General features: G+C 50.1%; 6 protein-coding genes across 8 annotated transcripts; 5 read left to right on the top strand and 1 right to left on the bottom strand.

The window, feature by feature from the left end:
• The first annotated feature begins 6,958 nt into the window (after positions 1–6,958).
• LOC117026684 (40S ribosomal protein S3a-like) lies at positions 6,959–7,753 on the top strand. The gene is made up of 2 exons (XM_033113646.1): positions 6,959–7,199; positions 7,449–7,753. The coding sequence occupies exons 1-2, from the start codon at positions 6,959–6,961 to the stop codon at positions 7,751–7,753; spliced, it is 546 nt and encodes a 181-aa protein (XP_032969537.1).
• Positions 7,754–13,459: 5,706 nt separating this feature from the next.
• On the top strand, positions 13,460–20,327 carry MOB3C (MOB kinase activator 3C). 2 transcript variants are annotated; one of them, XM_033113644.1, is made up of 4 exons: positions 13,460–13,638; positions 16,986–17,454; positions 19,565–19,767; positions 20,084–20,327. In XM_033113644.1, exons 2-4 carry the CDS (start codon positions 17,037–17,039, stop codon positions 20,111–20,113), a joined length of 651 nt encoding a protein of 216 aa, XP_032969535.1. In that variant the 5' UTR covers positions 13,460–13,638; positions 16,986–17,036; the 3' UTR covers positions 20,114–20,327. The 2 variants fall into 2 exon arrangements, with proteins under 2 accessions (XP_032969535.1, XP_032969536.1); XM_033113645.1 differs by lacking the exon at positions 13,460–13,638 and adding an exon at positions 13,643–13,755.
• Positions 20,328–24,350: 4,023 nt separating this feature from the next.
• MKNK1 (MAPK interacting serine/threonine kinase 1) lies at positions 24,351–62,601 on the top strand. Its single transcript, XM_033113643.1, has 13 exons — positions 24,351–24,471; positions 32,669–32,851; positions 40,309–40,410; positions 42,618–42,715; positions 45,459–45,538; positions 47,122–47,195; positions 49,553–49,657; positions 52,724–52,779; positions 55,850–55,945; positions 57,461–57,655; positions 58,343–58,507; positions 59,660–59,703; positions 61,211–62,601. Exons 3-13 carry the CDS (start codon positions 40,311–40,313, stop codon positions 61,443–61,445), a joined length of 1,248 nt encoding a protein of 415 aa, XP_032969534.1. The 5' UTR covers positions 24,351–24,471; positions 32,669–32,851; positions 40,309–40,310; the 3' UTR covers positions 61,446–62,601.
• Positions 62,602–67,977: 5,376 nt separating this feature from the next.
• KNCN (kinocilin) lies at positions 67,978–73,832 on the top strand. The gene is made up of 4 exons (XM_033114759.1): positions 67,978–68,556; positions 69,593–69,661; positions 70,361–70,435; positions 71,270–73,832. Exons 1-4 carry the CDS (start codon positions 68,406–68,408, stop codon positions 71,347–71,349), a joined length of 375 nt encoding a protein of 124 aa, XP_032970650.1. The 5' UTR covers positions 67,978–68,405; the 3' UTR covers positions 71,350–73,832.
• An 838-nt stretch (positions 73,833–74,670) lies between these two features.
• Positions 74,671–85,605, top strand: TMEM275 (transmembrane protein 275). Its single transcript, XM_033114944.1, is given in 3 exon segments — positions 74,671–74,908; positions 84,298–84,427; positions 84,430–85,605. Coding segments are annotated over 2 exon segments (534 nt in total). The 5' UTR covers positions 74,671–74,908; positions 84,298–84,385; the 3' UTR covers positions 84,922–85,605.
• An 18,154-nt stretch (positions 85,606–103,759) lies between these two features.
• Positions 103,760–108,999, bottom strand: DMBX1 (diencephalon/mesencephalon homeobox 1). 2 transcript variants are annotated; one of them, XM_033115479.1, is made up of 4 exons: positions 108,837–108,999; positions 105,644–105,822; positions 105,017–105,365; positions 103,760–104,214 (listed from the first exon to the last, which is right to left on the bottom strand). In XM_033115479.1, the coding sequence occupies exons 1-4, from the start codon at positions 108,988–108,990 to the stop codon at positions 103,760–103,762; spliced, it is 1,137 nt and encodes a 378-aa protein (XP_032971370.1). In that variant the 5' UTR covers positions 108,991–108,999. The 2 variants fall into 2 exon arrangements, with proteins under 2 accessions (XP_032971370.1, XP_032971369.1); XM_033115478.1 differs by having other exon boundaries at positions 105,644–105,839; positions 108,839–108,990.
• Positions 109,000–125,599: the final 16,600 nt, after the last annotated feature.

Genomic DNA, 125,599 nt, shown 5'->3' with positions numbered 1-125,599 from the left:
TCTGCTAAAGAAGAGACTTGGTGCATAAAAAGGGAAGAGGTGGCTTGAAGGTCGCTGCCTGCATCAGGAGCCAAGCCAGGAATAGAAGGCGACCGTCCATGCTCCAGACTTAATGTAGTTTGTAAAGTCTACTGAGCAGGCTCATCCCTCCCATTCACAGGCTGCTACTGAGCTCTTCAGACCTCAGGAACTAGAAGAGTTACAAGAGAAATTGGTTTAAACCAGTTACGAATCATCCCTGGCTCCCCAGAGTATTCAGAAGAAAGGCCCTTTGAATCAGCTCACTGGAGCTTCAGGATCTGGTCCCCGTGACTTCTCCAGGCTCATATCTTGCTTGGCCCCCACCCACTCCTTGGCTCCAGTCACTCTGGATGACTGGCAGTTCCCTGAATGCACTGTGCTCGTCTTACCTCTGTTCAGATCTTTTTAAATACTTTTGCCTACCTACCGTGTTTCCCCGAAAACAAGACCTAGCTGGACAATCAGCTCTAATGCGTCTTTTGGAGCAAAAATTAATATAAGATCCAGTCTTATTTTACTATAAGACCAGGCGATATAAAATATAATATATAATATAATAATAATATAATATAATATAAGACCAGGTCTTACATTAATTTTTGCTCCAAAAGACTCATTAGAGCTGATTGTCCAGCTAGGTCTTATTTTCAGGGAAACACGGTACCTCAAATGTCCATGCACCCTTCATCAAGTTAATTATTTGTCTTTCAAAGCTCCAGTGAAACATCTCTACAGAGCCTTCCTTTACGCCCCATCCATGCTGTCCCCACCCCGTCATGCTCCTCTGTGCTTCCCCAGCATTTTGTGCTCCACCTTTATGAGGCTCTCTCCCACAGACTAGACACTCCTCAGAGACAGAGGTCATATCTTATTGGACATTATATTCCCAGTGCCCATCAGAGGAGGCAGTCAGGTCTGGGGGTTGTAAACAGAAAGAACTGGGAGAATGAACGATCTTGGAGCAAGACAATTATTTTAAAGAACCAGCCTGGCACATTTAAGCTCCTCTTTTGACTTACCGAGTCTTAACATTAAAAAGGACCTTAGAGACTGTCCAGTCACTAGTTTTCAACTGTGCTTGAAGAATTCCCAGCATTTCCTTAGAAGAGCGGACCCTGGGAGCCTGGTCCTTACCCCTAACTCAAACAGAGAAGCAGTGTTTCATGTGCTCGCTTCCCGCAATCTGTCATTTGAAGAAACAGTTTCCAAGAAAGACTGAAAAAATCCTGATCTAGTTTAACCTCCCACCCATCACTGCAGCCTTCCCTTGAGCACCCCCAAGCCATTGGGCAACTGTTTGAAAATTTCCAGGCCTGGGAGCTCTCTACCCTGCCAACTGACCTGCTCCAAGACAGCTTTGAGTGACAGGAAGTTCTTCCCCACCCTGCACTGAAATCTACCACCTCTCACTCCCCTCCCTGGACTTCATTCTGCCCGCCATTGCTAGAGCTTCCTGGAAAGGTCTGTTCACTTTTCTACCTTCTACAGATGTGGGAAGATAGTTCTCAAGTTGCCTTGAAGTCTTGTTAGATCAAACAACCTTCTGTCTTTCCTTATATGACCCAAAACCCCGGCCTCTGCTTCTGGATAGGCTAACACCAGTGTCTGCCTCACAATAGGGGCCTGGAGTTGAGCCCAAGATAGCCTTGTGGGTGACCAGAGTGTACTTAGGATGGCAGCCTTTTGGGAGTTGGCATGACCCACTCCGCAATAATCTCCCCACATTGCCATTCACTAAGGCCACCTTACGGATTCCTCCACCTGCCCTTTCCTCACTCTCATCCCCACTCCTACTCTCAGTCTTCTCATCACCCGCTATCAAACATGGCTCTTCCTACCTTGAATTCTTGACTTTGGAGCCTCTACATATATCCTTATTTCTTCTGGCTGGTTTCACCCTAGTCTTCTCATCATCACTTGAATCTTGACTCTGTTGCCCAGAACCTGTGTCCCTCCCAATAGAGGTGATACTTGTCTTGGTTCATGTGTATCAGCCACGGAAGTGATCAGAGGTAAGTGGTATTCCCTCAAGCGTCTCACTTACCATCAACCCCCCACACACACACACAAATCCTTGCCTTGATTTGAAACATCACGACTGGACTTTTGGCCCCTGTGATCCCCAGATGATCATTGTTGATCATTGTTGTTCCAATATTCATGATTTGGCATGAATCCCCACCTTGCCTTCTTATTTCTTCAACCCACATTTATCCTCCCCTTTTGGCCTTGCCTTTGGTCAGACAGGAAGTAGCTGACAGAGCTAATATTTTGACACTGGTTTTGCAGGAGAAGGAAGGGAGCAGAGAGGTATTTTGCTGAGCCTCACTTGGTGCATGACTCCCACCACACTCTGAGATGTCTGCTTCCACTACTTAAGATTCTTCCCTTTGATCTTTCCCAATAATACTACGGGAACATCACTCTCATTTTACAAAGGAAGGTACTGGGGAGACAGCATTGCAGACGTTAAGAGTAAGGTCTAAATTAGAATCCCCGCTCCGCCTTTGGACAAGTTACTCAATCTCTCTCAGCCTTTGTGTTCTCATCTGTAAATAAAAAAATAATAGTTCTATCTAAAATAGTCCTATAAAAAAATAAAAGTTAAGAAAAGGATTAAATGACATAGTAGATGTGCTTAGCCCTATGCTTCACACATGATAAAAGTGCAAAGCAGTACTGTAAGGTTAAGTTCTGTACCTTTTCAAGGCACAGTCCTGCAAGAGGAGGTGGGACCTTCTGCTTTTAGAAAATAGAGATCTTCTACTTCTAGAGCACAAGTTTCTATTGTGCTGTTTTTCCTGCACTAAGTTGCCATTTTCAGAAATTCTTTCCCAAGAATTTAAAGAGGCTTGTGCAATAGCCATCATGCCAGAGAACACGGCACTAGGAATTTGGGAATCTCAATGCTGGATTCACAAACTGGTGGGTAGCAGCAAGGTGGGGAAGGCGGGGGTAAGCCCAGACCAGAATATACACGTTGGAGTGACCATTCTCCCTCCTTAGTCGCCATGTGGGGACAGAGCCAGGAGTGCAGTTTCCAGGCTCTTGGCCTCACGTGGAAAGGTACTCACTCAGGTAGTAAACGGCCATCAACTGTGATTGGATGGCCATTAACTGTAGCTAGTTGGCCATCAGCTGTAACCAGTGAGCCATTGGCCACTAATATAACTGCCGGGCTATGCTAACAGCGGATTGTGGCTGGCAAGCGCGGATTGCAGTTAGCACAGAGGATTACAGTTAGTACGGCGGATTGAGTGGACGGAAGGTTGCAGATCGTGTGGATCCTGTTTCCTGTGTCTCCAACCCAGCTGCTAGTGAGACTATAGTGGTATGACTCCCCTATCTATGGCTCCGTGGGTGTTCCTTTTTGGCCTCACCGTATCTTGCGTTCTTATGCGGGATTGAAGGACAGAGACCCCGCATGACACCCTGCATGACAGGCCAGCTGGCTGGATCCAGTGCTTACACCTGGGCAAGGGAAGGGAGGAGTGAGAGCAGGCAACTAGGCAGAGCCAGAGCCTGGCAGCTGACATCTGGGGTCAGGAGCCAGGTGACACTTGGAGTTCCAGGCCAAAGTGCAGGGCCTGCCTGATTATTTGTGGATGGCTTATCTGAGACCAAGTTACTCCTGATTACAGAGCTTTACTTATTAAATTCTTTATCAACTCATTAAATATAAGAGTGTACAGCTTAGAAAGACCAAAGCCTATAATATTCCTACCTGGCTAGACATCAGAAACACCTGAAGAACTTGTCAACGATGTCGATTCTTGGGCCCTACCCCTGAAATGTGGATTCCTTTGGCCTAGGGTGGGACCTGGGAAACTTTATTTAAAAAACTTTTCTCTGGGTACTTCTGAGGCTTAGCCTGGCTTGGGAACCCCTGCAATAAGTTAGTGATTTTATACCTGAGGAAAAAGGCCCCAAAACAGGTGAAATGACTTCCTCAAAGTCCCGCAAGGTGTTGGTAGCAACATTCCTCCTACTTATTTGTGGCAAATTTTCTCTGCACATTGGTCCCAGACAACCCAACTGAAAAATATCTGAAAAGCAAAGATTTGATTATTGTCTGCTTCTAGGAAATATTTCTGGGATGAGACTAGCTGTTTTTAGCATGTCTCGGGTGAGGACCTGGAGGGGCAAGAGAGGAAAGCAGGGCCTTCCCAGACTCTTGGAGTCCAGATGGCTTCCTTGTTGGATTGTGAGAGCTGAGAATTCCCCAGGCTGATGACCCCTGGGGCCAAATGCTGTATTATCTGTGCCCTGAAGCTTCACGGAGAATTGCCTGTTGCCTGTGCAGCTGAAGCTCTCCAGCCATCCTGTGTGCTTTTGCTCTTGACTCGTGGTGAGGAGGAGAAGGGGATGATGTATGGAGAGTGGGGAAGGCAGCAGGGGGAGGATGGATGGGAACTCAGCTGCAGAGCTTGGCCGAGAGACTCACACCCCATTGGAACTGGGATTGATTGGCAGACCTTTCTTGTCAGTCTCCGTTTGCCTTAGCCAGCAGTCTGCATTGTGTCCTCTGGACGTCCCTGTGAATTACTGTCAAGGTAGGGATGCTCTGAGTATCTCAGTGGTGATCTACCATATGCTTTCTTCCCAGAGTGACCACTTTAGAAACCAAGTGACCCTCAGACAGCCTCCTGTTTCCTGACGCTTCTCCTCTCTACACTTGGTCTATCTCTTCCTCCTTTTCTACCTTCAGCTCACGCTAAAGGACTTTATCTCTTGGGTGCTATCTATACAAAGTGTGGAATATGATCTGCCCCAGCAGATTTTGCAAGTGTATCAAAAGAGTGAGCAAAAAAAATCTAAGGTGGTGTTAAGGTTACTGAGTATGGTCAGTGAACACAATCCTGTTACTTGCTTTAATGTGGATCCAGGCACAAATGTCTGTGTTATTATCTGCTTTCCCAGGAGAACATTTTTAGAAACGTGTCTAGCCCTCTTTCAAACTGATTTGTTCTCCTTTCCGTCATTTACCAGGTGAGTCATATGAGATAGCTCTTAAACAGTACATCTGCTAAGCGCATAGGCAATGTGGGGAAGGGGGTGGACCTATGATTAGAGTCATGAGGCCTGGGTTTGAGTCCCAATTCTGACACTATCAGGCTATGCTTCTTGGCCAAGTCATTTCACCTTATGAAGCCAATAGTCACCTCCCAGGTTGTTGCAGGGCTCAAAAATGATCAAAGTTAGGCGGCCGAATGGCTCAGCTGGTTAAAGTGCGAGCTCTCAACAAGGTTGCCGGTTCAATTCCCGCATGGGATGGTGGACTGCGCCCCCTGCAACTAAAGATTGAAACCGGTGACTGGACTTAGAGATGAGCTGCCCCCTCCACAACTAGATTGAAGGACAACGACTTGGAGCTGATGGGCCCTGGAGAAACACAGGGGTGGGGGGCTGTTCCCCAATATTCCCTAATAAAGTTAAAAAGAAAAAAAATGACAAAAAAGGTGAAAGCACTTTGTAAACCAGAAAGTTCCTTACAACTGTCAGTTGTTGCTACAGTGTCCCATGGGAGGAGGTAAAATAAACAATAGCCCATTTTTCAGGGTTTATAGTCCAAAGGGGAAGACAAAATCTCATGAGCTTAACCAAGGAGCATATCTGCAAAGCATTAAGAACTTTCTGTGCCAAGGGCTCCCCCCTGAGGAGGGTTGGTTCCAGGCAGCTGATGTAAATGCAGGAAGACTTCTTGAAAGAGAAGAGCACACCCTTAGTTCTCTTAGCCTTGGACAAAGCTACGTTCCTAGCGCTGCTTCTTGAAAAAGCCCTATGGCAAGCTGGATAACAAGTGTGGGAAGTTCCAGGCTATACTTGCTGTGGAATCCAGACTCCTGGAATACAGTGTGAATCTCCAAGACGGGGACCCCATCCACACCCAAATTAATGCTTCCTGGCTGTGGGAGACACAATTTTCCCACCAACAGGAAACAAAGAGGAGGAATCTAGACGTTCTCCCAGAAGAACTGCGGGGCAGAGTTTGAGGTGTCATCCTAACATGTCCAGTGCCTTCTTCTCCTTTAGGGGAACTGTCTTTCTCTCTTTCCTACCCCTCCAACCTCCCTCTGGAGGGAAGGACAACTTCACAGCTCTAGAAAGACAAACCTTCCTCCCTCCCGGGATTGATAAGAGGAAAAAATGAGAAAATACATCTAAAGCACAGATATATAGACAGCTTTACACCATCTATGAAAGGATTTTATTATCATTACTTATCTTTGGGCTTATCCTTTCACTCTCTATGCTTTAGTTTTCCCCTGTACTTTGAGATTAGACTGATAGCCAAGGGCCCTTCCCTTTAAGAGCCACCCCTCTCTGACCTGTTGTTCTTTAATGATCTTCTGCAGCCTCAGCCTAATTAGCTATGAAGTGAGACACCTAGGCCTGGTGGAAATTCCTCAAAAGATTGAGACCATTGTCATTACCCACAAAGCAAGGGCAAAGTCTGCACCTGGCCCACATATAGAGCCCTCAATTAATACTTATGGAATGAATGAATGAACAAATGAATGAAACGTGCTGTTTCCACCTCACCATGCTGTCTCTAAAATGTTAAATCTATACTAATTTACTACTGCTACTATTAATAGAAGACATCACCCCAGCTTTCTGGGAGGTCCCCTATTTTTACTTCATCCCACAAGTAATGTGAGAACCAGGAAGAAGTTTTCTTAGTCTATTCAAGTAGCTATAACAGAATATCATAGCTAGGGTGGCTTATAAACAACAGAAGTTTATTTCTCACAGTTCTGGAGGCTGGGAAATCCAAGACCAAGGCACCTAAAGAGTCAGTGTCTGGTGAAGACCCGCTTCCTGATGCATAGATGGCCATCCTCTCTGTGTCCTCACATGGTAGAAAGGGAGAGGAGCTCTCCATGGTCTCTTTTATAAGAACACTAGTCCCTTTTTCGGCTCTCTGAGCAGCACCATGGCGGTCGGCAATAATAAGCACCTTACAAAAGGTGGTAAGAACGGAGCCAAGAAAAAAGTGATTGACCCATTTTCTAAGAAAGATTTGTATGATGTGAAAACACCAGCTATGTTCAATATAAGAAATATTGGGAAAATACTAGTCACAAGAACTCAAGGAACCAAAATTACATCTGATGGTCTCAAGGGTCGTGTTTTTGAAGTGAGCCTAGCTGATCTGCAGAATGATGAAGTTGCATTTAGGAAATTCAAGTTAATTACTGAGGATGTGCAGGGCAAAAACTGCCTGCTAATTTCCACGGCATGGATCTTACCCGTGACAAAATGTGCTCCATGGTCAAAAAATGGCAGACCGTGATTGAAGCTCATGTCGATGTCAAGACTATCGATGGTTTTTTGCTTCGTCTGTTCTGTGTTGCTTTTACTAAAAAAACGCAACAATCAGATTTAGAAGACTTCTTATGCTAAGCATCAACAGGTCTGCCAAATCCGGAAAAAGATGATGGAAATCATGACCCGAGAGGTGCAGACAAATGACTTGAAAGAAGTGGTCAATAAATTGATTCCCGAGAGCACTGGAAAAGACATTGAAAAGGCTTGCCAGTCAATGTATCCTCTCCATGAAGTCTTTGTTAGAAAAGTCAAAATGCTGAAGAAGCCCAAGTTTGAATTGGGAAAACTCATGAAGCTTCATGGTGAAAGCAGCAGCTCTGGAAAAGCTACTGGGGAGGAGACAGATGCTAAAGTTGAACAAGCTGATGGATATGAGCCCCTAGTCCAAGAATCTGTTTAAAAATCTGACTTTTCATGGTGACAAATAAAACCTGTTGCTGATGGGAAAAAAAAAGAACACTAGTCCCATCATGAGGGGTCCACCATGGTGACCTCATCACTTCCTAAAAGTCCCACCTCCAAATACCATCACATTGGGGATTAAGTTTCACCATATGATTTTGGGGGGGGACACAAACATTCCATCTACAGCAGAGATTCCCAAACCTTAGTCTTCTATATATATATATATCACTGGGGACCTTGCTAAACAGTTTCCTGCACCTACCCCAGAGATTACTGAAACAAAATCTCTATAAGAAAGGCCTTGCTTCTTGTGTGTCTCCTTTTTTAAACTTTTTATTGTTGAAATTTTCATACATACACAAAAGTAGAGCTAATGGTATAATGAACCCCAATTCCCTATCACCCAACATGAAAAGTTTTCAACACATGACAATCTGGTTTCTTTTAAACCCCCACCCAGTTTCCCTCCAAATCCCGGACCTCATTTTTTTTCATCCATGTATACTTCTGCTTATATTTCTAAAAGACAAGTACTTTAAAAAAAATTCCTAAATTAATTAACAATAATTCCTTAATATTATAAAATGTGAAGTCATATTCCAATTTCCCCAGTTGTCTCATAACTTTTTTTTACAGTTGATTTGTTCAAATCAGGATCTAAACAAGATCCACACCTTGGAACTAAATATAACTTTTAAGTCAGTTTAAAAAATAATATTTTTACATAGTTTTAGGCTCGCATAGAAGTTTCAGAAATCATACAGAGAGTTCCCATGTACCCGTCATGCAGCTTCTCCCAGTGGTAACATCTTACATAACAATAGTATAATTATCAAAACCAGGAAATTGACAGTAGTACAATAACATTCAAACTACAGACTTTATTTGGATTTCACCAGTTTTTGTATATACTCATTTTTCATTTTTTTCCTTTTGCTTATAGTCCTCGGACAGTTTATTACATGGATAGGTTTGTAGACCCATAATCAGGATACAGAACTGTCACCCAGAGAAAGTCACGTGTGCTATGTAATCAAACCCTCCTCCTAATCAAACCCCTAACTCCCGGCAACCATTGATCTGCTCCCCATTACTACAATTTTGTCATTATGAGAACATATATAGTGAAATCATATAGTATTGTAACCTTTTAAGATTGAATTTTTTTCGCTGAACATAATGCCTTTGAAATCCAGGCAAGTTATTGCAAGTGCCAATAGCTGGTTTGCTTTATTGCTGAGTAGTATTCCGTATTAAGTCACTTCTACCTTATAGGTATCCATTCATCTCTTTAGTTTTCTTGCCATTTACTTGTTCAGAATCTGCCCTACAGAATTTTTCTCATCCTGAATTTTGCTGATTTCATCTCCATGGTTCCATTTACTTGTTGCTCTATTCCCAGTCATGCCTGTAACTGATAGTTAGATCTCCAGAATCAGATGGTCTTCTGGAAGGAACCCCCATCCCCATTGGCAACTCTGAGGCAAGTGTTACTGTAGAGGAAGGAAATACCACGGGGCCTGGGACAGTCTGAGGAGGCCTCCTATAGGAGAAGGATTTGAACTGGGGTAGTGCTCCAGACAGCAGCCCCAGAGGCTGTGTCCGGCCAGAATGTCCTGTGCAGGCTTTGTAATGGGTTTTGTGGAAGGCTGAGCTTAGGACACTGGTGAAACTGCATCTGCCTCCCGGACACTCCAGCCACTCACCAACTAGTACCTCCATTCCTGAAACACCCCTAAGCTTGGAACTAACCCAGGTGGTTGGAGGACAGGCACCTGAATGGGGGCAATGCCTACCAGGGCCATGTTGGAGGTCAAATGAGGTGGGTCCATGAAATTGTCCTAAGGGTCTATGCACACCAGTCTTCCACCACAGCCTCCAGAGACTTCCTTCCCAACATGGAAGACCTGAAACCTGGAGAGGTGAGGGCTACGCCTCCAACTCAAGGGGTGGGCAGGGAGCCGGGACAGAAGACCGACCTTGGAGTGTAGAACACTTGCGTCTTAGGTTTTCAGAGTCAAGAGGTCCCTCCTGCTCTTCTGAGGGGCTGAAACCCTCTGAAGCCCATGTCACAGGGCACTGTGCCACCTTTGCTTGCACATTCCCCTCCCCTCTACCCTGCACCCCAAAAGTGAGTACAGCTATCCAGGCTACATGGTTGGACAGCTCTGAAGCATCGAGTGTCCCCTCATTATGCTGGCTCTCTGCCCCATCTTCAAGGACCGTAGGAACAAGTGCAATCCCTCTTCTACACAAAAACCTGCTGGGTGCTTGAAGGCAGCACCCCAAACAGACTGGCCACGGCCTACTGTTTACAAGGACTATCACATCTGATCCTTACGGCTCTTCTGTGGGGCATATATTGTTGTTGTTGTTGTTGTTGTTTCCACTTTACAGAAGGGGTAATAGGCTCAGAGAAAATAAATGTCTTGTCCAAGGTCACACCACACAAAATTTTAATGTATATCCTTTTCGACCTTGTCTTTTTCAAATTAAAGGAAGTCTAACCTCAATTCCTCTTACTGCAATGAGGGTATCCTTTGCTTTTTCATCAATGTGCCAGGATGAAAGACACTGCCTTCTGAGCAGAAAGGGACAGAAGCTAAAAATAGAAACTTTTTCTTGGGAAATTGAGAAGGTGGGTCTCATCAGGCTACAGGAGTGTCCAGAAACCTGGTGGGATGAGCTGGGGGTGCAGTAGCTCATTCTGAGAGGAGTATGGGAATGTGGAAACTTGCTTGGCATAAGAAGGGCTGGAGAGAGCCAGGGAGAGGCTACTCTATATCAGTGGAGTCACTGGGTATAGGTCCACAGGGACAAGAGCCAGAAGCTGGTCCTGAGAAGGCACTTGGAATGGTATGGCTAGAAGATGCTTTGTAATGCAGATGGAGAAAGTTGAAGCCCAAAGAGGGGCAGAAGCTTTCCCAGAGACACAGCAGGGCGGGAGCCCAGGTCTGGATACCACCCCACTGCACTTGGAGCTCCCATCAAGGAGTCGTGTTCCCGGACTGTGCAGTGGAGAAGGGTCCAACCTCAACTAAGTTCTCAGTGGCTCCCACCAAGCTTCAGAGACAGGGCCATATTTGAGCCATTTATCATACTCAGGACACAGTGGGAGGGAACAGTGCCTGCCCTGTGTAGGTTTGCAGTGCTGTAGGGTCACAGTGTGCCATCAGAGAAGACGGGTAACCCAAGGTCACACAGCTACTATGTGGGAAAGCCAGGAAGACCTTGTTCTCCAAGGTCTGGGTCTTCTCAGCCCCAGCAGAGCCTCCTGGAACAGTATCTCTAGCCCAGACTGAGAGCCACAGGAAGAGGATCCAGGTGTTTAAGGGATCTGGGCTATCTCTGGCTTCTCCCAACCCTTCAATCTGTCAGCTGGTATTGTGGCAGACACCCAGGGCTCCTTGGGTGAGCTGGAAACTTCTGAAGTTCCTTCCAAATGGATCAGCTATATTTCCCACAGTGTAAGATTCTGTGCTTTTCACTCTTCCCAGGCAAACTCCTGCCCATCCTATAAAACCCAGCTCGAGGTACAGCAAATGACTATGTACAAAGCCACAGAGGGAGTCACATCACATTCCAAAGAATCTTACAGACCATGAGCTCCAACCACAATGCAATATAATTAGAAGTCAACAAGAAAAACATAAACCTCCCATAGGCTGAGAAACTAAAAAAACACGCTTCTAAATCATCCATGGGTTAAAGAGGAAATGACAATGAAATTATGAAATATTTAGAACTGAATGATAAGGAAAGCACAAGCAGTTTTTCTTTCCTCTGTAAGCCAAAGTCCCTGAGCCCACTTGCCAAGAACCTTCCATTGTCCCCACCAGATGCACTCTCCACCCTCCTCCACCCAACTCTAGGTCCCAGGAGCTCAACCTCTGTGTGTGTTTTATCAAGAGGTTCCCTGTCCTTGGCTGGAAGAGTAGAAGTTGGCCAATGGGGAAACCTGGCCAGAGATCAGAGGGAGGGAAGAGAGGGAGGCCCCTTTAGACCCCCAGTCCTTCACAGAATGATTGCTGTGGGCTAGATATGCCCCGCAAGCTTAGGGCACAGCTTCGTTTGGTAGCCCCCTCCTCATCGCTCCCACTCTGCCCACTCCGTCTCAGCACCCCTGCAGCTAGGGGTGACAGCTTCAGCCTAGGGTAGACAATGAAGGGATGCACTTCCTAGCCCTTTGATGATACGCCATCTGTGTGGTTGCCCTGTAGCCTGACTACACCTCTAAAGAGTACCTTCTTTAAACTCCCCTCAAAGTGCCCAATTTGGGTGTTCCACATGTTTCCTACAGTTAACCCCACTCTCACAAAGGGTTCCCCATCAGTCCGTAGCCATGTTCTCACTTCTGGATGACTGAGCTCCGACCTTGTGTTATCTGTGTGTGCTGACCTGTTGTCAACTGAGGTCAGGGATTGGGGCCACTTCATCATCTGCGATCCTGCTCTCAGTGCACAGGGTCAGGCCTAATAATGGACATTGATTAGGATACCAAACAAATAAAGGACTAGACATGAATTCCTTCTGCATATACTAGAGCGTACAAATGATTATAGAGGATTTGAAGCAGAGTTAAGACCCACACAGCAGGGTGGGGAGAACTTTAGACTGGGGCAAAAACAAGTACTCAACAAAAGAATCCTCAGTTCTGAGTTGGGATTCTTCAGGATCCCCCTTGTTCTCATGCCATTCGAGCAAGCAGAAGAGCCAGACGCAAGGAGCCCAGGGAGCATCTGTGCCAGAGTAAATGCCCTCCTCCAGCCTCCAGCTCTCCCCTACTCATGCCTGCTCACCTCCCGTACCCCTCCAGGGTGACTTCTGCAGCCCATCCGGCTGCCTTGGCCCTCCTACCCTAGAAGGGCCAAACTTTCCTCCCTTCCCAGGACAGATCCAGCCACCTGGTCCCTGGGCCTGGGGCCCACAGTGTGCATTAGGTGCTGGTGTGGGATATCTGTCTGCCCTCGGGAAGAACCCAAGTAGAAGAGTAAGGAGAGCAGATCAGGTCTTGAAGGGTTTGGATTTGGTTGGAAGAAAGGAGGGAAGGAAGATATTCCAAAGGGGGAACAGCTGGAACAAATGTCTGCCAGTGGGAAATGGGGTGTCTTCAGGTGAGGAGCAAGGAGAATCAGCCCAGTCTGAGCAAGAACTTCAGCCCTGGCAGCAGAGGTGAAAGTCTGTGGTTTGAGCACTGGTCAGGGCTAGTCCTTTCAGTGCTGGGGTGAGGGACTCACTCATGAGTCCCAGGGCATGCATGGAAGCATTTATTCATTCATTCATTCAGCAAATGGGTATGAAGTACCTGTTATGTGCCAGGCACTATGCCAGGAGCTAAGGGTATGGAAGTACATAGGACAGACCTGATCTCTTACTGAGCTCAGGCACAAGTGAGACACACATGATTCTGGGAGGGCAAGAAAACCACCATTTCTAACAGATCTTTTGTTTCTGCTCCAGACAGAAGCTGAGCTTGTCCCCATTTTACAGTTGAGAAAGCTGAGGCTGCCTCCTTGGTAGGAGCCCAAACAAACACTGAAAGGACCAGCTAGTCCTTTGCCCAACGGGAAGTTAGGAGCACAGTATAGACTTTCCGGAAAGGCGACAGTCACTGTATCTGTGTATTCGTGTGTGGGTGGGGGTCGCCATTCCCCGCCCCCTCCCCGCCCTCTGGCAGCGTCGTGGCGGAGCCCGGGAGGGCGGGGGCGGAGCTGGCGTCGCCCGGGGGCGGGAGGGCCACCGCAGCCCGACAGGGCAGGCAGGCGGACAGGCTAGAGAACCCGCAGAGCAAGAGGACCAGCAAAAGGAGGCGGCCCAGCAAGCTGGGGATGTGACCCGCAGCCAAACGAGGACTCGCGCTCACCCACCGAGGCAGACCCCGTGAGTGAGCGCCGCGCCCCACGCGTCCCCGCCGCGCAAACGATTCAGCCTTGCTTCCACTTTCATTTCTTCGGCTGTCCCGGCGTGGCACCATCCGGAAGCGACCTCTGCCTGAAGGCAGGCTGACCAGTCCTCGGTCTGGGGTCCCGGGCTCAGAGAGGCAAAAGTCGGGGTTGGGGGGTGGCGGTGTTTGGGGGGGGCGTGTCTTCGGGAGCGGAAATGTCAGCCCTGCTCTCTGTCCTACCACGGGGCTGTCACGGCAGCTGGGCTGAAGGGGGGGGGATGACCAAGGGGTGAGTTTGGGGGGCCGAGTATTGGGGGGTGGGCGCAGTCGGAGTTCAAGGCATTGAGTCCCCCAACTCTACTTTTCTCTTGGATCTCTGCCCTGCAGGGCGCCCCCACGTCACACAGTCCTAGGCTGGATTCTGGGTTCACACTGGGGTCAGCCTCTGGCAGAGCTTCTGGGCCAGGCCTGGAGGATGGCAGGTGTGGCGCTGACGGGGGACAAAGCGTCAGAAGCTGGCAGGGTCACTCTGTGGTCTTCATTTGGGAAGCCCAGATGCCCACCCATGGTGTGAGCCATCACTGGCCACTTGAGGTGTAAAAGGACACCCAGAGTTAGGAAACAGGCTAAGAGGGGGAATGACCATAGTTCAGGGAGGGAACAAACGTTCTGTGAGGGATAGAAACTCAGGAAGGGCAGGGGAGTGGGAAATGAAGAGGGACATGTGACATGGATAGAAGGGCACCTTTCGACCACCCCCACCACACTCCCACCCCCCTCCCCAAACTTACATTTTCCTGGGAAAAGACCTAGGCCTTGAAATTCTATAGCAGGAAGGTGGGACTATAGCTCACTGGTCAGGACACCCAAGTTGCTGCGGGTGCAATGGGGGAGGCTCAGCATGCTGGAAGAACAGAAATTAGGTTGGTCTAATTGGAGGGAAGATGCTTCCCCTCTCCTTCTTTTCTCCTTATCTCCACCGGTCCAGCCACCAGCCAGAGCAGGAAGATGGTCCTTTACTTTTCTCATGGGCTGAGCCCTATCTTATCCCAGTTCCCAGTTATACCATTGGAGATACCATGCAAGTAACTTGTTATGTGAATGCAAGCTCTTCAAGTTCCCTTTCTGGGCCTCAGTTTCCCCATCTGTACAAGTGGATTGGGGCAATTGATTTCTCGCAGCTATTTCAACCCTAAGATTCTGGATTCTAAGCTTACCTTAAAGTCTGAGCATCCACTATGCCAGGCCCTGATCTAGGCTGGGGGATGGGGTGAGTGGAAACACCAATGGCCAAAGAGCAGCCTCCACCCAAGGAAAAAGAGAGGGGGCTGTGGGAGGAGGTGGCATTCAACCTGACCATGTGTCGTCAAGCAAAGGGACCAGTGTAAGAAAACACACAGACCGGAAACGGGGCGGGGGGATGTTGTCCAGGGATCAGCAAGAAGCCCAGGGTGGTTGATGTCGGGAAGGGGGGCAGGAAAGGTAGGGTGAGGTGTTGAATAGCAGGGTGATGGTCTGTTGGTAACTGTCAGGAAAGGGGGCTGCAAGAAGGTGCAGAGCCAGGAGCCCCACCTAATTGCAATGTGAATAATTCTGAAAGCACCTCCCCCAAGCAGAGTTTAGAATGCAGACAGCAAATGAAGTGTGGAAGTCTCCTCCTCTTGGGTCAGGAAGCTCGGGTCCCATACTGGGGACTCTTTTGGGTGAGAAGGCAAGGGGCAGGGGATGGATGAGATGACCGGCCATATCTTTGAGGTTTTTTTTCAAGAAGGTAAGATCTTGCTGGGAGACCTGCCTCTACTCTCCAGACTCCTCTCATTTTACTTGATTGTCCCCCCTCCTGACCTGCCTCTTGTGGGTACAAAGAAGAACCCCTGTCCCGAACTTCTTCACTAGGTTCTATTACTGTCTGACGTAATACTTCCCCCAACCCGTAGGTACTGTGCCTTTGGTTACACCCAGTTGTCTCCTTGTTCCCATTCTCCTTCCCCAATCCTGTCCCAGCATTACTACAAACAAGAGAAAGGAAAATGCTCCAGTGTCAGCTCTGAGGTCAATGTCAGGCTTTGTGGCTATATTCAAGCCTCAGTCTAGGGCTGGAGTCAGGACTCCCACTGACCAGGTCAGGGTCAGGTCAGAATTCAGCCTGGAGCCAGCGCTCAGTGCTTAGCCTATATTCAGCCTTAGTGCTCAATCTGGGGTCAGAGTCAGTGCTTGGTTTGTAGCTAAATTCCAGTCTTAGCAGATACCTGGGTCTTCATTTCCCAAGACCTCACACACTCACAGGGGAGATGAGATGACTACCCTGAGAGTCCCAGAAACCTGGCCCATATCAGTATGACCCAGGAAGTTACATGGGCCTGCTACAGGAGCCACCCAGCCATGGTGGAGCTGGGTCTAGAACCCAGGACTCCTGCTTTAAGCCTATGGTTCTGATTGCTGTCCCCAAAGTCTGTTCTGAGTCTGGGATCCTTTAGCCCTAAGAGGCAAAGCAAATTCATCTGAATTCTAGGTGGGCCCAGCTGGGTGGATCTGACTACATTCTCCTACGTCCCAGTACTAGGCAAATAGTGGGTGCTCTAGGAATGTCTACTGAGTGTCAGGTGCAAGGGAAGGGAGCAGTGGCTTGTTGGGGTTTAGGGGTGAAGGAGGCTATCTTGGGGGGAAGAATTTTCAGCCACTGTTGAAGGAAGTGGCACCCTTCTAGACCTGCCACCTCCCCCTTTCCTCCAGCGCCTGCAGCCACACTCAGAGGCCGCCCAGCTGGCCATATGAGGGCCCTTTCCTCTTTCAGAGTAATAAAAGGAAAGGACATTTTTGGTAGAAAAGTCCCTTCTGCTCCCTGGGAATCCCCGGTGGCCGGATGGACTACGGGATATCCCAGAGGAAGCTGAAGGCAGGGGCCCTCCCACTACCCCTAGCACAATGCAGCCAGGCTCTCCCACGCCACAGCAGCTGGCCTCTGGGGCCCCAGGGGTCATCTCATCCAGGCCCGTGCCTCCTGAAGGGACTGCAGGAAGCTTCTGCCACCTCTCTGCTGGTCAACAGCAAGTCTAAGGAGCTGTTTGGAGCCAAGGCCCAGCCCTCTGTGAGATGCAATGAATGTAGAGTGGCAGGGGGAACAATAAGGGAGGGCTGTGGTGCTTGGCAGGGGGAACTAGGGCAGCCTGAAAAGAGGGCAGGGGCGCTGGACCCAGGGGATCTTGGAGGATTTAGAATCCAGGCAGAGGCTGTAGAGTTGGGTCAAAAGCTGAAAGATGAGAGGGAAATAATGTGTTGGAAGTCAAAGCCCATTTGGTAAGGAGCTGATCACCATGTTCCCCCATGCCCTTGGCCCTGGCAGGGCATCCTCAGGTCTTGCCCCTGGACACTTGGCCCTCAGCCCAGCCTGGCCATGGCGTTGTGCCTGAAGCAGGTGTTTGCTAAAGACAAGACATTCCGGCCACGGAAGCGCTTCGAGCCGGGCACACAGCGCTTTGAGCTGTATAAGAAGGCACAGGCATCACTCAAGTCGGGCCTGGACCTGCGCAGTGTAGTGAGGCTGCCGCAGGGCGAGAACATTGACGATTGGATCGCCGTGCACGTGGTGGACTTCTTCAACCGTATCAACCTCATCTACGGCACCATGGCCGAGCGCTGCAGCGAGACCAGCTGCCCGGTGATGGCTGGAGGGTCACGCTATGAGTACCGCTGGCAGGACGAGCGCCAGTACCGGCGGCCAGCCAAGCTGTCGGCACCACGCTACATGGCCTTGCTCATGGACTGGATTGAGGGCCTCATCAACGATGAGGATGTATTTCCCACACGCGTTGGTGAGTGCCACGTGGCAGGCAGGTCAGGCCTGGCCAGGGAGGGAGGGCATCACCAGGGCCATTTCACAGATGAGACATTTAGTTTGATATGGCAATTCTGTTGAGGGGGGGTGGTAATTTTCATCCCCATTTTGTAGAAGAGGAAACTGAGGCTCAGAGAGGTTTATTGTCTGCTCAAGATCAGGCATCTCAAGATAGGACTGCCTGAATCCCAGTTTGGGGCTCTTCTTATCTGAAGCTTGAATGCCCCTCCAGGAACCACCCTGGCAAAACCACTGTGATTCTCAGAACCTTCCAGAAGAGGTGCCTCAAGGTGCTCCTAGCAGGTCCCTGCTTGGGCTAATCTGACTTGTGGCCTCCTGGGAGTCCCCTCTGACTCCTGGCCCTGGAAAGGGAACGGGGTAGGGATTGGGCCAGATGATACCTACACCTCATGGGACTCTGAGGGCAGGATTCTCCCTTGTCAGGCGCAAGCCATGGAGCCTTTTCTTATCTTAGCTGGACAGCCTGGGCGGGTGAGGATGGGGAGGGGAGATGAGTGATGTCACCCTGGCCCTGCTTCCCCACCCAAGGGCAGAAAGAGGGGTGTTGGCCCAGGAGCTGAGCGGGCATGGCACTATGTTTGTCACAGTAGACCCACCCCCACATGGCCTCCTGTTCATTCCTGTTAAGACATTGGAAATCAGAGATGGGTGGGGCAGGATGGTGAAGCCCAGAGGGCAGAAGTCTGAATGCTGAGGGAAACTGCGCACTGAGTCACAATTCAATGCCCATGGCCTCTCCCCAGCTGATGGCCTGCCATGTACTGCACTGTCTTGCCCAACAATGGGTATCTTCATTTAACATGGGAGGAAACTAAGGCCAAGAGAGGGACAGTGCACTGAATCAGGAGGGATTCAGAACTACAGCTCAGATCTCGTGGGGCCGGGGCCCCAAGTCTAGATGGGCAGGACAAGTCTGAGGGACCTGGGCTGGGCCTGGAAGGGCTCACAGGGAGGCAGGGCTCCACCCTACCTGAGAGCAGTGAGGAAGGGGAAGGGCTCTATGGAGAGGGGTGGGCCTGTGTCTGGGCTCTATTTCCTTCTAGCCTAATCCCCAGGCCTGTGAGACCCCAGGTGTCTGTGCCTTGACCCTGGGATGGCTCTGCCACAGCAGAGAAGAGGACATGCCCACCAAGACCTCCACTCTGAGCACGGGAGACTGAGCGAAATTGTGCCATTTTCACAGATCCTGGAGCTTCTCTCGTGCAGGGTCTGTGGCATCTATCTCAGAGGGGCTCTATAGGGCAGAGCAAAGAGGGCTTGAATCCTGCCTCCAGTCTGTACTAATTAATAGTTCTGTGGCCTTGAGCAAGTGGCTCCACCTTTATGCACCTCCATTTTATCACTTCTAGAATGGCTGTCATACCCATTATCATACGAGGCTAAAGGTACAAAGGGCCCAGCACAGGACCTCGCTCAAAGATGGAAGTGCGCTATTGAATATTTGAAGGAATGAGAGATATCGGAACTAGTTCTTGAAGACTTAGTAATTCTCAGGATTGGGGGGGTGGGGTGGGTCTGGGGCCTGCTGTGTGAATGTTGCAAAGAGGAAGGAATTGGGGTGGACTGGAGAGGGATGTCAGGATCATGAAAGGCCTTGAGCAGGCACCATACTGGGAAGTCAGGACTTAATCACAAAGGCCCATGGTTTTAAAAATGAACCTCAGATGTCGATGAACTCCCCTTGGAATTGTATCCAGGGGTGTCATATGAGAGCACCTTCGGATGCCCATATTTCTGGGGAGAGTTTGGGCATCACTTTCATCATAGTCTAAGAACGGTTGGTCAGTGACCCCAACCAGGTGGCAGAGTCTTGCTCAGGATGATGGGAAAATATAGAAGGTGATTTGTATTTCAGTAGGGGAGAGGCACAGTCAGATTTGTGCTTCATTAGAAAGGGAAGTATGGGGGAAAGCAAACCACAATCTCTCCCTGTCTCCCACAGGCAAGTGTGCAAGGCCAGAGGCCTTTCTGGGTGAAGGCTGCCTGTGTGTGGGAGGACAAGGTTGGGCAGAGTTTCATACCAGGATGCTGATTCTCCCCACTTCTGCCCATCCCTGCCTCCCTAGGAGTCCCCTTTCCCAAGAATTTCCAGCAGGTCTGCACCAAGATCCTGACCCGCCTATTCCGTGTCTTTGTCCACGTCTACATCCACCACTTCGACAGCATCCTCAGCATGGGGGCTGAGGCACATGTCAACACCTGCTACAAGCACTTCTACTACTTCATCCAAGAGTTCAGCCTGGTGGACCAGCGGGAGCTGGAGCCATTGGTGAGGCCAAGCCCCCACTGCCTTCCCCACCAGGGCTAGCGTCTGAGTTTTCGGATCCAAAGCCTACCTGCTTTAAGAAAATCCAATTAGGGGAAGGCAATTCATTTAACAATGATTCTATATTCTAATAGAGAATTCATTCAAGTGTCAAATTATAAACCCAGATCTGCAGCCTGGATTTGGGGGTGGAGGTGGGGGAGGGGAGGGATGGAGGGGCCAGGTTCAGGCAGGAGAGCAGCCAGTCTGTATGTTTTGGAAAGGGGCCACCGGGCAGGTTGAGCTCCGACTGACCCCTCCCCGTCTTGTGTCTCTGCAGAGGGAGATGACAGAGCGGATCTGTCACTGAGCCCAGACCTGGACATTGTTGCCCATCAGATGGACCATCTGAACACTGAACACAGAGTGGCTAGGGGAGGGGACACTTAGTGGCAGAGGAACTTGACGGCCTTGGGACCCCTCCACATACCCAAAGTCCCTGGACTTCTGGTTCTCAGTAGTCTTGCCCATGTGTCCCCTGACTGCTTGTGAATGGAGACGGGGAGAATTTAAAGGTGGGCAAATAGATGGGAAGGAAGAACTAAATCTCCAACATGAAGTCTGGGGGTGGGGTAGGCTAGAGGGTTTTACTCTCATACTTGACCCTTCCATGGTGGTTCCCCAGCCTATGTGGGGAATTGTGGATGTGGTGGAGGTGATGGCAAGAAAGGTACAAGAGAGTGAGCAGCCTGTGTGTGAGTGAGCACAAATGATTCTGTGTGTGTGTGTGTGTGTGTGTGTGTGTGTGTGTGATTTGACTGTGGAGTGTGTCTGTGAGGGCTTGCTGCCTTAGACCCTCCCTGGCACATAGTAGGCCCTCATAAATGTTAGGTAAATGGATGGGTGGATGGAACATTGAGGACCACATGGCTAGTGAATGGACTCTTCCAGGCTTGGAGAGCCCCCATCCTGCAAGTACCTGCCTCCTTCCAAACCATCCCTGAGACATTCCAGCTGGTTGGCTCTCAGAGCATAGCTATCCACAGAGACACTGGATGTTCATTCAGCACTCCGTTACTCAGCACCCCCATGCCCAGCCCTGTACCCTGACCCACAAGTGGGGGAACTGAGGCAGGGACAGGCCCTCCCAGAGCCTCCACACTTGGGAGGCCAGAATGAAGAGCCAGAAAGGACCTGAGGATCATCTAGAGTCACTCACAGAATCCTCCATGTACATAGGAGGAAACTGAAGCCAGGAGGAGAGGAGGGAGAAACTGTCCTCACAGCAAGGTGTTAGTGGAGCTAGAGTAGAAACCAGGGGTCCTGATTGCCATCCAGGGCCTTTGGATTACTACCTAAGGAGATGAGAAGCATGTGGAAAGAGGGTTTGACAGCCCCTCTCCAGAACACAACTGTTTCTGCTTTGAGCAAGGATTTCTAGCCTGATGCCAGAGTGCCCCACCTTCCCTCAGGTCTGAGGTTATCTGCTGAGCCAGGCCTCCAAAATCATGACCCTTTTCATGGTCCAGCAGCTGCCTGATCTCTGGGGAAGCAGATGGGGCTCCTGGAGCCTGCCAGCTGGACCTGGGACTGCAGCCTCCGGAGAAGTTCCCAAGGGAACACACTGGCCCAGCAGCTTTGCCAGAGGCCCGGGATGGGGTGGGCGGTGGGGGTGTCAAAGATTCCCCCAGGGAGGACTGTGGATTGGAAGATGGATTCTAGGCTATGGCCAGTGCTGATTGCAGACATGGGTGGGAGGGGGGAATCTATTTTTGTGAAACAGAGGGAAGACTTTATTGTTATTTTTTGTAAAATAAAGGAGGCAAACTAAAGCTGCACTGGTGGGAAACTGTGGTCTGGGTGCCACATGGCTCCTGGGCACGCTGTGGAAGGCATTGGGCCAAAATGGGTCAGCGAAGGCTTTTTGTCCTGAGATCCTGGGCCATATGGAGAGCTGTTGGATGTGGTCATATCTGGCCTAGCTCTCCAGGGTGGAGACACCAAGGTTTCCCCAGGGCTCTGAGAATTCTTAACCCAGAATTCCTGGACTAGGTAGGCTACAACCCTAGGAGTGGGGAGGGCTGGCCCTTGCTTTCAGGGAACTCGGTCTCTTGAGAGAGTCTTTCCATGTTTCAGTTCAGATCACCTGACACTGGCTATTCTCACCCCATTCCTTTAATCTGGGTGGTTTATTGGAGCCAATGGATTAAGGAACAGGGCAGAAACACTGTTCTAACCCTAAGCATAGCAGAGGAAGACCTTCTCAAGAAAAGGCTGTTTGTTGGGTACCAGCTAGAACTCAAAGTGGGCGTGGCAGGACATGGGGCTAACTCTTCAGCTTATTCCCCAGGAGATACTCGAGTCTCTTAGCTCAGGTCTTTCTCATTCCACTGCTCCTTACCTTCAAGCTGCCCAGACAAGTTGAAAAACAGCTTGGTTCTAAAGAGTCAGCAAAGGCCTACTTAGAGCTCTCCCCTCTACCTGAGGAGACAGCCTAACTTTGTTCAGTGGTTCTCCTGGGAGGCAGAGGCCTAGGGGCCAGTACAAGCCCAGCCCCTGCAGTTCTATGGTAGGCCCCTTACCCCTCCATACCTCAATTTCCCCCATCTGTTTCATGACCAGGAGTTGGCGTAAGGAAATGATTGATTCAAAGCTCCTTCAATACAGTCTGTGGATCATTCACAATAATAACAGTAGCTAATGCTACATATGTGTCAGGTACAATTCTAAATGCATGAATCAAGTCAGTCTTTAGCTAGCTACCTGGCTACCTGCTTGACTCCCAGTATCTGTCCTTTCACTGTTCTAGGATCTGTAAGGCCTCCATTCTGCTGCCCCTTCTTTTGACTCATCAGAGGAGACCCCAGTCCAGCATTCGAAAAGGTGGTTCTGCTTGTACACTTCCTATGACAGGTCACTCACTCCCCCTTCAGTTATTGGACAGCTCAGACTCAGAAAATTAGGCTCTGGGCTCATAGTTGTTTTGCAATACACCATGGCGGTGAGGGTAGATTTTTCTCAGAACTGTAGTCAAGATCTGCACCTTACAAACTGTTATAAAATGGCTTTGAAAAATTCAAAGAGGAACGCTTAGAGAAGACTAGACAGAGGTAGAGAGAAAGGTGGAGACAGAAGAGAGAGCTGGGGCCTCAGCAACACAAGAGAAAAGAGCCCCCATAGGGCAAAACTTGGCAGGAGAGGTTCCTGGGAGAGACAGTGTATCGGGTAAAAAGACGGTTTGTTTGGGCAGCCAGGCTGTGGAAGGCTTTGTTTTCTTTTTGGCTCAAGATCTATAAAAATATTTGGAGCAGGGAGTAAGGAAGTGAGCCATTCTCCCACCTTGGGGCGCAGCATCCACCGATAAAGGCTGCCCCACCACATTTGGCCCTCATGGATGCTGAAGCCTCTTTTCTGAGCGTTCCTGCGGCCACTCGCTCTCCCCAGCACCGGGGAGTTGAGTGTAGTGTGCAGTGAAGGAGCCATATGCATGGCTGGAGTCCCACCTGATTTGGCAGAACCCTTCTTGAGCCCTTCCTCCTCCGAGTTCCCTAGAGCCCTCATCTCTGGTGTTAACTGAACTTGGTTGTCATAGGGGGGCCATAGCAGTTTTGAGAATCTGGATTGGAACATAGGCCTGAGTGACTCAGAAGCAGCTGGCTGTTGAGACATTCAGGGAAGAAAGGGGAACGTGGACTCTGAGGACATGAAGTTTGGATGGGCCTGGAAGGTAAAAGTGGGAAGAGGTCAGAATATACAAGGGCCTTTGAATTGGACTGAAGGATTCTGGAAGTGACTGAATATAGAAGCTTGGTAGAAGACCGCCCCCCACCCCTCCAGCCTTCACCCAGGCTGGGAAATCTAGCAAAGCCCTGAATGTCTCCTATATGTTCCAGACCTCCTTCCATCATATAGATGAGGAGACTGAGCCCAGAAGGGGGGAACAAATGTTTGTCAGGTAGATGATGGAAAAGAAGTTCGAGAGACTCTTTAGCATTGCTCACCAAACCCTCAAACAGGCGGGGAAGGGATATTGACTTAAATTTCACAATGGAGGAAATACATTTAAGAGTCAGGACCTGAATCAGCACTCTCATTACCTCATCACACTTGGCATCCTGGGAGAGAGGACAGGGACTGGTTCAAATATTAATTTATTTGCAGTTGATTTTCTCTACCAAATGAACTTTTAAGTTTTTTTTTATGTTGAACTAGTGGGGGTAATGCTTTACTCAAGGAGAAACTCTCATAGTGAAATTATAGACACCCAAACCTTTTAAGAAATTTTACAGAAGTAGCTCTTATTTTAGAAAAGACTGGCACCATTTCCCCATATGTAAAAGGCATTTAAAAAATTCTTTCCTGGCATTCCGAAGCTTCGGTAAATGTTAATTACACCTGCCGCTTACAGGGCTCCACCCTTCTGGCGCTTCCCTGGCTTCCCGACCTTCACCCGGAAGATAGCCTCCAAGGAGCCAAGCCCCACCCACTACTCAGCAAGCTCCCCGCCCCTCTCACGCCTGCGCAATTTACTTAGCTCGCCCCCACCGTCTCCCTGGGCGTAGCCATCAGGGCGCAGGCGCAGATCCGCCCCCTCACGCCCCTTCGGTCGGTCCCGCCCCCTCGGGTCTAGTACCGCCTTTTCCGCGTTCTCGGCGTGGCGACCTGCTGGCAGGGGGACGCGCGACCGTTCCCGCGTCGAGTCAGCTGAGGCAAAGGCGAGACAGCGAGGTATCCCTGCAAGTGAAGTGTGACGGGCGGGGGGCGGTCTCTGAGTGAGTCCGGTGCCCCGGACAGAGAAGTCGGGACCTTCAGAACGGCCCGAGGTCACGACGCGATTCTGCTGCGGGGGGACAGCCGCAGGGGACGCTTCTTTAGGACTCACTTCAGAGTTCCGTCTGTTACGAGCTCAGGGCGCAGCGTGTGTCCCCTGTCGGGGCTCGGCCTGTGCCTAGGGTCGTGGCTTGGGTTGTGACAGGTGTCCGAGTTCGGAGCTCAGTCTGGGACCAGTTTGAGACTCATTTCCTCTGTGGCTGGGCTCAAGGCTCAGAGCAGCCCGATATCTTGAATAGTTTTTCATGTGAGGATTTTCTAATATCTGTGTACTACATTATTTTAAAGTTAACTGTTTTCGTTCGGGTCGCTGTACAGTGAGGAGAGAGAATAGTGTCAGGTGCAGTCTCTCTCCGTAGGGAGTTTCTAGGCCAGCAGATGGTCGGTAGCAGATCAGAGCAGGCTTCGGGGAGCTGAGTGAAGTATTGGCAGTGCTCCGCTTTGGGTCAGCCCTGGATTCATATCTCACCTCTGCCACTTCCTGTTTGTGTGTCCTTGGGCAAGTTATTTCCCCTCTCAGAGCTTTAGTTTCTTCTGTATAAAAAAGGTATAGTAGGGTCATTGTGAAAGTTAAATAGGATTACATGTGTCACCTAGTATGGCACCTGGCATGAAATGGGTTGCTGAATACTTGGTGCATGCAATGGGTGTAATTTATATGAACTACGTCGTTTTAGACTAGGGGACTTTAGCAAGGCCCGGGGAGAAGAATTGTTGTGACCTAGGTCCTGAAGCTTCAGTGGGACTTACAGATGGAACTGACCTTGCAGGAGGGAAGGGAACTAATGCTTATTGAACAGTGCCCATATGCCAAGTGCCATGCTGGGCAATTGATACATATTGTCTCACTGGATCCTCAGCTACCAGCCAAGTGCTTTCTGCCCCACTACCCTTAGCTCCAGCCCCTCTAAAGAAGGCGAGGCTGGAAGAGACCCTGGGTTGGGTTTTTATATGGAGCTGGGCCAGCTAAAGATTTTGGTGCCCCACTCTCCAACTTCTCCCACGCCAGCTCTTCCCTTTCTGTGATCCAGAAGAATAATGGGTTCTTGACTTTGTCTGGGAGGCCTATTACTATAGTGCTGTAGAAGATTTTGATTGTTAGAGGACCTGGCAAGTGAGCATCTCTTAAAGTCAGATTGCATGAACTTGGGCTATTACAGAGAGAAGCCCTACGAACAGGAGTGGTTGGATTTCTGCACATTGGATTTCCAAAGTGCATGTGGTTTCTTGTTATGTGGTCCCATAGTAATCTAGTAACTTGATTCCTTTGACATCCTCTTCATGGGTGCCCATATTATCTTCCTGAGATAGTGTTCTCATCATGTTATATCTCTGCTCAGAAACCTTAGCAGGCTTCATTGCCTACTATATAGATTTTGGACTCCTTAGCCTCATAGACACGTTCCTCCATAATCTGTTCCCAAACCTCTCTCCTGTGCTGTTTCCCTTTGTTCTCCCAAACCTGCACCCTGTGCTCCAGTCAAAACAAACTACTTTTTGTTACTCAAACACTCCCTGCGTTTTGCTTTGCTTGTATTCCCTTCCCCTGGACTTCTGTCCTCCTCCTTATCTTTCAAGGCCCATATCTCATGTGAAACTTCTCTGATCCCCCTGCTAGATTAGTTGCCCCCCGTCCCATCCTCTGTAGCAGAGGCCGCACGTCTAACATAGCTCCGACCGCAGTCTGCCTTGGAGTATATCAATCCATATGTACTGTGAGTACATTGGTGGCAAAGGGCCATGTCTGTTTCGTCCTTCCTCTGCCTGGCACGTAGTAGGCCTCTGCAGTGTTTGCAGTTGAATGAGTCAGTGACATTTTTTTATTTACGCGCTTTGGTTTTTGTTTTATGAGCTTTCAGGTTCAGAATGGGCCTTTGTGTTTTTCCTTCTCTTTGTGCCTAAGGAGAGCCCTAGTGCAGATTGATCATGCCCTGATTACAAGCATCAAAGGCGAGAAAGTGAAGGAGTTCTGCAAGGCAGGATTCTTCATTGCTGCTCTTGTTTTCAGGCTCATGTCTTGCCTTTGCTGTGAGTTTTGTTGGAAGGGAGGTGGCACTCTGTTCAGGGACCTGCACTGAGTGTGATATAGTTCACAAAGGGGAAAGCGCACAGGTGGTTTACTAATCAATTGTCCTGCCCTTGGCCTTGGCCCCTCGCATCTGGGAACCAGCAACTACACATTCACATTTTTCCTTGCCAACAGTTTCAGCATATGGAACAGAAAGCTCTTTGCTGATCATAGGAAAACATACATCACTGGAGGTAGAAGGAACTTGGGAACCATCTGGTTCTACCTCTTTAGTTTTACAGATGGGGAAAGGCCCAGAGGGGAAAAGATTTGAACAAGATTGCACAAGGAATCAGTCAGTGGTAGAACTACTACAGGAAGTGAAAAGTGCTGGCTCTGAGTTTTTTTCCTAGTCTACTACATTGTTAACATAATATCTAACATTTATTGAGCACTTACTATGTGGCAGATAACTGTTTTAAGTGCTTAATATGTATTCAAAACTGTTTTATAGACCTGGAAACAGATAAGAAGAAATCATTCAGATCTACTTTAAGATCCCACAACTCTGGTTTTTAATATGGTTTTAATAGCAGTCATTTCCTAACCAATAGGATGGTACAGTTCTCCCAAGAACTTGCTCCCAGGTCACCCTACCTCTGTGAGTGAGAGACATCCTCCCAGCTTTGTCTCCCTATATCCTGGAGAGGTGTCTTGAGAGGAATCCAGAGTGAGTTGAAAGAATGATTGGAGGAATAAAGCAAGCCAACATGGGTATTAGTGGATCTTTAAAAACTGCATGTTTGTCAAGTCAGACGGTAAATGCAGAGTTTTAGAATAAACTCAGTCCAGGATCTTTCTGTAAAGATTCCCTAGTCAAGGGTGGCCAGAGTCAACTCAGTAAACACATATCGAGCTCTTGCTATGTACAAGACACTAGTACTGAGAAATACACACAGGAAAACTCCACATTTCCTGCCCTCCTATAAGTAATTGTCTTCTCTGAGCCTTCTCCCTGCAGTGTAGTTGGGAAGGTAGAAAAGTACATAAATAACTGAAATCAGACTGACTATGGTAAATGTAATAAAGAATGTAAAAAAAAGTGGGACTTTGGGAGAAGGAGAAATCAATCCCAACACGACTAAAGGGGGTCTAGAGGAGGATTCGTGGAGGTTGAAAATTTATGCTGGGCCTTGGAGGAAGTTAATTCCTGTGAGAAGGAGCATCTTGACCAGTGGTCTAGAGGTGGAAATGAGCAGGGTGTGTGTGTGTGTGTGTGTGTGTGTGTGTGTGTGTGTGTGTGTGTGTGTGTGTGTTGGAGGAGAGGAATGGAGTTGGTGAGGAGGGAAAATAAGCTGAAATGGTAGATCGTGGCCAAAATGTAGAGAAGGGAGTGGGGAGAAGAACACTAACATTTATCGAGTGTCTGCTCTGCTTTGTGGCTTGCAATATGTTAGATGCTTTATGTACTATAATTTAGTTAATCCTCACAATCCTGTAATATGGGGCTATTTATCCCCAATTTAAAGATGAAGAAACGAGACCTCAGAAAGATTAAATGACTTGCCCAAGGTCAGGTTACTAGTAAGTGGCAGAGCTTGGTCCAAACCTATGAGTGGTGGAGTCAAAGACCCATGTTCTTTCCATTGTGTGGCAAGGCTCCAAATGCACTGACTAGTGGCTGCAGAATGGAGGCTAGACTGGAGCAAAGAAGGTTCCAGAATAGGGACATCGATGAGGAGGCTGTTGGAATAGTCCAGTTCAGGCTTCAACTGTGAACCACTGACTGACTTTGGAAACTGCTCGCTCTAAATCTGTTTGATTGGTTTATTATGTTAGCATTATGGCAGCTCGTGTAACACCATACATCAGTGTACGGCCATTCTTAGTTAGTAGAATCTTAGAATCAGTTTACAGGGGCTTCTGGCGCTCCTCTGTTTCAGGCGAAGGTTCTCGTGTAAGATTAGCAGTTCATTACAAGTGTCGAGGGAGGAGACCCATTTGGCACATACTCTTCCTTCTTTTTCTTACCCTCAAATTCAACAAGAATCTTTAATGGAGGAAAGAGGACTGCACGTGGAGTCAAGAGGCAGGCGTTCAAGTCCTGTTTCTGCTCATTATCATCCGTGAGTCTTCCATCTCAACTTCTTTCCTGTAATATAGGGGGTATTTTTCATTCACTTCTGAGATCTCTTGCTAATGTCATGTATTGCCTTGCTCTTTCTGCCTTGCGGCAGTATTAGGAAGTAGCTAAGAATATGAACCTGGATTCAGAGAGACTGGGGTTTAAATTTGAGCTTCTCATCCTTCTTATACGAGACAGTAATGAGATGTATAGACTCTAGACGTGGACTGCCTGGGTTTGAGTCCTGGCTCTATCACTTGCTAGCTGTGTGACTTGGGCAAGTTATTTAACCTTCCTAGGTCTCAGTTTCATCATCTATAAAATGGGGATAGAAATACTACCTATCTCATGGGGTTATGAGGATTGAGATAACTTATGTTAAACACTTAGCACAGTGCTTGGTACATTGTAGATGTTCAGTGAATGTCAGCTTTAATAGTAATAATATTAACAATTATTAATGTCCAGTTAGGTATTGTTTTTGTAGAAAATACATTTATTAAGGCCATTTCCCCTACTGTCTTATTCAGACACTGTTGTCTTCTCTTTCTTTCCATTGCTCCATCAGGAAACTTTGAAATACTAGATTGTTTCATCACAGGGTTGCAAAGCATAACATGAAAGAAAGTGCCTGTAGGAAAAGGGCCAATAAAAAGTCATGGGCTCATTAGAAAAATCTTACCTGACTTGTATTTTCACCCACCTCTCTCCATAGTAAACAGGAACAGAGCAATGTATTTATTCCCTTTTGCACAGCCTTCAGCAAAAATGCTAAGCAAGACCCTTCCAACTCACCAAAAAGTACAATAATAGTATCTCTGGAAAAGTGGTGCCTAATTTGGTTCTTCTTTCTCTCCACATTAAACCCCTCTGGCGTTGACTTAAGCCATTTCTTCTTGTTCCATTTTCCATTAATATGGAAAAGTTCCTTCAGATTATAAAGGGAAGATGAGATCAAGATTTTCTCATGAGAACCTTTTGTGTACTTAAAGCCAGAATTGAGTTAGGCGTCATCTTCTCTTCTCCCGGCTAAACAGCCTTGGTTTCTTTTGCCTCACTCTTAAAACCTATTTTCCGTTGCTTGGATCTCATTGGTCATGCTTCTTTTCTTTCTCTTTGGTTTTTCTACTTCTTGGCAGTGACCCAGACTGTGCTTAGTCTGCTAATAAGAGTCCAACTAAAACGGTTTAAGGGAAGAATAACTTCAAATGTTTCCATTCATTCATTAACATTTATTGAGTGTTTGCCTCGTGCCAGGCCCTGTGCTAGCATAGGGGACCCAGAGATGAATCAGACACAGTCTCTGCCCTGTCCCTAGCTCACAGTCTAGGGGCAGATGTGCAATAAAATGTTACAGGTGCTGTAACTGAATTACACAAGTGTGGGAAGCTGGAAATTGTTTAAAACAATTCAGTAGAAGCAGTCTTTTTTTGCCTGGACTGTAGGTCAAGACTTCTGTAGAGGAGTGGTTAGACACAATGCGGGACAAGTGGTCTGGGGCAAGTCTGTGGAGGCCCTGAGTGACAGCACAGGAGATTGGTTATTCCAGAAGCAGTGGAGACTCACTGAAGGTGTTGGAGCAAGGAAGTGACAGGCTTAAATCTGGCTTTCAGTCTTACCTGCCCACCACTGATGTTTTCTATCTTGAAATCCAACCATATGATGGATCTCTTGATGTCTACTTGGGGGTTTTATGCTCTAAAACTTGTATGGAAAAAGCTCTGGGAAATTTTCATTTCCTTTACAGCAAGAAATTGATGAAGAATTGAGAGAGAATTGGGCGCCCATCCTATACAAGACCCAGTGGCAGGCCAATCTGTGTAGGTGTAGTCTGGCCACATTCCCCCTTCCCTAGCGCTATACCAAGAAGGGACGAAGGAATGAGGAGAGGATTTGACGGCTCATCTGGGTATTCAGTAAGATTCAGGCACTGCAAGAGTCAGTTCTTGATGAAGAGGAAAAGAGACCCAGAGAAATTTGGAATGGTGCCAGAAGGAATCAGGGCTAACCAGGCACTCAGAATCCTGTTATGTATCTGAAAACCTCTTACTTCACTAACAGTTTATTCTCTCCTGCTGCCCAGTTGAAGTTCAAAGGTGTTCATGGTTGTCTCCTGACGAGTTGTGGCCTTAAGGAGCAAGAGTATAACCTGAGTTTCTTTGGGCCCCGGAAATACCGTATTTCCCCGAAAATAAGACCTAGCCAGACAGTCAGCTTTAATGCGTCTTTTGGAGCAAAAATTAATATAAGACCTGGTATTATATCATAATATATTATATTATGTTATATTATTATATTATAAAGTTTAATTATATTTTATAATAATAAATATTATATTATAGTAAAATAAGACTGGGTCTAATACTAATTTTTGCTCCAAAAAACACCTTAGAGCTGATTGTCCAGCTAGGTCTTATTTTCAGGGAAACACAGTAGTTCCTTTGAGCCACAGACATTTGTTTGGGAATAAAAAGCACAATAGAAGGGTTTATTCTATGTGCTAACATTCTCTCTTAGACAATAAAGACATATTTTTGTGGATGAAATAATTCATTCAGATATTTACTGGAGTCTTTTTTTGTGCCAGATGCTATGTTAGATGCTGGAAATACATAGATGAAAAGATGTGTGCCTGCCTTTGAAGAGCTTATGGCCCAGTGGGAAAGCCACAGATGCATGTGTATCGCCAGCTCGAAGTATTATAATAGTAAACTGTGGGTTCAAGTAAGTGCTGGATGAAGTAGAAAAAAAGAGTCAGGGACTGCTTCTGTAGTTTGTGGGACTACTTTCAGTGATTTGTGATGGGCCTTGAAGGAAGAATAGGTGTTTTGTTTCTTTTTTTTTTAATTGGTAAATGAAAGAGATATTTACATTTTAAAAAAAAATTTTATTGGGGAACAGTGTGTTTTTCCAGGACCCATCAGCTCCAAGTCAAATCGTTTTCAATCTAGTTGTGGGGGGCGCAGCTCCCTGGCCCATGTGGAAATCCAACCGGCGACATTGGTGTTAATGAACATTGCGCTCTAACCAACTGAGCCAACTGGCTGCCCGAATAGGTGTTATTTTTCAAGAAGCTACGTTACAGGCTGAGGGAAAGCCTGACAGTATGAGTATTTGAAGCTTATGAGATTGGAGGAGAAAGAGAAATTAGAAATGATTTAAAGATTCTGTTGCTGGATAACTGGTAGGATGATATAATCTGATAGAGAAGAAGGGAAAGGAGGAAAGAAGCAGTGAATGGGGGTTGGGGATGAGTCCAGTTTGGGACACGTGATTTGAGGAAATGGTGTAACACATCTGACTTCCAGTTAGAAAACTAGAAAACTCTTTGGAAATTTTGGCACAAGGGTCCAGAATTCATATTTAAACTGCATTTTTAGTGCTTTTCCACTGGGAAGAGGGGGAGTACACATTCATCTTGTAGAGAAAGTCACAAATCAATTTTGACACACGACAGCTAGAGCCACAAGATTAAAAATAGCAGTGGGCAGATAGAAAACTAGCAATAATTATGCATTTGGCATAAAACCTTGTTCCCATTCATGCCACCTGCTACTGTCAGCATCTACTTTATTTTTCTGTCTCTGTTGTCTCTTGCCTGTGCGACTTGGACAACAGAGAAGTGTCAGCTTTTACTTTCTACATGAGACTCCTCAGCAAACAGAGGAGTCCATATCTTCCTCCACGTCCAGTTATGTCTTTTTGGTTCTGGAATCCTACAGTGAAAACAGAATCTGAAAACTTTTACTCAGACCCTTGTTAAATCATCAAATGCTCAGTATCAACACTTTCAAATGCTCAAATGTCTGACTTTAAAGATTGGAAATCTGTGATTGCCTTGTGTATATCTACTTAGTAATGTAATACGTAGGTTTGGGGAACACTTAGGTTGATCTTTATTTTCTCTGGTTCTTTTAAAGAAGTCAGCATTTTTATATTGTTTCTGTTTCTGCTTTTTGAAGCTTTTCATGCCAGATACGATGAAGCCGAGGCCAATGGAGAACTGAAGGATGTCTGCTACATACAGAGACCATTGAAACACTTCTTATGACTGGAAGACAGCAACCCCCTGGCAGAAGCATTATTTCACTTGGAATTTCAAGTTTATAGAGGATTCGCTTTCCAAAAGTTGGACAAAGCTTTAGGTAAGATTGGATATATATTTACTTAGCCTTTTTGATTGCTTCAGGTTGAAATTACCTATTTCCAGAGAAAGGGGTGGGTTAGAGATTTCAGTATTCAGTTGGGCAGCTAGGATTAGCTGGGCTGCCTGGCACGCCTAAAACAGTTACTTAATAAGGAGGAGTACGTTTCTACCATAATAAAATGGCAGAGAGGCTCATAAGGAAAAACATGCAGTAAGTAAAATGTATTTATTTACTTTTAATTATAAAAGTAAAACAACCATATTGTAATAAAACAAAATCAAATACACCAGCAGTATAAAAAGTAAAATTTTATACACACCCAATTTGGTCCTCCCAAATAACCATTGTTAATAATGGTTTGAGATGTGTTTTCAGGTTTTCTTTAAACTTAAAAATATGTGACATATACGATGCTATTTTGAAGTATTCTGTGTGACACTCCAACCTAAGGCTGTGTCATGCCTGGCAGGTTATAAATAATGCCTCATTTGTAGATTGGGTCAGATGAAGCCTAGGTGAGAATGATTTTTAGCCTGATCTGCGAGTTTTCGTACTTGGCTGCTGCGTCGTCTTTCTTCATCTGAAGCTTCCCAGCAGCACACTGTCTTCTCCGGCTCTCCGTCCCCAACCACCTTCCCTTCCTGGATTCTCCCCGTCTTTGATGGTACTACTGCTCTTATGGCTACTTGACTTTGGTTAGTAAACATCTACTGAGGTCTTCCTGTGTGCCTGGTTCTGTGCTAGGCAGTGGACAGAGAGAGCAGGCACAGAGGGTGGTCGTCTTTGACTCGTCCACCATCTCCAGTCGTTTGTCAGGAAAAGGACCAGTTCTGCCTCTGTTGCTTCATTCTCACACCTCTTTGTCTTCCTTTCTGTCCCCACCTCAGTTACAGGCCTTCCTTGCCTTGTTGCAGCAGCCTCACTGCATTCTTCGGTTGCTCTCCGGCCACCAGTTGTGGCCGCACATCACAGCCAGTTCGATGTCCCTAAAACACACTCTACTTGTACACAGCCCGCCCCCACTGCCTGGAACGTGGTTCACCAGTGTGCTCTGTGAAAGCCTTCCAGAGTACCGACAGTCAGACTGTTTTCATCATGGTACCCAGATGTTACCTGTCGTTGGAAAGCAGCAGCAGGCAACATCGCTGCTGCCCCACGCGCCTCAAGGCAGCGGCACCAACGTGTACTGGCGGTCACTGTGTCCTCCACTCCTGCCACTCAGAGGTTTTCCAAAATGCCGTTTTCACTCGAGAATATCCTGGATGAAGCAGTACAAATTATTAATTTTATGGACTCTCAACCCTTGAGTGTACATCTTTTTAATATTCTGTGTGACAAAATGGGAGTGCTCGTGAAGCTTTTCTGCTGCCTACCAAAGTACAGTGGCCGCCGGAAGGAGACGCGCTGGTGGGATGTTTGAACTGCCAGCTGCACTGGCCACTGTTTTCATTTTTACTTGCAAGAATGGCTGCCCATTGGTTAGTGAGGCTGGAAAGTAGATAGGGACCAGACACGAGGGCCTTGTCAGCCATAAGCTGGGGTGACCTGACCTCAGCTTGCCTTTTTCAGCTTTTTATACTGTGCTGCTCACACACACCCAATCCTTTGCTCCTTTATTTCTGCTTGCTATTTTGTTTTAAATTGAGGTATAATTGACATACAACATTATATTAGTTTCAGGTGTACAACAATAATCATTCAGTATTGGCATATATTACAAAATGATTACAGTAAGTCTAGTTAACATCTGTCACCATACATGGTTACAGAATTATTTTTTTCTTGTGATGAGCCCTTTTTAAGATCTACTGTCTTAGCAACTTTCAAATATACAATACAGTATTACTAACTATAGCTGGCATGCTGTACATTACATCCCCATGACTTACTTATTTTATAACTGGAAGTTTGTACCTTTTGACTCCCTTCACCCATTTTACTGACTCCCCACCTCTGGCAACCACCAGTCTGTTCTCTGTATCTATGAGCTTAGTTTTATTTTTTTGTTCTGTTTTTGCTTTAGATTCCACATGTGAGGTCATATAGTATTTGCTTTTCTCTGTCTGACTTATTTCACTTAGCATAATACCCTCTAGGTCCATCTGTGCTGTTGCAAATGGCAAGATTTCATTCTTTTCATGACTTAATATTCCATTGTGTGTGTGTACACACACACACACACACACACACACACACACACACACACATTTTCTTTATCCATTCATTCATTGATGGACATTTAGGTTGTTTCCATATCTTGGCTAGTGTAATAATGTAACTATTATAGTGAACATGGGGGTACATATATCTTTCAAGTTAGTGTTTTTGTTTTCTTCAGACAAATACCCAGAAGTGGAATTGCTAGATCATATGGTAGTTCTGTTTTCCTGCTTGCCATTTCTTAAACACACATTTCCTTTACCCCTTCTGCCCTTCCTCTTGTCATTCCTTCCACCAGGAGATGCAGCAACAGGTCTGAAGGCTGCTGATGATCCCAGAATCAAAACAGAGGAGGAAGATGGGCCTGAATCTAGACCTTTTACCTCTAAGAATCTTACTATCCCAACTCTGTTTGAAGCCTGTTGTGAATCACTACCCTGCTGGCACCTTCGTGGGCCTCACTTCCTTTACTGTAGTCGAGTGAGACACTGCAATCTGCATAATGCTGCCCAGACTTGCTACACACACTCTTGGGAAAAGCCTGTGAACTATCTTAGCCCTTGGAGTCACACTTACAGACTGTCCTTTGATTGAGCTGATTTCACAGGTGGCTCCTTTTGTCCATCACGTGTTAAATTTGACAAGCCTCTGTTTGAGTATACCCTTTCCTTGGCCTTCTCCCCTTCATATCATATGATATCATCGGAAACCAAATCAACCAACTAATAGGTCTGTCAGAGGAAGAATGTAGCCTCGTACCCGATACTAGAACTGCCATGAAATAAGGTGGTTGGACCGGTTTGTAGCTCATCCTACATTATATGCCAAAACACAAAATACAAAGCTATCTCAGAGCAAGAAGAAACTTCTGATAAATTAGGTTTCAGATTAATACAGTAAGGATAAGGTGATAATAAAGCCCTTGCATTTATGTAAGCTAGAGCAGTGTTGCCCAACCTTTTTGACATCATAGTACACATAGAAAATGATATTGTTCAGCCTGATGAGAGGATCAATATCTCATTCACAGCACATCAGTAGGGAAGCTCTGTGCTAAGGTTTCCAAATAGAAGCATTCTTGTTGGTGTCTGGCTAACACTGACTGGCTACCCCCTTCTGCCTTTCATCATTAGTGTTTAAATATAGTGTAATAGTTTAAATCTTGAATTCTGAGCCAGACTACCTAGATGTAAATCCTAGCTCTGCCACTTACTAGCTACGTGACCATGGGCCGATTATGTAGTCTCTTTGTACCTCAGTTTCTTCATCTGTAAAACGTGGATAATAATTATACTTACCTCATAGAGTTGTGAAGATTAAATAAGTTAGTATATGTAAAATGTTGTACCTGGAAAGTACTTAACACATTGCCTGGCATTTGGTAAGCACCATATAAGCATGTGTGTACTCTAACTACTATTGTACGACTTCAGAGAAGCAAATGTTCTGGGTTCAGTCTCCCCAGGTTCCTCCTGACTGCCTCCTCCTCTGTCTCACACTTCTTCGTCTTGGCCTCTTCCTTAAGAGTGTCCATCTCCCTTCCTTTCGTTGCCTCAGTTTCCTTTCATTTTCTCAGTTCTCCATTTGTTTGGGGGCCCTCAGCCAGCTGAGGACTGAAAAAGCAGCTGAATTGGTAATTATACTCATCAGCTTGCTCTTTCTTTCTAGAAAGCTCTGTGACTAAAGGAAATAAGTCCTACAGGTTGAACTTATAGAAAAGTGAATCATAGAAAAGAACTCTAGAGTGCTTAGGAGAGGAGCATGAGTTGAGTTAGGAACTGAGTTAGCCAGCAAGGTCTTGTTCTTAGTGGGGAAAATGATCGATCATCTCTGGTATCACGTACCGGACGTAGGAGCTAGTTAGTTCTCTGTAAGCTCTACCAAAATATGGAGAACAGAGCTGGTGACTTTGGGGCCATTGTAGCTCATAAGACTTCATGGAGAAATGACAGTTCTTTCAGGAGGTGCCTTGGGGTCAGCTTGGGCAGAGAATGGTGGATCGGTACTTGCATGTCAGGAATATCTGTTCCCACTGGGTGAGACTCCTCAGCCCCTCCTCATCTGCTCTGTGGGCTCTCTGGGGCCCTCTCTCTATGCAGGAGCCAGGTGGGTGGTTGGATCACTTCCTTCTCTGAAGGGACATATTGCCCAATCCTATAGCAAGGACCAGGCTTCTTGCTAGAAAGTTTAAAACCTTCTGGGTCATAGGGCTTTTTTTGAGAGGAAGTTGGGACTTCATAAAACTGAATAGCTTTCCTTTGCATTGTCTGGTGGGGCAAAGGTGTACCCATATTTCTTTCAGTGTGTTCACTTTGTACTTAAAGGGCCTGGGTGACATTCACTGAATCTGCATCATTTCATATCAGTTTCATTTCTGTGCACATTTTCTGATGGCTGATATTTGACTGACACAGGAGATGCAGAGATGAGCCGGCAAGAGTCCTGGCCTTTAGGAGCATTGAGGAGAGCTCAAGGCCACATAAAATCAGTGCTCTAATAGAGTTGCCAGCAGGGTGTTTGGGAGCAGAGGGTGGAGCACTGACTTCTAGTACTGGTTAGTAATTCCATCTATTTGCAGAGTGCCTAACAGTGTTTGCACAAACCTTAATTCCTGCAAAGGGAAGGTGACTTTTGAGATGGGTTGTTTGTTTTGTTTGTTTTTTTTAAGGAGGGCACAGCTCACAGAAGCCCATGCTGGGATCGAACCAGCAGCCTTGGTGTTATTAGCACCATGCTCTAACCAACTGAGCTAACCGGCCACCCCTTGAAATGGGTTTTGATGGCCAAGAATTCTTAGGCCAAGGGAAGGAGGCAAGCTAAGGACCAGTTTGATTGTGAAACCTTGCATTCTGGAGAAGTTTATATCAAATGATTGCATACATAATAAATTAAGGACCCACAGACCCTGCTAGTGATAAAATAGAGTATGGACAGGCTCCCGAGGGGGAGCTATCAAGCCCTTGGTAAGATTGTGACATTTCTCCCTTCCCCCTCCCCCTGTACAAACAAGGGAAGTTAAGCATTTTTTTTCACTTCACTGTCTTCCTACATTTTTTTCTTCCTAGTTTCAAAAACAACTCTCCTTCAACAAGTTCAGTTTCCAAGGAAAGTCTTAACCATTTGTCCCTTCTGGCATACCCTCTTCCAATGAAATCCATGCAGAATAGACCAGGTACTCTATCTTTTTGCGTGTGAAACCGTAAAATCTAATACTGAGTGTGCGGCGGTGCTTAGGGGTATGCTTCTTCCACAAGAGGCTCTCTCAGCCCTGCTGTGGTGAAAACCAAGTATAAATTGCGGCTAGCAGGGTTTTCTAGCTGGAGTCGTAAGTATATCTGAGCATCCCCTGGGAGTTATCATGCCGCCAGCCCTCTTGCTGCTTCTCTCCATTGCCTGCCTATTGGCTGTTTTGCTTGTCCTTAGGCCCTCTGTCAGAGTATGGGCAGGGGAAGGAGAAAGAGAAGTGAATCTAAAATCTGTCTACTCTGCATTTAGCTTGCAGTGCTGGTGAGAAAAAAATGGGATGAGGGTTGACACTGGACTGCACACAGGGTAGGGCAAGAGGGATAGTGGTCCCTCTTTGGCCTGCTGTCCCAATGGCCAATGCTCTCACCCTAAGCTCCTGAAGATGAGTGACCCTGTATTTTATTTCTGTGGAATTTCTCACTATGTTGAACATCTTTTTTCCTGTTAATATACCTTGGTGAAGGTGGATACTTGGGTGCTGATATTTAAGTTTAATTCTTTGACTTCATAGCATGTTACAGTCCCCAGATATATCTTGTGCTTGAAGCTGCTGGCTAGAGTAATATTTTGAGAGCCTCTGTGGACTACTTTTATCCATGTGTTTATCTGTTCTGTAAAGTATAATTGAAAATCTGTCATCAGATCCTAAAAATGAAAGGAAGAATGCACCTAAATTGAGCTGTCAGCTACTTGGCTGCCTGACCATGCTTTCTGGATTGTGGTGTTGAAAAGGACCGTGGTGCTGTGTGCTTTCTCCTAATGGCTGTTGTGTGCTTGCTTCTGAGAACAGTATGTAGAAGACGTGCAGCAGCTCTAATCAATCTTCCTGAGCAGACTTGCCATTTCTCTGGTTGTGTTCAGCTGGGGTCCTCTGAGAAGAGAGTGGGCCTTTTCCCTCAATGGGCAAAGAGCCAGCTTCCATTTCAAAATCTCTCAGGGAAAAAAAAATCCAACAACCCAGAGCCTGTGTTTACTGAAGGTTGGTCTAAAAGTCTCTCACACTATATGCCCCATCAGCACTCGAGTGCCTCTATTTTAGGAGGATGTTAAGGTTTAATCACCCTGGTGGGGATTTAGACCCAGAGACTTCAGAGAAATCTTATTATTTCTAACTGCAGGCAAAGAGTATTAAGGTTCCATCTGGATCAGGGGCATGACATGTTTTATAAGTAATTTATCTTTAACAGGGGAAGGCCCTTACTAGAGTGTCTCAGAAACAGTACTATGATTGGGCGCTAGCTCATTGTTCCTCTTTTTCTTTTTCCCCCTCTCAGTTTCCTGCTTATTCTTTCTGTCCCTACTTTATCCTGCCCAATCTGCCCAATGTCCGAACATCTGCCTCCCAAATCCTCCGTTTGACAAGGGAGGTGCTTGCCAGTGAGTGATAACGTTTTGCAGTAAATGACCTCATCCAGTAGCATATGGTATAGACCTGTCAACCGTGGACTTCTGAGTGGGCCCTACCTGCATCTTCTCAAATAAGGAGCCAAGGAGGCACTCAGGTCTGTGCTCTTAGACATGAAGTACTCTAGGGCCATCCTCAAACCCATTCCTACCCTATCGTACCTTCCCAGAGGCGATCTCCGTCTGCTGAAGGCCTTTTGAATCCCATGCACATCCACACAGGGAGGTTACTGAGCATATGATTTCATTTGCAATCATATGCTTAGCTCCTTGGGTCCTGCCTTTCTGGTGCTGAGGCTGGAGGATGTCACAGGTGGGATTCTGCCTATGAATTCATTGTTCCGTTTGGGGACTATAGTTTGGTGGCAGATCTAAATCCATGTGCTAATGAGCTTGGTTAAAGCAGGCTTCTGCTATACTCTTTTAATCTAGCCTCTCTGTCTGAGTTCTTTGCACAATTAATGATCTCCTATAATGGTTTTGCCTTTAGTTTTGCCTCTTGGGTCAAAACAAATCAATAGTCCTCACAGATATTCAAAAACCGTCAGTGTAAAGCTCCTGGGTCCCCCCAGGGCTTTATATAGGTGAACTTATAGCTTGATCGGTACCGTGATATTTCCCTTACATCTCCTCTTTTCTCCCAGAGATGGGCAGCAGTGAACCCCTTCCCATTGCAGAAAGTGACAAGAGAAAGAAGAAGAAGCGGAAGGCCCGGACCACTGACTCCTTGCCAGGAAAGTTTGAAGGTCGGTTACACAACTCTCTTAGGTCAGGGCGTGTGGCTCCCCAAGACGGGAGGAGCATCCTGGAAGCCCACCGGTTAGATCATAGGGTCTGCGTCATCTTAGAGGTAGCTCAGGGTTATGTGTGTGGTAGGGATGAAAGATAGGGGTGAGAGAGTTTACACAAAGGAGTGACAGAGAGAGAGAGAGAGAGAGAGAGAGAGAGAGAGAGAGAGAGAGAGAGAGAGAGAGAGAGAGAGAGAGAGAGAGAGCCCCTGGATGATGCACAGGCCTCCTCTGAATGTTTCAGCACTTTGTCGGGGGACAGAAAGGCCAGTCTATCATAGTTATACATGAAAGGAAATTGCCGGGTGTGTTTCAGCTCCTTTTCAGATGTGATCTTTCTCTCAGCTCTTCCTAGAGGGGCTGCTGAGAGTTAGAATAACCATGAATGAGGAACAGAGAGCACTAAGGACCATGGCTGCAAATGAAACTTCAATCTTCTAGAAGCAAAGAACTTGACTCCTAGAGATTGCAGCTACTTTGCTGTATGAGTTTGACTCCATTTTAAGAGGGAATGTTGTGTTCAGGTGCCACAATATTGGGTCATCAGACAGTTTGAACACACTCTGCGTGTGAGGCACCAAGCTCAGGGCTGGTCCTGTTACCCATGGGCACATGATAGGATGAAATGACTCACTGGACACTTCTGCAAAGGACTGAAAGGATCGGTAGCTACTCCTAGGAGTGACATGCCCCCTTCATCTATGTTATTCCTTTCACGTGAGACCTGAAATAGTTTCCCCTCCTGGTCCCTCTTTGCAATATTGCAGATACACTAATGAATTGATTATTTTGTAGAGTGGTTCTAATCACAAGCCCTTTCTGAGTCAGGAATATTGGCCCTCCAACCACCAACCTATCCTGACGTGTAAAAGGCTAATACCAAAGGTTAATACCATTGTGAATGAAGCATGTCATTTAAAATACTTACAACAGTGTGTATTCTCATAAACAGCTGCAAGACCAAACCGTGATGAAACCAAGAAGGTACTTAGTGCAGGGTTTTGTCTGTTTGTTTGTCTTTAACTCAAACAGTAGATGTGTGTGTGGGGTGGGATCTGGGGGTGGGGGTGCATAGTAAGGAGAGGAAGGATAGACAAAAGTCCCAAGTTTTGTAGAATAGTTTCCAAATCAACAGGCCTTACTCTTTCGATGAACATGAGAATATTTCCTGTTATTCAAGGATGGCTTGTGCAATTATAGGGTGTCTCATGACTCAGAGTGATAAAATCTAATTTCATGGTTAAAAAGTATTCTGTTCAGTCTGTGGGTTTAAGTGCTAGGCTGCCTTGAGAGGAAAGAGCTGAGGAATGGAGACCAAGGGAGGAGGAAGTCAGCTTGGCAGAGGCCGTGATGGAGGTGTGGCTTTCTTTGGAAGGGGCTCAAAGAGCTGGTGCTATTTATGAGCTTGGGCAGGTCACCTAAATGTTTTTTAAACCCAGGCCTATTACCCTGTTAGAACCGCTCTGACTCAGCATCCTAAAAACCTCGAGGCATCTATTTGCATCTACATCTGTCTCCTGTTTCCTGTGGGTGACTTCTGGAAACTTCTCAAAAACCTCCAATGACTTCCTTTGTGTGTGGTATAAAATAAAACAGTGCTTTATTCTCCTTTGTATCACCAATCCCTAGCACAGAGCTGGGCACATAGTAGGTGCTCAGCAAATGAGTAAAGAAATGATCACACTCCTTCTATAAGATCCCCCAGATTCCCTGAACAGACATAACCTTTCCCTTCCTGGAACTCCTTTTTACTGTGTCTTGTCTCTCTGTAATAGTACTTCCCACTGCCTGGTTTATTCTGAGGTCACTGTGTAAATGGACTGTGCCCCTCAAAGGGCAGGGACTATATTTTATTCCTCACTCTATCCCTATTATGAGTCTCATATGCTGTCTGGCACATAGTAGTTTCTCAGGAAATATGTGCCAAATTCAATCTCTTTCACTGACCTCATCTCTAAAATGGGGAACGGGATGCGTTCGCTGTGGTCTGGTTACTGAGAACCTGAATCCAGAGACTGCCGGGAAAGCTAATGGTCTTCCTCGTCACTGTGGAGTGATCATTCGCCTCTGTTGTCAGATTGGGGAAGCTGAGTGACAAGCTCTTCTTTCCATCTTAGCTTGCAAAAGCTGACTCATCTTATTCCTCTCATCCATTTCACCCCTAGATGTGTACAAGTTGACCTCCGAATTGCTTGGAGAAGGAGCCTATGCCAAAGTTCAAGGTGCCGTGAGCCTGCAGAATGGCAAAGAGTATGCTGTCAAAGTGAGTGTCTCATCTGGATGCCAGGCTTTACTTTGCAAATACTCAGTCCTAAACCAAATAAATTTCATGTTCCCCAAAATGGTGGCTCAATAAGAATCGGGGCACTGAAGCTGTATTTGTTGGATGCAAATGTTGGTTTTTCTACTTATTTGCTGTGTAACATTGGACAAGTTATATAACCTTTCTGTCCTTCAGTTTCCTCATCTGTAAAATGGAAGCAATAATAGAACCTATATAGTATTGTTGTGAGGATTAAATAAGTCAATATGTGTAAAGTGCTTAGAACAAAGCCTGGCTCATAGTAAGCTGCAGCTTATTATTCTGACAAATGCAGTTAGCTCAGGGAGTAGACAACCAGATTTGGAATTAGAAGGCCTACGTGAATCTCTGTTTTGACAAACTATAACTATTTGACTTTGGGCAAGTCACTGAACCTCCTTGAGCCTAAGTTCCCATGTCTCTCAAATGAAGGTAACAATATCTACCCTTCCTGTTTCATGGAGTGGTTATGACGATGATTATGAAAAAGGACTGGTGGAAGTAGAAACACTTTACAAATTACAGAATGCTATGCCAGTGATGTAGACTGTCATGATAATGAGCCAGACCACTCAGGTCTGTGGCAGGAGAGGCTGCTTCTAGCTGCGTGACCTTGGAGAGGCTCACTCCACCCTCTGCGCTCCATCTGCTGACGTCCCATGGAAGAACGGATGGATCTAGAGCAGTGTTTCTCAAAGTGTGCTTCCTGCACCAGGGCCGTTGTAGGTTTACCAAGTTCCCCAGGTGATTCTGATACTCACCAAAGTTTGAAAACCACTGATCTGGAAACAAGGTCTTATTAAATCCAAGGGGGTAATTCAAGCTGATTTCAAGACATCCACCAGAAGCACTAAGTCTAAGCACTGTCTCGTGTGGGGAAACCCGGCCACATTGACTCCTGAAAGAAATGTTTCTTCTTTTAGCCAATTGGCCATAGTCCCAGCTGTGGGTTTATAACGGAGAACTCTTCTGCTAAGCCATGTTCCTTTTTGCTGGAATGTTGCTTCACATGGTAACAAAAGTACTACTTTAATTCCTTTTTGGAAACAGATCAGGATACACTAAAAGTGATTTTTTAAAAAATTTGCCTAAGCATAGTAAAAAGAACAAGTGTAAATTGATTGACAAAGGTCTGAATACGTTCGTGGATGACAGACCTATTTCTTCAAGGTTGGATCACAAGAGGAAAACCTGGCCCTTCCTCCATATACCCTGGCATCTTTGGGCAAACCCTGGACCCTGGCTTGGCAATTCTTGGATTTCAGCAGTTCTTCCCATGTCTCTCTAGTCTTTGAAAGCTCCCTAGAAATGGGCTACTTGTCCCAGCATGGCTCCACAATACTTGGTTTTATTAGGTCTTTTCCTACTGGCATCCAACTGATAAATACCCGAGTCTCATGGTGGGAATGGAATTTCAAGATAATCTAGTCCTGAACTTCCTGTATAACTCCTCAAATAGCTGTCCATGTCATGCTCCCCCACCTCATAATTTCCTCCTCAGAGAAAATTATGCTATTGCTGGATAGCTTGCCTGCTAGAAAGTTCTTCCTGACTTTGATCCGAAATGCTTGGTGAAGGAACGAGTTGAATAGTTTCTGTGCCCCAGCACTGCACCTCACTGACTGCTCAGGAAACGGGCCCAGTGGTTTATTAACAGATACAGACTTATTTAGAAAATTACATTGGTCCTGGATGTGTGTGCTACGATGTATTGGAGAAGTTTGAAGTATTCTACACTGCATTCTTGGAGTGAAGGAACAGGATGTCACCATCTGCTGCCCGTTCTGCACATGGGACTATAAAGCGGAGCCAGTTCTGCAGAAGACTTGCCCACAGGCTCTGCTTGCAATGGTTTGGGCTCTGGATGGGTTTGAGAGATGTTCAGAGTCAGCGAGTCCCTGCGTAAACCACCTGCTCATCTGTTGGCTCACCCATTTCTTCAGTCAGTACTTGTCAAGCATCTCCACATTTGGGTGTGGAGGGGGCGCAGCCCACAGTATTGTAGGAGTGACAAGGCCTCTAGGTTCTCTGAGAGAAACTACGTAGGATGTAGGCATGTATAGGATAGCAAGGGCTTCAGAGGCAGCTCTGGGCTTGAATTCCAGCCCTGCCACCTTTCAGAACTATGGGCAAAATATTTTACCTCTTCCTGGCTTTTGGGATTGTGTTGTAAGGATTAACTGAGATTATGTACCTAAAGACTTAATACGGTGCCTGCCAAAGGGTAAATTCTCAGAAGAACTGCAGAGGTGGCGTCTGAGCTGGGCCTTGGAGCTTTGGTTCCTCTCCACTGTATCCTTCATCCCCCTTGCTCTTCCTCCAGCACCAGAAGATCCTTCAGTAGAGCTTGTAAATTCTTACCCTAAAGGCAGAATGAGATTCCCTCAGAGTAGGAGCTGGGAGGAGATGGCTCTTTGTCTTGCTGGCTGCCTCATCTCCCCTGGGTAGCTGGGGACAGCAACCTCAGCAGCTTCCGAGGTATTGTGCTTGGCCAGAGTCAAATACCCAGCCATGCTGGAAAGCCTTCAGGCCAGTCTGTTGCTTTCCTGACAGAGCCAGTGCCTGTGTCACCAAGGCCTAGTCCAGACTTAGGCTTGAAAGTGATTTGGGGCTGAATTTGGCCTTTTGTTCTCCCTGAGGCCACCTGCTGAGGGGTGTTCTGAGGTCAGATGGGTATAGATGACAGATTTTATTCTTCCCACAGATCATTGAAAAACAAGCAGGGCACAGTCGCAGTAGGGTATTTCGAGAGGTGGAGACGCTCTATCAGTGTCAAGGAAACAAGTGAGTATAGTGGCGGGTTCCTTGCTGCTTCTCTTGGGGGATGCTTGGCAGCAGAGAAGGAGGCGATTTCTTACCATCTCCTGACCCCAGGTTTAGCTCTCACTCCTTCCCCCACAACTGTGTGTAACTCCTTCCATCTTTCAATGTTTAAAAAAAGATAGGAGAAAAACAGCAGCAGCAAAGAAGCTGTCTCCCATTTAGGCTGAAATACTATAAATATCAGCAATTCAGGCAAATTAGAAGAGTAAGTGATCTGAATTAGTGCCTGGGAAAAAGTGGGGTTTTGTTTCTTTCAAATGCCTGTGGAAACTCGGCTGACTGAGGATTGCCTAGTGGAAACCTGTAGGGACCTACTGTAATGAATAGGTGAGGATGATGAGAACTATTAAGAATATTTGCTGCTGTGTCCTGTTCCTAGGGTAGTCAGTCACATGTGTGCAGCTCCACTGAGGCTCCTGAGATGTGGTCTAACCCTCTGTGCTCGGTTAACTGGGCCAAGGTGCTCTCTAGCCCTGTCTTAGTCTGCTCACCACCAGCTCCAAACGAGTGGTGCTCCCGCTGTGGCTTTAAATCAGGGTCACCTCTAAGACTCTGCTTCCCCCTCTCTTTCCCTCCATGGCAGGGTCAGCAGGGAGCCAGTGGCCCGGTATTGATGGCTTTGTCATTAAGCTTGGAGGATGGGGGCTGCTGTTGATTTAACTCCAGGCACTGCCTCTACAATCTTCTTTCAAATTAGGCCATTTTGGCCATCTTATTTGGACGCCTTCACACTAGTAAAAGCCTGGTGTCTCCCAAAGTGGTCAGCATTTTTTTTATGAGGGACAGATTTTTATTTTCAGCCTGGCAGCTTCTGAGTTCAGCATTAGAGACTCTACTTGGTTTATTTCGTTCTTTAAAAGGAAAAAAGCCCCCAACACCTCTGATATCCAGGCTGGTGGCTTCCCTACTGAGTTACAAGACGACCTTGTTGGCAGAGCACCATAATGCTCAGGCAGACAGAGAGTGCTCACCGGGGAAGGCCACAAGTGCTATGGTGGCCGGGAACGCGGCCGTTTCATTAAGCAGCGCTTAGCAGTTAGGGTCTAGCGGTGCCCACGTTAGGCCCCAAGTCTATTTGACAGATGTTTCCATTTTCTCCAGGCAATGTAAATACTGCCCCGTGATTTATGGGCAAGAGGGAGGGCAAGTAATTATTTGCTGCTTGCCTCCAGGACACACACCTACTATTCAGTGTTATTAGCCGCAATTGCTTCCAGTCGGCTGCAGATTTTATTCAGTTTAATGTGACCGGGACTTTTTTATAACTCTACCTAGTGGGTTTTAGGGTTGGGGTTTGACAGCACAGACTTGGTGAAAACACCAGAGACTAAACATTATGGAAAGATAAGGTGACCTGAATCTTGCTAACACCATTGGCTACTTCTCAAACATGGGTCTTTAATAAGCATTCTGATTTCAAGTTGATTTCTGCCCTGCTACAGGGCATTGCATGTATATTTTTTCATTGTATATTTGTAAATGGACTTTAATATATAATACCATTTCCCCTTTTTTCTCTTTCTTCCTATTTTTCCCTATTTAAGGAACATTTTGGAGCTGATTGAGTTCTTTGAAGATGACACAAGGTTTTACTTGGTCTTTGAGAAATTGCAAGGAGGTACTTACTGTTGAGTATGTGTTTGGACTTCTGATTAAGACCCAGGGTGGTGATCATCCATCATGACTCCCAGAGACTTCTAAAACGAGTCAAGCTAATAAAAAGGATGAAGGACTTAAAACTGCCCTTGATTTGGGAGAAGGGAGGCCGGAGGGAAGGATGATAATTAGCATTTTGCAGAGCTTAGAATGTCACCTGTGTGGGCATTCTATAAATGCCTCCTCATTATAATAGGACTCATAGATAGATAGATAGATAAGATAGATTAGATAGATAGATAGATAGATAGATAGATAGATAGATAGATAGATAGATACATGTAGTCATCAATTCATCAATCCATTGTTTTGACACTTTCACTATTTAACTAAATTAATTGTGGGGTGGGAGCACTTGCATACATTGTGAAGCCCAGAAAAGCTCATGCAGGAGAGAGGAGGGTCCTTTTATTTAGGACACAGCCCTAGGATAGAGAGGAGGCCTGAGAATGTGCTATCCTTCAGATGGAAAAATGCCATTCTTGACCATCACCAGCACATGTAGTCACTGGCACGTATATTGAGGTTGCTTTTCTGACAAAGAGAAGAGGCTAGAGAAGCCCTTGTCCTCCCCATCACTCACCCAAACCTAGGACACATGTGCAAGGGGAAGGTTAGGGAAGATGTCTGGAGCTGAGTGAAGGGTTACATGGAGGGGCTTGGTGGTTAGGAGTGCATGCTTTAGAAACCGACAAAGCTAAGTTAAGTCTAGCTCCATCACTTTATAGCTGTGTGACCTTGGGCAAGTCACTTAACATTTCCAAACAGTATTCTCTCATCTGTAAAATAGGATAATGACAGCACCTAGTTGCTTGGGATCCTGTGAAGATAATTCATGTGAAATGCTTAGCACAGTGCCCAGTAGGCACTAAGGGTTCAATAAATGTCAACTGTTAATATTACTAAAACAATTGGGTATGCTGGGGGCTATCTTAGACGTATGTAGACTATCGCTCTCCACCTTCCCTTTTAACAAATTTGAAAACAAGAGACTCACTATAGTAGAGCAAGACTGAGACCTAGCCAGAAGCCGATTTTCTGGGAATGTTCCCTAGCGTGTTGGGATCCCTTGATTGTTTAATCTGGCAAGTGAAAGATCTTTCATCTCCTCTCCATGCCAAAACCCAAAGATAATAAGTAAACGTGCCATTTTTAGGACACAGGGATGACACCTTTTGTCCAGAAATGTCAGCTTCCTGTAGTGAGCATACAATACATGGAGCCAAGCCATATGTTCATGCCTGTGCCTGCCCTGCCCCGCCCAACAGCCCTAGGACTGTGAATTACATGTTTGAAATGCTAGATGCCGCTGGGGTCATCTGTAACAGTAGCGCTCAGCGTGCAGCTCTACTGAGGCCAGACCCAGTGGGTAAAGAAGGTGTGGTTAGCTCAGGGCAAACCCGTCCCCCCAGCATTCGGGCCACAAGTCCTGCTGAGGGGAAGTCTGCGCAGGTTCTGAAGCCAGACTTATTGGGCTTAAGTCCTGATGCCACCCCTTACTGGTGGGTGACCTTGAGCAAGCTGCTTGACCATTCTTGGCTTCAGGTTCTCCATGTATAAAATGGGGGTAACTGTATTTTGTACATTTGGTACAGTTGTGGTGAGGCTAGGGTAATCAATTTAGAGAATATTACACAGTGCTTGGCACATAGTAACTACGCAATAAATGTTAGCCAACACAATTTACTTGGTCTTTGAAAAACTGAAAGGAGGGACTTAACTGCTAAGTATGTGTTTGGACTTCTGATTAAGGCCCCGTGTGAATCCTGGGATTCATCCGTCATGAATCCCAGACACTTCTAAAACAAGTTACCAACAAATAATAATAATAATAATAATAATAATAATAATAATAATAATAATGAAAGTTCAGAGGGAAAAGCAGTTTTTTTCTCTTGTTCTAGACCTTTACATATCTGGTGAGGATGTGGCATTTCTGTTTGAAAGCTTGTTCTTTTGTTTGAATCTCAGACCAGCTACAGAGAAGGAAAAGTTCCTACAGAGAGGCCCCCAATCCTATATAGATTCACTTTAGCTCTTTCTAATTTCAAAAGCCCCAATGGCATTCATATTTTCTGGTGATTTAAATAGTTGCCCTCACTCTTTTCTGTACTCATCATAAACAGGTATAGGAGACAGCAGTTCCGTTCCGTCCAGTTTTGTGCTGGTACCTCCTCTGTACCAGGAACCACCCTTGGTGCTGGACATTTCGTGATGAATAAGCCTATGTCCCCACCTCAAACTTGTGGAAAGGCTTCTGAGAAGTTATACCTAGCAGAGGCTGGAAAAGCATTCCTGTGTGTCCCCTCTGCTCCCCAGGCTCCATCCTGGCCCACATCCAGAAGCGGAAGCACTTCAATGAGCGAGAAGCCAGCCGAGTGGTGCGGGATGTTGCCGCTGCCCTTGACTTCCTGCACACCAAAGGTGAACCAAGCCTTTGCCTTGGCGGGTGGGTTGGGCTGGCCAGCCTCTGGGGACCAACGGGGTGGGGCAGTTCAGGCAGAGGGCTGGGCCAGGGGCTGGTGCTGCTGGTAGGCCCACCCATGGGGGCGAGAGGGCTCCCAGGCTTCTGATGTGGATGTGGGTAGAGGTGGAGCTATTAAGAAGGATAAGGATATAGAAGAACGAAAAGAGCAGGGGGGAAAAACAATAAATTTCATGTTGCACAAGGTATGTGTGAGTGTGTGAATATGAATGATTTCTTTTCCTAATAAAGAATGCAAAACATGCATACTAATATGACCATTCTAGTATAAATATTTGTGTGGTAGTCCTTCTAGTCTTTTAAAATACATCACCTGTCTCTCCTTTTCAAAATTTGCATGATATTATATATGTAGTTTGATATCTTATTCACAATAAATGGAAAATGCATCATTTTTCTATTAACACGGTAAATTCAAGGTATCCACCGAACATCACAGTGGCAAATGGCAGGTTGCTATTGTTTGAATTACACTTCGGTTTACAGTCCTTATCTAGGACTGATTATTTAACAACTTGTAGTAAATTAAATCTGCTTGCAAATCTGGTGTTCTTGCATTTCCATAAATATATTTTCTACCTACATTTTTTTTTTAATTTGCCAAATAGCAGTGCCATGGAAAAAATGAATACTGGCTTTACTTTTTTAGTAGCTATGTGCTCCCTCAGTAATAATGCCTACCCCACAAAGTTATGGTGAGAATTAAGAGAGAATTATATCATCAACAATAGTTAACACTTATATAACACTTATTATGTGCTAGGCACTATTCTAAGCCTTTCTTCTATACTAAATGGCTTGCATGATTATGTGTGTCCTATGTATGTATTATATATGTATAACAGAGCAGAGTACCTGGCACATAGTACATAGTTCTTCAGTAATGTTATTTCCTCCACCCTTATCCCTCACCAGGCAGAAGGCATTTTTATTCCTAATATGAATTACCTTAAAGTAAAGCATTCTGCCTGGTGGGAGCTGGGGGTGGAGCCAATACTTGTGACTTAGCTCTGCTCCCTTCACTTTTGTGGGTATTGGCCAGCCCCCTGGGTTCTGAGTGCTCAGGACCACCTGGAGGCATGCTGTTCACACACCCTACCTTGTGCTGGCAAAACAGTGCACACCGGTGTGGCCTGTGTTCGGGACGCTCAGGTTCACTGATTCCACCGCGTTTCCCCCAGTGGCTGCAGAGAGAGCTGCAAACTGACAGTGCCCATGTTGGAGGCGTGGTTTGCACGTGGCATGAAAATTCCTAGAAGGGGGTGTCTGTATTTTCCACAGCATGATGAATAGCAGTATTTCTGTTTCTGAAAGCTGGGATGCATGTAGGTAACACCGCCTGACAAAGATTTACAACTGCTCCCCAAGCTGCCTCCACAGATTGCAAAACTGGGTCATGCTTTTTACAAGATCCATCCCTTAGAGGAGGGGTAAAGGCGGTTTTCTTTTTTTTTCATTTTTTAATTTTTTTTACAAGAACGCACTAAAGGGAACAGAGACTGGTGGCGTCTTAGGAGTTCTGAAGTGCTTGTTAACATCGAACTGGGCAGCTGCCCATGTACCTAGAAGTTGGAGGGGATGAAAAACGATTTCCAGCTGAACTTGGCTGTTGTCTAAATAACTTCACACTGGGAAGATGAATTGGGCAAGAATGGGTCAGCCCGGAAACAAGTTCCATACTTTTAAATACTGGACACACTGAAGCTTAACCCCTGGGAAATGAACAGGAGCAGCTCGATGGCTGGTGTGCTCACAGAGGCAGGCCCATTATTACACATGGCTCTCAGCTCTCAGGCTGGGGGATGACTGGGCCATCGGCACCTATTTGGAGAACAAGGCTCCATGTGTGGCTCGTGATCCTTCTGTGGGAGCACTTGCTGTAATGGAAAATATCTTTCACTTTTAGTGCGGCGAGCTGTAGCCCGACTCAATTTGTGCAGCCTGGACTGAGTTGCTCTGGGTTCTCATTCAATTAGGTGACTGATGAAGTCACTGAGCCTGCTGGAGCTCAGGTTTTTCCTCGCTAGTGAGGGGCCCCCAGTGGCTGAGCCTCTGCCTCCTACCAGGGAGTCAGAGGGCTGCCTGAGAAGTTGATCATCAGGGGAGTTTGCGTGAAGCAGATTCTGCTTTTCCCCGTTACCCCAAGAATCCTCTGCTGCTTTCCAGTACTTCCCAGCAGTAGCTGTTTGGCTTTTGCTCAGCTCTGCACCACACATTCTGCAGGAGGAAAGAGGAATGGGAGGTTTCTGTGTCCGTGGCCCTATGAGTTGGTTCTTTGTCCCTGTCTTTGGTTCAAACGTGGTTTTCCCCCAGGTGCCTTCTTGGCCTGGTCAGCAGCTTTTAAGCCCTCATGGGGTCAGCTGCTATCTGCAGTCTCCTTTAGGAGGGCTGGCCAAATGCAGGGGGCCTTCTCTTTAAGAACAGCACTCTCGGGCCAAAGCAGTCCTTGATATGCTTTTGGCAGGACTGTCTCTGTAGGAGAGAAGGGAATCGGACAATCTTTGGGAGATTTGTTCACTAACACTTGATCCTCTGAACATTCAGGGAGTCCCACTGAAGGAATCTTTCACTTTTTAAATCGGCCACACAAGAAGAAATGAGGTAGAGCAGTCTCAGCCCCCTGAGATGCTCTTAAACAAGGCACTCATTATTTCTGCATTGCTGTTCCAAGCATGGCTGTTTGCAGTCTTTGCTCTGCTTCGTATTAGGCTTCTTATTCTTGGTTGTCCCTTCAGTGCTGAGAGGTAGGCTGGCTGGGATTCATTTAGCCCTTCTTATCCGTGCCAGACTTCTAAAGCTTCTGCTTCTAAAGAACTTGCAGAATCAACTGTGCTCTTGGTTTGTGTCTCTGGTTACTTCTGCCTCCTGCAGCTCGTTGACTTTTTAATGTACCATAATTGGGAATTAATCTGCGAACAACAGCATTTGGAAAAAATTAATTGTGTGTGGAATGTTTGATAATTATGTGCATATGTTAACCATTTCTTTGCTCTTTGTCATTTCAGGCATCGCTCACCGTGATCTGAAGCCAGAAAATATACTGTGTGAATCTTCAGAAAAGGTACTTAGGGCCCGACTGAGGGTGTTACAGATCTTCCACTGATGTGGGGAAGCCACCCTTGCTTTTAATATAAGTTGTTATCAGTCCTCCAGGCATCAGGGACCAATTCGAACTGATGATTATGGACACGTGAGATTGTTACACCTAATATGTAGTGTTTCTGCGTTCCAAGTTAATTCTTGATTAAACCTTGTCTTTGCTGTTTGCAGCAGTGTGATTGGCTTAAGCCTGAGAGGTTGTAAAACATGTGAGACCACACAAAAATGAATGTTTTCTAGTCCAATGCACCTACCTTCAGAGCAGTTGATGGGAGTCATAAACAACAACTCAATCTTACATGAAGCAAATGTCTGCCTATAAATGATGTTTATGTCATGGTATGTATGCCAGCTGGTGTCTGCCACTAGAAATGATAATTAGGAAGCAACTTATTGAAAAGGGTTTCTGTTTTCATTTCTATTGCCCATTAAAAAGAAAACATACCTGCTGTTGAACAAATGCCACCTACTTTAAACTTTCTCTTAACTCAATCTACTAGTAAATGGAAGTGTTTACATTTCCATGAGCATGTGTGAATTTGACGAATTCTGTGTTTGTTAGGAAGGATTTAGGCCCTGGTGGTTTTGAGGGCCCACATTCATAGTTCTGCATGTGTATACATGTGCGTATGCATGAACTAGTGTCTTGGTCTGAATTAAGGGATAGCTCATAAACAAGGAACAGCTGTGAGTGAAAATGTGAGTCAGCCTGCTCCTTACAACTCTTCGGGGGGAACAGTAATCTGTTAGCTCAAATAAGATCTTGTGACTTCCTGTCAGTGGCTCTGGCATTAAACTTTATAATTTATCATCATTATTATTATTATTAATAATAATACTTATAAACATTTCTTGAGTGCTTACATTGTGCCTGCACTTATTTTATTTAGTATTTATAAAATTTCCTGAGGTAGATATTATTATCATCATTTTATTATATGAATGAAGAAACTACAGCCTAGATAGATTAAGAAACTTGCCCAAAGTCACTTAGCTGATAAGTAGTAGAATATAGGTGAAAATGAAGGTAGTCTGACCCCAGAACTCCATGGTTGCTCTGAATTGTTATATTGTCTCTGGTTTACAATGTCCTTTCATGCTCTTTGTTTCACTTGATCTTCGTAGTACAGATTTGTTGCCCATTTTTTATGGTTGAATAACTAAAATTAAGAGAGACTCAATGTCAAAAGATGTTATCAAGAAAGTAAAAGGACAACCTATAGAATAGGAGAAAAAAATCGCAAATCACATATCTGATAAGGGTTTAATATCCAAAATATATAAAGAACTTCTAAAACTCAACATCAAAAAGCCAATCCAATTTAAAACTGAGCAAAGGACTTGATAGACGTTTCTCCAAAGACATACAAATGGCCAATAAGCACATGAAAATATGCTCAACGTCCTTAGTCATTAGGGAAATGCAAATTAAAACCACAATGAGCTACTACCTCACACCTACTAGGATGGTTATAATTTTTAAAAATGGAAAATAACAAAGGTTGATGAGAATGTGAAAAAATTGGAACCCTTGTATATTGCTGGTGGTACTGTAAAATGGTGCAGCCACTGGAAAAGTTTGGCAGTGCCTCAAAAAGCTAAACATAGAATTACCATACCACTCAGTAATTTTGCACCTATGTATATACCCCAAAAAATTGAAAACAGAGGCTTGAACTTGAACACCAATGTTCATTACAGCATTACTCACAGTAGCCAAAAGTGGGACACAACCCAAATGTCCCTCAACAGATGAATGGATAAATAAAATGTGGGTATATACACAATGGAATATTGCTCCGCTATAAGACAGAATGAAGTTCTGATACATGCTACAACATGGATGATCCTTGAAAGCATTATGATAAGTGAAATAAGTCAAACTCAAAGGGAAGCACACGAATATTGTGTGGTTCCACTTACATGGACTATATGGAATAGGCAAATTCATAGAGATAGAAAGTAGCTTAGATGTTACTGGGCTGGGGAGAGAGGGGAATGGGGAGTTATTGCTTAAGGGGTACCAAGTTTCTGTTTGGGATGATGGAAAAGTTTTGGGAACATACCTGTAATGGTTGCACAACAGTGTGAGTGTAATTAATGCCATTGAGTTGTACACTTAAAAATGGTTAAAATGGCATATTTTATGTTCTATATATTTTACCACAAAAAAAAAAAAGCGAGGCTAAGTGAAAAAGAAAAGAAGAAAGGTAGAATGTAAGAGAAAGAAAAAGGAGGGAGGGATGGAGGAAGAAAGGTAAGCGGGAAAGAAAAGAAGTTGAAAGACTTGTCCAGGCTTCCCCAGCAGGTAGATGTCTGAGCTGGGACTCACAGAACCAGCATTTTTGGCTCGCTCACTGCTGCTTCTGCCCCACAGGTTGTGTGCACACAAACTGCCCTCCAGGTTGGCTCCAGAGATGACTCGTGCTGTTTGATCTCAGGTGCAGCATCCAGTCCTGGTGGGCTTGGCTGCTATGTTGCTGCCTGCAGGGACCAGCCATCCCAGTTTACTAGAGCCTGAGGGCTTTCCTCAGGAGCACAGGACTTTTGGTGCTTAAATCGACAAAGCCCCAAGCAAGCAAATACAAGCCAGTCACTCTGAGCCACCTGAAGTGTTCAAGGGTTTTACTCAAAATTCCTTTGCCTTCCATGAAAGGACTGCAAAGAGCCTTCCAGGAATACATACTGACTTCTCTGACTTCTGTTTCACACCCTACACCTATGTTTGTCGGCAAGAGTGCCATAGGTTTGCTACTTGTTTTATACTAAGTTCACAACAGACTGATACCATGTAGTGCTCACATTCTCTTAGTTGGGAAATAAGGGAAGAGCATGGGGAAGAGAACACCTTACAGTAAATCCTCAGGTGATTCCTAATTAACCCAAGGAGAGTAAACGTGACCTGACAGGTAAAGCTGGGCTTCAGTGTGGCAGCCATACAACTGTGCACACACATTGTCACCGTTGGTCTCTTCCTCGTGCCCTTTGATTTCTTACGTTTGTAACCTTTGCTTTCTGCTTTTCCTTTTCAGGTGTCTCCAGTGAAAATCTGTGACTTTGACTTGGGCAGTGGGGTGAAATTGAATAACTCCTGCACCCCCATAACCACACCGGAGCTGACCACCCCAGTATGTGTGACTGTGCACCCTGAGCCACTTCCTTCTGAGCTTCTGTACATTTGGAGTATCCCTGTCCCCAAAGCTCTGGAGTCCAGAACAGAGGGCTAAGGAAGGAAAAGCGAGCATATCTATACCTTCCTGCTGCCTGGGTTGTCATTTAGCTCCCTGTTTTGTATTGATAACATCCCTCCTGTCCCGGTGCTTACTGGCTAATGGGAGCTTTCAGCTTGGGGTGGGTCCGCTGCCAATGACGAGACAAATTGTACCTATAAGAACAGGCTGAGCCCGGACTCCTGACCCAGATAAAGACAGACACTACTCCCAGACCAGCCCTTTGGCATACGAGCATGTGACAGCTCTGAGAGTGCCATGCCCACTGCTGAAGTTGTGGCATATCACCTTGTGATGGAGGATGGGGAGTGGTCTCTCTGTGGCAAGGACTGAGAGGTCCTGTGCTCTTTGCCCGTAGGCTCACTTGGCTAAGTTGTGCCGTTGCTTTTCTCACTTCACACTTCATGCCCAGATGGTGCTGCTGGGAGCTACTTCTTCCTAAGTATCTCTGAACATACTCTATATACTATAATTATTATGATTCTTTGAGATTTGCATGCTTCATAAGTGAATTTTCCTAATAATCTTTTTTAAGACACGCATTTGAATATGCCCATGTGTTATTCTAAGCAACATTATTAGCAATGTTTGTGCATTAGCTTTTATGACACTGAGCTACTATGTTCTCAAAGTCATTAACTCTAATTGCCAATAACAGAGAAAATGTCCTTTCTCCACTTACCATCTTTCCATCAAATTAGTTGGGTGTCTCTTGGTTAACCTGAAATAATGAAGAGAAGAGCAAAAAGAATTTGTTTGTTTTTTATCAGCAATTTTCCATGCAAGGATGGGAGGAAGGAATCCTGGTCCTGGGTTTGCCAACTCCCTGTCCCATCCTAGTCCTTGGTTTTCCCCATTTATAAATGGGAGGAGCGGGGATATTGGACTTGTTCTAAGAGCTGTCCTAGCTTTGATGATCTCTTAATTCTAAATCCTTACATTTCCTTGCTCTAAGCTAGCAGGGAAGTTTGGCAGAACTTCACCTTAAGAAATCCTTGCTTTATGGAATTGATCTCCCTCCTACAGCTATGCTTCTGATACATTGAAATACCTGTACATTAAGTGACTGTTTACAGAGAGCTGAGGCAGGGAGAGATTCCTGGAGCTTCTTGACCAAGGGTCTCTGCCTACTGAAGGACTTGAGAAGATAAAAAGGTGACCTGGAACTGGTCACGTGGATCGTGGAGAATAATAGAACTCAGTTTCCAAATGTTCAGTCGGCCCATCTTTTCTAAGTGCCTTGGTGGCATCAAACAAGCTGGCTGGCATCTGGCTGGCTCTCCTGACAGTTCTTGCTCTAACTCTATCCTCTCGCTCAAGTCCCATTACATTCTGCTCTTGCCCATCCTGTCTCCCTGTGACTAAGCCTGTCTCTTACCTGCCACTTCCCTCTCCCAACCCTGGCTCCCACAGTGCGGCTCTGCAGAATACATGGCCCCGGAGGTGGTGGAGGTCTTCACAGATGAGGCCACTTTTTATGACAAGCGCTGTGACCTGTGGAGCCTGGGCGTGGTCCTCTACATCATGCTGAGTGGCTACCCGCCCTTTGTAGGTCACTGTGGGGCTGACTGTGGCTGGGACCGGGGAGAGGTCTGCAGGGTGTGCCAGGTGAGTGCAGCCCCAGGACCCACTGCAGAAAGCCCGCTGGGGGATGCCAAGCAGGAGTGGGCTGGGGATTGTCCCTGATCTGGAAGGGGGTGTATAGAGCCCCTTTCCTCTTCTGCCCAAGGGCAGCCACAAGACCAAGTAGAGGTGATAGGACATTTAGCCCAGCTAGGAGTTCAGGGGTGGGTCGTTGGAGAAGACCGTACCTGAGCTGAGTCTAAAAGGGTGAGTCTTGCCTCAGGAAGAGAGGCAAGAAATACAAGTAGAAGGAATGGCACAAGCAAAGACAGGGAAGTTTGGAATAGCTGCGTGTGAGGAGGGAACGAGTAAAAGTCCAGGGCTGACGGTGGAGGGAGATGAGACCTGAAGGGTTGCCAGGAGCCCTTGGATGAAGTGCCCTGGATGAAGGGTCAAGGAATTCAGGCTTTGTTCTCTAGTTGATCCTCCGTATATGTTACGAACCCAGCACTCCAAGGAGCATAGCCGTCCCAGCCCGTCAAGGGCATTCTGTACAGTTTGATGATTTAGGGGAGAGGGGAGTCTGCAGGGGGCCCTCATCCATGGTGTACCCCAGCCATGAGCTGCAGCTTCAACTGAAGTCCTTTGGCCTCAAGGTGGCCAGATCAATGACAAGCACGTCCCACCTGTCCGCTGGCCAGTGTGTCTTCAGGAGGACTCTTCTCTACCTAGAACAAGCTGTTTGAGAGTATCCAGGAAGGCAAGTATGAGTTTCCTGATAAAGACTGGGCACACATCTCCAGTGGCGCCAAAGACCTCATCTCCAAGCTCCTGGTTCGAGATGCCAAGCAGAGGCTCAGTGCTGCCCAAGTCCTGCAGCACCCGTGGGTGCAGGGGGTGAGTAACCCAGGGAGGGCTGGCGTTCCGCCTCAGTCCTGCAGCATGGCCATGCGGGAGCTCATACCTGGGTAGCTGACCTCAGCTGGAGGGAGGTTGTATGGCAGCTTCAATTCCTGTGCACATAGAGTGAACTGACTCCTAAGCCAGGCCCAGAATGGTCTAAACTTGACTCTAACCTTGGCCGCAGACCAAGCCCCTAGCTGACCCATGCCTCTGGAATGGACAGAGGCCTGTGGGAGATACAGCACACGCACCCCACTATTGGCGTAGGCACGCAGCCCAGGAAGCAGCCTGGTGTGGTCACTGGGTCTGTAGCACCATCCCCTGGTACCAAGTTCATTAGCTGAGAGCTCCCAGAAGCAAGGCCTTGCTGCCTGGCTTGCTGTTTGGTTGCCTTGTGGTCCTGGGGTCTGGGTGCAGCTTTCCTGAAAGGCAAATGGTGGCGTTTTCCACAAACTAAGGATCCAAGTCTTCACTAGAAAACGTTAACCATCCTCCTTGCTTAGTCAGTCATGGGACCTGACCTCTGCCCCTCCACGGGGTCTGCCAGACCTCCTGGGATTCACTGTCTCCTTGGTCTGCCAGGCCCTAGCTAGCCTCAGTGGCCTTGACAGCCCCATGTTACAGGAGGGGACCCAACCCAAGAGTCTTTGAGTGGCTAATTCCCAGCCACCCAAGAGCGGCTGTCCTTACTGAGCACCCACCGCAAGCCAGACGCTGGTAGTAGTAAGACCCAGGCCCTGTCTTCCTGGGGAGAGGAAGATGAGGGAATAAATGACAGGATAGCGTGATAGATGCTTATCAAAAGTGCTGGGTGCACCAAAGGACAAAGACCCACCTATGCTTGGCACTGGTTGGGAGGTGGGGGGGAAGAAGGAGTGCCTCACGGGAAGGAACCCTAGATCTGGGCCTTAGAGGATGATTAGGACTTTGCCATGCAAGGAGAGGTCTCTCCATGAAGAGGCTGGGTTGGGGGCTGTTTCTTGCTTGCTCTCTTCTCAGAAGGTCTGACCTGCAGGCAAGCCCGGCCAAGTTCCTTATGATGGGCCAAAGCCTGTGGGAACCCACCCTCTCTGTGCTGGCAGGGGTGGGGGTAGCTCTTGGAGGAGGGAGCATTGCTCATCCACACATCTGTCCTTCCCATTCTAGCAAGCTCCAGAAAGGGGACTCCCCACGCCGCAAGTCCTCCAGAGGTAAATGCTCCGACCACACCCAGCACCCTTTGGTTTGACTTTCTCCTTTGGCTTGACTTTCTCTCAAGCTCCCAGCTATGTTGGGGTGGAGGTGGGGGAGGGGGAGCCCATCTCTAGGCTCAGGTATCCTCCTCCTGAAGGGACTCCCTCACCTGCCTTCTCCCCACTTCTCTTCCTCTCTGTACCCCCTGTAGGTCTGTCTCCCCTCTTCTCCCACCTGGTGGTTTCCTCTGCCCTCCAGCACAAGGCCCTCATTGCGCTGTGTGCTGGAGAAAAACCTGTTTTGCATGTCCACGTGAATCCTAACTGGAAATTACCATTTGCAGCCCAGAGACCTTATCTGTGGGTTATTCACACCAAAGTTTCTTTGTGCTGCTGTGGGCTGGTGAAAGGAGCCAGAATCGGGCACTGGACGGCAGTGGGATCAGTTGTCATAGATACACTGCTAAGCAAACTAACAATAAGCCGCTGTACAGTAAACGCCACACGCAGATATGGTGCACAGCGCGTTACATATACCCATCATCTTCACGATAGATTTCAGAGAGTGTTCTTACTACCCCATTTTATAGATTAGAAAACTGAGGACTAGAGAGATGAAGTTAACTCATTCAAGGCCACACAGTAGCCTTGGAAGTTCAACTTTGAACCCGTATCTGTTAGACTCTAGTGCCTTTTAACTCTCGATCTGTTCTTAGTACTGCCCTATTCCCAAAGAGTCAGGGCTAAAGCCCTGTGGGAACCCCTCCAGGAACCAACTTGATGGCCAGTTTCTAGGAATTACAGAGAATAGTCTTACACTTTTATAGTCTCAATTCATTTGAACCAGGATGCTACTGCTTGGCTTGGGGTCTCTACCTGATTCCCTGGAGCTGCTTTCAAATGCTTTGAGACTCCAAACTTCAGATCCACCTTAGCAGATTTATTCAATCCAAAGTGCCTGTTTGTTATATGCAAGCCCTGAGCTGGGTTCTCGGAACACAGACATAAAGGCACAGCCCCTGCTCTTGGAGCTTCCTGCCCTGACGAAGGAGAGAGATATACAGAGGGTGCCAAAAAAAATGTATAAACATTTTAAGAAAGGAAAAAACTATTAAAATTGTAATAATATATACCAATAACAAAAGATGAATACAAGTCATGTGTATTCATTTTTTGGCACCCTTGGTACATGGGTGGGTCTCATGTGCCCTGGTCCTTTCTCTGAGCTGTGAGCCAAGCTGTGGAGGCTCAGAGGAGGGTGCTCTGAATACAAGGGGCATTTGTCCCTCGTAAGTCCAGGGACAGTAATTGAGGCTCATAGCCATTCCAGCCTCAGTGAAGTCAGATTCGACTTCACTGATTCTTCCATGCAAGAACGACTTTGGAGAGAGCAGCCTGTGCCAGCTCAGAAAAATGCCGTGGGAGCATAGTACTGTAGCAGCTGCTGGGGTGTCAAGGAGCTGGCCTGGCTGACACCACTGAGTCCTGCTCCCTCTTTTCTCTGCTTTTCCCTCTGTCCCTGCAGAAATAGCAGCACAGCGGACCTGACGCTCTTCGCCGCTGAGGCCATCGCCCTTAACCGCCAGCTGTCTCAGCACGAGGAGAATGAACTGGCAGACGAGTCCAAGGCCGTGGCTGAGAGCCTCTGCTCCATGAAGCTGTCCCCTCCCTCCAAGTCACGCCTGGCCCGGCGGAGGGCCCTGGCTCAGGCAGGCCGCAGTGGAGATGCGGGACCCTGCCCGACACCTACAGCTCTCTGACCCACTGCAGTCACACCTTTTAGGCCCTAGGCCTGTCCAGGCGTTGCCCTCTGGAAACCTGTGAGGCCAAACTCTGCAGAACGGGAAGAAGGACCTTCTATGCAGCTCTGGCCAAGCCTTTTCATCCAGAGGCTCAGAGGTTCCCACCCAACCCCCCATTTCCCTAGAGTCCTCAAGGAAAAAGCTTTGTCCAAAGGGGTTGTCTTGAAAAGGAAAGCAATCAATTGTCACTTTGCATAATCGCCAGAAGCAGGGATATCTCTTTGCTGGGCTCCTGCCCACCTGCTCTCCCTCCTTCAGACCTGGATCCAGCCTGTTCTCATGGTGGGGGGCAATGGGCAGTGGTGGTTGGGGCTGCAGCCCTCAGGGAGCCAACTTTGAGAAGTGTCAGTTGACAGGGGCTCTTCCTTCTCTGCACCATCACCCTCCTCTGGCGGTTCTTCCACCTTCCTCTGTCCTCCGGATGTCCTCCCCCTGGGCTGAGCAAAGCCATCCCCTCAATTCAGGGAAGAGCAGGGAAACTTGACGTTCTAGGAGCCAGATCAGTCTTCCAGTCTGTAGCACAGAGAAGCACATAATCTTTCTTTGCCGTGACTGAAATGTGTCCCTCATTTATCATCCTCTTCCTTGTTTGGGATTGCTGCTAAAGTCAGTATTATTTCAGTTTTTAAGTGTTTGTTTTTAACCATGCTCTTCCAGCAAAGATGGGAGTTTAAACTCCCACTGCAAGCCCATGGACTTTCCAGAGCGTGCAGTGGCTCGCTCTTCTTTCCTGAATGTCCATGCATTTGAAAGGTTTTAATCAGCTGTTTCCTATTATTTTAACTGGTTTTAAGCTGTTACCATGATGATGATGATGATGAGTAGAGACCCAGTCTGCTGCTGCATCCCTCAGGCCTGGTGTGGAAGGTGGCACAGGTCTGGGGCAGTTAGAGGGAGCTCTGCCTGATGTGGAGCCAGATCCAAGGCAGCCCAGCTGCCCTGGTCTGAGCATATGGTGCTTGCTGCTTGCCAGAGAGCATGAGGGCAACTCTGGCATCAGACAAGCTGAGCTGCTGAGTTACCTAAAGGAAATCGATATGCATGTCAGACAGACATTTATACATGACAATGCTATTACATATTGTACTTGTTTCAATAAAACTTTTAAATTTTAGCTGTGGCCTTCCTGGTGGTCCTTTCTTCCCCTGTAAACCTGGGGAGGAGACAGGCCTTCTGGAGAGGGCCTGAGCCCAGTCCGGTGGGGAGAATGTGCCCCTTCTTAGCACCTCTAATATAGCACCTTATTGGATTCATAAAACAAGGTGAAGGAGACATGAGTGACTGCTTTTGTTTTTTAGATGAGGAAATGACATTCATCAAACATTTGTCAACCTCCTGTTGTGTGCCAGGACCCAGAGATGAGTCAGCAACGGCCTTTGCCTTTTAGGACCTCCCCGTCAAGTGGATGAGATGGTGTCGGAAACCGTAACACAAGCTGGCTTCAAAAAGTGCTTTAGTGGTGTGCCCTGCCCTCCCCACACAGCCCAGCCCACCCAGCAAAGCAGGAACAAAGTTCCCTTCTGTCTAAAGTAGCACTAAGTCCTTTGTGAGGATCCATTGTGCGTCTGGGACTGTACTTGTCCTGCCAGAGTTGGCAACGAAGAAGCATGGTGCCTGACATCTACAGCCCTGCAGCTTCCTCATGCAGGGGGCTTTCATGTGCCTCATCCCATGTAATCCTCAGAACCAGGCTAGAAAGTGCTGAGGTGGGAAAGGCCTTAAAAGTTCCCAAGAAGGTGGCAAGAGGGAAGTCTGAGTGTCAGGGCAGTGGACTGGGTGTCCTGTCAGCTTTTCACCCTGGACAGAGCAGAGCCGAGAGCTAGGGTTAGGGCTCTTCACTCTGGAGACCTGTGATGGGCCCGGGTGCCAGCTGTCCTGCACTGTGAATGCCTCCATGTTGATGACGACGTACTTTCTGTTGACAGTCTTCCTTTTGCAGTAACCCTTACCACCCTCACATCCGGTCTTCATCTGATGAGCTGGAAAAACAGTGATGGGCCTGCAGTATCTGGACTTGGAACCAGGGCGTGAGTTTTGTCTCTGGACTCCAGCCCCAGCCTGGTCAGTCCTCTCGGGTGGCCCAGCAGAGATGTGACTTCTGGGAACTTCCTGGACCAAGCACTCCCCACTCCCCACTCCCCCCCCATCCTGCACACAGCTCCAGCTGGGGTCTCATGCCTCTGTGCCTTTGCTCAGGCTGTTCCCTCTATCACCCTACCTCCTTACCCAGGTCCACCTAGCAAGGCCCCTCTCATCCTCCACTGCTCTGCTTCAATGCTATCATGCCTACTCTGGTTTTGCTAGCATTAGTGTGCACTTACTAAGTAACAGGTACTCCTGAGAAGTTTACAGGCATTATTTAATTCTCACAGCAGCCCTTTGAGGTAGGGTACTATTATTTTACCCCACTTAACATGAAACACCAAGCAGAGAAAGAAAAAAAAGCTTGCCCAAGACTATATAGCTAGGAAGGTGGAACTGGAATTCCTCCAAGAGAGACTTGGGATCCAGAGCTGTGCCAGGGTTCAACTCCCAGCTCTGCCACTTACTAGCTTTAGGCCTTGGGCAAGTTACTTAATCTCTGAGGGTCTCAGTTTCTTCAACCAAAAATTAGGCATGCTGACCTCATGGTGCTGTTGTAAAAGTTAAAATTAATAAATGCAAAGTGTTTAGAGCAGTTCCGGGCACACAGAGTAAGTGCTCAATAACTGTTAGCTATGATATTTGTAGTTATTTTTATTGTTGTCTCCTGGGGCAGAATTACTCAGCTGGGTCCCAGTGATAGAGATGAACTTTCCCCCTTTCCTTGGCTTGTGTGGGTGGAGGTGGATATGGGCTTTCCAGAGGGGCCTGGCCTCTGGCCCTTTGTAGGATCCTCCTTCTGACAGGCTGCTCTGCCCCTCTGGGGTGGGGTCCTTGTCCCCAAGGGGCAGCTGTGGGGGCCAGGGGCCTTCCTCTGCCACTGCTCACTAGGTAACCTTGGGCAGTCCCCTGCCCTTTCTGAGGACCAGGCCGTGTGCCTGGCCCTGCTGGGCAGAGGTAGGTATGGCAGACACACTGAGGGAGACTTGGACATGGAACTGTGGCAGCAGGTCCCCCGGCTCCAGGGCCCACACTTGGGCTGGGCCTTAGAGAGAGTTGGTCCCAGACGGCAGTGTCCCAGACCTCAGGCCTCAGCACCAGCTCATCCTAGTTCAAGTGGAACCTGAGGACTCCGGTCTGAGCCTTACCTGGGGCCCCAAGCACCTGCCTCTACAGGTGTCCACCGGCCTGAGCTCTGGGGCCTCTCCTCCCACCTGGCTGACTGCCCCTCCCCAGATCCAGCTCCGTGAACAGTAGTGCCTGGGTCCCGCGCCAACTGCTCTAGCTACTCAGGTCTGGAAGGAATGGAGGAGCAAGGTTCCCTAGTGGCTGGCACTCTTGTTGCCATGGCAGCAGTTGCCTTGGAAGCTGCTTGCCGACTTCAGCTTCCAAACAGGCCAGGAAATCTGCCCATCCCTCCAGGGGATCTGTGAATTAATCACGCTCTTTTCTAGGGTCCTCACCCCTCAAGGAAAATAAACAAAACTAAACCAAGCTGAGGTCTTTCACCCCCTCTTACTCCCCACCCCCATGCCACCCTTGGACTTGGTGCTTCTGGGAAGGAGGGCTCATAGGCAGGCACCCTTCAGTCCTAGCCTCAGTGACAGAGATTTTGTGATGGAACTCAGCAGTGACCCATGGCCGGGCCACACCCTGAGTCTGGGCCTGGAGAACCCCAGCTTCTGGGAAGGGGACTCTGAAGTTTGTGGGGTGGGAAACGGGTGGGTGGTCCAAGCTCTAATGCCTTGGGTTTCCATCTCGTTTACGTGTTATAGTAAGGACATCACCCAAATACATGCATGTATTTCCTTTTTCAGAGATGATACAGTCTGGAAAGAACTGGCAAGCCTCCCGCTCTGTATTTGTAACCAGTGGAGGAGCAGGCATCACAAAAGTTTCCAGCAGCCCTTAATGAATGGCACTGCTGTGACGAGGGAAAAGATATATGCCTTGACTGAGTCTTTTGAACAGTGTCTCCCTCTGATGTGGGGTTGCCAGTTCCCCCCACTTCACATAAGACAGTTTAGAAATTCAGGGGCACAGATGTGCTAGAGTACTTGCCAGCTAAGCAGGGAATCTGGACCCCGAGGTCCTATCAGGGCATTCCTTCCACTTCCCACATCTCAGTCTCCTGATCTGTTCTAGAAAGGAGCTGGCATGTTTCTGTGGCTCTGTGATTTAATAACTGATAATGGCTTAATGTGTCTCTCCCCCTCCATATTTCCTCCTCTGATCTGTGCCCTGAGGGATTTACAATGTCAAAGAACAACTCCAATTTGGAATTTGATCTTCTGGTGTTAGAAGTCAGAATGTTCTGGAATCTGAAAGTCACAATGCACAGGCATCCCTGACTCTAGCCTCTGCCATCCCCATCCCCATCCCCAAGATGAGCAAAGTGAGGCTTAGGCAGGTGGAGTGGCTGGCCCAAGTCTCACAGTGCAAGGTGGTCCGAGCCTCTGGCTGATGGTGTAGGAGCACGGCACTCAGCCTTCCACTAGGAGAGCAGCCGACACAGGCCCTGCCTGTCCAGTTACGCACACACGTAATGGGCAGGGGTTCTGTGGAGGGTGTTTAGATTCCCAAAGCTCAGCATTTCAGGAACATGTTTTCAAGGACAATTATTTTGACGGCTCCTTCTAAAACTAGTCAGTGGGGGATCGATTACATGTGACAGAGACATGGGCTGTCATTTGATGCCTAATTAGAGGAATAATCAGACCTCATCCTGGCAGCAGTGACTGTGACTGGGGAATGCCCACCTCCAGGGGCTTCCTCTTATGGGGGCCAGTAACATGGCCCCGGGACCCGTCAGGGTTCTGCAGGCACCCCTCCTCTCTACACACCTTTGAGTTCACATCTGTCCAGCATCCAAGCAGTGCCTTCCCTCAGCTGAAGCTCAGTGAGGTGACCCTGGCCTTCCTAAACCCCCACCCCCACTAAGGAAAGCCTCTCATTAGAGACAGAGGTCCTATGGTGCCGGTAGGCCTCCTTTTTGCCAACCTGTGGTGGTTGTGCGAGTCCAGTCCTTCCCTGAGCTCTGCCTTGTGTCCAGAAGCCCTGCCCAGGGCCCCTCTAGCCATGGCATTCTGTGGAGCTCGCTCATTGCACCTGCCCTCAAGGGACACACAGTCTGCTGGGGTGACAGAGAAAGAGTGAGGACTGATGGTAGGCACTTTGGCCTGGGTACATGGCAGCAATGGGAGGCAACCCACCCACTCAGGTGCCATTAGCAGCTGGCAGAGCAGGGTCCTGCAGGATGAGGAGGTGATCTCCAGATGGTTGAGACCAGGCAGACAGTGAGCAGGAGGGCAAGGAGGAGAAGGGGAAGGGCATTGAGTAAGGGGCAGCTATGGAGGCAAAGACCATGGGGCTAGCTGTTCCGGACTGCAGATATGATGGAGAGAGACGGGGGTCTGAAGAGAGGCCAGTGGGGCCGGTGATGGGACCCTGCGGACTGTGCCCAGGTGTCTAGGGGCAGGGCTAGGGCCAAGGCCATATTCTAGGACCAGGGAGGCCCTGAGCCACAAAGGGCCAGAGAATGCAATTAGTGACAAGGGCCACGCTGGGGAGTGCAACAGGGACTGGGCCGGCTGGGCTGGGTGAGCACTGCCCAGTCTTGAGTCGGGGGACCCTGCAAATAAGTAGGTCAGATAGGCTGGGCAGCCGAGCTCAGTCCAGAGGTCGGGAAGCACTAGCCACGTTCCAGTCTCGACCCAGGCTGCAGACACCCAGCCCCCACTGATTCTGATTCCAGTTCCAATTCCTCCCAGCCCTCGCCCCATAAGTGTTTCCTCCTCCCTCGTATTCCCCGCCACTGCTCTTCCCTGACAGCCCCCAGCCAGGGTTCCCAGGCGGTTGGAAGGGCTCACCTTCTCAGACCATTAGAAACTAAAGGGAAGTGTGTACCAAGCCTGTCTAAGGAAAAGGGGGCCTCAAACTAGGACCCCTCATTTGGAGGTTGCCAGGATGGTGGGGAACATTGAGAGAGGCAGGGGGATAGAGTGGACTTGGGGGGACACCTCTCTTTCTCCTCCTGTCCCAGTTGCTATTCCTGTCTCTTGAGTCTCCTTGGGGTCTCCTTCTATCACTCTGTCTTCTAGTCCCCAAGCACAGGCCCCAGGTGTACCTCTAAGCCAAAGGACGGCAGGTGGGCCTGAGCACGTGGCCAGGCAGTCTCCTAACATCCCATTGCTGAACCCCACGTGAAGCCAGCGGCCCATCCTGCCCTCTCAGGGACCAGCAGTGGAACCTGGGCTGAGTGCCCCAGTGGGCCTCTGGGACCCAGGCAGCAGCTCACATTGCAACCTCATGAATTACTCAGCGCCTCCCTGCTGCCTGCATCTCAGAGGAACCTGGCCCCTGGACCAACCTCCTCCACTGCTTTAAACTTTAATAAGTGGAAGCTCAGTGGCAGCTGAGCAGGCTCCAGGGAGCCAGGGCAGGATGTCCTGGGCAGGGGAGCTTGGGCTGAGCTCTCCCAAGAGGAGGCTGGCAGGGGAGGATCCCATGCGGCAGAACTCTGGCAGCCAAGGCCGGATGTGGCCAGGCAGGAGTCCCAAGAGTGGCCTCCAGCTTCAGGGGCCTTTAGGGGAGGAAGAGTAAGCTGGGGCAACCCGGCAGAGATCCTAGGTCAAGGAGGGGTGGGAGGCCCCTAGGATTGCTGTGGGATAGGGTTACAGATAAATCCAAGGGTTACCAGCCCAGAATCTTACTACCCCAAAACTCCCACCCTGGATGAAGAGAGCTCCAACAAGGGGACAGCCAGGAAGACCAAGACCTCCAGGGCTCCTGGGGACAGGCCCCACTGGCTGGAGCCGGGGCTCTGAGTAGGCCTGCATGGACATCCCCATCAGCAGCAGAGACTTCCGCTGCCTGCAGCTGGCCTGTGTGGCCCTCGGCCTGGCAGCCGGCAGCATCATCATCGGTGTCTCCGTGTCCAAAGCTGCAGCTGCCATGGGTGGTATCTTTATTGGCGCCGCTGGTCTGGGTGAGCAGGTGCTGGGCTCGGAGAGGGAGCAGGGGCATGATTAGGCGAAAATGGAGGGAAGGGCTGCGTCAACAGGAATTGGTTGGGGAGGGTGGAAACTAGAGGTGTGAGCAAGGCAGCTTTTGGGGGTAAAAGGAGGGAGAGGAAGACTGGGGGGAGGTTCCCTCTGTGGACCCCCAGGAGAGGAAGACGTGGAGGAGGAAGCTGGCTGTCACACAGCTCTCTGGCTGCTCCCGCCCTCCGGTGTCAGGCCCGGGCTCTCAGCGTTATGGTGGGATTCATAAGCTCGTTGGGGGTGGGTGGATAGGGGGCAGGTGAAAGAGGACAGAGTTCCCAGTGGACCCTCCTTGAGCCAAGACAGGATGTAACTCAGACAAAGAGTTTCCTTTGTTTCCCGGTATGTCTCAGCAGCAGATATTCTGTCCAGGCATCTGTCCATCTGTCTATCTCGGCCCATCCCACTGATACTCTCACGGTGGCGCTCAGTACCATCCCTTGCCTCACTCCACCACCCTGGGCCAAAAACAGAACCAGAAGAACCAGGCTAGTGGGCTCCAGGCATCAGTACCTGCAAACTCTGGCCAAGGGCCACAGACACTTGGTTTGGGGATGAAATGGGAGTGGGCAGAGCAGGACCTGGTAGAAAGGAGCATGCTGCAGAACCCCCCAGGACTGCACTGGGGGCCCCAGTGGAGGGGAAAGCAGGGAAGGGTTGATGGTGATGGTAGCCGCTGGGCCCATTTCCAGCCGCTGAGTGGGAAGGAAGCCAACCTGCTCCTCACCTGGGCTGGCTGGAGCCAGGAGCCTGGGCCTTCCTGTCCCTTCTGGGGCCGGGCATTAGGGAGCCACTCCACGCACGCACACACAGGCTCCCATTTACACCCCCACAGTCCCAACCTGCACACTGTTCCTCCCACGCACACCTGTATCACCCTCACAAACCACCCCCCAGGTTCACAGCCCACACACATCTTCATGCAGCTTGCACCCCCCAGGCCCGTCCCCATCACGGAGAGCCCTGTGTCTCTCTCCCCAGGGCTCCTCATCTTGGCCTACCCCTTCTTGAAGGCTCGGCTCAACCTGGACCACTTCCTGCCTAACATAGGTGAGTCTTCTCCCCACCCCCAGCAGAGCCCCTGCCAAGGACTGTGTGAGACCTTTTGTGTGTGAGTCTGTGGCCCACTGTGCGGGAACCCACGTGTGTGACTGCTCCTGGCTGTTGGAGTTGGGTGTGTGTGTGTGTGTGTGTGTGTGTGTGTGTGTGTTTGCGCGTGTGTTTGGGTGTGTGGTGCAAGCGTTGCCATGACTACAATGCAGCAGACTCCAGCCTGCCGTAAAAGTGCCTGACCAGCTCAGAGCACCTAGAACTCACGTCTCCCCTGATAGGATTCTTCATCTCCCCCAAGCCTCCACGATCTCCAGATCACCTCTACTTCACCCCTGAGCCACCATAAAGACCCTGTACCTCCCCCAAAACCTTAGGACCCTCATATAGCTCCCCACCTCATCTCAGCTTCCCACATACGTGCTCCCATCTCCATCAATCCTGTGGGGCTTTATGTCCCCAGGCCTCCCCAGGACCCTAATCTCCTTAAAAAAATCTACCATCTTCTCCTTCAAGAGCCCACTTCCCACCACCACCACATCAGCTCAGATGGTGCAGGAGACCTAAAGGAATGCAGTGGAGCAAAGAGCATCAGGGATAGAGATTAGACAGCAAGACGGACGTCCCTCCCCAAAACTGAACTTGATTTGAGAATGCCTTAGTGATTCTAAAGGGGCTTGGGGTGATCTCATTCTGCAGGGAGCCTGAGAATCCACCCCCAGCCAGGGCCAGACCATGGGGAGGGAAGATCCAGCACCAATGGCAATAAAGAAGGTAAGTTCCAGAAATTCCAGAATCCATCTTCCACCTTCCCTCTCTGGCTGAGCAGCTCTGTGGGCCCCAGAAGAAACTTTGAGGGACAAGCAGAAGGGGCCTCCCCAGTTCCAAATGGCCTGCAGAGATGGGTAGTTCTTCCATGTGTTTAGTCAAAATCCTTCTTGCTCCAAGCTAGCTGAGCTCCTCTTGTTGGTCCGTCGTGCCCAGCAGGCACACCGAGACAGAGGGCGCCGCGCTGCCCCGTCCCCTCCCCTAGGTGCCACGCCCCAGTTGATTCTCTCACTCCCCTCTCCCACTGTGCAATCCAACCTCAGCGCTGGTACCTGAATCTGGGCATCTTCCTCCTCCCCCACCCCACACACTGGAAAATTCCAAGGCCAGAGTTTCTCAAAGACGGCCCTAGCCCACAATGTCTGCGTCAGTGGTAGGATGCCAAATCTCAGCCAAAGGTCTCATCCCAGACACTGTCCCAAGCCCTTTACATATATTAATTTGTTCCATCCTCAAGATAATCAAATGAAGAAGGTACTGTAGTTAGCCTCATTTTATATATGGGGCAACTGAGGCACAGGGAAATTAAGTGACACAGCTTGGAAGCCCAGAACTGAGATCAGGCAGTCAGCCCCGAAGTCCTGCCTCTAACGCCCATGCCAGGCCGCTGTCCTCTTGAAGGGCCATTCTGACCATCGGTGCCTCTTTAAACTGGGTTGAAACTGCAGCCTGGGACTCCCCTCTCTCTCCATCCTATGTCACTCTGCCCCCAGGTCCCTCTGGGTTGCTCTAACAGGTGATCTCTCTGCTCAGGCAGCCCTTTCCTGGTCTCTCCTCCAGGAGTCCGAAGCGGCCTGTCCACCGTGAGCAGAACCCTGGAGAAGCTGAAGCCAGGGGGCCGGGGCACTGGGGAAGGCTGAGGCTGGGGGGGAGGGGCTGCCCTCGCCCTGCCCTCCCTTCCTGCCCACCACCCCAATCTCAGAGCCCTCCTGGGTCCAAACCAGAGGTGAACCAGGCGCTGGAGACACCAGACCTGAATTCGCCCTGCCAGCCAAGGCTCTTGGCAGTAGATTCCATGTGGTGGGAGGCGGGGTCTGAAGCAAGGTGTCAGCTGGGAGCCCCACAGGAGGGGCCTTGTTGCAAGTTTTTGACCTGGATTTTCTCTCCAGACTGCAGCTGAGCTTCCCTTCCTTTTTGATCTACTGACTGGTTTCTCTGGAATTTGGGGCCCAAGAATACCCAGTTCCTTGCTCCAGCCTCGCCACAGAAGCAAACCAGAGGCCCACAGGAACCACAAACAGGGTCCTGACTGAGCCTCCTAGCCCCCAAGGCCTGGCCCTGGGCCTCTCTTGCTCACCAGCTGGATCAGATTCTTTTGAGGATATCAAAACTCTAGGCAACTCCTCAGGGACCTTGGCAGCAATGAACAAGACAGGGGCAAATCCTAGACAAAGTGGTCCCTGCCATGGTGGGAGCCAGGTGAGGCATGGGCCTGGAGGCTTCCAGGAGGAGGTGGCTCCTGAGCTGAGTCCAGCCCTGAGACTTATTGTTTGATCCCACCATTCAAGACTTTTTGTGATCTGACTCCAGACAAGACTTCCAGCCCTCCTTCCTCCTCCCCCACCCTCTCACCGCTCCTGAACAATCTAAACACATTCCAGCCTCCAAAGCTTGGCTTATGTTCTCCTGAAGGTCCCCTGCTCCTCTCTGCCTAGCAAAACCCGCCACCTTTAAAGACCCAGTTGCAAGAATCCCCTTAACACGGTGCCCTCCTTGGCCTCTTCTACCAGCCTGTGTCTCCCTCTCTCAACAGCCTCCAGCAGGTTGAAGCCTTCTTTTTCACAAAATAATTACTAATCCTATTTAAATCTACTGTATATTGCCCTTTTCCAGTCACCATCAGGGCACACAGTACGTGCTCAATAAATGTTAATGGCTTAAATTTAATGGAAACAAAAAACCAAAAAACATTCCCCAGGCTTTCCCTAGAGAGCCACTTCAAGACCCCATGTACCCACAGGATTCGGGGTGGGGAGGACCAGGCCCAGGTGCCTGTGGCTGTGCAGAAAACATTGCTCCTCCCTCCACACTGCTCTTCATATACCTGCACCCTCAAGGCAGAGCAGTCGTCTGACGTGTAGAGAGACATCTGCTCCATGTGGACTCTGTCCTTGTTTGGGGAACAGAAGACAAGCTAGGAAGCGTCTCATTCTTGAAGGATCAGTGCAGATGACACCTCCTCTCAGAAGTCTCCCCAGACTTGCTGTGCTCCCGCAGCCCCAGGACCTCCCTCCCTCACAGCCCACATCCCTCTGAGTGGCTCTTGTCTATTTCCCGCCCTTGAGAGGAGGGGGCAGAGGGCTAGGCACAACAAAAGGTAAACCCAACCAAAAGTGGGGTAGACTATCTCACCATACAGATGGGAAAGCTGAGGCCCTGCAGGAAAAGGACTCATCGGATCCCACAATGAGAGATTGTGGAGCCAGGCCTTGCACCCAGGTCTCTTCTCTCTCCCCACACAAGGCTCTACCGTCTGCTATTCTCTGCGCAGTCCACAGGGACCACCTCCCTGACCATGGAAGAAACGACAGACCTCCATAAAGGGGCTCAATTTCATAAACACTGGCCAGTTGTGAAGCCTTTGGTTCCTCCAGCCTGCGGGGAGTCAACTTCCCTCTTGCATTTCACTCTTCTCCTCCCTCCTGTCTGCTCGCTGCCCCTTCTCCTTTCCTTCTGTCAACCTCATTATCACCAACAATAACTCAGGTCTGGTGGCCCTTCTTGATCAATATGGAAACCCTTCTTCCTGTCTATCTCCAAGCGTCACCTGCAGAGCCCCCAAAGATGCCCAAGGGTGGGGAGGATGGCAGTGGGGAAAATGAAACCAGAACTGTGGGGTGCGTTGTCCCCCTATTCAGCCATGATCTCCAGCAGGGCTATGGTATCCCCAATGTCTAGCAGGGGAAGACACAGAGCAATGTTGGGGATCAGAATGCAATAAATAGAGGAATGAACACATAGAAAGGCAAGAGCTACGTCCATTGGAGAAGAACTAGGGGACTTCTTGAGGCCCCAGCCCCTGGTTCCTCTTTCCCCCTGCCATGGGCTCCCTGAGACCTCCTTCCCACTAGTGCAGGTAAATGTCTAGTTACCCCTCCCGGAGTGTATTTCCACTCTCAGTACCTCCATCGCCTCAAACTGGTCACAGGAGTGGTCCATGTGGAGACACATGCCTTCTCCCCATCCGTGCTTTGGAAGAAGGTGAGGTTGGGGCAAGGAGGCGGGGTGATGTGGTGCGTAGTGTTAGGCGGAAGTGCCCTCTCAGCTCTGAGGAGCTCACGAACTCGCCAACATTTAAGCACTGGCAGGGGTGTGCACAGGGACAGGTCACTGGACCCTGCTGAGCCAGCAGACTGTTCAATAAACGAAATCAGTTCTATCCAATAGCCCTGTTCTGCCTCAGCGGTGGTTGTGCCTGCCCAGCCTGGGCTGGGTGCTGAGAACACATCAAAGGCAGGGAGTGCCTGGTCCAGGCGGCTGTCTGGACGTCACCTCCCTGCTGGGCCAACCTGGGGAACTGACCAGGCTGGGGCTGGAGTCCCGGCGTAAGATCACATTCTGGTTCTGCCCTCAGGTACCAGCCAAGAGGCTGTGAGGCCTTGTGCCTCAGTTTCCTCATCTGCAGATGGAGGATGAGGACAGCACTGCCCTCACATGGCCACTGTCGGGATGGAGGGTGCCTGGCACCTGTTCACATCAGGGAGGGTTTATGAATGGATGGGTGAATGAATGAAGGGCGAGGTTGGAGGTTGTTGGTGCTCTTCTAGCTGAACTCCAGGTTCTGGAAAGTCAGCCACTCGGATGCCCACCCAGCACCCCCTCTAACACGGTCCAGCCTGGTGGGCCTGGAACCTGAGCACTCCCTCTCCATCCTTCCACCCCGGCGGGTAGTTCCCAATCCCACCCGGAGAGAGTTGTCTCCGTAAGGGGCGCGTGGCCACACTCCTTTCTGTGGGCAGGATTGGTGGAGGGGGATTAGGGAACGGTGATTGGGAACAAGCACCATCCCTGGAAAAATCTCCCTGCCCCCACAGCTCCATCCAGGGAAGGTGGGGAATTCGCTGGGGCTGAAGACAGAATGAGTGCGACCTACACCACTGGCTCGCTGTCGAGTGAGGGGCGGTGTGTCCTCCGCGGACTCGCCAAGTCCAGACCCCAGCGTGCGGGCGGGCTGGGGTTCTCCGCAGGGGGCTTGAAACCCGCGTAACCAAAGTGGGAGGGGAGAAGCGCGGCGCGGAGGGGAGCAGAACACTTCGAGAGATCTCCGCTCCTCCCGGGGTCAGAGGGGAGCGGAGGGGCCGCGACCACGCGGGAGAGGACGCTAGAACCCAGGCGGCCGGCTGCGGCTGGTGCTGGACCCTTCCTGCTGGTGCCCGCCAGGGGCAGACCCCCCCAGGGCCCGGACCTCGGAGCTGCCGGGTGAGTAAGGAGAACCAGTCCACCATCCCCACCCCACCCCCAAGTCGGGGTCCCCCGCCGCCCTTCCCCTCCCCTCGGGATCTCTCCCCCTCCCACTAGCCCTGGATGCTCAGGGGACCACCACCTACTGGTTCAAGCTAGTGAAAGCCACACGAGTTGGGGGAGACTGGGGGGAGGGCAAGGAGATGAGAGGGGAGAAGGGAGAGAGCAAGGAGGAGGGGATGCTTTAAGGGATGGAGGAGACACTCCATCCAGCCCTAAACAGCAGCGGAACTGAGTAGTGCGAGACAAGAGGTCAGGGACCTGTAGCCTTGAGACTGGGTTATTTTGAGAGACAAGAAAGAGAGGGAAACAGAAGAGGAGACACAGCACAGAGTGGCTGCCTTGGCTCCCTCTGCTCTACCCTGATCCCTCCCCGTTTAACTCAGTAATCTACCTTAGAATCCACCTCCAGTCCCCACCCAGCTGCCCACCACACCCTCCCAGGCCCAAAGTGAGCAGAGTGGCTTCAAAACCAAAAGACAGATGAAGCCAGGAAGGCAGGAGACATATCAGGGGCCCCTCTGTCCAATTCCTCCCTTCACCATTTGTTTAACGAACATTCCCTGGGCCCCTGGGAGACTCAGGCACTCCACTGGGGACGCAGCTGCAAGCAAGGCAGATGTAATCCTGGTCCTCAAGGGAGACCATTGGGGGATGCAGACCTGGACACAGGAGTCAGCCGTCACCTGCAAATGTGGGGAGTTAAGGAAGGCTTCCTGAAGGAAATGAGTCCCGGCTGTACTCTGACAATGAAGCTGGAGTAAGCTAGGTGAAGGTCAAGTGAATGCATGGTTCAAGCCCAGGGAGCAACATGGTCACCAGACGACACTGGTGAGTTCAGCTCTACTCTAGCAAAACCACAAGGACCACCTGAGGGAGTCAGGGCTGGGATTTTAACCCACAGGGAGAGATGGGGAAGGGGTAGAGTAGGGGATCAGTGAGACCAGAAAGGAAGTGCTGGATTCTAGAGACACCTGGAGGGAAGAACCTGCATCAACCCACCTGGCTTGGTGGCAGATTGGATTGGAAATGTGTGAAGGAAAGCCTGAGGGAGAAGAAAGAGCAAGAATGAAGCCCCGGGTTCTAGCTGGGAGTAGGTGAAATTTAAGGAGACTGTTTTCAAGAGGAAGAGAGTGTTTCCAAGAGGGAGGGTTCAGCGGGGCCAAAGCTGTGGAGAGGTCTAATTAGCTAAGGACTGAACAGTGTTCATTGAATTTAGCAACAAGGAGGCAGCTGGTGGCCTTGGAGAGCGCTGAGGAACGGGGTCAGAAACCAGATGGGAGTTGACTGACTCTTGAGAAGGAGGTAAAGTAGGGAGTATACACAGCACTTTCATGAAGGGAACAAATAGAAACAAATGTGGGGTTGCAGGAGGGTTTTGTTTTAAGAGGTAGAGGCTTAAATGCCACCAGGAGGAGGTGCAGGCACAGTGAGGTGGGTTGATGAGCACTGACCAGGAAGGGAGAGGTTTCCCAGAAGCCTTGAGGGCCTGAGACATGCCAGAGACCTGGATGCACAGGGGCCCATGCTGCCCAGCTCGTGATTTTCTTTTCGCCTATCGAGGCTTAGTTAGCGGTTTGGGCAGAAACTTGGAGGAGGCAGTAAGCTGGCTGATACAGGATTAAGGTTTTGTTGGGCAGCTTCAGTAGAAGGATAAAGGAAGAAGTTGAAAGAAAAGGTAAATTGCAAGAGAGTGACTGAAGTAAAACATTGCGGGTTCTCGGTGGATGTAGAAAGAAGTGGAGGCAAGAGACTCATGAGAAAATGTGGAGTTCCAGGATTGCATCATCTCAGAAAACGGTTGCAGTAAGAGGTACTGTGGAGCCGTGGTAAAGAGCCCAGGTTTAGAAGACACAGCCTAGGTACATTTGAATCCCAGGTCTGCCACATAGTATCACCATGTCTGTGACCTTGGGCAAGTAATTCAAGCTCTCTGAGCCTCTGGGTCCCCATCTGAAAACAGAGATGGCAATAGCATCTACCTATAGGGTTGTCACAGGGCTTAAGTGAGTTAATAATATAAAGGGATTAGAACAGTGTTTGACACATAGTAGGTGCTGAACACATAGTAGGTAGCAAAGGGGTTATAGTCAAGTAAGATGTCTGGGTTTCTCAGAGGTGGAATTGTTCAGGGTGATGACAGGATGATGAGGTCCCCAAGTGACGAAGGGTTGGGTAACTGAGTCGAATAGAGAATTGGGCATTGAGGATGAGGAACCAAGGAACTAGGAGGGCACAGGGTGGGACAGTTGTGCAAAGGATGCTGAAGTCCCTCAGGGGTGCAGGTAGGACTTGGGCTAGAAGGGGAAGAACTGATCCTACATCCTTGGAAGGAGGTGGGCAGGAAGGGCAGTCCACTCCAGCCAGTCTGCTGGCTCCAGACAACTGAATTGTATGGAGTGGTGGTGGAGGCCCAGGCTGAGGCTGGAGATCCAAGTCTGGCCACAGACATGGTCCAACTGGGGCTGTGGCCTAAGGAGTCTGGTGGGCAAGTCTGAGAGCACCAGGGAGAACCAGAAGAGAAAGAACAGGAGACCCAGAGCAGTGGGGTCACCTTGCCTGGCAGGTGCAGAGTTGGTCTAATGAACACAGAGCTTGATTGCTGCAGAGAGTCCTGTGTCACTAGGACCCCTCCGCTGAGCCGGAAGCCGCAGCCTGGAGGGCCAGCAGAGACCATGTATACCAAACCCATGAAACTGAGTCCTGGTGAGAGGAACTGCGAGCGCTTACCTGTTGCAGGCAGAGAACCCACTGTAAACGGGAGGGTACCATCAGAGCAGCTGGAATGTTCTCTGCCCACCCCACCCCCCTCATCACCTCTCCCAGGGGCTCCTGCTTTCCTCACTGCCAAAGTAGCTCCCCTCCACGCCCACACTCTCAGGCAAAGAGAAGCCTCCAGAGGTACCTCTGCTGAGCAGCAGCTCATTTCGACCAGATAGGCAGGCAGCTGACAGAGGGGCTCTCTACCTGTTGGCCTGTGTCTGCAACTCCCAGTGCGTAATGTATCTGTGTTTATATTTCTGGGTATGTCTGCACACTGAGTGTACATGTGTGATGTGTGTGTGTTTGTGCGTGCACGTGCACTTAGGGGTGAGGATGTTGCAACCTGGGAATCAGATGCAGGAGCTGGGAAGCCTTCAGACTTCATCCTCAAGCCTCGTTTCCAGCATGCGCCCAGGCCCACGCCTATCCCTTGGGAAAGGGCCTGTAGAATTGGCTGGGGTGAGGTGGTAGCAGCTCTTTGAGCTCTGGGGAGGGTGAGTTCAGTTAGCAGAAGCTGAGAGCTTCCAGGGAGGCAAATAAGCTGGTAATGAATAATGGTGATGTGGGAGGTTCCCTGAGGATGGGGTGTACTGGGGAGGGAAGAAGGTTGGGGATAGAGCGATGGGGCTGGCTGGGGTCAGGGGAGGGGACTGGCCCAGGCTTTCAGGGACTGAGGGGGAACAGAAGGGCTAAGATTAAGGGGAACAGAGGGGTTCCCAATGAGGGATAAAGAGTCCAGACTGAGCAAACAAATCCGTCGATCTCACATGGAGGACAAGGGGCTGGAACCAGTGGCTAATGTCTGGACTGAAGGCCCAGCCTCCTCGCCCAGAGCCTCTTGGGCCCTTGGAGCAGGAACATGGGGCTAGGAGGCCTGAAAGCTGCCCTGGTCAAGTAACTGCTCTTGTCAACACAGACATCCCAGATCCATGGACTGGGCCAGGGGTAGGGGGCAAGCTGACCTGAAGGGGCTTCAGATAGAGACCCCTTCCCCAGGAGTTCTTGCCTCCACCTACTGAGGACCACCCTCCTTGGGTCCCAAGCTTGTGGATGGTTTGTTGGATTGTAATCATCAATTACTACATATTTTTAATAATCAAACATCTCTATACCTTCCAGTAAGGAGAAATTCTGGTGTAGCAGAAACAACATAGGCTCTTCAATCTGACAGAACCAGATACAAATCCTAGCTTTACTTGTTACAGCTGAGGAAACTGGGGAAAGTTCCTTCACCTTTCTGAGCCTCAGTTTCCTCACTGTGAATTGGGTTCAGGACTGCAACAGCTCACAGGGCTGGGGTGAAGAATAACTGTGGTAGACCAGGTCTACCTTAGCGCAGAGGTCCTGTTCCACGTCAGCACCCCTCCCCCAAAATCAACCTGTGTAGCAGGCTGCTTCTCAAGGAAATGACTTAATCCCAGCCCAAAGCAAAAAATAGCCATATTACAGATAAATGTACCATTTTTATGAGCCCATTTGATATAGTGACAGTAATTTCTAAACACCTTCCACAAACCCCAGGTAATTCAAGGTGGGACAGCAGGTTGACAAGTTCAGAGACAATACCTGGTTAAATTATTCCCTTTACATTCAGAGAAGATCTGAGGCTCAGAAAGGGGTCCCAGCCCTCCCAAGTTGCCCAACCAAACCAAAATAAACAGCCCTGGTCATCTGAGGCCCAGCCTTAGATCTGTCCCTGCCCCAAACTGCTTCCAGCCTGGACTCCCAAATAGAGACCACGAGGCCTCCCCTGCCAGAGGCAGGCCAGCAGGAAGGGTGACTGCTTGATCAGGGCCGCGGGCAGCTTAACAGCCGTGGTCAGAGCCCTGACTGGGTAAGGAAAAGCCGGGTTCTGGTCTGGCTCGGCCATAGACTCCCTCCGTAACTTTCCCCACCCAAGCTTCCTTTTCCCCCACCTGTAGCTGAAGGGTCTGAACTAGGTGATCTCGGTGGGCTCAGCAGCTTGGAGTGCTCACCAAAGAGAAGATCCGTTCTAATCCTAACAACTAATCCTAACAACAAATTCAGAGCAATGCCCCTCCCTCCTGCTCAGGAAATGTGAGTGGGGACGGGGCGTGGGATGAAACAGAAAGGGCTTGGAGGATTTGGGATAGCAATAGCATCAACTCAGAGGGTCCTGCTTCTGAAATTCAATATCCCAGCCTGGAAGTGATACATGTCACAATTCTTTGGCCAGAACTAGTCCCACAGCCCCACCTAATCACAAATTGGCCAGCAAGTGCAACCTTAACATGTGTTCAGAACGGGGCAGAACCATAAAGAGTTAGTGAACAGCACCAGTGACACCACACAATAGAGCATCCACAACAAAACAGTATCCAGTACTGCAGCAGCCCCAGCTGGAGGGCCACAGTCCACCAGGTGAAAATGATGGTGCAAATTGAATGGCAACAGCTGAGTGACCTCAACTCCTTACTCTTGCGCACCCCAGATCCCAGTTCATCAGGATGGAGGGAGAAAGGACCCTTAACCCTTTCTTTGCCTGGGATGGAGACTCTGGGAGTAGTTTTATCTTCCACGGAGCTCTGCCAACCAGGAGAGGATGAGAATCATTATTGGCAATTAGCTCCTGGACGCTGAGCCCCTGGGCAGGCATTTGCTTTTGTTGAACTGAGTGTGGTAAGGCCAAGGAGTTCACCTTCTGGAGAGACACACAAAACATACCCTGCTTCCTCCTCTGCTGTTGACATTTGAGCAGTGTAAGTACTAACTGCAGGAGCTTATCTACTGGGCCTTGGGGAGAGTCTATTCCCTGTGCTTCCGTCATTCAACAAGCATTTAGCAAACCTAGCACTGTGCAAAGTTGAGAGCTCAGGCTTTGGGGTCAGGACACCAGGTTTAAAATCCTGGCACCACCACTGCTACTCAGTGGTCTTGGGTGAGTTGAATCCTTCTGGGCCTCAGTATCCTCACCTACATTAAATGAAGATGTAACAGTAATAACTTAACCGTATGTTATTGCAAGTGCTCAGCATAGCACAATTAATTTAGCAATCTGAAAGTGCTAATTTCAGATTCTCATCTAGACTTGCTTCCGGCTAAGATAGACCAGCTTGTATCAGACCAACTCACTCACTGAGGATAAGGAAAAATGCTGAATTAAACATGTAGGAACTCTGTTTAAGGACATGGGAGAACTACCAAGGCAATAAGGACTTGAGCCAAGATCTTGGAGAGAAAAGAAGTAATACTCAGTTTCACTTTTTTCCGTAAGGCACTTTCAGTTTGTAGGGGGCAGTGGCCATTGAGTTGGGAATTCAAAATTGGAATTGAGGGCTTAAAAAGGGGAGAGGCCCTGTTACACATCTCCAACTTTTAGTTGGGGGGCCCCAAAAGGGCTATCCTCTGGGAGTAACAGCTAACCAGATATAGACCAGACTCAGGAAGACTGAAGTACAGCTCCTAGTTGGTGCAACCCCAGATTGGGTTAAGATGACCTCTCCCTTCTTTAGCTGCCTGTCAGAAGCAAGAGTAAATATCTTCTCTGAAGGAAGATGACATCATCCAGAGCCTTGTGCTATCTCTACAGTGTTGGACATTTAATAAAACATTATCTGGCATTGCAGGAGATAAGACTAAATGACCAAACACCAAGAACAATAAAACAGACCATAGAAACAAGAGATCTAGATGTTGGAGTTTTCAGACATGGACTTGAAAAGGGTTTAATACATTCAAGAAAATAGATAAGAAGAGAGAGTCTCTCAACAGAAAACGGGAATCTATGAAAAATAAGCAAGTGGGAATTCTAGAACTGAAAAGTTAACTGAAATTGAGAACTGAATAGATGAATTTTATAGCAGAGAAGACAGGTGAAGAGAGGATTAGTGAAATGGATGATAGATCAGTAGAAAATAACTAGACAAACAAGGAGAGAAAAAAGACTAGAAATACAGAATAAAGTGTAAGAGACATGTAGGATAGTGTCAAATGGTTGAACACATGTGCAATTAAGGTCTCAGAAAGAGAGGAGGGAGAGAATGGGGGAAAGGATAATGGCTGAAAATATTCCAAAACTGAAGGCCGGAGGGAGGGGAAGGGAATCAAGTCACAGATTATAGAAGCACCAGAAAGTCCAAGGAGGATAAATACAAAGAAAATCTTACCTCAGTACATCATAGTAAAACTGCTCAAACCCAAAGACAAGGAGTGTTCCCTATAAGAGAAAAGAAAGGAGAGCCTTGGAGCCACCAGCCACTCAGGGTCTCCCCTTCTCTTGTCCAGTGTCAGCTTTCAGGAGTCAGTTGTGAGGTAAGATGAAGAGCCAGATTCCATCCCCTCCATCAAGGGCTCCCTCCTCCATCAGCCTCAGACTGAGCCGTCACCAAAGGAGGGAAGACCTGCCTTTGTCAGATAATGTTGGATATTGATGAGGCGGGGAAGGGCTTGAAAGGGGGGAGTTGGGAATCTCACAGCCCCTCCTGGGAGCAACAGGAAGAAGAGGTTGGGATTTACATCAATCCCAAGGTGATCAAACCCTTCTCTTTAAGATGAAGCAAGATTGCATACAGTGTAAACCAGATCATGTGTTCTCTGGTCTCAGGGTATCTTGTCTTTCAGTCCAGCCACGAGAGCCCAGCTCCACTTCCCTCTCTGAGCCTCCATTTCCTCAGTGGTGGTTTAATAAGTATCAAGCAATTGTACCGTTCAATGATGTCATGAATGTGAAGTGCTTTGCAAGCTGTAAATCTCTGTACCCTTTAGTGGTTACTATTTCTGCCTGGCAGAACCAACAGCTGCAGGTTAAAGAAAGCAGATGGTCCATGCAAATGTGGAGCTTCCCGAGGAATCTGTGCTCTGTAAATGCCCTCGAGGGTCAACATGTACTTTCTTTGCCAGGATTTTGGGATTTCTAAATTCCTGCCAGCGTAGTGTATCAGCCAGGTGCTTCTGGCTGGAGTCCCAGTAGAACTGCCACCTCTCACCATGGTGCCAGGGAAGGGAGCCCTGAAGTCATGAGATCTGGGCAGATGTGGAAATGACCCCGCAGGCCATGTGACCTGCTTGGACCAGTCTGATTCCAACTTGTGTCCAGAGTGAGGACGTGAGCTGCCTCTCCCTGGCACTAGCCCTCATTTTCACTCACCTAGTCTGCAAATTCTCTCCAACCCCACTGTGTGCAGGCTTCGGACACTCAGGAAGGACAACTTGGGACCTGTCCCTAGGGTCCTTCCACCTGAGGGACAGACCAATTGTTCTGTTTGCAAAGTTGACAAGACCAACCTCCCAGATCTGAGACTTTATATTCCCCTTCTCTATCAACCACCATAATGACAACATGGCTAACATTTATTGAATTCTCACTATGTTCCAGGCTCTGTTTTAAGCACTTAGTTTAATTTAAAGTATTTAATTATCGCTACACCCTATGAGGTAGGTCCTCTCATTAGCCCCAATTACCGGTGTTAACACAGAAGCATAGAGAATTAGACCACTGGTCCGGGTCATGCTCCATTACTCATCTTGCATGCTCTGCTTCCACCTGTGGTACCATCTGATTCTAAACCTCTCATTTACACTCACGATTTCTAACATTTTTTCACAATTCTAACACAGCTTCATAGTAATGATCTCAGCCTTTGAGGGCTTTCGTACCTGTGATTTCATATTATAGAACAGAATTCTCAATAGAGGTCTTAAATCCCTAGACTCTGATTACCTTACCCTTGCTTCTGCTTGCATTCCCAGAATTTTAGAATCCAGTGATAGAGCCCAGAACCAGATAAAACTAGAGAGTACTAGAAAGGAGTTCTAGCATCCAGTGATCGGGCTTTAAGTCCAGGTTCAACAGTAGAATCCTGGGGGTGGGTGGACGTGCGGGGTGAAATGGGGGTAGGATTGGAATCAAATAGAATACCCAGTCTAGAAAGGACCAGGAGCCTTGGATCTGTTGCAGCACAACCCAGCCCACGTAGGGCTGTCCCTTCTCACTGGCTATCTGAAACATCAGGAGCTCCTCACTCTCACGTGGTCACTCCAGGGTTTCATCTGATGTTCAGGAAAGTTCATGTCAGTGCTGTGCCTACCAGAGCCAAGGGTGAGGACACACAGGCCAGGTGTCAGGTCATTAGCTGCTGGTCCTGGATCTTGGGTAAATTGCTAGACCTCTCTGGGCTTCAGTTTCTTCTTCTGGACAAGGAGGGCTACACAAGATGATTTATAAGGCCCTCTATCAGTGAGGGGAGGGAATTGTCTAGATCCCAAGAGCTGCCACCTGCCCTCTAATTAAGACTACTGATAATGATGCTGAGTACTTTACAGCCATTCACTCACTTAATTAGCCCAAGTAGGCTTCCTGGAGGAGAGAGGGTTAAGGATTGTGTCTCTCTGGAGGAGGCAAGGAGGGATGATGGCAAGATTGGCCAGAGGTAGTCAAAGTACTGGGTGGGGAAAAATGGGCAGGCTCTTCCCATATGGGTTTGGCTGTTGCTTCACAGAGGCAGGGGCAGGGGACGGGCCAAGATGACCTCTGCACTCACAGGCACCGAATGCAGCCCCCAGAACTAAGAGTGGGGTTGGAAACAGATGCCCCGCTGACCCCTCGTCTTCCTCTGTGTCCACAGGACTACTGTGAGCTCAGCTACTGACATGGGGGCTGGTCCAGTCCAGCGGCAAGAGGGAGCTTGATGAGTGCCTGGTGTCCTCGGGCTGATGCTGCCCACAGGGAAGAGCCAGGAAGCCCCTGCACGGGCACCCGGGCACCCGCAGGCCGTGCCCAGGGCCTCCTGCCCCGCCTGCCGTCGCCGGCGCTGTGCTGCGCCTGCGGGCTGTGCATGCTGCTGGCGGGCGTGAACGTGACGCTGGTGGGCTCCTTCGCCTCCTTGCTGCCCGGGAACAACGCGCCGCTGGTCGTGGGGCCGGCGCTGCTAGTGCTGGCGTTCGGCTGCTTCGCGGCCTGCTGCGCGTGCAGCCGCCGGGGCCCTGCGTCCCGCCGTCCCTGGGCAGCAGCCAAGGGCCAGGGCCAGGGTGGCAGCGGCACCGGGCCAGTGGCGCTGGAGATGGAGAGCAGCGAGCGCACGGCGCAGGACACCACCGCGGTGCAGCTCAGCCCTGCCGCCTCGGCCGCGTCCTCCGGCCGCTCCAGCCCGGGTCCCTTCGCCCTGGACACCCCGGCGCCTGCAGCCGCCTACTCACCACGTACCGACAGGGTCAGGCTCAACCTGCCCCGGGAGCGCGCCGCCCCCTAGCGGACACGGCCGGAACTCCCCTACCCCGGGTCTCTGCGTTCAGTGTAATGAAAGGAAAAAAAGGAGGAGGAAGAGGAGAAAGAAAAGACAAGAAAAAGGAAGTTTTCCTAAGGTCGGGTGCTGGGCACAGGTGCCTCATCTGTCCCATCTCTGAAACTTTGGAGGGGAGAATGTGGTGATGGTGTCCAGGCTGCTCTTGCTCTTTAGGTGGGTTCTGCTGGGCCCTACTTTACTTCACTCCCTAGACTTGATGAAACTGGGCCCCTGGCTCTTGGATCCCTAACACCAACACCACCCATGGTATGTGGGCACTGTGAACAGAGCCACTCTGAGAGGAACTAACATGAGCAAGGCCCGCGCCCACTAGGGGAGGGAGGAAGGGGAGGAATGCCAGCCTGGGCTGTCTCCTGTCCCTTTGCACTGTGAAAGGTCACCAGCTCCCCCTTCTGTTCCTCCTCACCCTCCCTGTCTCGACCCCAACATGACCTTTTGGGATTAGTTGGGGTGGGGTCTGATTGGTGCCAGGACAGTCCCTAAGGTACAGCTAAGTCAAGCACACCCCACCCTTTCTGTCTGACTAGAGCTGAAGTTGGGTGAGTGGTGAGGAGCTCCTCTGACCCTGAAAGTCTCAGTGTGTCCATCACTGTGCAGTCCCCCTGTGCCACCATTCTCAATAAAGCACCTTTGAAGTCAAGGTCCTCTGCGATGGTGTAGCTCAGGAGGGAGGGCCGGACTGCCAGGCCACTGGCTGAGCACCTTGGATTCTGGGGTCCTTCCAACCTCTTGGAGACCTAGAAGGGGACCCGATGGGAGAGGAGTGTGTGACTGTGAACAAAAGACTATCTGATACTGGGGGTGCCTGTGAGCAGCCTTGAGAACAGGTGTGTCAGACGGGGGATGGATGAATATAGGAGTGTGCCTGTTGGTGAGATTGCCTGGCTACCTGGATGAGATGAGGATTGTAGGAGTATTTGGGTGACACTGGCTAACATCACACATGCATATGGGAGTGCGTGTGTGTGTGTGTGTGTGTGTGTGTGTGTCGTGGTGGTGGTGGTGGTGGTGGTGGTGGTGGTGGTGGTGGTGGTGGAGGGCTGGGTCACCCAGTAGAAATGATGAGAAAAGAAGGGCTCTCCAAGCCTATGCAAAGCCTAGACCTTTCTCCTGGCCTGGCTAGGCTTGCAGGGTCTGAGCTCAGCCTGTGTTCTGTCCAGGTGGGTAAGGGCATTGGAGGGAGGGAGGGTAGAGGGAAGGAGGCCGCCTTGCATGAAGAAACAGGAAAGCTGAGGGATAGGGGGAAGACACTGCAACTCTGGGCCAGCCCCTCTCATTGTAGGAACCCAGGCCAGTGGTGCCCAGTGAGGGTGGCCCACCCCCCCTGCTGGCCATGTCTCCCCGCTCATCTACCCTTGGCTTCATCAGCTTTGCTTTCCATTTCCAGGGTGGGCTTTGCTGTTCTTCTGCCCAGGCCCAGGCACTTTCCACCAGCCCTGGGGCTCTGTCTCCCTTCCTCTGACCCCCCTCTCTGCCTCTGCCTCTGCCTCTCCTGGTGTCTCCCCTGCCCACTGACCTGAACGAGAGTAAATCTATCTCAGTAGGTATTGAGCAGGTCATCTCTATTAATTCACATGGGTCGATGGTCCCTAATCTTTGAAGCCTCCAGCCCCTGGAGCTGATAACCTCTCCTCAGAGCAGTTTCCCACCCTCATTCTGTGTGTGTGTGTGTGTGTGTGTGTGTGTGTGTGTGTGTGTAAGGCCTCCTCCCCAGGCTCCAGTCCTGTCTCTTCTAGCTCACTGTCTGTAGCCTCAGATGCCACCTGCTGCCTTGGTAGAGTTGGAGGTGAGAGGGGCCACTGCTGATGCTGCCTTGGGGTGGGGTCTGGTTCATCCTTCTCCCACCACCTTCTTAGGAAGAGACACCCCAGTCTAGCCTTGGAATGCTAGGCCCAGACCAAACCCCTCTCCACCCTGCTGACAGAGACCTGGAATTATACCATCAGGGCTCCTCCCTCTTCTCCCCCACCAAGAAGACTTCCAGATCCTGTCTGGGAGCTTGGCTGCTGGGGAGGAAGAGTGAGCAGTCAGTAAGTGCTCAAGGCAGTGGACCACAGATAGATGGTGTGAGTGGATAGAATGGGAGTGAGGTGGCGGATGACACTGACTCCCTGGAGTCTCCTTTCCACTGCCACCCCCAGCTAAAGGTCATCATTTGTCCCATCTGTGCTCCTCCCTCTCCACAGGCACACACAATATATAGAAGATACTCTCTATACACCCCAGGGCCCACTTTTCAATCAAGCAGCCCTAGCAAACGCCACCACTTCTGCATAGCTCCCCAGGACAGCCACACTGGGACTCCTCCCCCTCACACGCCTTCAGGCCCCTCAAGGGTACTACAGCCAACACCGAGGAGCCAGCAAGGCCCAACAGCAGGCCCACTCCCACACACAGGGAGGCTGCAGGATTGCTCTGTCCCCATACTTCTGCAGGCCCCTCCCAGGAAGGCTCCAAGCCCTGAGGGAGAGCTGGGGCTCCAGCGGGCCAGTGATGGGGCAGGCTTCTGTGGAAGGTGAGGACATGATTCTGACAGCAGAGGGGCAGCAAGCTCCCTGACCTTGAGGAATTTGAGTAGGGACTGGTAACTCCTGTAGGGACACCGCAGGGGGACCCTGGGATGAGGGCTACACTCGCCCACTCACGCTCCTGGCCCTGAGACTGAGAACTGAGGTAACAGGGCCTGTCCTCTAAAGTCCGGGGGCATCAGTGGAGTACACACATCTGGTCCTTCTGAAAGGAGGGGTGCTCCCGAGGGCCTGGGGTGCTCAGGGATAACACAGTGAGCCCCACCTCCCAGAGAGAGCTACTGCTGGTCTGGACAGGGGAGCCCACTAAGGGCCAGGAACTCAGATCCTCTTGCTCTCTTCCCACTAGAAGAAATGAGGGCAGCCACTTAGGACCTACTGATTTTAATTTATATCAATATCAATAATTAATTTATTGATATTAATTATTCAATAAATAATTTCTGTGCCCTACTATGTGCCCGACACTTGAAATATAATGGTGAACAAGCTCTGAGTGAGCTTACATTCTACTTGGGGGAGAGAGACAATAAAGAATTAAATAAGTAAGCAAACAAAACAAAATACCTTCGCTAATGGACAGGGCTATGCAGAAAATCACAATAGGAAGCTGTGATAGAGGGACTTGTCCCATAGCTGTGGATATCTCTGAGAAGTGACATTTAAGCTGAGCTCTGACTAACAAGAATTAGCCATGCAAAGGTCTAAAACAAGAACATTTCAAGCTCAGAAAAGGTCTATTGCAAAAGGCCGAAGGTGAGAATGAACTTGGCCTCTGTGTGTCAGGCCAAGAAAGAAGGCTGTGGAGACAAGGGTAGGAGATGAAGTTGGCGAGGGTGGGGACGCTGAGTAAGCCAGGGTAAGGAGTTGGGATTTTTTTTTCTTGGTGAAATGGGAGCCACTGGAGGATTTTAAGCAGGAAAGTGACGTGACCTGATTTATGATTGTAAACATTGGTTCGCCTGCTGTGTGGAAAATAGAGTGTGTAGGTGCAAGAGGGAAAACGGGGTGGGTTAGGAGATGATTGCAGTGAGGTGTGGTGGGGCTGGGACTGGAGTGGTGGCTGTGAAGTTCTGTGACAGGTTCTACACCCATCTTTGAGATCTCCCTGTTGGAGGAGTTCAAGGGGAATGAAAGAGAGGAATCTGGAGGGAAATTCTAGAATTTGGGTTTGAAGAGCTGGGCATATGGCAGAAGAAAAGCAAAGACTGTGGTAAGATGAAAATCTGTTAGCCCAGTGGAGCTTCCCATAGAGGCTGAGTCACAGCCCTGAGTTCTAGAAAGAGAGCAGAAGAGATGCCGACTTGGAAGCCCTTGGCATTGGGGTGGTGACTAAGCCATGAGTCTAGATGAGGCATATGGGAAGAGATGAAGACAGAACCCAGAATCTAGACTAGTCTAACCTCTGAATCCAGGGGAGAGAAGGGACCCCACATTGCCTAGTTCTGAATCTCACCCAACCTTCTGCTGCTGCCCATGCCATGCTGATGATGTCTGTGGACTAGGAATTGGGTGTCAGGGAGAAGTGAGCAGAATGTGAGCTCCAAGAGGTTGGGACTTCTGTCTTGTTCACTGCTATGCACTCAGTGCCCACCTGGCACGAGGTGGGTGCTCAATAAATATTTGTTGGTTGAGTAAAAGGTGTGACTCTTATCCCACAGCTAAGACTCCAGGTCTCACATAATAGAAAGTTATCAAGATGCCCAGTTCTGGGCAGGGAGAAAAGCTCCTTATGTGTGTGGGAGTTCCCCTGGCCAATTACTGCTTTCTCCTTCTTTGTCAAGAGGTGGGGGAGGGATACAGGAATGTAGAGTGGGCTAGATGGGCAACGATGGACGTACCTGAGGGCCAGGCTCCCAGAAGTAGGCAGTGGCCAGAGAGATGGGCCAAGCCTGAGGAAATCAGCACTGCTAGGGAATGCCACCAGAGGGCGCCCTGGGCACATGACAAGGGATAAAGACAACAGCCCAGCCAGACTGCACAACTTTGCCTTTTCCTCTTCTAAGGGTCCCAGAGGAATGGGAGAAGTGCGGAGTTGGGCGTACATGTATGTGGGGAAGTGGGGGCGGGCAGGGTGTTAAGTCACCCAAATTTACTAAATGACACCTCCAACCCTGGAACCTGACCTTATCACAGTGGGATCCCTGATCCTAAACATAGACAGCCTTTATCAAGGTCACAGGTAAGTCCTGAGTCTGCTCATAGACTGGAACTCTCACCCAAGTCCATACGGAGGCCGGGCCTGAGTCTGATCCTGGTCACACGCTGAGCCTTGACCCTGCCTGGTCCGTGCACTGAACTCTGATGCTGATCTTAGACTGAGTTCTGACTCAGCCCATGGACTGAATGCTGAACTTTATCAAAGATTGAACGCTGACCTAGACACAGACTGAGACTTTATTGTCAACACACATTAAACCTTTATTCTGGTCACAAACTGAGCCCTGACCCTGATCCATACACTGAGCCTGGTTCTGATAGCAGACTGAGACTGACCCTGGTTAAAGAGCCCTGAATCTGATCCCAACCGGAACTCTGACCTTGATCCATACATTGAACCCTGACCCTGGACAAAGACTGGTCATCATCATGGTTATAGACCGAGCCTTGATCCCTAAGACTTGTTCCCCCAACACCTCATTGACTTAAGGACCTTCCAGATGAGGCTCCCATGTCAGGCCAGCCTTCAGCCCCAAAAAGAAGTAACTCCTGGAGCCACTTTTGAGGGAGAGAGAAGGAATCCTGGGTCTCTGAACAGTACAGAAACTCCTTGACATTGGACCCCTGAGAGACCAGACAAAGAAAGGCCGCTTCTAGGCTCTCTAGGACATGAGGGAGGAAGGACAGCTGGGCCTTGTCCAGGTACCTCTAGAACTCTGGAGTGGGGCCTTCCTGCCTGCCTACATGTCTCGGGGGCCTCCAGGCTGGGAGCCTCTTCCCTCTGCACTCCTGACACCCGTGGAACCTTGGGTAAGTTCCTTCTGCTCACGGGGCTGTGCTTCATCCTTTGTTACCTTTTAGGGAAAATATGAGGAGAAGGTGACCTTCTGTGTGAAGAGAGTGGGACCAGGCTATCACTGAGGGCCCCGTGTCCCCACCATGTGCCCTAATAGGAAAAGAAACTCTTTCACTCTGAGAGCTAACTCTGGCCAGTCACTTTAAACAGGCAAGAAAAAGTGAATCATGCTCAGGGTGGCACCAGCCAGGCCTCAGCCCCAGGTTGGCAGCAGCCCCTGAGACAGGAGCACGGAGGTGGCATGGATCAGAAGTCCCAGAGGTCTCTCTGTACATTCCTGGGGTCTGGTGCTTATGAGGAGCAGAGGTCCACAGGGGACCATACAGCCCACTAATTCAGTTTCTGCCCTACCCATGGTGCAGCCTGGGTGCCTTTTGCCTGCAGAGCCAAGTTGTCCTCTACCGGGCCCACGGGCCTCAGGCTCACCTTGGGAGGCACCCAGGGCGGGGGGTGAGGATGACAGAGCCAGGCAGGAGCCAGTCGGGGGAGGGGGCCGCTCCAGTCAAAAAACGCTGACGCCAAAGACAATGAGCTCTCGGAGGCTGAGGCAACTCATTTGGTCCCGGCCACGCTTTATTAAATTCTCATAAACCTGTCAGGGGGGACAGGGCTCGCTTCAGTTTACCTCATTAGCCCGACACAATGACAGTGGGTGGGGGGGCAGAGGGAGGGGGTGGCAAGGAGAGGCCCAGGCTCAGTGCTGAGAACTGAGCCAGCCGGGAAGATAATTGAATTAAGTGGCTTTTGTTAATGGTTTTTAAGATTCCGAAGTGTAAATAACATTTAGGGGCTTTCTTTTAATGGGGTTGGGGTTTTATAGACCCATGGAGCTTAGAGAAGGTCCAGCCCAGTCCCTGCCCCTCTCCCACACCCCAGGGAAGCTTGGGAGGGGAGAAACTGCAGAACTGGCACTGGATGCAATGAAGATAGGCCAGGAGGAGCGAGGGAAGGGGCCAGAGAAGGTAAGACAACTTCCTGGGGTTGCGGGGCTGGGGGCGGGTGGTGGGGGTTGGTCTTTGAACAGAAAGAGAGAGGATGTGAGCAAGAGAGGGCACAGAGACTGGGGCTGACTATGATGAGCTGCCCAGGTCTGGAATGCCACCATTGGACAAACGGTCCAGGTGTTAGTGGTGGCATGGCCTGTGAGTGTTCAGGGAACCTAGCTTCCTGGGGTGGCCAATGTTCATTCCTCATTGAGCGGTCAGTGAGACTAGGAGGTGATGGCTTTATTGCTTATTGCCAGTGGGAGGGGCTCCCCTGGGAGGCATTGAGTGCCCCATCACAGGACATGTGGGAGTTTGTGGTGGTGGATTAGACTAGATCCCAGGCTTCCTGAAGGAGACTGGATTTGAACTGAGCTATTAGAGAATCTGCAGATGAAGTGGGGAGCTCACTTCTCTGAGGGCTCAAGGGTCTGGGGCAACTGGAAACAGGGCCGTGGACAAGTTGTGTTAAGAATCCATCCCCTGACTCCTCAGTTACAGCTTCTCTTTCCCTGCAGACCAGGTCCAGGAGTTGGCTAGGCTGGAGGCAAAGTGCTCTGGGCTAGGTCCCAAGAAGCTGGAGGTGAGAAGGGGTGGAGCTGACCCTAGGCCAGCCCACAAAGGGTTAAGGCGTTAATCGCCCTACATGCGACAAAGGGAAGTGGGTTTTCTGATCCAGAAAGGATCAGTCCCTGGGATGCCCCATCAGGCCCTTCAGCGTGAAATTACACCCCAGCGGGGTGCTCCCCTCCCCCAACACACACTACCCGCCTCGGCCTGGCATCGGATTAGGGCCTGGAGTCATCTGCTTAATAGATCCCACCGCCTCCTCCTACCCCTTCTCCCCTGGGAGCTTCCGTCCTGCCTCCAGGCCTGCACCAACCCCTTTTCTCACCGGCTATCTACCCGGCTGTCGATCTGTTTGGTCATCTCTGTCCTACCCTCTTGGCTGGTCATTCCATCTGTCTCCTTGGCTGAACCCTGACCCCAGCTACGCACGCACTGAGCCCTGATCCCCCTCCTTATTTTAGTTTCTTTATAACCTTTAATCAGCAAGCCAGACATACTTCTTTCATCGCTTATCTGTTTGCTGTCTGTCTGCCGGAGCACGAAATGCCTTGGGTGCAGGGACTCTCCCTCAGCACTGTCAGCAGCAGTGCCCAGGCTGCGTCAGGCACATAAATAGTGCTCAATAAACATTGGTTGACTGAGGCCCCTCCCACCTACCTCACAACTGGACATTGGTGCTCACCACGGAGAGGAGGGAGCTAAAGCCTGTGCCAGGACAGGGCCATGTCCTCAGGAAGACACAGGGGACTGTGCCTTGGCCTCTGCCTCCAGCCCAGCCTCATCTCTTAAAGATGCCAGGAGTGACACAGACCAGAAAAGGGAGAGGCCCTACATGGCCAGAGGGTGCTCACGCATCCTTGGGTGCCATCCCTGGAGACTTTTATCCCACTTCCTTGGGCCACTGCTGGGCCTTTGCCACATGAACACCTTTAAGCCCCATCTGAGCCCACAGTTGGGTGTGCCCAGCATGGGAAGAGGTTCTGGATGGAACAATTGAGGAAACTGGGGGATGAATATCACACAGAAGAAAAAACACAGCGGGATGTCCACTCAGAAACTAACGCTGTCTGAGGAAGGCAGGTGGCTTATACAGACTACCCTCCAACCTCTACACAGGAAACAAAGGCGCAGAAAAAGCCATGGCCACATAGCAAGACCAGACGGGAACCATGTTTCCGAGGTCGTAGGCAGAGCTTGTCCCTCACACTCCTCCAATTCGATTCAACAAGAACGGTATTGGTTGAACCCCAACTCGGAGCCAGGCTCTGGGCCATGCCAAGTCCTGCTCAAGGAGCTTCATCTGAGTATGGATAGAACTGTACGTGGTGGCCAAAAGGGGTCAAGAGAGGGAGGGGGCTTGCCCTCCCCTGGAGCAATCAAGCAGGGCTTCCTGGACAGGGTGGCACGTAGATGGGTTCTGAAGAGTTGCATTGCTTTCCCCAAAAGGAGGGATCAGGAGGGGCAAAGGCAGGTGGGAACGGGCACAGTGTGTGAGGCACCTCTGCGTCCCGTTTGGCTGGACGCCCCAGAACAGTGTGAAGAGAAAAGTCCTGTGTGCCCTCCAACAAGCCAGGCCTGATGAGGAGGTGGCAGCTTTCAGTTCAACATGAGCAAGAACTTCCCACCAGTCGGACCTGGAGCAGCCTGCCCTGCAAGGTAATGAGCTTCCTGTGCCTGCAGGTTGGTGGGCAGGGGCTGGGTGTTAGTGACTCCTGCCCGAATGGGGACTGAACTAGAGACCCCTATGGATGTCTATTCTGAGCACCTGTAGCAGGAATCCCCAAATCATCCACAGGCCTGACCATCTAGTCGGTAGGCCCCATACCCACCCTGTCCATTCACTCCGGTTTGGCAGGATCCGGTGGCTGGAACAAGGGAGAGGGAGACGAGAAGGCAGGCGGAATGACTCTTTTTGCAGTTCCAGCTATTCACGGTCCTGCTTGTATACCTGTAGCTTCCACTCAACCCAGTCAGAGGGACTTAAGTCCAAGCCTGGCTTAAAAAAAGGGACTGAGGCCCAGAGAGGGACTTTTCCCATCTCCCCCATGCAAGAGGTAGGTTGGGGCCTACCAGCCGCATAGCCTTTCTCTAGTTGGCTTGTCAAGAGCAAACGGAAGGTAAGTCTGAATGAGACGAGCCTTTTAGGCCATTTTGTCGGCCCTGTCTCCAGAGGGGCTGTATATGCCAGGGGTAAGGCCCCAGGGTGAGATGCCCTGAGCCTTCGAAAAGAACTAACCTCCCTTGCATCTCTCCGGTTTTGTCAAGCATCCACCACAGCCTAAGCTGCATTCTTCATGAGACATCATATTCCTGTTTCCTGGACTTCTCTCCTCTGGGAGAATCTTAAAGTTACAAAAGAAAGTGTCGCTTCCCAGCTGGCTGCCCAGCACATCTGTGTGAAGGCAAGGGGATGGATGAGGTGACGTGTGAAGGACTCAGGCTTCCAAGCCTGCCACCCTGCTCAGGTGGGGACAGCAACAAAGAAGAGCTTTGTGTGCACACGCTCACACTTACGCACCGCACACGCCCCACACATGCTCTTTCCAAGAATGTTTCTTCAAACCTGGTTGCCAAGATAAAGGAGCCCCTGGGCAGTCAGCCCCAGGAGGAAATATTGCTCCTGGGGCCTCTGTTGTGCAAAGGGCTTTGCAAAATCTCTAGTCTCCTCTTGGAAAGGATCCCAGGCTGAGGTGGCGGTTTCCTGCAGCTGGAGGCGTGGGTGATGATGGCACAGCCTCCCTGGTCTGGCACGGGAGAAGAGTCCCAGGAAGCCAGGTTTGGAGTCATTAGCTGAAGTGGCAGCAGTTTAATCCTTCCCTTCCATTATTTGCTCACTCAATTCCCACAAGCCTGGGAGTAGGCAGAGGTGTCCCCATTTTACAGATGATAAACAGAGGTTCATAGAAGACTATCAGCTTATTAAATGACCCCACAGTGAGTTAATGCTAAAACTGAAAGTGACTTGGCCCCAATCACAGACTTAGCTCAGCCCTGGCCCCGTTCTGAGCCCCAACTCTGACCTCTAATTGAGCTGTGACTTGCCCTAGACTGAGCCCTACCCCTGGGCCCCAGCTGATCCCTGATCCCCGCCTCATATTGCCTCTCCTGTTAGCTGTAAGCCTCATGAAGTCGAGACCTGTGGATCTCATGCACCCCTGCTCCTTTACATTTATGTATGTGTGAATATTCCAGTAATCTCTATTTTACCCACGAGACTATCCAAAGGGCCAGGGGCTGAGTCTATTGTTGTTTGCCAGCACTAATAAGAATGTGGTTAGAGCAATAATAACAAGCATTTATTGAGCATTTACTAAATGCCAGGGTTTGTGCTAAGTGTTGTCCAGATGTTATCTCTTAATCCTCACAAAGAACCTAAAGTAGATGTTATCGTGAGTCCATTTTACAGACGAGGACACAGCCCCAGGAGGAGGTGTACAGAAGTACAGTATGCTCTTAGTAGTTCCCTGCACCCATCACACTCAGCTGCTTGGTGAAGGGTGGCCAGGGAAGGCTCAGCTGTAAAAGGCAGGGGAGGCATTTGGGCAGGTGGGAGAGGCCAAGGGCTTTCTGGAGACTCTGAGTTCCTGAAGCCACAGAAGGGCCAGTTGAGTTGAGGGAGATTGTGATGAAGGAGCGAGAGCAGCTACATAACTTGTAGAGTCCAGTGCAAAATGAAAACACAGGGCCTCTTGTTCAAAAATAAGGATTTCAAGAGCAGCCGGTTTGCTCAGTGGTTGGAGCGCAGTGCTCAGAACACCAAGGTCGCCGGTTCGATTCCCACGTGGGCCAGTGAGCTGTGCCCTCCACACCTAGACTGAAAGCAACGACTTGACTTGGCGCTGAGCTGCACCTTCCACAACTGGATTGAAAACAACGACTTGACATGGAGCAGATGGGTCATGGAAGAACACACTGTTCCCCAATATTCCCCAATAAGAATTTGAAAAAATAAAAAATAAGGATTTCAAGATGGAGACATCGGAACATTACAGGTCTTGAGCCCAGGGGCCTATGTGACTGCATAGGTCACATGCCCATGAAGGTGGCCCCATGGGAACAGTGTGTGAGGATGTATGTGTGGATCGGAGGACATGGGTGTTAAAGTGGCAGCTAGGACTGGGTCTGACTCGAATGTGGGTATTTGTACAGTGTCTTCAGCAGGCACGGGGCAGCAATCATGGAGTATGTCTGGTCACTGAGCCGGCAGTGTGGCTGGGGAAGCCTGTATGGAGAGGGGAATTGGTGCCACTATCTGAATGTTGGGGTGGGGGGGTCTCTGGAGTGTAAGTCAGGAAGAATGCACATCTGGAGGGTGGGGCGAGTGTGTGGGGCATCCAGGCGACAGACGACTGTGGGCTGTGTCTCAGGGCTTTATGGGGGGGTGTACATGAGTCGGACAGACAGACACACATCCTGGGATTGTGTGGTCTATATGCAGAAGTCAGCATGTCCTGTGTGTCTGCGAGAGCGGGTATGTGTGTGTGTGGCTGTGAATGGGGACGAGGGTATGCAAGTAACGGAGTGTGTGGGAGCATGTGTGCCTATCCCCACCCTGCTCCTTGCTGCTGGTCTGTGCTGCCTTCCCTGTTGTGAGATGTCCCCCAGACAGCCCCTGCCCAGCCCCCAGGCCTTGTGGAGCCAGGTCCCCTCTCAGAGACATTCCTGCCTGCCATAGGGTGGGCAGAGCCAGAGAGCTGCCTCTGAGGCTGCTGGGGTGATCCTGGGCCAGTGGTGTCAGGTTCCCGAGCCCCGGGCCCTCCCTCTGCAGCCTCTGAGGGCCTTTGTTGGAAGTTCAGACAAACTTGTCAGGGGGGTGGGCAGGAGGCCGCCTCCTAATCGGCTTTCCCAGAAAGAAGAGGAGAATGAGAGATTGGGGGAGGGGGGGACTCCCAGCCCAGGCAGCTCTGTGGGAAAGGGTGGGAGGGGTGGGCCTGGCTGTACCAGCCCTAAAGGTGTCCATCCACCAGGACCCTCTCAGCAGGTGCCCCTTCCCCAGTCACCCTAAGGAACCAGACCCCTAGACTGAAAGAACACCGGGCACATAGCCACTCAGCCCCTTGGTCTCATCCAGGCCCTTCTCCTCTAAATCTTACCTGAGCCTCCCAGAAAGCAGACTGGACGTGGTTAATGATTCCCAGGCAACAGGAACTGAGGACCTGCGAGGGGCAGTTATTGCCCACACTAAACAGCACATCAGGAGCGGCTTGTCCTAACTCCATAACAGACTCTTCTTTGCTTCGGAGTCAGTGTTTCCCTGAGGTTCCATCCTCAGCATCTCCCAGAGTGATCTCATTTAGTAACGTGGCTTCATGCGCCATGTCTCAGTTGACAGCCACCAAGGTTAAGAGCATGGATTCCGAGTTTAGCGGGATTCATACCTCGGGTTCAGACCCATTACAAGCTTGCCCATGTGGGGTCATGGGCAAGTTATTTAACTTCTCTGTAACTCAGTTTCCTCATCTGTAAAATGGGGATAATAGTACCTATCACATAGAATTGTGTGAGGATTCAGTGACTTGATATTTGTAAAGTGTCCGGCACAGAGAACGTGCTATGTAAGTATTTGTTAAATAAACTAAAGTCTAAGTCAGCAGTGCTGACCCAGTACATGCCAACATCTTCCCTTAAACAAACTGAAGACTCCTCAAATGCAGCAAACAAGACCAGCCTGAGCTTAGGCTCATTCCCTCACACTCATCCCAGCCCAAGGGTCCCCATCGAGCTTGTTGCCAAGCCAGAGATTCAAGATGGCCGTCGATCACTCCCATGCCTGCATCACCACAGTAATTCTGCCTCCTAAATCTCTCATCAAGTTGACCACTTCTCCCCATCCCGTCTTCCAATCCACATTGATGCCACCCTCCTCTTACCAGGACATGCCAGTGGTCTCCCTGCCTCCTCATGAACCACCATGGCTCAAAGACTGGGGGCGTTACTAAAATGCAAGTGTGATCACCCATCCCTACTGAGAATAACTTCCAGTGCCCCACCCCACCCACAGCCCTAGGGCTTGAGTCCAAGCTCCTGGCTTCCCTTTCCATCCTCAGGCCCTGACGCTACCCTCCACCACCTTAAAGCCACACCCCTCTGGGGCTCAGGGGCTCACCCAGGTGATGGTGCTATAGGGCTGTAAAAGATGTGCCTCTCCCAGCACACCCTTCTCTCTTGTCCTCCGAGCAAACCCTGGACCTATGGGACTCAGCTCAAAAGTCTCCCTCTCAAGGGGCCTTCCTGACCTCCCCAGGCTGAGCTAGAGATCCTCTTCTCCCATAATTCTCTATTTTTTGAACCCCAAATCACCCTGTGTCGTAACTATCTTGAGAGCAAGGACCATGCTTTCCTTGTTTCTATGTACCCAGCACCCAGCCCAGGGCCAGGCATACAGCAAGTGCTCAGTAAGTGCTGAGTGGATAAGTGATTGAAACTGCAGAGTTACCCGGCTCTCTCTATGCCAGGGAATGTGTGTACCATGGGGTGAAGTATGTGGTGGCTCAGGTCCTGGAGGGAGCAGTGGGAGATCTGGGGCAGACATTTGATCTGCCAGCTCCTCCTAGGGAGATAGGATTGCCAGGTGAAGGGGGGTGCTCCCTGCCCTAATCCTCAGCCCCACTGGGAAGAGAGGAATGCATCTCCTGGGGTTTGCCTGCTGCCCCTGGGAAGCCCAGCAGGCAGCTCCCTGCACATTATTTAGGCTGCTGGGGTTCTCCTAACAGGAAATCCCCAGAGGTGACACTCAGCGCCCCCAATCCCCTGTCTTGAGCTGGCGCCACCCCTTCTGGCTCAGAGGCCCTGTGCAGACGCTCTGGAACCCTAGGGAAGGGTGGTAAATGCTGAGCAGAGGAGATGCCTGTCATCGTTTTCTTGAAATGCAGAAGGGACTGAGATTTCACAGCAAGAACTTCTTAGTTGTGCACTTTTTCTGCAGTTATTGTCTATATATACACAAGTACAATCTCACAGCCTCCCTACCTTTGGCTTGTGCACGAGCACACACACACGAATGTAAGCAGACACTTATGAATTCATGGCACAGGTTCTCACATGTACATAGAGAAGTGTAGCCTATAATCACACACACACACACACACACACACACACACACACACACACACACACACACACACAGCTCACCCTGAGCTGGAGGGACCTTCATAAATCTCTAATCCATGCTGCCACCTATAGCAGAAATCTCTTCTTCATTCTCTGCTTCTTCATTCTCTGAGGACAAAGAGTTCACTCCCTCTAGAGGCCACCCATCCACTGGAGAACACCTCTGCCTTTAGATCCAGTTGTGCCTTCTTGTCATGCCCCTTTGGCCCTGGCTTACTTGCGTTTCTCACAGAATCCCTTGGCCTCTCTGTCTTACAGACCCACCCTCCAGGTTGCCCTTAATACCCCCAAGTGCCCCTGCCCCAGGCCACCCTGCCACATATGCTTGGGTCAGGTCCATGCAGAGAAGATAGGACCCTTCCCCACCGTGTCCCTCTGCTCCTGTGACCACTCCAGAGTGACACACTAGCAGCAGATGGTAAGAGCCATAGAGAGAGCTACCAGGCCGACACGGGAACGGCCAGTCCTGCGGCAGGCCTGCCTCCCTGCCCCATTGGTCACAGCGCTGGATAGGCAATGAGAAGACCTTGAGACACCCCCCGGCTCAGCCCATTGCAGGTATCTCTGGGAATGAACCTGGACCGAGGGCTGTGCTGCCAGAGTCTCTTTTATTAGCCAAGAAGGACAAAGTAGGTCACAACGTCACAGGAAGTCAGACAGACAGACTGATACAAGGGACAGAGTGTCATGCTGCACTACGAAGGGGGCAGGGCAGGGGAGGGGAGGATTTGAGTCTTGTTTTTTTCTTCAACTAACAGAATAAATAAATACGGTACACAGTGTTTTTGCCACAGGCTGGTACAACCTCTAAACACAAATGGTCACAAAACAGCTGGTTTGGAAAGCAGTCTGTACAACCCACCGGCCATGGCATCAGGGTGGGGGCCCAGGCCCCTGGACCATGCTCTGGAGAAGTGAGGAAGCAGGGAAATGGAGGAGGAGGTGAGGAATGAGGCTTTCCTGGAAGGGACAGTCAGAGCTCGAGCCTCAGGGTGACCCAGTAGATCTGGGAGAGGCCTCAGTTTCAGTCTCAGAGCAGTGGGCCGCCCCAAACCCATGTCTCTGATCCTGTAGGAGACGCTTGATACACTCTGTCTTGCTTTCTAGCTGCTTTCTAAGTCTTTGCAAAGTCTGGGCCCCTAAACTAAGGTGGGCATCCACCCAGGCACAGAGACCACACTTCCCTGCCTTCTCTGAGCTGATGGAATTGGGTCAATTGAATGAGGAAGCGTTGACAAAGATCTGAGGGAAGCTGGGCTGAGCCTGAGGTGGGCCTGGCTCTGGCCATGACAGAACATGACTCTGGGGTGCACTTGCCACTTGGAGGTCAGGGGAGGCTGCCTGGAGGAGGTGGTGATGTCTAGAACTGTTGGATGCCAAGGCCCAGTGACAGTCATTTGCATCCAAGGACAGGCAAAAAGCTTCAGTCCCGATGCTTGGTCCACATGAGATTTTGTTCAGTCCAGAAACAGACCTTCCTGAAGCTGATCCCAGAGGACAAACCAAAAATTTCTTCTAGAGTCTCTGTCACGCTCCTAGGCCCCTGCCTCCTCCTTCTCTGGTACTCCTGGGACTATTGAATTCACCTTCCAAATCCCAGATCCCAGATCCTGATTCAGCCGATCCCCTATTCAGAAACCCTCACCTGCCTGTCTTGGTGCTTGCCACATGGAGGTGAGGGCTTTAGCCTGGATCCAAGGCCCTGAGACCCACCTCTCATGCAGCCAGCTACCCCTTCCCTGCTGTCTACTTAGTCTCATTCCATTGCTTTGCTCAAACAGCTTTCCTGGTCCCAGTTCCCATCCCCCTCACTCGTCCCCCATCCAAAGCCTTTTCCATCTGCCCCAGCCCAGACAGACCCCCAAGGATGAGGGGCATCAACTACTCTGCAAACCAATCCTATCGAGACACCAGTACACACACCTCCTCTCCCCACTGGGAATTTCAAGCCTGAGGACTTTCAGATACAACTTCCCTAAGCAGAGGCTGGACAGGTCAGTGGTGAGCCACAGAGGGTTGGGGATCATGACCTGGAATCTGCGTAAGCCAGCCCCTTTGCCCTGCCCTGAACCCCTGAGGCATGGAGATGGGGTGACCACAAAGACTGGCATTAGAACTCAAGAAAAGCGGGATCAAATCCAGATTGTCTCGACTAGTAGGAACCCATTATACTTACTGGGAAACTGAAGCCCAGAGACTGTAGCTGTGTCCACAGAGGGGCTTGTGCGTGCAACACCCAATGCTCCACAGCAAGTCAACAATAATTTTCTAATTCATACATTATGCTTTTGAGAGTGTTTCGTGGCTGTTGTGAGTTTAACTAAAAACTTCTGAGTAGAGACATGCAGACCGTTAGAGCTAGACAGGATGGCACAGGCCATCTTAGCCAGATGGGGACACAGGCCCAGAGAGGCTACAGGCCCAGAGAGGCTACGGGCTAGCTCAAGGTCACACTGCTTTGAAAGGGAGTGTTCTGAGCTGAGTTCCCAGTCATAAACAGAAACACACCTTTCCGTGCCAGTAACTACCGTGTTTCCCCGAAAATAAGACCTACCCCGAAAATAAGCCCCAGTTAAGACCATCAGCCAGACGGACGCATTTAGTACGTTATGACGATGTTCCAGAAGAAGATGACATGACTATATTTGAATAACTGTAGATTGTTGTACATGAAAAAATAAGACATCCCCTGAAAATATGCCCTAATGCATCTTTTGGAGCAAAAATTAATATAAGACCCTGTGGGGACAGAGCCAAGAGTGCAGTTTCCAGGCTCTCGGCCTCATGTGGAAAGGTGCTGGCTCAGGTAGTAAATGGCCATCAACTGTGATTGGATGGCCATCAGCTGTGGCTAGTTGGCTGTCAGCTGTAACCAGTGAGCCATTGGCCACTAATATAACTGCCGTGGCTACGCTAGCAGCAAATGGGGGCTAGCAAGAAGATGGTGGCTGAGCTAACAAGAGCGGATTGCAGTTCGTACGGCGGATTGCAGCTAGCAAGTGAGGTTGGTTGGCAGAGACAAATGGACGGCGGGTTGTGGATCATGTGGTTCCTGCTTCCTGTGTCTCCAACCCAGCCGCCAGTGAGAATATAGTGGTGTGACTCCCCTATCTATGGCTCCGTGGGTGTTCCTTTTTGACCTTACCGTGTCCTGCGTTCTTATGTGGGGAGCGGGCCCAGAGACCCTGCATGCCACCCTGCATGACAGGCCCGGTCATATTTTTGGGGAAACACTGTAGCCGGTCGGAAGCCCTTATTACAACAATTAGCTCTGGGACAGAATGCCAACAGAAGCCTGAGACTACACACTACTGTGTGGTTTGCACTCACTGTGATCAGGAGCTAGAGTTCAACCTTCATTCCTGGCTCAGACACACCCCTGCAATAGACACTAACTGCTCAACCTGGAGGCCAGTTTTGGCAGAGGAGCACCACCTCTGAGAGCACCCCTCCCCCTGCTGCCTCCCTCCAACCAGGGAAGTCTCACCAAAGGGAGGTCTAGAGGCTTGTGGGCAGTCTGGATGAGCGTGGGCAGCAGGCTTCTGTCTTGGAGGTCTTACAGTCAGGGAGGCTGCCATTCTACTGCCTGCCCCAGCCTGACTCCTGCCTTCACTCCCCTCTTCCTCAATCTTAGGAATGAGGCCTCAAAGCTGAGAAAAGAGAGAAGAGAACGTGACTCACTACCCCTTCCAGATGTCAGGCCCAGGGGAGGGTAGGTGTGAGTGCCAGGGCCACCTCCTGCCTGCAGCTCTAGTGGTTACAGGGTCTCCAGCTAGAGCTGATCTCCTCTACTGGGGATGGAAAGGAACAGCTGCCTAGAGAGCGTGCCAGTACGGGGAGGAGACAGGCAGGCGGGGAAGAAGCAAAAGGAGAGGAACAGGAAGAAGCAACATTACTAAAGCCACAGCTTCAAACAAAACACAGCTTGGGAATTGATGACACCAACACAGCCAGCACCAAAGAAAGAAAACAGGGAAGGGTACAAGAGCCACGGGAAACAGATCCAGAGTGGGGAAGACAGAGGCTGGGGGGAGAGGCTGTAGGGAACAGGACAGAGGCAGGGCGAGGAGGTCAGGGAAGGAGACAGAGAGAGAGAAGGGAAAGCCAGAGTGAGATGTGGGAGCTGTAGGTGGAGGCAAGGGTGACAGCGGAGTGGGCAGGGTGCCTGGGGCAGGCAGGTGCCTGAAAATATAGCTTTATATATTTATATTTATATCTCACATTCCACACATCGATAAACTATGGGGCAGAAGGGATAGGAGGGAGGGAAGAGAGGAGGAGACAGTGAGGTGGGAATCTAGCCAGTGAGAGCCTCTCACTCCCCTGGAAAAGCTGGGGGCACCCCAGCCTCTCACCTCCTCCCGTTAGCCTCCATGGGATCCAAGCAGGGCCATGCAGAGGGTGTGCAGGTGCGGGCTTCACCTAGAGCTAGGGCTCTGGGGGACGGGGACAGGGAGCGGGATTCCAGGCCCCAGGATCACTGGGCTCACTGAGTTAGCTCCGTGAGAGCCTTCTGGGATAACCATGGGGCTGGGAGAGGGGCAGCCCAGACCCCTGGCTGGGTTAGAGGCCAGCAGTCAGTTGGGCAGCGTATCGAGTCCCAGGGAGGCCGCGTGCTGCTTGGCCCGAAGCCGCAGGTTCTCGATGCTCGTGGTTTTACTGTTCAGGGCAGCAGAGGCAGGTGCCAGGCCTGCCGGGGGTGCAGGCAGCAGTGGGGACCCCCATACGCCCTGGTGGGCAGCCGCAGCTGCTGACAAGGACTGGTAGTAAGACTGGCAGTGCAGTGAGCCCAGTGGGGCCATGTTGACACCTAGGTAGGGCACTGCGGCGGCAGCAGCCGCCGCAGCAGCAGGGGCTGGACCCCCCACTTCGAAGGAGGAGTAGTGTACCAGGTTGTTGGTGGCCGCCATGTGCTGGCGGAATTGTTCCTGCAGACGGAAGAGGCTCAGCGGGGATGAGGAATAGGAGTGAGAGGGGCCCAGGAGGCTGCCCCCCGGGGCTGCAGGAGCAAGGGCCAGGCTGCCTGGAGAATCTGCAAGCAGAGAACCAAGAACTCAGGACAAGGGCATTGGTCTGCCAGGAGGGGCTCCCTCAGCCTTCCCACCCCCCATCCCCCCAACCCTCTCCTGGTGCCTCAGACAAGACAGGCTTTGGCTAAACCCCTATCTACCTATGTCAGCCAGGGCTGAAGCATCCCTCAGAATCCTGGAAGGGAGGGACTCAGGCTTCCTAAGAGAGCCCCAGGGACCCTGCCAAAGCCTGTGTCTGACTTCGTGGGGACACTGCTTTTCAACGGTTGTCACCTCCCCTCCCCCTCCCCTCTCCGTAGCTTCCATCCCCCTCTAGCTCTCAGTTCACAGCCCCGTCCCTCTCTGCCAGGGCTCAGAGTTTGTGTCTGAGATACCCCTCATGCCAGAGCTCTGTTCCTTCAAAAACATGGCTCCTGCTGCATGTGGGGATCTCTGGTACCAATGTGGCATTCACCCAATATGCACAGGTACGTCTGCACTGGTTATTAAAATACAAGAACATTTCCATAATGAGTGATAAACAGCTTTTGCCCTGAGCTCCCCAAGTACTCCTCCCTTGTCACCCAACCCTTCCCCCAGAATCCCCAAGACCTTCCCAGGATTCAGCCACTAAAGAGTGACCACCTGGCACAGGCCTGCCATGGCCGAGTCCTTTCTAATGGGTCATGCCCCAGCGGCACGTGTTATACAGGCTGACTCTACCCCCGCTTACCCACCTCACATACCCAGGCCCCTGTCCAGCTGGACTGGCTATTCTCCCTGGGGTGAGCCCCCTGCCCACCTGCAGAAACTGCCCAGCCTCACCTGCCTTGGGGCTGCCCCTCTTGCAGCCCAGACCCTTGCTCTCAGCCCCAGGGCTCTTCTCAGTTTTGGGATCCTCGGCCCCTGCCCTGGGGTCCTCCTCCCGGTCTGGCTGGTCCTCAGGGGCTGACTCACTGGCCGACTGTTCCGATAGGCTCAGGTGCATCTCAGTAGGGGGGTCGCCACTGGGCAGGCTGGGGGGCTGGTCAGTCTCCAGCTGGCTGTCTGGGGTTGGGGCCTCAGTCTTGCCTTCCCCGTGGGAGCCCTCAGCCTCCTTCTGCTTCTGGAGCTGCTCTTTCTGCAGGCTGCGCTGCTTCTTCCGGAATTTGGCCCTGCGGTTCTTGAACCACACCTGGGGACAGGTTGAGGAGCAGTAGGAAGAGGAAGGAAAGAAGTGGAGCTGGGTGTCCTGGGAGGGGATGTGCAATGTAACACTGCCCCTGCCCCTCCAGGAAATACACACCCTCAATCCTTTCCAAAACTCCCCTCCTGTCACTGAAGGTGTTCATAGAGATAGACAGCAGTTACACTTTGGCACTGAGGGCTGAACTGCTGGCTTCTAGACAGTGGGAAGCCAGACTGATAGGCTGGTGCTTATCCACAAAGTCTAGTTAGAGGAGCGAGTCCTACCTGCACCCGAGCCTCAGGCAGGTTGGTGCACATGGCCAGCCTCTCACGCATCACCACATCCGGGTAGTGAGTCTTCTGGAAGGTCTTTTCCAAGGCCTCGAGCTGCTGAGCAGTGAACGCTGTGCGGCTGCGACGCTGTTTGCGGTGCTGGGAGCCATAACGGGCCTCCAAGATGATGTCTTGAAATGTACAGCCGTTGGAGGGCAAGGAAAGGGGGCCCATTTAATTATGGGAAATGGGTTTTGAATCTTACCCTCCTCTGACCCACTTCAGATACCCATGCTCTTGCCAGAGCTGGACCCTGGTCGTTTCCCCTTAGAAATCACCCATCCCCTCTCCACAGGGTGGGGTTTTCAAGACTGTGCCACCCCATCACCCACTATCAGAACCACAGATAACTCATCTCCATAAACGACTGTCAGGAATGTGATCGAGAGGGGTCTTCCTTATTTGGTTTAGGGAGGAGGTGGACCGGTGGATGGGCAATGCCCTGAGATCCTTAAAGTCCTAGGATACTCTGGGTATAATATTCTGAGACTACATAATGTTAACAATCTGTAAATCCATGTCACAAATGTTCTAATGTCTTACGGCCCTTAGATTCTGAATACCAATAGAATACTGGCCCCTGGCCATGAGAGGCCAGGCTGTGAGCTGGGATGTATTTACAGGGTCTAGTTGGGAGAGGTCTGCTAGGTAGACAGAATTCCCTGGCACTTGACTCTATGTCCTCTTGGCATGAACCGCATCATTCGACGGGCCTATGATGGCAGGACCTGAGGCTCCTACTCTTATGTCTCAACAGAAAGCCTGGCCTCTGGCAGGGCCCTGAGAGCACAGGAAAGGCTTGTTGCGTCCAGTCTTGACCCTTCTGGCTGCTTCCTCAAGGAGGGAAGGACAGAGACCAGGTTCTAACCACTGCAGGCTTGGAGGGGAGACAGGGCTGGTGGACCATTGATTCCATAGTCTAGCCCACATGCTGGTAACATGAAAATCACCCAGAATAGATGTCCGCCTAGGGTTGGTGTCTAGTCTCCAGCCCTTCTGCTTCACTAGTCCCTGGAGGATGCACAGTAACCTCACTCCGCCTGCTTCCTACCACCTGTAAGTGGATCCTGGACTGCCTATGCTGAAGGGAACCCAAGCTGTGTCAGCCCCTGCACAGGCTGCTAGAGTCCTTCCCCTGCACTCCAGGCACTAGAGAGTCATCCTCAACCCTCTGGATGAAGAAGGAGGCAACTGGGTGTCCAGGAAGCCTCAGATTTTGGGCTGCTCCTTTTTCAGCTTAAAGAGGGAGCCCTGAACCCTTCACAAACTGGTGCTAATCCCAGCTCCGACTGAGCTCCATGCTCATGCTGGTCACCCTGAGACAGGGGAGGGAGCAGGAACCTCCCTCAGTCAGCCAAACCCTGGTTGGGGGAGCAATAGCTCAGCATCCTGTTGCTGACTCCAGGGCCTACAAGGGGTGGGTGGTCGCAGCCTGAGAGGCCAGGCTGTCTGTACCATCAGCAAAACCTTCTGCTGGAAGGTGAGGTCTCCATACAAATGGCCATCTTGAGCTCATGTCCTGCTTAAGAATTAGAGAATTGGGGCGGGGGGAACAGGACACAGTGCTGAATGAACACTCCAGTTCCACCGGCCTCACCAGCGGAGGTGAGCCTCCATCTCTGACTCCTCCTTTCTGGGTCTTGGAACACAGTCAGGAGCTAATGTCACCACCAGGTTGGGCACCGGGAATTCACTCCAAAAAAGAAAAGGAGCCATAGCCGGGGCAGGGCTATACCCACATTCCCACACTGGAGACTAATGTCCCCATGTCGATCTGCAGAAGGTGACCACGGGCTCAGTTTTATTCATTGAGCCCTGCCCTAGGCCTGGCAGTGTCTAACGGAGTGGGAGTGCCGACCCCACCTTCCCTTCCAAGCCAGAACAGCTCCCCAGGCAGGTCCTCATATCCAATCCCAGCTCTGTGCCTATGCTCATGCTCATCTCCCGTCCTTGCCTTTTGAAGGCCTAGCTCCTGCTCCATGGCCTCCAGGAAGCCCTCCCTGACTACACCAGTTGATCATGCTGCTCTGAGCTGCCCCACCATATGATCCTAGTTACATTCCTCTTGCTGTGCCCTCTCATGGTCTATGGGCACCTGATCTCTTTGGGGATCCATGAGGACCTCATGGCACAGGGCTGGCTCCACATGGAGTCACCAGCTGTTCAATATTTGGCCTAGGACAGGATGGGGTGGGTGGTATCACCTCCCAGGGAATCACACTCCTCACTTATGCCCTCAAATCCTCCCCATGCCCACTGCGAGCTGTCAGGGTAGGGCAACAATCAGTTAAACCAGGAGTCGAGAGGCCAGGCTGCAGCTCCCTCATGGGCACTTATCTTGGGAGGTGAGTAATAAAGACCTCTGAGCACCTACCAGTCTGCTGAATACTTTGCATATGTTATCTCAAATAACTTCCCAACCATCCTATGGATGATCACTACCACTGTTCCCTGATATTATGAAGGGGGAAACTGAGGCTCAGAGAAGAGAGGTGGGTGGGCAGAGAAATGGCTGCAAGTCTGTGACAGCCTTAATGTCATATCCCAACCCTGGCCCCAACCCAGCCTAGATTTAAGCACTCGAAGCCTCAGTTTCCTTGTCCATAAAATGGAGATAATAACCTCTCCTTAATAGGGTTGAATGGTTTGATGCAGATAGAGAGAGAGAGAGAGGGAGAGGGAGAGAGCCTCACACAGTGCCTGGCACACCATCAGTGTTTGAAACGTGAAAGCCCTCATTATTTCTACGACTCCTTGTGCCTGAAATATCCTCCCCTGGGCATTCCAGCTATAAAATTCTAGGCTAGTCCCTTATGATCCTACCTCAGTCCCCTTATCTGTGAGATAGGCTAACGAATCCCTCCCGCACAGGGTTGCTAAGGGAATTTTGAAAGCATAGGGCAGCTCTAGCGCCCAGCACAGTGCTGGCAACAAGGGGTGCTCTGGATAGTCATGCCTAGATTTTGAATTGACATCTCTCTGTGATGCTAAGTGACCTGGGTCTTCATGAAAGAACCTCCCAGAGGAAACTTTCCAGTGCTCCCTTCCTCCTATCTTTGTCTTCCAGAGCTTCCTCCCCCAGACCTCTCCATCACCCCCAACCTTTGTAGTCCCGTCCCCAAGGTCCTGTCCCCACAGCCCTTACCTGCCAGGCGCTCAGCCAGCGTAAGTGCATGCACTGATGGCCGATAGTCGGGAGCGTGCTGGGCCTGCTGGGCCGCCTGCTGGTGTAGATTGTACATGGCACTGAGCGAGTTCATGGCATGCAGCGAGTAGCCATTCACCCCGTAGTGCTGCATCTCGGTGTGCGCCTGCAGACAGGGAAGAGGGAGAGGCCACATGAGGCAGGGTACCACACAGTACCCTGGAGGAGATGCTACCTCCAGCACAGACCCTGATGCCCCCCTCACGCCCCAGAACTTCTGCTCCCGCAATGGAAAGTGTCCTGTCTTGCCGATGACTTAAGAGTGTGAGGGCTTCTGCATTTACTTCTTTATTCACCTTCTCATTCGTTGATTTGCTCAGCAAGGCTTATGTAGGGTTTAAGCTCTGGGCTCTAGAGTCAGACTGCTTGGGCTGGAATCTCAACACTGCCACTTAGGAGCTTTGTGGTTTTGGGCAAGTCATTTAATTTCTCTGACCCTCAGTTTCTCCATCTGCAAAATGGGCTTATAATAGTACTGATCTAATGGGGTTATTGCAAGGATTAAGAGAGGCATTTACAATACAGCCTGGTACACAGTATGTGCTCAAATTGTGTCACTTTTGTGATTTATCGATCCATTTGCTGCTCTACCCAGTCATCTCTTCTTTTAGTCACCCAGGCATTTACTCATTTGTACATTCATTGATTCACTCACACACTTATTATTTATTGAACAAACATCTATTGAGGTTCACATAGGGCCAAATCCAGAGCTGGACTGAGGACATTGAGACATTCACTCTGATGAAATTGTGGATTAAAACCCTAATGTGCTACACAGACATAAGAACACTATTGGTATGACTGTTACGCATTCACTACCATGACCTCCCTCTATTCTACTTGTACCATATTCCCAAGAAGTAAGCCAGCCAAGAGCCATGAACCCCAATTACAGATGAGTCTACTGAGGCTTAGAGAAAGTACAGTGACATGTCAAGACCACACAGCCAATTCAGGGCCTGCCCCACCCCACATTTCTTCAGCCTGATTCTCTGGTGGCCAAGTCATTAGAGAACACGTTCGTCCTACTGAGATGGCTCAGATCAGCACAAGGCTGCTGAGATCCATCAGCCCCAAGTCTCCTCCGTACTCTCACAGTCATCGTCTAAGCACCCACCCTGTGTCGACCTGAAATGTCATTTTTGGAAGATGGTCCAGTGTCTGCAGGCTCCCAAAGACACACAGGTGTGTCTTGTTTGCTGGGTGTTGGGGGGAGGGGAGATTGGGGCAACGGCAGGTCCATTTGATAAAAGAAAGAATGTGCCAGGTTTCCCCACCCTCACTGAAATAGACAAAGGCTACACAGAACCAAACATCCACAGCACATGACACACACACTCAGACACAAATACACACATTTCATGCACAAACATACATACAGGGATATTCTTGGCAAGGCATTCACAGAAGCAGTCATAATCACACACTAACTCAGCAATAGTCACAAATTCAATGTCATTATTCCCACAGTTCCACACACAGACATTCTTGCAGATATCTATCCATGTAGCAGATATATCTACACACAAATATTACAATCACACACATTCACATATTACACAAATTCAACAGATATTTATTAAGCACTCACCTACTAAGTACCAAAGTCCCTGCCTTGTTGAAATTTACATTCCAAGGGAGGAGGGCTATATAACAACAAATAAATATATGTAATAATGTTGGGCAGGAATAAGTGTTCTGAAGAAAAATAAGGCAGAGGAGAATAACAAGAGGAAATGGCGAGATTATTTTAGAACATGTGGTCAGGAAAGAGCTCTCTGATATTTGAAGTAAGTCATGCGAAGCTCTAGGGAAAAGGCTTTCCAGGCAGTAGGAACAGCAAGGACAATGGCATGAGGCATGAAAAGGCTTGGTATGTGTGTGGAACACCAAGAAAACCAGGGGAGCTGGAGCACAGAGAGGCAGGGAACGAGTGGAGGAAGAGGAGGAGGCCAGATCCCAGAGGGCTCCTGGTCCATTGTAAGGAGTTTGAATTTTATCCTGAGTGTGATGGAATCTCCTGGAGGGTCTTGAATAGGGAGTAACATGATACGATTTATTGTTCAAATCTCACTTTGGCAGCTGTATGGAGAACAGACTGCAGAGGGACAAGAAGAAAAGCACAGAGGCCAGGCCATTACAGAAGTTAAAGCGAGCCACTGAGGTACCTGTGGAAGAGGCCTGCTGGTCTGCCGGGGTGGAGGTGATGAGAAGTGGTCAAACTCAGGACATACTTTGAAGGCAGAATCATCATGATGGCTGGTAGCTTAGTTATAAAATGTGAAGCAAAGAGGGCAAAAAAGGATGACTCGAGCTTTTGGCCTGAGCAACTAAGTGAAGACGGGTCATTTCCTGAATCAGGAGCCCTGAGAAAGTAGAGGGTATGGGAGGGGGGACCGGAAATTAAAGTTTTGGGGGACACGGTAAGTGTGAAATATGGATCCAACTTCTAATACAGATCCAATGTTGAACTGGCAATTGGATACACGAGTTGGGAGCTGAGGGCTGGATTTACAGATTTCTGTGTTAACACTCACACATAACACCCACCAACACATTTACTTACAGAAGCCCACTCTATGCACCATAAATATGATCCCAAAGGCAGAGATCTAAGAGAAAAGAATGATGGACATGGTGACATAATATGATTAAACATTGTATAATAGAATATGTCATAAACAAGAAACCTAGAAAAATATTTACCATATAAACGACATAGCAAAATTGATAAAAATTTTAGCGCAAATAAAAATAAAACAGAATATCCCTAATATATAAAGAGCTCTCATAGAGAAACAAAAAGATGGTCCCCTTAATAAAAGATGGCCAAATAAATGAAGAGACAGCTTATGAAGGAAGAAACACAAATAGCTATATGACATATGACAAGAAAAGCTCAGCCTGATTTGTAACCAAAGAAATAAAAATAGAAACCAATTTTTCACCAATCAGATTAGCAAATATGAAGAAAAATTGTTACCCAGGGTTATTTAGGGGAGTGGGAAATGGTCCTTCTACCTTGCAGACAAAAAAGCTTTTTAGACCCTGCATCAAAAGCCTTTAGAGAGCATCATTTGACTCAACAAATCCATTTCCAGAAATTTATCCTTCAAGTATGCAGAGATATGTGTATAGGAATATTTATCATGGCTCTGCTTATAATGGCAAACAATTGGAAACCTCACTGTCCATTGAGAGAGGATTAGTTCAGCAGATGAGAGGACAGTCGTGCCAGAAATGGAATACGTTGCCACAGTTTAAAACAATGATGTGTATCTGTATGTGCTGATGCTGACAATATATTGTTGAGTGGAAGAAATAGGTAACCATATGCATGATGTGATTCCATTTTTGTAATATATCTATAAAAATGCATAGGGGAAAAGTCTGGAAGGTTATACCCTGAAATGTTAACAGAGGTTATCTCCAGGAAAAAGCAGATGGGATTACAGGTGATTTTCACATTTATATTCTTTTTTTCTTTCCTTTTTTGAGGGTGGGGGTGGGGAGGGTTATCCATGTGTTCCAATGGAGCCAGGCTCCAAAATGCGTCACAAGCTCCAGGTGAGAAAGAGGGAACAGAGTTTAGAAGTAATATGACCCATCCCATCCCTCCACCCCTACTGGGCTGGAATGCCCTCCCCCACAAAACTCCGGCTTTGTTGCTTTAAAACTCGCTGCTGTTAATGTGGTGACATTTTAATTGACTTAATTATTGCTGATCCCACAGTTTTTGACACACAACCAGTCTTTATTAACCGAAGCCAGGAGAGGTACCTCTCTCAGCCCCACTACTCCCCCAGCTCACTGGCCCTCTGAAGGTCTCTAAGACCTCCCCAGTCGGGCATCTGCCCATCCCTCCAGCCTGATTCTCTCCCCCTCCCCAGCACCCAGCAATACCAGATTACCTGCCACTCCCTCTTGTCACCTCCATGCTATTGCTCCTGCTGGGCCTTCCACCCGAAACACCATTCCCTGCCCTCCCCCTTCACCTGACCATTCCTCTCCATCAAGGCCTAGTTCAACTGATACCCCCTGGGAAATGGGGTCTTCCCCACCTCGTCCCTAAGAAGGCATATCTCCCCTCTCTAAGCTCCAGATAGCTGCGCTCAGGTCACAGAAATGATGGTGACAACAATAGCTACCATTTACTGAACACGCTCTCTATGTGTTCACCACACAAGGCACCTTCCATGGATTTTCTTAATTCTAGTACCTGAGTACATTTCTTTGTCCCCTGATAGACTGAGCTCCTTGAGGGCAGAAAGTGTATCTCATGCATTCTGTACTCCCCAACCCAGCCCAAATCACAGGGTCTGGCACAGAGGCAGGCTCAAGAGATGAGGATCAGATGAATTCATTAATAACAGCTATTTATTAAATGCCTCGGATATATCAGACATCTCCATCATTCCTCCCAATGCCCCAGGAGGTAGGGACTGTTATTATCCCCATCTTACAGATGCAGAAATAGAAGGTGAGAAAGCTTGAATAATTTGTAAAAGGCCACGCCTGCTAGCTAGGAAGTGGTGGAACAGGTTTCCACAGGTGAGGTTCTTCCCACTAGCTAGTATTTCCTAACCGCAGTCACCCAGGCTTTTACTCCAACATGTTCCATTCCCTGACATCTAGCATCTCTGATTTGACCCAAGGCAACAGGACAACAATAAAGAACAAGTACATTTCCCTTGGTGAGTGTGCTCATGTGTGCACATGTGTCTGCATATGTGCATGTGTGTTGCGAGATGAGGCTGTGTGTGAGCCCAAATCTTCCCAGCTGAGCTCTTCTCTCCCCAGCCTCACACTCCTCTTCCTCACTCCAGGGGGACCTCAGAGGCCCAGGTCTCCTCTGAGGCCATAGAGGGACCCTTGTGTGTGGATGATGCTTATCATCTGAGCTGCGCATATGTGGTACCACACAGTCACCTGTCTGCAGTTCGTCTCACTGTTCATGTGGGGCCAGGCCTGTACTCAGCCTGACTGCAGTGGACCATGTAACAATGTGTGCGTCTGTGTTTATGTAGGTATCTAGTTATTTATATCTCTGTGGGTGTGCATGTCTGTGGGCTTATGTGTGTGACCAGAGCAACGTACACTAAATGTTACCCTCTGAAGTCATCTGACCCTGAACAAGGTCTGACAGAGAACAAGAGCAAAACACAAAGAGAAAGAAAGAAGAAAAGCAAGCAGATGGCGTTGATGCAGCGATGTAGAAAGACCGATCAACACAGAGAAAATAAATAGATTTGTCTTTTCCATATTTTGTTTCTGCAACACCTAGCACAGAGCCTGGTACACAGACAGTGCTTAGTAAATAATAAATGTTGAATGGATAATAAAGAAGCACAGGCTAAGACATAGTGAGAGAGGCAGGTCCCCTACAGACCAGTATGGTCCTCAAGGTGGAATGGACACTCAGAGCCCCAGTCCCACAACTTCCTCCATCCGCAGGACTATAAGCCTGAGTTTAGGGGGAACCCTGCCCAGGGGGTCCTTTTCCAGAAATAGGGGTAGTCCAGACCTGCCCCTGGGGTCCTCAGCCAGGCCCTGCAGTTGGAACCCTACCCACATCCAGTTCTGAGTGCTGTTGGTCCTACAGGGAAGCCAAGAGCCACCCAGGCTGTAGTCCTACAGGGCCTGCGGGAGCCTCTAAACAGGGCCCTGCACTCCTGGCCTCAGGCCGGGCCCTGCGTGGGCTCAGCCCACTGCACACTCCAAACAGAATCAATTATATATTTAAAAGGTGCCGCCCCGCAATTCCTGGCGAGCCAGGAGAGCCATCCATCATGGTGCGGCCGCGTTTCACAAGCTGTCGAATTGTGCTTACATTGGTTAAAAGAATCTTTATATTTCATTAAGCAAGCAGATCGGCGGATCTCCCGCCACAGGCGCCATATAGATGGCTTTAATTTTCCAAATCTGCAAATGCATCCGTTATGTCCCCGCGTCGCTGCTGGCTGCGGCCTAATGCCCAGCCAATCGAAGAATCAAGCAGAATTTTATTAGGGAGCATTTTTTATAAATTAACAGCAGCACTGCTAGGAAACCACACGCAAAGCGTCTTTGATTAAAAGGAAAGTGGACCCTTCCTTTGGTCACACCCAGGCTCAGCCTTCCCACAGGCCTACCCCGTTTCTCTTTACCTCTTCCTCTCCTTTTCTGAACTTTTAATTCTCCTCAGTTTCTTCTCATTCCCACGCACAGTGGGGGAACAACTTTGTTTAAAGGAAAGGGAAAAAGCAGGAGGAAGAAGAACCAACATTCTCAGAGTGACTTGCCTCCTCTGTTCCAAGCGTGGTCAGACACATTATCTTATTAACAATGACAACTGTCTTTTACCGAATATTTACCACAAGCCAAGCCTTCTTCTACTCACTCAACATAACCCTACCAGGTAGGAATTATTATCCCCATTACATGAATGCGAAAACTGACTCGGAGGTAAAGTCATCTGCGCAACGTCTCACCATGAGTAGATGGTAGAGGCAGGACTCCGGGTCTCTGAGTATCTACTTGAAATTTATTTCCAGAATGTGGCCAAGAGATAGGCCCTGGTGAGGACTAGCCCTGGGAGGGATTGAAAGGTAGACTGTTGCCATGGACTTCCTTCCCTGAGAAATGCTGCTGCACCTTCAGCCCTGGACGTTCCCCAGTGACCCTCTGGGAAGAGGCCCCAGCAGCTGTCCCTCCTGCCTAGCAGTGTGGAGACCAAAATGACTTTTGTTCAGCAGACAGAAGAACACGAATACATGAACCCAGGAGCACCAGGCCAGAGCACCTGCCCCAACCCCAGGCTGCTATGTGACCTTGGCTAGGGTCCTACCATTTCTGGCTTCTTCTGCTATGACACTGACCCTGTCATGAGAAGGGTGTTACCCAGAGCTAGCCAGCCCATTGAAGAGGGCTGAGGAGGAACGATTCCTTCGTGGGTGCATGTGTGCGTGTGCGTGTGTGTTAGCTAAACAAGATGACCTAGAATTCTTCCAGCTCTGAGTTAGTGGGCCCAAGATTTTAAGGGAAACCTGTGCCTGGCACATGCTAGATACTCAACTATAGTAACTTCATTAATTTCTTGTCCCAACTCTGTGGGAGGCAATATTATTATCTCCCTTTTACAGATGAGGAATTGAGTCTCAAGGAAAATGGGTGACCCTTGGCTGTTTGGGAATAGGGAAGGCTGAGCTCCCAGCCCAATAAGTACCCCTGATCCTACATCAGTCCTTAGTCCTGAGTTGCCAGGAATTCACAATGGGAGCATATGATACAAGGGGGTACCCAACCCTTGCCCTACCCTGACCGAGGACCCTGCAGGCACAAGGTCTGGGCGCAGACTGGAGATGAGGCTATCCCAGCTGCACACTTTCAAATGCTGTGTATTTTATAGGAGCTCTAAGAGCCCCAAATCCATTCTAAGGTCCCTGCTGAACCCTCCAAGCTCCCTGAAACTCAACTGTCAGTATCAGGCTCGCAAAGGTGCAGAAAGCCCCGGAACCAGCTTCTTCCTCACCCTTGACAGGACTAGATTGCTCCCAGCCATACACCCCCAAGGAGTGGGGACAAGGCACCAACAATTCAACGATTCTATGTGGCCAGCAAGGCCACAAGGAATAACCAAGGACACATTCTAGAGCTGTATAGAAGGACTAAAGACTGACAATGTGACATCATTTACTTCTGGGTGTCTAAGAGCTGGGGAGTCTGGGGTACATCCACTTTCCTTAGATCCTCTTTTCCCTGGGTTGCAAATATTTGCCCCTCTGCTCCATCAGTGCACACTTAAACCTGTTTCCATTTCCCCCAGTTAAAATAAATGAGCCCATTTCTCAGACCAGTTATCTCTGGTCCCTTCAAATCCAAATTTTTATTTTTTTATTTATTTTTTTTAAGGAGGGCGCAGCTCATAGTAGCCCATATGGGGATCGAACCGGCAACCTTGGTGTTAGTAGCAACCTGCACTAACCAGCTGAGCTAACCAGCCCCCCTCAAACAAATCCAAATTTCTTGAAAGGTATTTCCAAATTCGTCATCTCTTCCTCCCCTCCAGCTCACTCCTAACCCACTGCACCACCACCACTGAGACACAGCTCTCCAAATTCAGTTACTGCCTCCTACTCTGGGAACACTGTCCCCCTACCAGCATTACCTGGAGAATTCCTGAGTCCTCACACTAGGCTTAGGCACCCCCTTCTCCAGGAAGCCACCCCTGATACCACAGGCTGGGTCAGGTGACTTCTTTGAATTCCTATCATAGCATTACCTCACCAAATTGTAGTTGCCCATTTGCCTGCCCTTCACCAGAGATATAACTATTTCTGCCAGCCATCCTAATAGAGTCCTGACAGGCAGCATCTAATTTAATCCTGACAACAATCTCATAATTCCCATTTCATAAGAAAGCTGAGACCCAGAGAGGTCAAGTCACTTGCCCGAAGCCACACAGCTAAGCAGTTTAGCCAAGATGGAATTCAGGGGGTCTAACTCCATAAAGTGTGAACTCAGTGCTCACCTCACCTTCAGACCCAGTACTTAGTACCCAGCACAGGAAACATTAGACTTTCATTCCACAAATATAGAGCCACTATTTATCAGTCAGCGGACTCTGGGGTAGTGTAATGAGTTTCAGCTCCAGGGATCAGACTCCAGGGGAAATGCAGATGGTCAGACGCCCTGGGTGAGGGGAGACTAGCTCTGGGAGATGTGTGAATGGCAGCAGAGCCTAGAACTGAGTGAGCCAGTCTCCTCCTTACCCTGCCTGCCCTGCCTTACCCCATGCCCCCACCCAAAGCCAAGCCACCTCCTGGCCATAGCTGCAGCCCTGAGCTTGCCACAGAGGCCTGACCCTGTTCCACACAGCCCTGGTCACTGCTTTCACCTAAGCCATGCCCCATCCCCTAGTGGCATTTGATACAGACACCATGACCCCTACATTGCTACCATTAACAGTACACTGCCTGATCCGTGTAGGTAGGGAATGGCCTGTTGTCGATGTCCAGAATCTCTGCCATTTGCCCTCCAGCTCAGCGCCCCCAAAGTGGTCCTGGAGTTGGAGCTCAGGACCTCAGACAGGTGGGCTTCAGGCTGTGAGGCTTTGCAAGAGTCAGGTCAGATGGGCTGCTGGACTCTGAGCACCTAGAGCTCAAGTCTTCAAAGGAGATTCTCACCTCCCCTCTTGGCTGAGGGATCAAGGAGCGAGGGGTACTGGCGGGGGAGAGCGCCGGGGTCTGGGGTGGGTGTCAGGACATGCCACGCCCCCCGGCCCTCCGGAGGAGCCCAGGCGCTTAGTTTCCTACACAAACTGTTATCCATTAACATCCAATTATCCCTCGGTCCGAGCCATTAATTATAAATCAGCCGCTAATTGGGGTAATTAGCCCCCCGCAGGCTAATGGGCCGAGACTGAGGGAGGCCCCTCCCGCCTACATCCTCGAGTTTTCCGAGGTCCTTAATTTGGGGGGAGAGGGTGCAAAGAAATCAGGCGGCTGGAGCTAATTTTTTTTTTCAGGTTGCGAAATGCGGCAGGGGGAGAGAGAAAAGATAGAGGCCAGTTTTTGTTGTTGTTTTTTTCTCAAATGCCTCCAGCATGGGCTCTTGAGGGCAGGCTGGCACGGAGAAGGCCTGACCGCAGGCTCTGGGAGTAGAATTGCCAGGATAATTGCTTGATTCTCCGCTTCCTTTCCAGCATAGATTCAGCTAGAGCGCCAGAGATGAAGACCGAGGAGACTTGGATGGAGCCCGGGTAGAGGAGACAGGGTGAGCCACCAGCATGTTCCTGGCTTCTCATGGCGTGAAGGAGGCCGCCTCGCTCTCCCAGTTTGCCTGGGCCGGTGAGTCCCGCAGGGACGAACTGGGCCACTCTAGGCTCGTCCAGACCCAGGCCAGACCTGGAAACGGGGACTGTGGAGTCCCTGCAGAGCCTCTGCTCAGGCCCAGGTGCGAGTCTCTGGCGGCTGGAGGACCCCGGGAAGAGGTGTATCATGCCGGCTCAGAGAGCCAGGTTCCCGCGGTGCAAGCGGATAGATAGATACAGGGCCCCGCGGCCCACCGGACAAACCAACCCTGGCAGATAGAGCTGTGGAGACTGGAAGTGGACGCGAGACCCGGTGGGCTCCAGTGACCTTGCGGCACACTGCAGCAGCGCCCGCAGTGGCGGTAAACTGTCCGACAGAGTGACAAAGTCTGGCAAGTGCACTCGGCCTGGAGACTGTGGATCCAGGGGACTGTCCTTTGCAGCTGCCAGAAACCTGGCTAAAGTCCAAAGAACAGCTGGGGCCAGAGCTGGAATCCCCGGTCTGTGCGAACTGCAGCACTGGGGCCGGGTCAAATAAGTTGTCCGAAGAACGGACGGGTGACTAAAAGGTAAGAGAAATCACTGGATGGCAGGAAGGCAGGAAAGGACAACGGAGAGTCCAGTTCAGTGCATTTTCTTACCGTACGGGAAACTGAGGCGCAGGGAGGAGCATTAACTTGCCTAAGGTCAGAGATGAGGTGTACTCAGTGCGGGAGGAACGTCTGGACCTGACCACACGCTCTGCTGGAAGCTCACGCGTCCCCCCAGCACCCCTCCCTACCCCGCCCGCCTGCTCTGTAATGGGCTTTGGCGGGCGGGCGGCGGCGTCGCCCCGGGCCTTGATTAGATATTTATTGCTGTCATTTACATGGGCACCGCGGGGCGGCCGAGCGGGACAGTGAGGAGGGGCGGGGGAGGGGGGAGAGGAACGGGAATGTGGGGGGAGGTGGGGGCCGGCTCTAGGAGACCAGAGACCCGGCAGGGGAACTAAGCGATGAAGCCCAGAGAAAGCGGGAATGGGGAACGTAGAGGCTGGGCGTCAGTTGTAGACACACCCGCCCTTGGGCTGCGCTGAACCAGCTGGAGAGGTGGGGCTGTTGACCTTCAGCCTTGTGTGTGGGGGTGTCTCCATGTGATACCCGTGAGTGTCCGTTTGTGTTTAACCTGTGTGTATATAACTGTCTGTCAGAAGGCTTTGTGAGTGTATGCCCAGCAGATCTGCCTGTGTCCCTATGTGTGTGTGCCTCTACCTTTGTGACTTCTCACCTGGGTGTGCCTGAGTGAGCTACCCATAGTCCAGGTAATTAACCCATACGTCCAACTGTGTCGTGGTCAGAGTGCGTCTGTGTGTGTCCCAGTGTGTCCATCAATCTGGACTGCCTGAAAATATGTGTGTGTGTGTGTGTGTGTGTGTCCAGGATTAGTTCAGAGATAGGAGGCTGTGCTGCCAGGTCAGTTTCTCCCCTGTTGCCCCCCTAAAACCTACAGGCGTTTTGGGCTCAGTGGAGGATCATCCATTCAAGGCCTGACCTGGCCAGAGTACTGTCAGCCCAGTGTCCTCTAGAAACTTTGTTTTCTGCTCAAGATCTACTAGGCAACGTGTGAGTGTGTGTGTGTGTGTGTGTGTGTGTGTGTGTGTGTGGAGGGGATCCCCAGTGCAAGTTGTGTTTTGTACTGGAGCAGAGAAACGACTACAATTTTGTGACCACACAGGATCTCACATGTGACAGTATCAGGGACAGGGGTTCAAGGACACTCCCACCCCCCAAATACTCACCGGTCGCCCTTGAAGCTGACCCTCCAGCCGCCATCAAGCGGAGCCCATCCCGAGGCGGAAGTGCTCACCTTCGCGGTTGTCTTCGCCTGGGGCGGGTTACCACTCCTCTGCACCTTTGCTCTTCTGTTCCGATTTCGATGCGGGGTCTGTGCGGCCGCAGCCAGGGTTTCTCGTCCTTGCAGGTGTCCGCGCCCCTAAGGTCTGCGGGGGTGGGGAAAGGTGTTTAAGCCCCCTCCTGCGTAGCGATTCCCTGCTCCTAGTCCAAAAACTGTCTACCCGAGCCATGGAGGAGAGGAATTTGAGCCAATTATCCGGATAATTTGTTCTCACTAGGCAGCAAAATCGATTTTTTTTTTCTGACCGCCTACACACATTCATACAGCTGGTTCGCAGAGAGGGGAGGTAAGGACTAAATTCACCGATTCTTAGGTCAGAATGGCTTCCCCCTTTGGGGGACAACTGCAAAGGGAAGTGAAACGCGAATCCCCCCAAAACTGAAAACAACTCTCACTCCACCCCACCTAAAACTAATAGGCGACAGGACTTCCTAGGAAGACGCCGGACCGGCCAACCCGCCTGCAGCGCACAGGATCCGGAGCTCGGGTGAAGGGAAGACACACCCGCCACCGGCTGTCGTGGCTGCGAACTGGGAACCTGCACAGTGTCCGCGGCTGCGGCGCGAACGATCTCTTCGGTGCGAACAGCCTCTGCCCCGCAAGGCCCATCCAGTTAGTAAAGCCCTCCTGTCTCCTGAAACCGGAGCTGCCCCAGAAAACCAGCAGCCGCCCGGCCGGCCCAGAGTCTCTAGAGACTTTCTTAAAACGAAAAAGACCGTCCGGTGCCCGGGACAGAAACCGCCCTGAAGCTGCGCCCCAGGCTCGCAGGTTCCCTGCTGGGGTGGGAGGAGCGGATTCCCAACACAGAAAGGGCGTAAAGGCCGCGGATCCCAGCCTCCTTTTACCCTCCAATCCCGACTCCCTCATCCGACAAATCACAACACTGAGGGGCCCCCACACCTACACACACTGGAATACAGGAAAAATTGACGCCCCAAATTCAGGGCGAATTTGGAGAAGTTCGGCTCAAGCCCCGTGCGCGCACCACCAGGGCAGCTGCGGCCCCTGCGCAGTGTCCGGGAACTTGCGACTGATCCGAGAGAAAGTTCAGGCGGCGATGTCCAGGACACTGCTTGTTCCCGTCCAAGAGCGGTCACGGCTACCAGGGTGGGAGGCCCAGAGAGAAGAGACCCCGGCAGTTGCCCCAGCCTCCCAGCCCTTCCGCCGCTCCATCCACACACCGCGAGAGCGGCTCCAGTTCTAGCCCCAGCCTGCGGGTCCCCGCCGGAGCTCTCGGTACCCTCGCCAGCCGAGGCCACGGGACACAAAACGAATTCCAGGGAACTAGACCCGCTGCGCCCCAAACACCCACTTGGGGGACCCTAGCCCGAGGCCGCGTTTATGAGGTTGGAGGGTGGCTGACCGAGGAACCAATCCTAACTGGAAAATTCGTGCGAAATCGCAAACCAAGAGAAAAGGCGCGCTCGCCGCTGGCGAAGTTTGAGCGGAAGCCGCGCGGACTGGACCGGAGCCGGATCCTGGACAATGCCCTGGGCATCACGGGGCTCGCTGGGCGTTGTGGACGAGGAAGATGGGGAGGCATGGAAGGCCCCTGCGCTCCAGGGTGGGAACCTGGGCGGCGGGCCGCGCCCCCTCCCCAGTCCGGGCCCCAGGCTCCGCGACGCCCCAGGCCGCATCTGCTCCGCATTACCCCGGCCACCTCCTCCCTACCCCCTCCAAACTGAGAAGGATTTGTCTCCGCTTAATATCCAAACCTTTTTTGTATTTTTTTTTTTCAGGGGCGAAGTAATATTTTCCAAATGAGGCAAAACCGTGACGGATCCGAAGCGTTCTCTGCGGGTGCCTGCGTCTCCGCGGGCCGAGGCTTCCGTCTCTGCCTCGGCGCGTTTCTGCCTACAGCTCGCTCTCCTCTCTCTTTCGGCCTCCGGAATTTCGAGTCCTGAGCTTTTTCTGGCTCTAGGTTGCTCGCTCTCTCTGACTCCGTTTTCTGCCCTGGATGTCGTTCCCCCTGCCTCACCGTGTGTGTCTCTCTGTCTCTCCGTGACTCTGTCTCTCTGGCCTTCCCCTTGGCTTCCTCCATCCCTGCGCAGTCTGTCTCCAAGTTCCTGGCCCCAAGCAAACTTTCCGATCCTCCTAGCTGGCAAGGGACTGTAGGACCACAAGAAGGGAAGCGGTCCCCCGGGCTCTCCGCCTGCGGCCTCCCCGCCCCGGCACCCCTCCCGGCTCGGCCCCGCCGGCCCCGCCCGCTCGCACCTGGTCTCTACGCTCCGCGCCACCGCCGCCGCTGCCATCTACGCGCGCCGTGGCCGGAGCTGGAGTTTTAAACGGCGTTTCCCGGGCGCCCGGCGCGGGCCCACTGGCTCCCTAATGGCCCCAGTGTCTGCCAATCACGCGCCGCTCCCGCCCCCGGCCCGCCCTGCCGGTACAGCTGAGCGGCTCTCCGCCTAGGTGGCCGGGGTCTGACCGTCGGTGGGTCTGTGAGCCCGGCCAGCGTCCGTCATTTCCTCCGAATCTCGATCTCTTGGTTTCCCGGCCCGGATCTCTGCAGAAGCCGCAGGCCGATCGCTGGAGCGAGGAGGGGTCTTGAGAAACCTTCCCTTCCCAAGGCCTCACCCGCGCCTTGGTGGGGTCTGGAATAGCACTAGGGTCCCTAGCGATGGCGTAGGGGCGACCTGATTGACTCCCTTCCCCACCGTCCCTCCAAGATTAGTCCCGAGTTGAGCTCGCAAGCGCGCGCGCGCGCACACACACACGCACACACACACACACCCTCTCTGTATCACTTCCACACCACCCACAGACCTGCCACCCCCATGCGACCGCACCACCCCACCCCACAACCCGCAATCAGAGCTCGCTGCCCACACACTCAGCCCATACACAAGATGGCACTCCTAGCAGCGGATCACCTACCTGTATGGCAGCTGGAGACCTCTTGGAGAGTGTACCTGTGTGACAGCTTCTACACACAGCACATGCATCTGTCTCAAAAGGGACAGACTACAGTGCCTGGCCCACAAAGGGAAAATTCCCAGGCCTGGGGCCCTCTGAGTTCCTGCCAGCGCTCCAGTCTCTCCCCGCAGGACCCGTTCACAGGAATACGGTGTTCTGAAGCTGGCTCTGGGGCCAGGCGGTGATGGAGGCTGCCTCCTGAGAGGTGTCTGAGATGTGTGCGAGAGGAGCAGGTTAAACCTGACGCTGCGGGCTGTGCCCCGTGGCAAGTCACTGTATTGAGGCTTTGTGTGTGTGGTTATGTGGAGGTGACTGAAGAGGTGCTTGGCCACGAGTGTGCAGCATGTGGGGTGCGTATGGTGTGTGTCCCTGTATGGATGGGTTTCTGTGCGGCCTGCCATTTGCCACAGTGGCAGCAACTGTGAGTCGTATGTGGAGTGTGTGACTGGTACTCCCATGACCACAAGTTCGTGTTAACAGTGGAGCCTCATATGGCCATAAGTTCTTTTTGTGTATAACCAATCTTTGTGCAATTGTAAGTTCAAGTGTGGTTGTGAATCCAGGTGGCTGGGTGTGGGATGAACACAGGGCAGGCACATGGTCTTACACCTGGGGACAGTCACCTGGACCCTGATTCTGATATTCTCTCTCTACTATAGTAAGTAAAGCTCCTGGGTCTAGCTGCTGGGAGCTGGGCTGTTTGCTTAGGAGCAAAGGCATGGAGAGGTGGGAAGTATTGGCTGGCCAATGCTGCCAGTAGGTTTTAAGAGTCCTGGCCTGGGTTAAGGAGGTCAGGAATTTTTGCGGGGGCAGGGCAGAAGGGGTCACGGACAGATTTGAGGGTCGATCCCCAGGCAGAGTTAGGAGCTGAGCGCCTCAGGGCTGGCAGGGGTAGTGGTGGGCCTCAGAAGGGAGGGGAGAAAAGGGGGCTGTAAGAGGATTAGGCCGCTTAGACCCTTCTCTCCCACCAGGATACCCCACCCCCACCCTAAAGCTCCAGAAAAGATTTCTTCTGCCAAAGTAAAACCGTTTAGGCTCCATTTAAAGGGACAAGAAAGGTGGAGGCGGGGGCTTTAAATAACCTTTTAATTTCCCTTCAGAGATCAGGTCCTGTGAGGGAGGGGAGCAGATGGAAGGAAAGGGAAAGAAAAGGAAGGGAAAGGAAAGGAAGGGAAGGGAAGGGAAGAGAAGGGAAGGGAAAGAAAGGGGGAAGAGGAAAGGAGAGGAGTGGGGAGGCTGTTTCTTTGGCTTAGATAATCAGGACTTTCGGTTGGGCATTCCAAACGCTGGAGAAATGGTGGAAAGGACACTGCGCCCCCACCTGGCTGCCCTCCACACACAAACACATACACACATATATCATCCTGGAGAAAACCCCCCATACACACACACACACACACACACACACACAAAACACACAGTCATTCAGTCATGAACACAGACCTGACTACAGGTGCACATATGGAGGGTCACATTTAGAGTCACACAAATGAAGGAGGGTCACCGAAGTCCCTTCCACGGTAGCACAGATGTGGAGTTCCTCTCTGCGCCTAGCCATCCCTACCTAGTGGTGCCAGGAGGGTTTACTGAGGGCATGCACCATCCCCCCAAGAGAAATCCTGGCTTCAATTGGGGCTCCCCTTGTAGCAGGAGGGAGCATCATCTTTCTTTGCCCAGGCACCCAACTCCAACCCATCCCTCCCTAGTTTCTTCCTCAGACAGGACAGGAGTTGCTGGGCAGACTGGAAGTATGAGGATCCCAATCCGGCCTGGGCCTAACTTGGGGCTGGGCCTGTCAGGCCCAGGCTAGGAGACGCAGGGCTGTTGAGAATAGTCCAGGTGCTGCTGGTGAGCTGAGGGCTGCTGAAGGCTCCAGGCTGTGGGGCACATGGCCCAAGTAGGCATATGCTTTTTGAAGAAACTTGTCTGCCACACAAACTCGGAGCCCAGCTGAAGAAACCCTTGCTAGCGTCCTATCCCAGATCCCTGCCACTGCCAGCTGCCCCGGTCCCAGAGGTCTAGAGCTGGTGGCTGTGTGGCAGGTATGCCCCAAGCCTCATGGTACACACTGGTCCTCCACAGACTGAAATTCCCAGACATCTGG

Source organism: Rhinolophus ferrumequinum, chromosome 9 (genome assembly GCF_004115265.2).
Source record: "Rhinolophus ferrumequinum isolate MPI-CBG mRhiFer1 chromosome 9, mRhiFer1_v1.p, whole genome shotgun sequence".
NCBI classification, from domain to species: domain Eukaryota; kingdom Metazoa; phylum Chordata; class Mammalia; order Chiroptera; family Rhinolophidae; genus Rhinolophus; species Rhinolophus ferrumequinum.
Note: the sequence above shows the minus strand (reverse complement) of the source record. Positions and strands in the feature narration are given on the sequence as shown.

Excerpts from the sequence above, each read along its gene's own strand:
- MOB3C (XM_033113644.1), top strand. The coding sequence starts at position 17,037 with ATGGCGTTGTGCCTGAAGCAGGTGTTTGCTAAAGACAAGACATTCCGG. Across the intron at positions 17,455-19,564 it reads TGTATTTCCCACACGCGTTG|GAGTCCCCTTTCCCAAGAAT; the intron begins GTGAGTGCCACG and ends CTGCCTCCCTAG. Across the intron at positions 19,768-20,083 it reads AGCGGGAGCTGGAGCCATTG|AGGGAGATGACAGAGCGGAT; the intron begins GTGAGGCCAAGC and ends GTGTCTCTGCAG.
- KNCN (XM_033114759.1), top strand. The coding sequence starts at position 68,406 with ATGGACATCCCCATCAGCAGCAGAGACTTCCGCTGCCTGCAGCTGGCC. Across the intron at positions 68,557-69,592 it reads TATTGGCGCCGCTGGTCTGG|GGCTCCTCATCTTGGCCTAC; the intron begins GTGAGCAGGTGC and ends CTCTCTCCCCAG. Across the intron at positions 70,436-71,269 it reads CACCAATGGCAATAAAGAAG|GAGTCCGAAGCGGCCTGTCC; the intron begins GTAAGTTCCAGA and ends TCTCTCCTCCAG.
- MKNK1 (XM_033113643.1), top strand. The coding sequence starts at position 40,311 with ATGGGCAGCAGTGAACCCCTTCCCATTGCAGAAAGTGACAAGAGAAAG. Across the intron at positions 45,539-47,121 it reads TATCAGTGTCAAGGAAACAA|GAACATTTTGGAGCTGATTG; the intron begins GTGAGTATAGTG and ends TCCCTATTTAAG. Across the intron at positions 55,946-57,460 it reads CACCGGAGCTGACCACCCCA|TGCGGCTCTGCAGAATACAT; the intron begins GTATGTGTGACT and ends TGGCTCCCACAG.
- LOC117026684 (XM_033113646.1), top strand. The coding sequence starts at position 6,959 with ATGGCGGTCGGCAATAATAAGCACCTTACAAAAGGTGGTAAGAACGGA. Across the intron at positions 7,200-7,448 it reads GCAGAATGATGAAGTTGCAT|TCCGGAAAAAGATGATGGAA; the intron begins TTAGGAAATTCA and ends AGGTCTGCCAAA.
- DMBX1 (XM_033115478.1), bottom strand. The coding sequence starts at position 108,990 with ATGCAGCACTACGGGGTGAATGGCTACTCGCTGCATGCCATGAACTCG. Across the intron at positions 105,840-108,838 it reads ACGCTGGCTGAGCGCCTGGC|CGGCTGTACATTTCAAGACA; the intron begins AGGTAAGGGCTG and ends CTTGCCCTCCAA. Across the intron at positions 105,366-105,643 it reads TGCCTGAGGCTCGGGTGCAG|GTGTGGTTCAAGAACCGCAG; the intron begins GTAGGACTCGCT and ends ACCTGTCCCCAG.